At 32.6% G+C, this 142,531-nt stretch overlaps 12 protein-coding genes, 1 long non-coding RNA gene and 1 other non-coding gene across 33 annotated transcripts; 7 read left to right on the top strand and 7 right to left on the bottom strand.

Annotated features, from left to right (window-relative positions):
• Positions 1 to 1,820: 1,820 nt before the first annotated feature.
• Positions 1,821 to 1,894, top strand: TRNAR-UCG (transfer RNA arginine (anticodon UCG)). Its single transcript has one exon. It is a non-coding gene; the product is annotated as a tRNA-Arg (tRNA).
• Positions 1,895 to 4,963: 3,069 nt separating this feature from the next.
• LOC106797779 (uncharacterized) lies at positions 4,964 to 16,199 on the top strand. Of its 11 annotated transcripts, none has more exons than XR_005890320.1 (7): positions 4,964 to 5,225; positions 5,434 to 7,995; positions 8,329 to 8,743; positions 10,458 to 10,859; positions 12,099 to 12,775; positions 13,079 to 14,472; positions 15,916 to 16,199. It is a non-coding gene; the product is annotated as an uncharacterized lncRNA (long non-coding RNA). The 11 variants fall into 11 exon arrangements; XR_005890319.1 differs by having other exon boundaries at positions 4,965 to 5,225; positions 8,329 to 8,398; positions 8,490 to 8,743; positions 12,099 to 14,472; XR_005890318.1 differs by having other exon boundaries at positions 4,965 to 5,225; positions 8,329 to 8,398; positions 8,605 to 8,743; positions 12,099 to 14,472.
• On the bottom strand, positions 8,102 to 20,023 carry LOC100788292 (DNA glycosylase/AP lyase ROS1). 2 transcript variants are annotated; one of them, XM_041013389.1, is made up of 21 exons: positions 19,237 to 20,023; positions 17,500 to 18,206; positions 16,573 to 17,172; positions 15,670 to 16,479; positions 15,238 to 15,594; positions 14,369 to 14,459; positions 12,831 to 14,259; positions 12,672 to 12,751; positions 12,439 to 12,523; positions 12,266 to 12,357; positions 12,121 to 12,189; positions 11,998 to 12,034; positions 11,788 to 11,870; positions 10,409 to 10,846; positions 10,210 to 10,246; positions 10,066 to 10,123; positions 9,717 to 9,856; positions 9,552 to 9,617; positions 9,327 to 9,441; positions 9,192 to 9,230; positions 8,102 to 8,539 (listed from the first exon to the last, which is right to left on the bottom strand). In XM_041013389.1, exons 1-21 carry the CDS (start codon positions 19,257 to 19,259, stop codon positions 8,436 to 8,438), a joined length of 5,460 nt encoding a protein of 1,819 aa, XP_040869323.1. In that variant the 5' UTR covers positions 19,260 to 20,023; the 3' UTR covers positions 8,102 to 8,435. The 2 variants fall into 2 exon arrangements, with proteins under 2 accessions (XP_040869323.1, XP_014628160.1); XM_014772674.3 differs by lacking the exon at positions 19,237 to 20,023 and having other exon boundaries at positions 17,500 to 18,978.
• Positions 20,024 to 30,787: 10,764 nt separating this feature from the next.
• Positions 30,788 to 33,755, bottom strand: LOC100796040 (OVARIAN TUMOR DOMAIN-containing deubiquitinating enzyme 4). The gene is made up of 5 exons (XM_003556231.5): positions 33,035 to 33,755; positions 32,174 to 32,295; positions 32,039 to 32,079; positions 31,853 to 31,951; positions 30,788 to 31,353 (listed from the first exon to the last, which is right to left on the bottom strand). The coding sequence occupies exons 1-5, from the start codon at positions 33,504 to 33,506 to the stop codon at positions 31,203 to 31,205; spliced, it is 885 nt and encodes a 294-aa protein (XP_003556279.1). The 5' UTR covers positions 33,507 to 33,755; the 3' UTR covers positions 30,788 to 31,202.
• A 4,480-nt stretch (positions 33,756 to 38,235) lies between these two features.
• Positions 38,236 to 46,486, bottom strand: LOC100788817 (conserved oligomeric Golgi complex subunit 1). The gene is made up of 7 exons (XM_003555415.5): positions 45,590 to 46,486; positions 43,875 to 45,362; positions 42,732 to 42,926; positions 40,839 to 41,119; positions 40,153 to 40,332; positions 39,731 to 39,905; positions 38,236 to 38,983 (listed from the first exon to the last, which is right to left on the bottom strand). Exons 1-7 carry the CDS (start codon positions 46,274 to 46,276, stop codon positions 38,810 to 38,812), a joined length of 3,180 nt encoding a protein of 1,059 aa, XP_003555463.1. The 5' UTR covers positions 46,277 to 46,486; the 3' UTR covers positions 38,236 to 38,809.
• A 4,983-nt stretch (positions 46,487 to 51,469) lies between these two features.
• Positions 51,470 to 59,228, bottom strand: LOC100797453 (probable glucomannan 4-beta-mannosyltransferase 9). Of its 3 annotated transcripts, none has more exons than XM_006606227.4 (10): positions 59,210 to 59,228; positions 56,825 to 56,936; positions 56,575 to 56,673; positions 55,826 to 56,078; positions 53,270 to 53,380; positions 53,042 to 53,178; positions 52,742 to 52,855; positions 52,430 to 52,629; positions 52,148 to 52,342; positions 51,470 to 51,927 (listed from the first exon to the last, which is right to left on the bottom strand). In XM_006606227.4, exons 2-10 carry the CDS (start codon positions 56,861 to 56,863, stop codon positions 51,765 to 51,767), a joined length of 1,311 nt encoding a protein of 436 aa, XP_006606290.1. In that variant the 5' UTR covers positions 56,864 to 56,936; positions 59,210 to 59,228; the 3' UTR covers positions 51,470 to 51,764. The 3 variants fall into 3 exon arrangements, with proteins under 3 accessions (XP_006606290.1, XP_040869324.1, XP_003556282.1); XM_041013390.1 differs by lacking the exon at positions 59,210 to 59,228 and adding an exon at positions 57,228 to 57,590; XM_003556234.5 differs by lacking the exon at positions 59,210 to 59,228 and having other exon boundaries at positions 56,825 to 57,590.
• A 13,027-nt stretch (positions 59,229 to 72,255) lies between these two features.
• LOC100798696 (GABA transporter 1) lies at positions 72,256 to 75,403 on the top strand. Its single transcript, XM_003556237.5, has 7 exons — positions 72,256 to 72,664; positions 72,804 to 73,034; positions 73,648 to 73,745; positions 73,849 to 74,035; positions 74,119 to 74,249; positions 74,616 to 74,849; positions 74,948 to 75,403. The coding sequence occupies exons 1-7, from the start codon at positions 72,535 to 72,537 to the stop codon at positions 75,326 to 75,328; spliced, it is 1,392 nt and encodes a 463-aa protein (XP_003556285.1). The 5' UTR covers positions 72,256 to 72,534; the 3' UTR covers positions 75,329 to 75,403.
• Positions 75,404 to 80,363: 4,960 nt separating this feature from the next.
• Positions 80,364 to 82,942, top strand: LOC100799217 (uncharacterized). Its single transcript, XM_003556238.5, has 2 exons — positions 80,364 to 80,848; positions 82,714 to 82,942. The coding sequence occupies exons 1-2, from the start codon at positions 80,552 to 80,554 to the stop codon at positions 82,843 to 82,845; spliced, it is 429 nt and encodes a 142-aa protein (XP_003556286.1). The 5' UTR covers positions 80,364 to 80,551; the 3' UTR covers positions 82,846 to 82,942.
• A 995-nt stretch (positions 82,943 to 83,937) lies between these two features.
• LOC106797796 (uncharacterized) lies at positions 83,938 to 84,642 on the top strand. The gene has a single exon (XM_014772755.3). The coding sequence runs from the start codon at positions 83,938 to 83,940 to the stop codon at positions 84,640 to 84,642; it is 705 nt and encodes a 234-aa protein (XP_014628241.1).
• LOC102662374 (uridylate kinase) lies at positions 84,581 to 87,124 on the top strand. The gene is made up of 7 exons (XM_014772754.2): positions 84,581 to 84,714; positions 85,345 to 85,477; positions 85,615 to 85,668; positions 85,751 to 85,842; positions 86,168 to 86,400; positions 86,578 to 86,724; positions 86,803 to 87,124. Exons 1-7 carry the CDS (start codon positions 84,692 to 84,694, stop codon positions 86,859 to 86,861), a joined length of 741 nt encoding a protein of 246 aa, XP_014628240.1. The 5' UTR covers positions 84,581 to 84,691; the 3' UTR covers positions 86,862 to 87,124.
• A 249-nt stretch (positions 87,125 to 87,373) lies between these two features.
• On the bottom strand, positions 87,374 to 100,595 carry LOC100789349 (phosphatidylinositol-3-phosphatase myotubularin-1). 3 transcript variants are annotated; one of them, XM_003555416.5, is made up of 19 exons: positions 100,332 to 100,595; positions 100,179 to 100,250; positions 97,342 to 97,416; positions 96,598 to 96,669; positions 95,799 to 95,868; positions 95,516 to 95,565; positions 94,283 to 94,572; positions 94,094 to 94,167; positions 93,890 to 93,953; positions 93,179 to 93,238; positions 92,199 to 92,298; positions 91,979 to 92,092; positions 91,078 to 91,247; positions 90,866 to 90,950; positions 90,414 to 90,641; positions 89,766 to 89,825; positions 89,607 to 89,671; positions 88,589 to 88,868; positions 87,374 to 88,370 (listed from the first exon to the last, which is right to left on the bottom strand). In XM_003555416.5, exons 1-19 carry the CDS (start codon positions 100,443 to 100,445, stop codon positions 87,819 to 87,821), a joined length of 2,595 nt encoding a protein of 864 aa, XP_003555464.1. In that variant the 5' UTR covers positions 100,446 to 100,595; the 3' UTR covers positions 87,374 to 87,818. The 3 variants fall into 3 exon arrangements, with proteins under 3 accessions (XP_003555464.1, XP_014628238.1, XP_014628239.1); XM_014772752.3 differs by lacking the exon at positions 100,179 to 100,250; XM_014772753.2 differs by lacking the exons at positions 97,342 to 97,416; positions 100,179 to 100,250; positions 100,332 to 100,595 and having other exon boundaries at positions 95,806 to 95,868; positions 96,598 to 96,647.
• Positions 100,596 to 105,078: 4,483 nt separating this feature from the next.
• LOC100789877 (protein PSK SIMULATOR 3) lies at positions 105,079 to 109,104 on the bottom strand. Of its 4 annotated transcripts, none has more exons than XM_014772912.3 (3): positions 108,900 to 109,081; positions 107,604 to 107,695; positions 105,079 to 107,284 (listed from the first exon to the last, which is right to left on the bottom strand). In XM_014772912.3, the coding sequence occupies exon 3, from the start codon at positions 107,275 to 107,277 to the stop codon at positions 105,475 to 105,477; it is 1,803 nt and encodes a 600-aa protein (XP_014628398.1). In that variant the 5' UTR covers positions 107,278 to 107,284; positions 107,604 to 107,695; positions 108,900 to 109,081; the 3' UTR covers positions 105,079 to 105,474. The 4 variants fall into 4 exon arrangements, with proteins under 4 accessions (XP_014628398.1, XP_040869361.1, XP_006606292.1 ...); XM_041013427.1 differs by having other exon boundaries at positions 107,556 to 107,695; XM_006606229.4 differs by lacking the exon at positions 107,604 to 107,695 and having other exon boundaries at positions 105,079 to 107,333; positions 108,900 to 109,104.
• Positions 109,105 to 114,547: 5,443 nt separating this feature from the next.
• On the top strand, positions 114,548 to 123,897 carry LOC100799747 (pyruvate kinase 1, cytosolic). Of its 2 annotated transcripts, XM_003556239.4 has the most exons (16): positions 114,548 to 114,815; positions 115,687 to 115,783; positions 117,310 to 117,407; positions 117,589 to 117,744; positions 118,231 to 118,308; positions 119,110 to 119,241; positions 119,615 to 119,692; positions 119,901 to 119,972; positions 120,098 to 120,187; positions 120,368 to 120,512; positions 120,727 to 120,815; positions 121,589 to 121,684; positions 121,841 to 121,908; positions 122,123 to 122,222; positions 123,040 to 123,099; positions 123,462 to 123,897. In XM_003556239.4, the coding sequence occupies exons 1-16, from the start codon at positions 114,747 to 114,749 to the stop codon at positions 123,612 to 123,614; spliced, it is 1,581 nt and encodes a 526-aa protein (XP_003556287.1). In that variant the 5' UTR covers positions 114,548 to 114,746; the 3' UTR covers positions 123,615 to 123,897. The 2 variants fall into 2 exon arrangements, with proteins under 2 accessions (XP_003556287.1, XP_006606294.1); XM_006606231.4 differs by lacking the exons at positions 114,548 to 114,815; positions 115,687 to 115,783 and adding an exon at positions 116,945 to 116,963.
• A 904-nt stretch (positions 123,898 to 124,801) lies between these two features.
• On the bottom strand, positions 124,802 to 139,888 carry LOC100800280 (dihydrolipoyllysine-residue acetyltransferase component 1 of pyruvate dehydrogenase complex, mitochondrial). Its single transcript, XM_003556240.5, has 23 exons — positions 139,580 to 139,888; positions 139,436 to 139,489; positions 138,753 to 138,807; positions 138,647 to 138,677; positions 136,807 to 136,853; positions 136,666 to 136,710; positions 136,459 to 136,532; positions 135,704 to 135,773; positions 134,973 to 135,161; positions 134,821 to 134,865; positions 134,612 to 134,685; positions 134,007 to 134,076; positions 133,384 to 133,773; positions 132,881 to 132,941; positions 132,740 to 132,784; positions 132,506 to 132,589; positions 128,642 to 128,718; positions 128,505 to 128,567; positions 126,965 to 127,035; positions 126,785 to 126,845; positions 125,776 to 125,836; positions 125,613 to 125,693; positions 124,802 to 125,306 (listed from the first exon to the last, which is right to left on the bottom strand). Exons 1-23 carry the CDS (start codon positions 139,657 to 139,659, stop codon positions 125,248 to 125,250), a joined length of 1,887 nt encoding a protein of 628 aa, XP_003556288.1. The 5' UTR covers positions 139,660 to 139,888; the 3' UTR covers positions 124,802 to 125,247.
• Between the last annotated feature and the right edge of the window lie 2,643 nt (positions 139,889 to 142,531).

The following is a 142,531-nucleotide window of genomic DNA, read 5'->3' on the forward strand; positions in this document are numbered from 1 at the left end:
ACATGATTAGGCAAATCAAATTTTGTGTCGCTTGTATTAAATAAAAAGACAATATTAATCGTGAGAAACTTTCTTGCATATTATAAGGTTATGCCTCGGGTATAGAGGGAGCCTTTTATTTTCGTGCACTTTTTATTTCACATCTGGACTTGCATAAAAAATTGTTAACTTATTCTCATTTTTAAATTGATCAAAGTCATTGCGCTTCTACAACCAACCATAGGTTTATTATTGAAAGGTTCAAATAAACAGAACTAGAAATTCAACTAAAAGGTACATCTTGATGTCCATTATGGTTCTTAATGATGTGTTTGCGGTCCCAATTTATTCAAGGTCGTGTAAGCCACTAGACAATGGCCTCAGACCTTCAACTTTTTTTAAGGCCTCAATAATTTTATATATTTTTAAATAAAATATTATTTATTAATTTGAATTATTAAATGATAAATTATGTTATAGTATGATATATTATATATTTTTATTTTTATTAATAAGATCACAAATATTAAATATAGATGTAAGTATTATTATAAAAAAAAGTGTAATTTTATTATTTATTTAAAAAATTTAAGAGAATTATTTTACATCTAATTTGGATCCTAACTCTTTCCTTCCTAAGAATTATTGAAATTATTGAAATTAGTACAAAGTTTAAATTTATAATTGATATATATGAAAAAAGAATATTTTGATGTAAATGTTGATGTCAAGATTATATAAATTTAACTAAAATTTTATTTATATCAATCATTTTGTATTTAAAAGTACATCTTTAATTGGAAGTCGATTTAAATACATTTTCAAATATTAAATCGTGATCAATTTTTATTTGAATTCTAAAAATTGAAAAATAGTATATTACTCTTTATTTATTTTAAAAACAAAGATATTGCAAAAGTGATACTAAAAAAATTATACTCTAATTAAAGTATTACATTATATCAAAAGATTATTTTTTTCTAAAACATTGTATCTAAAATATTATTAAAAGCACTTGCAATTATAATTATTGTAAAAAATAAAACTAAAATTATTTAAATCTTATGTAACATTACTCATGTAAAAAAATAGGTTGATTGAATTTGTCGTTTATATATTAAAAATAAAATATTTTAAAAAATTTAATTATTAAATTTTGTTAAATTTAGAAAAAAAAACAATGATAATAAATTAAAATTTAAATATAAATTTTGTCTAAGACCTAATCACCACTAAACACGATCTGAATGTCTATTGATAAAAGTTTTAGGATTATAGAACCAACTCCTCTCAAAACTTTCACATTTTCAAACAAAAGAGTCACCCACAAATTGTTGTCAACATGTCAATGAAAATGTTGGGAAAATGTTAGGATTTCCTTCTTTTTTTTTCTTTTATCTTTAATTATTCCGTGTAACATGTGCTAACAAGGGACATAACAAAGTTTATTATTTTTTCATTCTCTCCTTTTTGTTTCCACGTTTTTTTGTTTAACCAAACTAACACTAATGTTAAATCACATGTACATACATGACTAAATACGTCCTTGGAACTCATAATTTTTTTTCTCTTTAAAAAGTATATTAATAGTCTCAATTAATTCATGGATAGATCCTGACATAAAGTTTAGAATAAATAATATGAAAAAAATAGTTAATTATAAAGTATTTATAAACCTCTTTTGATGGCATTTTTATATAAAAAAATATGTATGAAAAAAAAATCTTATTAGTGAACTTAGTGAAACAAATATATATATTCTCAAAAAAAATGAAACAAATATAGAAGTTAGATTAATACTTATTTTAATATAATGATATACAGAAAACGTAACATGTAAAGACCGCATGGCGCAGTGGATTAGCGCGTTTGACTTCGGATCAAAAGGTCGTGGGTTCGACTCCCACTGTGGTCGCTGTACTTTTTATTTATCTGAACTCTGGAGGTTCGTTTTCTCCCTTTTTTTTATTTTTTTTTCAAAATTATGTTTTAGAAATTAATGGTCAGGCAGGAATTAAAGTTATGACTTTCGTGTTATTCATACAATATTCTAACCAACCGAGTTAATAGATTAATTATGTTATAAAATAATTAATATTATTATATAACAATAAAATTTCTAATATATATTTGATATATATATAAATTTAGATAATAAATTTTGTGATAATTAATTTTAATTTAATAATCAATTTCTTTACATGTATAACTTTTTATAAAATTAATTCACATGGCACTTATGGATTATCCATCTATGTCAGCTTTAAGAAGGCACAAAAATAAAATTTCATTATTTTTCTGAATGTCCCAACAATTATTCTAAGTGCACAAACCAATGTCCCTTAACTCGCGTAAATTCAAAACAAAGGCCCATATAATGTCCACAACGCCTCAATCTTTCTATAATATTTTTTTGGGTACTTTATTCGAGTAATTTTTGTCCAATTTTCTTTCTTATAAAAGGTAATTTCCAAAACATACATTTTGTAATGCGTATATATTTCATATTCTAGTTTTCAAAATTTATTTAATAAATTCCACAAACTAAATTTTATTATTGTTAAAATGTAATAATCAGTTTATAAAATTAGTTTATGAAAATGTTGAACTTTTAATACTTATGAAAACTAAATTCCAAAAGAGAAAAATGAGAAGTCACTGCTACAATTACTTTTTTCGATGCTAATTATGAAAACATTGTCTCTCAACTTGATAATCATATATGATTATCATAGTTGTAATGCTAAATGCCAATGTGCATGGGACAAATATTCATAGAAGGAAATTTGGCTGATGTATTTTACAGTCAAACTTTCGATCATATAAAGATTATAAAAACAATAATTCTGACCTTGAGAGAGTGACTTGATATTATATAGAGAATATCATATCTATCTCTTTAGTCCTTAGGTAGTTAGGCTACTTATAAATGTTGCTCGTTGTAAGAAATGAGGTAGATGAGATAATCATTCAACTAATTATGTTAATATCATTTAGATAAACACTGTGAATACATTATCTATCACACTCTTTTATACACATTTTACTTTATTAGTCAAATTTTATTGAAAATGATGAAATTTTACAAATTTTATATCATATTTATGATTTTCTTTTCTGTAGTTATTAATAAATTTTACTGAATTATAAGTAATGTATTAAATAATGTCTTCCTAACACTCATCTATTATTTATGTTTTAAGGATTGTTAGTATTCATATTCTTTAACACATTCTTACAAATACACTACTTTTTTATTTTTTAAAATTTATTGAAAACCTATAAAATTAGAAGAGAGAATCATTAAATGGGATGTGAAATTCACAAAAATTTATAATTTTCAATACATTTCAATCAATTAAAAAGAGTGTGTCCATAAGAGAATGTTTCTAACATTTTTCTTATATATTTTTACAATAAATTAAATGTTAATTTTTTTTAATGCAATCAATTATTTACATATGTAATAAAAAATAGTGTTTATATAATTTTTTTTAAATATTAGTTATTAACAAACTGATACAAATACTAACCACCGATGTCATGATGTCACGACGATAAAAAGGTTTGTATATATCATTTGAAAGTGTTATATCTAATCAAATCTTTCTCTTTCTTAATTATATAATCATTAATTAATATATAATAAAAAAATTTATAATTAATTACTTAATATAGTTAACTACCCAATTTTTAATTCGAGACAAAAAGGTAAGTTTATTAATATATGAAGTAATTGTCAGATCCATAAAGAAAAGGTAATTGTTAGATATGATTAGGATTAACATAGTGGATGACTTTTTTCTATCTCACGAACAATGTGTTTAACATTAAAGTTAGTTCTTTACGTACGAGAGTAGATTTAGCTAAAGTTGAACACAGAGACCAGTAATTATCAGATTAAAGAAACCGTAATTAAAAGAAAAGATAAAATGTATTGGTAAATAATCAAAAAATAGAAAAGAATTTTAATAACAATGATAACTTTAAAAAATTATAAATTTAAAATAAATTTATTAGTATAAACTAAATTATTCACATTCCTTAATTATAATAAACTAGACACTTAAATCTTATAAATAAAAATAGAGAAAGTATAACGATATAATCCACTAGGGTCAAACTAGTAGTGGGAGTTAGGATAATATACCTAAAATCATAAATTTAAATCTTAATGCGACAGTATATAAAAAGTACTATAATATAGTTAAAAAAGGAGAAATTGTTTTCTATTTAAATTAACCATGAATAAAATTTGAATTGAATTATTAATTCTAAAATATTATAAATATGAAGATATAATAATCCCAATAAATTAATCATGATTTGATTTAATGCATGAATTTATGATGATTAGTTTTCAAAATAAAATTAATATACATTGATTTTAATTTGTTATCTATCCATCACAAGATTTTATCAATCTTAATTAATGTAACTCGAAAAAACATTTAACAATAATATTATTATTTTGTAAAATCAATAAATGTTAGTCTGAATAAAGTTAAAAAGATAAAAGAGAAGTGTGTATTTGGTTTAGAGTTTGTATGGTTTATTTTTTTTTATAAAAAATAAATTTAACTTAATCTTTTAAAAAATTTAATGTATTTTATTTTAATTTTAAAAATATCAAAATTTAAAAGAAAAACAAGATATCCGACAATTTTGAAAGGGGAGAGGTAAAACAAAACACAGTTTTGTTTCACAAAATCTCTAAAATGTAATACATTTTTTTTCATACATTCCAAAGACTATTTTTCTTATAAGTTTAAACAAATGAATTTTTAATTTGAGAAAACAAATGTTAATTTTATTATTATTATTTTTTATAAATAAATAACTGCTTCTCTTTCCAGTTAAGAATAAGAAAAGTATTGCAAGACGCAAGTAATTTAACGTTTAAAAAAACAAACGCATTTAATTTTGGAGAAAGTGAAAAAACAGTACCGTGAACGTGAACTTAGTGTAAGTGAAAAATAAAAATAAAAAGCGGCGTTAGTTTATTGCTTGTTGCATCATCACTGCCATTGCATGTTTTGAGAAGTTAAGGAGGAGGCGGCAAATGGAAAATTGCAATAACGCTTGTTTCGTTCTCTTTCCTTTCTCGCTCTCCTCACCCACCCCTCTCTACGCTCTCTTACTCGCTTTCCAATTTCAAACCCTATTCTCTTTCTATCTCACCTTTTTTTTTGTTCGGGTGCTAGGAGAATCTCCGCGAGATAGAAGCCGAAAATCTTCAGCTGTCGGTACTCTTCGTTCATTCTCTTTTCTCAATTTGCTTCGTGTCGGTGTTTCCGTGTTATGCGTGTCTGTTTTTTTTACTGCGGAATTCGGGATATAATTTAGGTTTAGTTAGGATCTGTTTATTGATATATGTTGTGATTAGTTCTATTTATTAGGGTTTGTGGATTTTACTTTTCACAATTTGCTAATCGTTTAGGGTTCTGATTGCAGATCGTCGAAGTCGCAGGGTGTAATTGCGCTTTATGGCAGCTATTACTGCTGCATTCTATTACTTGATTGGGAAGCCACTCCGATGATTGGTAGCTGCAAAGAAGGAAAGACATAATTTGGAGTGCCCGAGTCGATTTATTTTTTTCAACTCAATTTGCCCGTGTGCTGTGTGGCCTCATGGTTTGTAACTCATTTTGACAGCTATAATAATGTTTGATGGAAAATCACCTATGTCCTGTTTTGTTTGCATTAATTTACTTGTATTTTTTCTTGCACTGTGAAGCACTGCCACGGCCCCAAACAGCTGTGTCTCCGTTTCCGGCACGCGGATGACACAGACTCACGGACACGTGTCGGACACACATTTGTTGTGTCCAGTTTTGTTGTTAACCTTCAACATGATTCTGGACATGAGACACGAGGCTTTTGTTATTTGTTATCAAAATCATATTTTTTTTTTAAATCTTAAAAGATAAATGATTAGATTTTAAATTATTATAATAGGTTAAATTTTTTTTATTTTCCCTTCATGTCATTTATGGTTTTTTTTTTTAATTTTAAAGATAAAACATTATATTTTAAATTATAATAACAAATTAGAATTTAGATTAAATCAAATTAAAATAACAATGCTTCCTCTTCACGTCTTGCCACTTCTTCATTCATGGACGCCTTCACTGGTTCCTTGCCACTCCTTCATTCATGGACGTCTTCACTGGTTCCTTCGTTCATGTCTATTCGTTACTAGTTTGAGTTTGTTGTTGCTGTTTTACGTTCAGCTTATGACCTTTGTAGCATTTACGGTTGCTGACTTTGACTTGTTGTTTGTTGTGTTTATGGTTCTGAATGGTGCATTGCAACTTTGCAAGGTTTACACCTTTGAAATCTTTTTTTTTACTTTCCATTTTTTATAATTTTTTTCCTCATCTTTCGGAGGCTCCTAAGAATTTTTAGTTTAATATTTTTTTCTTTAGTTTCTTACCTACTAATACATTTAATACTTTCTGATTTTTAATTTTATATCCTATTTTGTTAATAGTTTTTAAATATAATAGTTAACCATTCATAGTTTTTAATTTTGTTTGTTTCTAGATTATTTTTTAAAGAGACAAAGTTTTTGTCTTGTGAATTTTTTTTGAATGATAATGGTGTTACTTAATATAATTTTTTGATGCTTATATATATATGTGTGTGTGTGTCGTGTTCCATGTCTTATGTTTTAGAATTTAGCCATGTTGCAGTGTCGTGTCAGAGTCCGTGCTTCATAGGTGGAAAAGAAAACATTGCTTGCGTATGCGGTTTAGTAATAGCTGCAATATAATATTGAAGGAAATTTCTGTATTGTTACACTTACTCTAGATTTGAAGTTAGGTTTCCTTTTGCTGTATCAAATATTTGAATGGACCTATCCATTGGTAATTTCCATGTAAGAAGACTGGTATGTTGAATGCTATTCGAAGATTTATCTAATAATTTTTTTGTTAAAAATTCTGGCAGACTTATGTTTGAAAGACTGGGTTTTGTACTTGCAAGTCAGTCTTTGGTTGTTGAATTGAATTCGTGCATAACTAAGATGAGTCGAATTTCTCATTAATTACATGTCTGTGCTTCAAAATTATACTTGAATTTTGTAGATGATTATGGCCTGTTTTTGTATTGGTCATAGTCTATGAAGCATGGATACAAACATGAACACTGAACACATATGGACACGTACACACGCTAGTAATCTCCAAAATATAGGGCATCACTACATAGATTTTTATATATACATGTATGTATGTATATATTTCTCTATATTAATATGGTATGCAGACAACAAACAGCAAGATAAATAAACAACTGGTCTCTATATTGTAAACTAAAAAACAGCAAGATAAAATATATTATAACACCAAATACAAAGCAGGGGAAGAAAAAACAAAAAGGAACAAGTGGAAGGTTAGAAACATACGGGGTCAAATGAAACCTGTAGCACAACATCACATAGAGAGTGTGAAATAGAAATAGATAGTGTTGTCTCTATATTATAACACCAAATACAAAGCAGGGGAAGAAAAAACAAAAAGGAACAAGAGGAAGGTTAGAAACATACGGGGTCAAATGAAACCTGTAGCACAACATCACATAGAGAGTGTGAAATAGAAATAGAGCAAGTCATTTGAAAGCAATGGAAGTCAAGAACAAGAAATTGAGATGAAGTCAGGATCCAAATTTCACACCAGAGATGAAGAGAGAAATTGGGGAAATAAAGAAGGCATACACAAGAAGTCTTTTGTGCAATTGTGTATCTGTCTAAAAATTTGATTTTTTTTTTTTGAATTTCTTAAAATAAAATTTGAAACTTAATGCCCTAGCCATGCCTTTTTAAGCTGAACCCGTGTCTAAATGTGTCTGAGCAGCATTTTTTAAAATCTGACACTGCAAGTCTTTGACACCCCTATTGTATGGGTGTTGGCGTCCGACACAGGACATGCCTGCGAATAGAGGTGTTCGGGCTTCTTAGATCACAGTCCTCTCATAATAAATATCTCAACTCTTAAATGGTTGTTTAAATACAAGGTACGTTTATTGTTCTTCTGATTGTTATAATTCCTATAATACATATATGTGTGTGTGTGCTTATGCCTGATGTATATTGTATAAAAATAATAAAAACTACATAAAATGCAATAATAAACTTTTTTGATTGAATTCTGCAATTTCTGTTCATTTTCAGTGACTACTTCTATTGATAATAATGCAATAGTTACAGTTGATTTTAATAAAATGAATGACTGTTTCATGCTTGAATAGAGATGATTTACAGGTCAATCCCACTTATGGGATTTCATATCCTAAACTGAAGATTCTTCTACTTTCTTTGTAACATGCTGTATATTTTTTTCATATCAGATCTCCTGTCACTCGGGCAGCAATCACCTTAGATCTTAAAAAGTTGGATCTTCAATATTAGCTTTTATTGGTAAATATCTCAGCAACATGTCCCATTATTCTTGTTATCATTTTTCTGCCTTTGCTAACCTGCTTGCTGAAAAATGCAATCTGGCCTGAAGAGGTCGTGGTGCACGTTCCTTTTGATCAAATCCCCTGACACAAACAAATCCTGAAATGAAGCATCAAACTGTTAGTAGCCATTACAAGATTGAACACTGATACTTGTGGATGCAGATGGGAACTAATCACTGATAGAAACATGAAGAATGCTCATAATATATCTGGAAACTATAATAGCTGGCTAGTCTGATATTGGGTTACTTGGAAATGATGATAAACGGATGCATTTGGATTAATCTTTTGATTGGAGAAGGTAATCACATACTTATGAAATTGTTTCTAGGTGTTGGTGTTGGCGATGGCTAAATATGACATTATAAATATTATGTCAAATGCATATGATGACTATTTGTCATTTTTTGTTAATTGTTGACATTTTTACACTTTATGAAAATTTTGCTAAACCTAGAGTTACCCTAGTCTGGTCTTTTTTATTTTGGTCCCTGGTGAATTGGCTTCCGATAATGAATTGCTGATCAATTGGAAGAGATAACTGGTGTATTATTTTTTTAGCATACCCATTGCAAATCTACTGCTTTCTTTCTTTTGTGTAAAGATATACCTGCTGAACATTCATTTGCAATTTATATTTAGATTTTAGTTTACCACATAGTGAAGGGTTTTATTCTTTCCTTTGTTATGAAAATGTCTAGCAATGCAAAAGAAGAAATAAAACAAACATTTTAGGCTGGTCTTCTTACCTCTCCAAAAGCAATGCTGAATTTGTTGGGTGGAAAGGCCTGGTAGAAATGAGTATTTTTGGTGAGTACAATTATACCGTACGTGATAAACTGGTCTAGAATAGAAATGTATATGACCATGTTAAGTTTTTCTACCTTTGAAAATAGATGATACAGAGGTCCCAAAGTATGCTGTCCTCCTTGGCAAATTCCATATCCATTCCCTAGGAATATCAATAGGTTGAACGCTTGATGCATGATCCGCAAATAGCTTCATGATGATAAAAAGGTTTATGAAATTTGGCGTTGATTAGTGAAGTTCAAAATGAGGGTAGAGTTGCAAAGATTATTGAATATTATCTAAGCTTTGATTACACATACCTCATTAACTTGAAAGTAAGTTCCATTCAGTGGAAAGCTTCCCCTAGTTGCTGTCCTACAAGGTATCTGTATTCAGGGTAATATTTGTGTAAGTTGTTAAAGAAAAATGAATCTCAAGATAATATAGGGTCTTTCATCTTTCTGCATCCAAAAATAGATCTTTACCAGAATTGTTCCTCTAACTGTTTGTGAATTGGCTTCCCTAATGCTGTTGCATGAAAAACATGTGCTATCATTGCACAGGTTGGCTGAGTCTTGGGATTCACATCTTCTTTCTGGTGGTTCAACAGAATTTGGAGTCTCACCTAGTGTTCAATGTCAAAAATATAGATATGAGTGATTGATTGTGATGTTATTTGACTTTAACCTATCATAGAGATAATAGTAATCTTGTATGTGCTTCACTTTTACTTTCCAACCTGCCTGTTGTACATTGATATTAGTAAAAAGGTAGTTTTTGGAGACTATTGCTGGCATATGTTTAGTAATTGATATTATTTTGTATTTTGCTAACCTGGTGTCCATATTGCAAGAAGATATGGGCTTGGGTCATCAGGTTCCCGTTTATCCATCTGTAAATTTTAGAAAGAAAACAACATAAGAAAAATTCTGCAAGCTGATAACTGAATGTTTCATTACAAAGAAAAGAATAACTGACCTTTTCCAAGAGAGGATGTGAATCTGGAAGTTCATATCTGCATCAATCAGGGAGGTGTTAGAATTTAGAAAGCATCATTTAGATTTCTAATTATACCACAAATTGATTTTCTAATAAAACGAACACTATTTTAAGTATTTAATTGCATGTGTTTTTCTGGCAAGATTTAAGCTATTACAAGCAATGGCAGAATACTTACACTTGGTGTTCAGTTCTTAGCCGACTGACGTTCTTCAGTTTTGGTGTAGGGATAGAAGCAGACTCTGGATTCAAGGCCACAAGTGCCTTAGACATGTCACCTTCATTATGCTCCTTGTATTCTTGCAAGTGGTTCTGTACATTCACTGTTGACTCTTTGGCATTGAGGCCAATGGAAAGAATTTCATCAGAATCCACCTTTAAAAAGTCCTCCATGTCACTTTCTTCTGCCTCTTTCCACTCTCTTTCTGGTGTTGCTGGTTCTTCAATGATTGGTTCACACTGCCAACTTTCAGGATTTACTTGTCTGCTCAAGTTGTTCTCAAGGAGAGGTAGGACCATGGGGTTCTCATTGACAAAATAGTTTCTCTCAGTTGCAATGGGAACATGCATACTTACGATGCGCTTCTCTTCTGGTCCAGGCAAGGCAAGCCGTGCACTGTACTACAAGGGTTAGTTGGCTTATAAAAATAAAACAAGTCTCTCATGCACTATATGCTAGAACTATGCTGTTGAAAGAAACACTGTTTTTGCGTGATTTATCTGGTTGTTTTCTATGATAGGTTTATTATTAGCCATGAATTTCTTCTCTGTACTTTTGATTTTAGAGGCATCAAATTTGTCTGTGGCATATTGGATCTACTTTGCAGTTGGGGAGATGACAAAATTTTGGAACTATCATCAGTCACTATTAAGGAATCAAACCATTGTGGGCATGCAATTAATTTTCTAAACTGACTGCACCAATATTCAACATATAGTACTGGAATCATGAAAAATAGTAAGGAGTTCTAGATCTAAGATTTAAAGAGGAAAATGAAACCAACATTGAGAAGAAAACATTGATAAAGGTACTTGGAAATACATGTAAAAAACTTGGGACGAGGGGGTAAAGGATGCACTGATGGAGCCTTGCAAAGGAAGGATGTAGATGCTGGACATTTAAGAGGAGTTTAAATAAGTTTGTTAGAACAGTAAAATGTTTAGGAGTTGATTTGCACAAAAATTGACATAAAATAACTAATCTGTCTGCTTTAAGTTCCACAATTGGATCTACCAACTTACTAAATATCTGGATCTTGATTTTGGTCGAGCTAGAATATAAACAAAGAGTCTTTGCCTTTTTTTGATCTGGTTTCTTTGATTCTTTTCCTTCTTTGATTTAAACAACGTAGTTTTTTTATTTTAGTCTTTATATGTTTGGTTGTGTTCCTTTGAATTGGCTATGGATTACAAGTATCAAAGATGTAATTTTAGAGACATTTGTGGCTTCATTCTTATGTCTCACAAATCTAAATGGTTTGATATATATAGCTTTGAATGCATTTTGCGTTATGTTAATGGAATTGTGTAATGCAATCAGCATAATGAGTAACTAACCTTGCAAAAGCACTTGCAAAGTGCCTGCACTCTGCTCGCATTGGGCATGCATTGCAATTTGGTTTTTTCTTTGTGCAGAAAACCTGCATATTTAGAGCATGAATTACTTTTAATCTTGTATCTCATGCCAGAGAAGCGAAAACCAGTTCTAAAAAGTTGTTATGCCTTTTTCTGAATGTTGCACTAAATGTGAAAAGAAATTATGCATACCTTCCCAAATGTAATCATCTGGTAGTGCAGTTCATACCTGCATTCCATTTATATATCTGTTAGAGATTTATTTATCATTAAAGCTGTCATTTGTAATGCAGATTTTGGGAGTTATAATTTTACAAGGTTCTTTGGTCGAGTTTACACAATCTGGGCCAGAGATACTTCTGAACTGTTTCCAGCACTGGATACCTACATGGCATAGTAGTTAGCACTTTTTATCTATGATATGTTTATGTCTTCTCTGGTTGGGGCATAAGATACTTACAGTTCAAGGAGGTGTAACTGAAGTGCTTCAGGAAGTGGTTGGAGAGGGACCCATCCAAGTCTAACAGCTATCCTTCCAACATTGGTGTCAACCTTAAAGACATGGTTCATTGCATAGTTTTTTAGTGATTTACATTGGTTATGAGCAGTTAATGGATTCTAAATGAGTCTTACTGGGAAAGCAATATGATGAAGTGTCAGAAGCCGTACACATTCCACACTTTTTAACCCCAATCCTCGAAAGCTAAGCAGATAGTCCCTGCATTTGATATTAAAATATATACAGAGGACATGATTAATTTGCTTTATATACTGACATGTGCAGTTAATGTCTGCCACATGTGACCTTCTTGGGATAGGGATTAAGGACACTGGCGAATGCTGATAGAAGAAAGAAAGTGGCTTACTTTGCTTTATCTTGGGGAACATGCCTTAACCATTCAAGATCAATGCTTCCATGTTCTGTAACCAATCTGTTCAGGAATTCCTGAAAAATAACAGAAGTCATTATGTAAGCATATTTTGGCAAAAAATCAGTGTTCTACATAAAGTTGCTTTGAACATACTTTGATTCGTTCTGCTAGCATGTTGTTCATCCCTCGCTCTTTAATGGTTTTAGATATCTCTTTAACAGAGGCACATCTTATTGCTTCATAGTCCAGTGAATCCATTGTATCCGTGCTTCTTTCTTTCTCTATTCTATTTATCTGTACCTCCTTTCTTAGTTTGTCCCAGTCACTTGCATGCTTTTTCTCAGTCTCAGGTTTTGCTTTCCTTTCTTTTGAAACCTTGATTTTGCTCTTTTTATCGATAGAGTTGGGAGAATAAACTTGCTTCAAAGGATTTGATTCAGCCCTACTATTTTCTGAGCATCCCTGGCTGTTTGCTGCAGATATTTTTTCACTGTCAAGACCTTCTGCATGCTTAGGAATATTGCCGCTATCCTTAACTACATCATCTTGACATCTGTCCAATATATGAGACGTATTTAATGAGTTTGTAAATTCCCTACTTTCTGATTCTAAGGATTTCTGACCTACAAGATGATGATTAGGTGAAGGTTGATTGTAATTTGTATGAGATCCAAATTGAGAAGTATCATGTGGAAGGACTAAATACTTGCTTAATGGTCCATAAGGGTCAATTGTTGGTATCTCTGGAGACCCTAGTGTTCCATTTGCATATTGCATCTCTGTGGGTTTATCTGCACTATCTCCCACTTTCCTATTGCCAGAATTGTTGTCCTGTAACTCACTGTGAACAGAAACAGTTTCAGTCCAAGAAAACTTTCCACCATTCATTTGAAAAGTCTTCAGCCCTTGTGTGTCTGAGTAATATAGCCTATAGTCAGTTGAAGGAACTACAGGTAGTTGCTTTGGTGGATAAGCAAAGTTGTTAGGATGACTAAATGCTGAGCAGATATTGGGACTACTGTTTCTGCCTATGCTACAATTTTGTTTCACATATTCTTCTGGATGCAGCTGTCCATCTTTATTTCTCTCCTCAAACAGTGACACTCCATTTATACTGTTGTAAAATTCCTGGAACATAGTGGTCTTTCCTACCTGTAAAGAATTAATTGCAGTTAAAAATTGAGTCTCTCTATGTTCACACCTGCAGTCCAGTCCTTCTGATTCTGAATTGGATCCTGAGGAAGATCTATTTCTGGCATCTTGAGTAATTGAGGAATCAAGAGAATCTTGTGGTGATAAAAATTCTTCCTCTGAGCTCTGATTATTTGGCTTTATTAGGCTCCCTTTTGGCCTTGAAGTTTCACTGTCTCTCCAAAGCTCTCTTGCATGATGGGGTGTCTCAAAGCAAAGATGATAGGTTGGTTGATTTAATGTCCCAGATCCATATGGTGTTATTGTATCAGCTGGATTTACTATGCAGAGTCCTGCTTCTTTAAGCAATGTGTTTGTGTCAACATCATATGATTTCTTGCTGCTTTTTGACTGAAGAGGAAACCTTGATGCTAGAGACATAAAGGCAGAGCTGCAAAGAAAGGAAAGAAGCATAAATTTTTCTGTTGGGTTGCTCATCATCCTGTTCTAGCATTGGCAATCCTGAGTGAGATAAACACCTACTTTGATATTTAGTTTACCTTGAAAGATGGTCTGAAACATTCTGAGTGAGGAAAACACCTATCACCGAGTCAACAACAGATCCTTTCCACTTTGAAAAGCGTCTATCTCCTGCAAAGTAGAGGTATAATTGATTTTGTAAATATATGCTGACAAGTGAAAAATTTAGCAATCAAGTGAATATGTTTCTGTTTTTTCTATTAATAAATATGCTTAAAGGCTGCTACTGAAAATATAAAGGACTTTTGTCTTTCATAGCCGGGTGCCTTTATATGTTTCTCTTCCTTTGTGTTAAACTGTTCTTTAGAATGCATGTGGTTAGAATATTACAGTTATTAATCCTAATATAAGTAGGTTTGTGCTTGTGTCTTAGAATGTGGGTCATGAGCCTAATTCAATCCTACAAAACCGTCTTGTAAGGCAACCCTTACACCCCCCTCCCCTCCCTAACTACTTGGACCTTATCACTGGTTGATGTGGCATAAGCCGCCACCCTTGAGGCTGCAAGTAAAGCAGCCACCAAAGAGGTCGCAACTAAGGCGAGCTAGGGAGGACCACAACTAAGGCAGCTTTCCAACATTGTGCTAGTAGTACTGTTATTCAACCTAATTATTAATATTATGATATATTATGATTGGAGTATTAATTTAGGGTATTGTATCAGATTAATCATTTTTCTATTTTCTCTACCTAAACCATTAATTCCAACACATTTTAATATATCCAATAACTTTAGAATGAGAAGTTCAATGCTAATTATTATTACTTGCAAAGAAACAGAGGTGCTATAGATATCATAGAAAGTAGTAAAATGTCTGTCTTGAGTGCATACAGTATCTGCATGTTTTGGGCTTCTTGGTACTTTATGTTTGTGTATAATATATCTTACCTTGAATAAGATGCATCCGTGCAATGAAGGAATCAACTCGTCCGTGAAAAACATTTCTTTCTTCGTCCCACCACTTCTCTTTTTCCTTGTCAGTTCCTTCAAGGCCTTCACTTCCTCCTTTGCCCATCAATAGTTTCCAGGTTCTCTCTGTTTCTGCATCAAGATCCACTTTAGGCCTTGGTTTATGTTTTTTAAGTAATTCAAACTCCTGATAGGGTACAACTGAACGATCTCCATTATATGGGACTAGGGCCTTTTGTCCTTCCATCTCTGTCATGTTGCTCTCCCCAAGTTTGAGATCATTCAGTTGACAAATTATCTCATCTATCAGATTAGAGTATATCTGGTGTGGTTCCTCTGAAAATTAAGAAATAGATATTTGTAACTATATGTTTACTGAAAACTGCATTCCTTTTATAAAACACACATTACCTGAGATAGCAAAGCATTCACCAGTGCTGGCTCCATTGTTTTGCTGCTCCACAAATCTATTACTTTCAATACATATATCTGGTATTTCTTCATTAGACTGTGTTTGAAATCCATTTTTGTCTTTTGTTCTTGCGTTCTGGGGATTCTCTTTAGACATTATTTGGCTGGAAGACCTTCCACTGACTTTTGCATTGCGTCTATTTTGAGTTTTTTTAATCTTCTGTTTTTTAATGACATCTTCGGCAGGAGTTGCACCTCTGAAATTTTCATTTGCTTGTAAAGTCTCTTGGCACAAGGAAGTATCATGTGAATTTGTGGCCGAGTCATGTTGCTTCTGAGTTCTTTTGCGATATTTTCTCTTGGAACCCTTTGCTGCTTCAATGGAATTGGAGAGGATGTTAGGCACCAACTGAAGGGTATTCTGACAAATTGGTTCCCCGGTCTTCTGAGAGTTTTCAAAACATGTTTCTGATTGATAGAGGATGTTGTCAATTTCCTTTGTTTGAATATATTGATGCCTACTTCCATTATTTCCTTCCTGGCACAAATCAGAATTTTCCAGAGCTGGACCTTCCTCAGTGGCAGGAAATTTTGCTATCTGTGGCTCTTCTGTAGTTTCTGACAAGGCTGTGATTAATTTTCTTTCTGACTGGAAATTATTAGCTTGCTTTTCATGCAGTAGAAGTGTATTATCATCTGTGTTTTTTGGTTCTTTGGCCTTGTGGTCTGAAGTGGTATTGAAAGCTTTCTCATTTCTATGGTCAATCTCCTGCTGGCAACTTATTGTGCTTTGGCTTGCATATTTATTATGTTCCAAGTCAAAATTTAGATTGAAAGCTTTCTCATTTCTATGGTCAATCTCCTGCTGGCAACTTATTGTGCTTTGGCTTGCATATTTATTATGTTCCAAGTCAAAATTTAGAGCTCTTCTGCAGGATTTTTTTGTTGCAACAATAGAATCAACACTTTCTTCTGTAACATTGGTCTGTGGTGTTGCTGCAGTTTTTCGGACATACTTCCTCTTTTTGTGCGGATTCTCCTTCATCTGTGTCTTTTGAGTTGCAGGCTTTCGAGTGCTTTTCGGCTTGGCCTCTTTAATTACTTTTGGTCTATGCTTTCTTCGTTGGGGTGCTTTCTGCTCAGGTGTCTTGTTCAGGTCAAAACCCAGGTCACTTCCCTTGCCACAGATGTTGTCAGAACCCTTTTGATCCCCATATGTTGTAGAAATTGCTGCAGGTGATGAATCAACAATTTGCTGTAGAAGCCCAACGCAATGTTCCTGAAATTCATTCTCTGTTGCAGAAACTGAGGTTTTTTGTTTGTCTTTCTCCTGACTTGTGCTTTCAGCTATCATGTAATCTGGTATTGTAAAAAACTGGTTGTCCACAAATTTGAGTTGATCCATCATTTTTGGTACCGATTGGAGAGAGTTGGTAAAACTAGCAGTGACACCAGCTTCAGCTATTGGCACATAGTTCAGATTATAATTGTGGTAAGAATCACCTGTAAAAGCAGTTTTAGTGACTTAGCAAGAAGGTATTGTTCGAACAGTCAAAAGAAATGGAGTTTATTTTGTGTTTGTAACATCACAGTCTTTATCATGTCTCTATGCTGCTTACTACATAACTTGTGTGACGGATATCAGTTCCAGGTATTCACAATGTAGAAAAAATCGAATAAAATAATTATTGAAGCAAAATTATTGTCTACATACTTTGTCAAATTCAGTTGTCTAAACTTCATTGTGTTTCAATAAGCTAGAATAACAATATAAAGGCATTGTAACTAAGATTTTTCTCTGAATTTGAACTGCTGAAAAAAGGAAGTTACCATAGGTTATCTCAGAGAAGAAGCCCTCCAGTTGGTTTGGGACTGAACAATGAATGTCATTGTTGAGCAAGCTGTTTGAGTTACTGCCATCAATTTCAGAATTCTTATTTGGAAACAGAAGTCTATTTGCTTCTTTGAACACAATGTCTGAAGCTGAATGAATATTGCCTCGTTGTACACCTGCATAGGGATCACTCACATTGCTGCTAGCCTGAGGATAAAACATTGATAGCAATGGATTTCTTGCTGCCATGTTATTGTTCGCATCCAAATTCCTGTTAGCAGAATCTATATTAGATATGTTCTTCTTGAGCAGTTGTTCCAAGGTATTACTGTTTGATCCATTGCTCTCATAGTGCCATGGCTGAGTGTAGGATCCTGGAATGTGATCTAGAACACTGTTTCTATTCATCAAGTGGCCATCAAATGTTTTGTTCTCTCCAGTTTGACTTGTTTGTCCTATCAGAGGGAGATTCTGATTTGGTCCTGGGTAATAATGCAGCGACTTCTCTTTCATGTAATCACTTCCAGGTAGACGAATTTCTTGATAATTTGGCCTTCTCATTTGGTTCACTGGCCAGTCTGATGGTGTATTAGATGTTAGTTGAACGAGCTTCTCAGTGGGGATGGGTACCCATGTATTGTTCATTTCAAGTTGTCTCTCATCTTGGCCTAAAAGTTGTTTTCCAAAGTTCATCATTGAAAGCCTGAAATTACCGGGAAATGTATTGTGAGGAAGTGTGGAGAACATATTAGTCTGATGGATAACATATATCCAATACACCTATTTATACTAATATTCTGGATCAGGTGCAAATGCACAACTAGTACAGGCCAATAAGATGATTCATTTTCTTAATAAGATTTGGTAACTATACTATATACATTGTTAGGGAGACGGGCCACATTCGACAATTAAGCAAGACAGCTATAAAATTTGTTCTATAAAAATTGCTTTGCAAAATCACACAGGTAGGCTAGAAAATGACCGAGAACTCTCATTTCAAAACATTGCCAACTGTTTTATCTTAAGTATGTGTTTCCTAAGTCATTTCTGTATCGTCGACCATTCAAAACAAGATATACCCTATATTTAATTAGCTTAACGGAAAATGTTGAGCTTCATTCTCTAATGAGGAAGTTTTGTATACTCTCTTAAAAGTGCATCCCTATCATCCTGAGCTATATGCTATACAACATTAAGGTTTTGTTCCACATCTGAAGTAACTCTGTTATTTGCCAAACAATTAGATTCAGCAGTAAAAACATGAAACGTACGTCAATATAAATTGAACATTGCGGTTACAAAGACGACTTGACGTGACATCTACATAAAAGCCTATAGGTGATGTTACTAGAAATGAAACATTGCATGGTCATTTTAGGTTCTACATTATGTATGTGATCAACAAGCAATGCTATTAGCACTAAAAAAGCCACCCACCAACTCAATAAACACCATAAATGAAGACGATCAACTAGCAGAACATTTCAAGCCTAAACTCATTCATCTGGTATTGTTTGTCATGTATATACAATGGCTAACTTCAAACAAGGTTATTTGTGTTATTCCTATCTATATTCTCCTTTCAACTCAAAATATGTTAAGATATTTAAAGAAAAGATCAATGGTCATGCTAACAGGCAAGCATTCAGCTCTTTAGAATCAACAGCTGCTTACTGATCTCAGCAAAAAACTAAAAAAAGGTAAATAAAGTGTCTAATAGAGGATCTCACCTGTTATGTGGTTGCTCACCCATCTGAATAAATTTCAAAGCTACAACTACTACAGCAGCTTCAGCAGTAATACGAAACTGTATTCTTGCTTTGCTAGATTTGTCCTGAATAATAGAAATCTCGAAGTATTGATAGAATTTTTAGTTTTAACCCATTGCCTAATCCCAACCTGCTAAAATCCCTTCCAACACATTCCTCACCATAGCTACTGCAACATTACAACATATTAAAGAATAGAAATAAAAACTCCCCTCATGCGTGAATGGCCTGCTTTAAATGCTGAAATGAATGTCTTCAACATGGAATTGCTGAGTAACAAATGGAAACTAAAGGCAGAAGCGCATGTATCCAGCACGCAATACCAAAAGAAGAATTTTATGAGTGGCTGTAAATCTGACTATATTGACTGATCAAATCCGCTTTAAATACATGGGATTTTGTCACAATTGGCGATGATAAAACAGAATCTTGAGAATCTTTGAAATGAAAAGGATACACGTAAAAAAACTTGTCTTGATTTTGTTCATTGAATACTAAGTATAACATGAATACAAAATGGTATTAAAAAAATGATTTTCTTTTGCAGCTCAGCTCACCGATCTGTGTGAGCGCCTCACAAGACTTGAGGTTTAGGCAGTCAATGCCGGAATGGAAACAGAGTGAGTCTTTTAGAGAGAGAAACAACTTTGTGGGTGGACAAGAGAAAACGATAGATTATAATAACTTAAAATAATAATAATAGTAAGAATAGAAACATGTTAGTTTGGGACACCCTAATCTTAATTGAGCCCTCACACCCTCCATTAATGTTTTTATCTCTTACTTCTCGAATGGTTTGTCCTGTTTTTATTCTCTTGCCCATTAATGACTTTACGAAACAGAGAATCGAATTGTCTCTACCCTTTCAGGCTTTCTTTTATAACATTTATAAAGTGATATCATGTTTTCTCAATTTGAGTTATTACAGTCTCGTATATAAATAGAGTGTTTATTTTCGCGCAGGGTTGAGATAATTTGCATGACTTTTTTCAATTTTCGTACCCATATCTTTTTATTTATAAATTTATATTCTAAGAATTATTTCACTATAGTTGTCTGTCAGCAACACATGAAACAATAAACTCCAATAAACTTTTAAAAATTTACTTTACATTATTAATACCACCTTCAGTACTTTTTATACAAAACAAATATGTACATTTATTTTGTCCTCCATACAAGGAATATATTTTTAGAGGTATTAATTATTAATTTTTTTATTATATTTTTAATTTATTGTAAAATTTATTAACGAGACATTTACATATTTTTATAGAAGTGAATGTATTTGTTGACTTATTAACATTAAAAGTCACACGGATTCATGGAAAAAATATCTCTGGAATTATGGAGTAAAGTCATTAAATATAATCACTACTTAAATTGTATAGTTCTATGGGTACTTTAAGAATAAATTTGTAACATTTTAACTAATTTAATCATTTTTATTAGTCTTGAATTATGTATTTGTTTTTTACAGGACCAAGGGATCCCTTGAAACTCTGTTTCCTTTTATCATATCTCACTCACATTACAATAAAATAGTTGTTATGTTTTAATATTTGAATAATTAATTGGTGAGAGAAACAAATAATTTTGTAAATTATAAATATATAAAATTGATTATAAAACATTAATAAATAATTTTGTAAATTAGAAATATATAAAATTAATAATTAATATTGTTTTAAATTTCTTTAAAAAATTGGTCTTGCACCTCTAAATACCTAGACACTACCTTGCCCATCTTCAGGGATAACAACTATTAGAAGAAGAGATGATGTTATGAGTTAGCCAAGCATGTAAGTCGAGACTAAAAAAATTGCTCAGGTAGTTAAGATTAATAAGCATGGACCAAAATTTATGAACTTCTTCACACTCCCTAATTGCATGCATAATGGTTTTAGGTTGACAGCGAGGGCACACATCAAAAGTATACATCTTATGATGCATTGCTATTAGTGAGAAGACAACCACAAGTAAGTTTCCAAGCTAAGTTCTACTCTTTGAGGTTCTTACCATTATTAGGCCAACTTAAAGGGAAAAGCAAGAGCAATATAAGAGGTTATCGAACTCAACAGGAAAACATAAGCAACTTTGTTAGAGAAGATCACTGCTAGAATGAAAGCTTTCAATGTTGGTTCCAAAACACATTTGAGGACATTTCCAAATCCATCTTTGAAGCTACTGTCGATCCTATATAGACCAGTCTTTTAGACATTCTATGAAAGGAATAGTATAAGGAATTTTCTGAGGAGGAAAAAGAGAATGGATTGCATCCCAACGCCAACCCAAATTTCATGCATAGGCATAATCTGGAAGGTTTCTCTCCTAGGGAGGAATAAAGTGGGGAAACAAATTGTAAAGACTATCAAGACTAAGGATATAAGAATCTATAAAAAGTCATATTTGATTACCATTTTTAATAGATCAACGAACACGATGGTGTACATGGTGCCAAGTTCAAATAATAATTCTTTAAAGGTGCGAACTCTTATCCACATGCTTTACATCTGGGATGGTTAAATTCTCACAAGAGTACTTAGTTCTCAGAATACGGATTCAAAGCTTATCAAGGTTAACTCCCAAATGTCGACCTAACTTCATAATGTAGCACAGGTTAAGGTTACAAAAATTATGAAACCCAAGACCCCCATACTTCTTAGGGATGGGGATGTTTCTCTTAAGAAATAAGGTGGCAACAACAATTATTAACAATACTTCCCCATATGAAATCTCGACAAATTTTCTCAAACTCTTTACAAACAAAGAGACTCACAAACAAGTAGTTGGCAGGACATAAATGGGTAAAGACAGAGTGGATTGGGTGAAAGTGATTATACCCGCTAGAGATAGTGTTTTAGATTTCTAGCTTGATAACTTATTGTGAACTTTATAAAAAAAACATAGTTATTAAAAGAATTTCGATGGTGAAGCATGGAGTCTATGTAATTTGAATGTCATTTGTCATTGGAATCATAGAACAAATCAACAACTCTATGGATCTCAACCACCTGATTATGAGTTGCCTCGACTACCAGGATGATACCATCCGCAAAAAATAGATAGGATATAGAAACTTCATTCCCTTTGCCAAAATTAGGAGACCTAGATAAGATGAGTTAATCTCTCTAGGCGCATGATGAAAAATACAAAGACCTAGATCACCATGGTGTAATCCTTTGGTAAGGGTAAAGGAAGATGTATTCCAACCATTCCAATTTTTGGACATATTAGTATTAGAAAAATATTTGGATATAAGAGAGATCATTCGTTAAGAAATATTGACGAGGATCAAAGTTTTCTCAACGAAGTCTCATTTTATACGGTCCTAAGTCTCAACGAAGTCGAGCTTAAGAATCATGTACCCTTTATTGTCAAAGAGTTGGTTTGATTCACATATTTTCAATAGTGTGATTCCCGTCAGCAAAGCTACTTTGAGTAGGACCAATGATAAAAGGAATAATATTCTTGAATAACCTAGGAATAATTTTAGTAATAACTTTTTACAATACATTGCAAAGAACTATGGGTTGAAATTGGGTGATAAAGGAAAATTTTTTACACTCAAGAATGACAGTAAGAAGTACCTAATTCTCATCAACAATCCCGACAAATCAATAATGACTTGCTAGATGAAATTAAACATGAATACTCCAATAGTCTCCTATTGAGTTTTGAAGATGGGATGATAACAATTAGGCCCAATAATTTTATAATTTCCTATAGTGAAAATAATTTTTCTATTTTTCTCAAAAGACATCTCCTTACTAAGAAAAAAAGTATATTATAAAGATAAAGGAAGGAAAAAGTGAAGAGATTTGTATCTACATTTTTGGTTGAAGGAATATGACATAATCATAAGAAAGTAAGGACCTAATTGGTTAAAGCCCAAATGGTTTAGGGAAAAAATATGTCTAAATCAATAGTGATTTTATTTGCACCATTTGTTTCTTCACACCATTTTTTGGAACTTTTTATATTCCAATAATGTCCTTTATGCATACCTGATTTTGTCATTCCAAAAATTAAATTCAAAAACTATTTGGAATTGCACAAAAAATAATTTGAAACACAATCCTTTTATATTTCATAACACACTTTGAATAATTGGAAATAAGTTTCTAGAAAAAAAAAATGCTTGAGGGATGATAAGAAGATGAAGAGATGAAACGATGCCTTGGTTGGAAGTTGCTTTCTCTAGCAAAGCATAATGACAAATTGTTTCAGCAAAAATGGTTGAAAATCGTTTCCTTTAACAAAGTATGACAACATCACTCTATTTTCCCCTAAATTGGTTAGAGGCTTTTAAAGTTATGTCCATGGAAAGCATGTGGGTGGTCCATGGGTCTTCAACGCCTGTGGCAGCTTGATGTGTGAACAAATGGGTTTAGAGGGGGTAGTGACAAGGGGAATAAACACACCATGGAGCATGAAGATTGGTTAATGTACTCTCATTGTTTATTTAAACAATATTTGTATTTTTAGAAACTAAGTTTCCAGAAGTATAGATTTAACACTTTCGAAAATATGTTTTTAGAAGTGTTTAAAGTAATATGTTCTGTAACTTAAAATACAAAACATTTATCAATATTACCAAATTTGACTCATAAATAGAACAAGGAAGAAACCAAACATGAGACCATATACCACTGCGACAATCTTATGGATTAGTAACAATAAGAGTTTAACTTGAAAGTTCAATGTTCTTTAGGATAAATTGCAATCCTTTAATTCCTAATTCACAATTTTGGTCATCTTATTTTTTTTAGATCTTAGTTTTCATATTTTATAAAATTCCCAATTTTGGTCCAATTCTCAATTTTTGCATATTTTTACTGTTTAATTTAATGATTGATTAATGATATGTTCATATTGTAATTAGGGGAAATTAACATTTAACAATTTAAAACTATATTAATTAATTAAATTGTAAAAAAATGCAATGGCTACCACTTTAAGTAGACATGTTAGGTAATGTAGAGGAAAAGTGGATGTTAAATCAAATAAATAAAGCATGAAAATAAGAAAAGAATATATTGACAAATACCTGAGGTATGAAAGGAAAGTTAACAAAGATGATTAGTTGACATTGATCGACTCAGAGTATGAGTATGATGATAGTGAAATCTAAGAATGATAGCTATCATTGTGTCTAGTTGCATGGCTAAGCATCAAGGCAATAAAAAGTTCTAATTGTAGATGAATTAGGGTTTGAAGAATGAATAAAGATTTTCTCCCAAATTTCTTGAATGTATACAAATATTAGTACCAATTCTTCAATGCCTTAACTTGAGACTTGACTCGTAAAATTCAAATATCATTATAAGAATAACAATTATTGCAGTACCAATAAGACATGCAAATACTATCCCTCGAAGAAGTGATTTCAAATAATGCACAAGAAATGAGGGATGTTAGATCGAACAAATACAACATGAAAATGAGAAGGAAAGATATTGAGAAATATCTTAGGCATGAAAGGAAACTTGATAAAGGTTATCTTTTGACAATGACCGATTGAGAGTGCAATGACAATGAGATCTAAGACGATAACTATCACCGCCTAGGAAATGAGTTAGGTTTTTAAAGATTGAATGAAAAGTTTCTCCCAAAATTGGTGAATATATATAATATTAGTTCGGATCAAGTTTTATTTGCTTTTTCAATGCCTTAACGTGAGGCTTGGTCGAATTCACTATTTAACCTAACTTGGATTTTAACCTTTGGATTATAGAGCCTTTTTATGGGTATTTGAGACCATTAATATCTAAATTCCACATTAAATATTTGACAATTAGGATTAAGTCAATTAAAATTATTTTGAACCTCTTAGAATATGAGTTTAGGCCTAACTCAAATCTAAAAGTTAACCCATAAGGTGATGATTGTCCTTTACTTATATATTCTCTAGCGACACTATCTTTAGTTGATGTGAGACTTGAATTTTTCTCAATACATGCCTCACACTTATGAGCTTAGTGTGTGAATAATATGATAGGTGATTCATTAATAGATCTAGAGTATGCTCTAATACTATTTTACAATTTGAATTTGTGCTTAATTCAACCCTACAAAACCAATTTGTAAGGTGAAGGTTGTCTCCACTTATGTACTTTAATTAAGTCATATCACTAGTTAATGTGAGATCTCTAATATGACCACAAGATTATTTCTTCAAATTTTTAATGCAAATTACTAGTTAATACATACCCATTTACACCCATATAAATAAATATAAATAAGTGTTTAGTTAAAATGTTTATTTATCTTTATAACTTTATACTTGTTTTTTTTTAAAAAAACAAAACATTTTTTTTAACCATTGTTATTAGGGCCATTCATAAGCTTAGGTAATTTAGGTTTGCTCCTCTCAAAGGATGTATCCTCTAGAGATCAAGTCCTTTCTACAAATTCAGTGTGTGTTGTTAACTGAGTTATCCACTGGATAAATAATAATAATAATAATAATAATAATAAATTTAATCCATTTTCTAATCACAGAATAGTTTTAGTTTCCTAATCATTGACATTAATTAACATTTTTCCTATTTTTTTCTTAAAAAATAAACAAATTAGAATTAGATCTAATAGAAAAAAAATAGTCCTTTCATGATATGGCAAAGATCATTGATATATATATGTTTTCATTTTGTCTATGTTTTGAATAAAACCGTTTCTAAAGGAATATACTAATGAAATCCAAAATAATTACCATACATTCTCTTGTATTCAAATTGCTTTACTTGTGTAACTGTTGCATAAATCAGGCATATTTTCTGGACAAGTATCCCTAATGTGAAAAGCATGATATATACATCAAAGTATCAAACAAGAAAAACATGCACAAGCTATTAAAAAATAAACTCAACTTTTTCTTAGCCCGAGGCTCTGTAATTTTAACATGTACCAATACATAATTGGTAGAAGTTAGCTCCTCCTACCTTGATCATTTTAAATAGACTTTACTTGGCCAACAAATAGCAGCTAAATTCAGTGAAAAAAGTTTGAAATGGTATGGACTTTTTGAAGTAAAACTCAATGGTTAGCAATTTTTTCTTCTTTTTTGATTTTATTGTTGTCGAATAATCAGCACATTTTTCTAGTGACAAACTAATATTGTAATATTAGTTAAGTCTTACATTTTCTTTCAACCAATTAGTTATTTACACTAGGCAATAACGTGCATTCCCATAAGGAATTAATTGCAACATAGCTCCAAAGGCATAGATAACCACTGAACTTTCTATAGTCATGCCGGGTGCTTTGGGAAAAGAAATTGGGCATCTCTATCCTGCGGAGCAACCTTTATGGGTAATTTTTTTTTCTAAATTATCAAATGAGTAAATTTTAAATAAATATTCAGAAAAGGATAAATAATAGGATATCTCACGAGAGTCATAAATTATTTTATAATATATAAAGTCGTAAATAATCTTATTTAAATTAATATTTTTATATATTATTTTATTTAATATTTTTATATTTTTTTATATTTTTTTCTATTGTTAAGGATTTTTTTCTTAATTATAGTTCGACTTTAAAGTCATACATATAATCACAATTTCATTTTGTTAGTGTTTCATTTGTAGAAAATATATTAAATAAAATAATATTAAAAATAAGAAAATATTAAATAAAACAATATACAAAAATATAATAAATTAAGAGTTCATCTACACGTTTGATATGTAATAAATATATGATATAATAATAAAAATACTCCTTATAGAAAAATGCTTAAATAAATGTTGTTTTGATACTAAAAAACAATGGGGTCAGTAAATAATTATTTTTATTTTACAAAATATAGTAAATAATCATTCTAATAAACTACTTATTTAGTGACTTTTTTTAAGAGTACTTATTTAGTGACTTGATATATATGCAATGAGTTTTATAATTGCTTTTTTATTAATATATTATAAATATGAAGGATTTATCAATTTTATTAATAAATATTTTGTTTAAGAACTTGTTGATTATTTTTAATAAGGTCTATTCTCACGCTTATGTTTTTCTCTATTCACAAAACTCACATGGTATAATCGTTTAGTAACAAACAAATTTAATTTGAAAGAAAAAAACTATTTCCAATAGTTGACCTTTAGTTTTTCTTAATTTTTATGACTTGGTACCCTTTTTTTTTTTTTGGCTACTTAATTTGTTATGTCTGCCTTAACATATTTGGTAAACCCCTTCATTGATACCTTCGAAATTCTACGCATTTGGGGGAATGAATGCGTTACTCAACTAAAGCCTACATTTGGACAAACATACGGAGATGAAGATTGTAATAACATTATTTAAAATTAATGAACCGGACTAAAATATTAATTAAGAAATTCTCAATATTAGAATTATTTAATATTGAGATGACTCTAAAACATATTCATTGAATTGTTGACGGTATTAATTGTTAGCCCGTTGCAGTAGAGAGAATAAGAGTTTCTTTTCAATTTGAAATTATTACTCAAAATTCAAAGCAAGCTGACATAATGCTTCTATTGATGAACGAATCTAAATCTGCTGGCGTTGGAAAAGTAATTGCACTTCCAATAGTTTTAATTTAATGTTTCCTACAATATGTTAATTCTCTCAACAAAAAAAATAAAATAAAATTAATGGTTCCTAAAGGCTACAGCTTAAACAAACGTTCCAACTTTTTATATATATATATATAGGATTATAACTGTATGTTGCACCTTTTTTTTTTTAACTGTAGGGAACTCTGATAAATAAACAGGTAATCAGAACATAGACACCGGATTCAAGCTCTCGAACATGTCACACCATTAAATTCTGGCACATATGTTGAAGAAAATCTGCATATATATTATTCCGAACACATAGCTTTAAAACACATTTAAAGCTAGATTCTTACAGATCACAAATATTATGTATAACTTTAGTGATAACAATGACAGTAAAGAGGTACTACTAATAATTAAAATGATCTACGTGTAACGATATAAAATGACATACTGTGAAATAAAGAATATATCATCAATTTCATCTATGAAATATATATTTTTTTAGTGTATGAATATAATGATCGTACTAAAGTAAGAACATTCTTAAAGTATTACTCTCTCTCTAAATATTTTTTAATGTAAAAAAATATGCAAGTGATTTTCAAAGTATTAGAAATTATCTTAAGTAGTCTCCAAATATTATTACTTTAGGGACTAGGAAAAAAAAAACAATATTCTAAGAATTATGTACTGTAGCCATCTCTTTTAGCCCCTTTTTTTTTTATTTTTTGGGATCAGGATTTCTTTGATCCATTAATGTTGAATGACTCAAAAACTCTTCAATGGTAGGCCCAACTTGTTTTTTTCCTTTTGTGTGGGCTTCATGAGGTAACTTTCAAGAGAGAAAACTTTAACATGTCAAGCTCAATTTTCAATTAGGCTCGATTCAATAAATAAACTAAATTTGAGCAATTAATTCTTTTCACAAGTCAAACTTAAACCTCAAGAGTTTGACTCGTTTACAACACAACATGTGAGTTTTATCATTTGATTTGTTATATTATTAAATCTGAACCATTCATTTTTTATGCTATCCAATGAATGGTTAATAAGTGCATCAATGCATTATTAGAGATGCTCTTATTTATGTACCTTAAAATTAAAAAAGGGAGTTTATATGACATGGAATTATTTAACAGCTAACGAGGGGGCAAAAGAAAGAAGCAACCGTAGGGGTTGAAACCTTTTTTTTTGGGGGGGTCTTTATTCCTTCCGTGTCCTTTTTGTGTCAATGCTTTTGGGCTTTCTCCACAACTGGAAGATGCTTTTGGGCTTTTGACACTTATGGCTGAAGCTTGCAGTGAAGTGACATTCTGAGAACTATGTTGTTAGTCTGCCATTGTATATTCCCGGAGAGTACAAAGAAAATACAGACAATCTAAATTAGTTAAAATAGTAAATTTGGTCCTTAAATACTAATACATTAAAAAAATATATCTAAAAATAGTTTATTTCTTTCACGTTTGTCGTTCATTTAAGATAAGTTCATGTATGTCATCATTCAAATGCAATTTAATCATGCATATATGTACTAAATTGCATTTCAATAATAACATAAAGGATTAAATTAAAATTCTAATGATAACATGTAAAGACCTGTTTGAAACGTTAGACAAACGTTAAAGAAAAAAAAAGTTATTTTTAAAAACTTCTTTTGTTTATTAACATTTAATGACTAATTTGATTATTCCGCCTCAAAATTAAATAGGAAGAAAAAAAGGTTTATTATAAAAAATATACAACTTCTAAAAATAAATTTAAAAATTTCTCTTTTATAATTTTTTTCTGTTTTTTTTTCTTACCAGTCATAGGAAAAAAGTAGAATAAACAAGATAATTAGAAAGAACAATATTTTATATATATATATATATATATATATATATATATATATATATATATATACTAATTTTCTTACAAATTCTTATACTACCATATAATATAAATAAAAAGTAATTTTTTTACTAATTCTTGAAAATATAAAATGCATTCAACATTTATAATATAAAGGAAGTATAGGAGTTACTAGAAGAATTTAGAATTATTCAAAAAGAACATCGTTGAACATTTGTTGTAACTCGTGTTAAAATAATTTTGGCCACTACTTTTTTTCTTTTTAAGTCGTGCTATATTATTTAGACTTACTTTCAAAGACTTCATTTTAGGATTTCGCTCAAAATCAAACATATATTTTAAACAATAAAGTGTAGAGTTAGTAATTTTTATATTATAATAATATATTATAAAATTTAAAGAATTTATTTAATAAATTTTTATAAAAGGTTATGATCACGAAGACCAAATGACAGGATTTTGGGTTGTCAATGAGTAGCTCACTAAATCATTCTATTTTTACTATTTGTGTGAGCTTTAAGCAACTTGGTGAGTAACATGGTTAAAGATGTTCCTAGGTTCTTATTTATAAATCTAAGTCATGTGCTTAGTTATCCGAAGTCCGAACCTTTCAAACCTAATTATTAGGTATGTAAAAATTTCTGCTACAATAATGTATCTCTTTTTGCTGTTGCAAGTTATAGGGAAGAGATGCTTGATGTTCTGGACCAATATTAGGCCCAGTATAAAAACAAATAATTCAGTCCACCCCATAAGTAGTATCTTGATATTGGCATTCCATATCCAGACATCGGTATTTGGTACTCCAAATTTGCATCCCTAAATTGACACTCCCGAAAATCTCGATCACATCTATACTTCTTTGACCAACTCACCTAACCTCACTTGCTGTGCTCCTAAGCCAATATACAATACCATAACCTTTCTCCTTATTAGGTATGCTATCTTCTTTTCACACTCTTATTGAGTACCTCCTCACTTGAACGTGAGAGTAATTGCAAGTAACAACTATATAAAAATCCTCCAAATTTGGAGAATTTTAAAATGTTCATCAAGAATGAAAAATTAAAGATTTTGTACGATCACATGATAATTCCTAATGTTAAGAAACTATACAAATATTAAAATGATTACAGAACCTTTCCTTCTCTTTTCATCTTTCATCAAAATATATAGTCAAGTAAAATCAATGCCCTGTAAAATCCACGTTTCACTTGCTAATGCCAATCACAAATCCCAAATTACTATTGTAGCAAATTATCATCATTTTCTTCCTATGATAATTGTGGTATATTGACTTCTTAACATCAGATGACAACAAACAAACTACAAAAATTCCACCAGCAGCATGTTGAATCGAATGGAAGTTCCCTGCAGCTGAACTACAGTTGCAAAAAGTTACTAAATTCACTGAAACACTCCTAAAATGACCCCTCAAAAAAGCTCTTTACTTGAGAAGTCTTAAACTGCACCATCAAGGCAAGTAAGTTTTGTGCTGTACTAAGTGTTTATTTTCAATTTTCAGGTGTAATTATGGTCATATCATAAGGTCTCTAGTATGTCGTAGTGACCATACCCATGAAATAGCACATTGATGGAAATCTCCTTATCGTTCCTGTATTCTTCACCATATTTTGCTATGTTTACCAAATCAACCGAGCCTGTGTCTCTCATGAAAACAGAAATTGGTGTCCTGACAAGACAAGTCATGAAGCTGTGTTAGATACAGAGCAATGGGAAAATTGAAAAGAAAATAATAAGCACCATAGAAGACATAAACTAGAATTGTTTCTCCGAAGCAATCTAGGCTTTATATTGCTATCGGTGTTTTCAGTCTAAGATTCACGGATTTATATATCCATTAATTCTCCATTTCTTAAAGCTCCGTTAATATTCTTGAAAGATTAATCAACTTTTGTTGCAGGACATAGCTCTAAAATCTACTTATATTTGTTTTGGTTTACTTATGCTACAACACTATCCATCATATTTTAATCATCATTGTAACAAACTTTTAAATTGTGAATGGTAATTGGAGTAACGTAGACAACACTGATCCACAGCTTGTAACTGCACCCACAAACACACACACTTAGTAGATGTTATGGCAAACATTTTATGCCTCTCGTTAAATGAAAGTGACAACTATAAAATAACCATAAGCAACACATAAATTCAATTCTACAACTCACTTCAAAACATGAGAAGCCATCAATAGCTCTGGTTCTCCGCCCCATACATAAGGCTGTTGAATTCTCTGCACATATGTATCGAAATCCCCTTCGATAAACCTACAGATAAGTCAAACATAACAGAATAACCAAGTCAAGAAAATCACAACCCAAAATAATTATATATCTTCAAATTACAAAGCTTACCACTCTGTTTCCTCGCGCCTTTTCATCAGCTCATCTACGACCTAAATTGGATTACAAAGATTGTTAGAAAAATGGAAAAGAACAAAAATGCTTGTTTTCTTTTATCTTCTAAGCTCTGGAACACAATGATCATACTTTAGCTCTTAGTTCATCAGCCAATTCCCTCTGACGATTCTCGTCAGGTGCTTTTTCCCCATTTCTCAAGCAAGCTCCATGAGCTATTGCTCTAAACAAACACCGACCATCCGCCGGTACCCCTGCACCATTCAGTGAGATTCACAAATGAATCCACATATTAACTCACACAATTTCTAACTCAATCTTTTTATCTCCAAACTAAACTGAATATCACAAAAACACTACAAATTCTCATAAAAAACTCAACAGTACCAATTCAAAAACCTTTCAGTATTCAGCTTCCATAAAAACTCCCCACAAACAGAACACCCTTCATCCTGCTTAATCGGCTACCAACAGACAATCAATAGTAACAGCAATGTTTAATCAAAAAAGGCTAATGCTACAGAAACAAAATTAGCACAAATATCATCAAACTTCAAAACAAGCAACATCAACGAATTCCAATTCTTTAAAGTGTAACCAATTTCATTTTCTCATAAAGTAGATAAAAAGTATTTCTTATATGTGTGTGTATATATATATATATATATATATATAAGATTAAAAGTAATTTTTCTACCCAATGCAAAAGCAAAAGCATGGTTCACTTTTACATAAATCACAAATCCAATCGAAAATTTTCTATAAACATAAAAAAATATAAATTTGCATTTCATTTCATCCCCTGTCCAAAGAGGATTGTAAGTTGGATGGTTAAAAAAGAAGTAAAGAGAGAAAGGATTACCGCCGCTAACAAAACTAATAATCTAACAACTAAGCTTTTGTCCATAAAAAAAAAAAAGAAAAACATTTCATTTCATCCGATTAAACAACCTATGTAAATATTTAAAATAAAATAAAGAGACGACAACAAACCAGTGACTCTGTAATCAGCAGAAACCTCATACTCCTCCCGTTCCTTATCGAGAAGGCGGCAACTTTCGTCTACAGCGATTGCATCGGTATTGGTGTCAGCGTCCACGCAACTCGACGGCGGCGCGAGACAAGCACAGACGCCAAAGAGGAGCCACGCGGAGTCGGGACGGTGGAGCCACCGTGCCGGTCGCGCGTCCCAAGCGACATTCCACGATCCCTCTCCCTTCATGTCATGAAACGCAACAACGCCGCGTCGGAATCCGTCGTCGTCATTCACTCGGGGCATGATGGCGTGCCATATGGAGGCGGCGCCGCCAGCGGAGAGAAAGAGTTTGCAGGCGGTGGAATGGCGGCGACGGGGCGGCGGCGAGGCGGAAGGTGAGAGAGGGGCATGGGATAGGCGAGGAAGGGAGGCGTGGACGAGGGAGAAGAGCCAAGGTTTGGAGCGAGTGGCGCAGAGTACTCCAAGCATGGGTGATGGAGGGCTATCGTGCGCTAGGTTTGTTGGTTGTTATCCTACGCACGTAGTAGTTTCCATGTGTGAGACAAGTCCCAGCACTAGAGAGTAGAGAGAAAGATGAATATTATTATTGGAATCATCAAAATCAAATACAAATCATCGCCCATACGCGTGGGACACACTCTTCTTGGAATAAATTCCACGGATCTGCAATTTTTTTATTTGTTATAAACTTTTTATCCTCTTTCTCAATAAGAATATTCCTTAGTGGCTGGGGTTAAAGGTTGTTCAATCATCAATGCTTCCAATTTTACGGCTGTTGTTTTTCTCCGCGGTTATTTGCAGTTTGACATCATGAAATGTTGTAGGTTGAATTCAAATATCATTTACTATAATTTTACATTTTTAATTAATAAGAAAAAGTACTCTTTGTAGTAAAAAAATAGAGATAAAGTATTCTTTTAATATTTTTTTTATAAGATAATTAATTAATTCAGTTAATATATTTAATATTAATTTGTAATAGCATTTTTTTAAGTTACTCTTAACATTAATGTGACATTTTTTTATAAAATATTTTTATTAACTTTTATTTATTTTAATCTGTTTCATGATTTATATTTATATTTATATTTAATTTTTATTGGCTATGCATGTAGATGTAAATAGTTAAAGTAACTTTCCAAAATACTGGTTGTACACTATAAGTTAGGCTATCAATATACATAAGACATTAAAAAACATGATTCAAAATTAATTTTTTTTAAAGAAAATAATTAATGTAAGAGGTATTTTAGATTGTTTCTGATTGAACATTGCGTAAAAAAAGGATTAAACCTAACTTAACTTCTAATTTGGGTCTTATGAAAATATTAGAGGGAGTATGTTTTATGCATTACATTTTATAAGTTTAATGTTTTACAGTGTAAATATAAAAAAAAAAATCTATGTTGTCAATTATTTTAAAATCATTGTTGAGTGGAAACAATCCACTTATGAGTGCAAGTAAATTCTCCGAAGGTGTTTAAAAAATCTTGATAACTGATTGAGATACTCATTTGCAATGCCGAATAATTTATTTTTAAGAAAAAACACTTAGGATCAGATTCACTCGTTTTTAACAAATAAAAGTGACATTTTGTAATTGATTGATGGTGTAGATTTTTTTATACTCTTAATACATACCAATCAAATCCATGTTTTATTATCCTTTTTATACATATATTTAAGATGTTTAGGAATAGTATTTTTGGAAATTATTTTTTTACTAGTTCATTTGACTATTTTATTTATTTGCCATGCCTAATAAGAACTTGAGATCTTCCACATTTGGTCGACGAAACACCTACGTGGAAGATTTTGAACAACTACTTTTTGTAGCGTTTTGAAGAGAAAAAAAGAACAAACCAAAATGGGACTATCAGATTTTAGGCCATTCTTGGAGTTTGGACACAGTACCTTTACAAGTAATCATCATTTTTGTCTAATCTACCTTTATTAAGGTTCGAAAATAGATAAAACTATTAAAAATGGCAAAATTCTTCCAACTGAATTTTAATTTAACTTTATTTGTAGAGTTTGATTTTCATTTTTACTGTAAAATTTTGAATACTATCAAAAGTTTCAACTAATTGGAAATTATATTATATGTGATTTTAAAGATAATTTTATAAAAATCAATAATTTATTATGAATAATTATTTGTGACAAAATAATTATATAAGAATTCTTTACCTTGTTAGTCCATTTATATCTATCCTCTCTAATTCTTAATCGTTACAACTAGCAACTTGTTTTGGGTAAACAAGACTACTTGCCGTATTGGAGCCATCATAAGCACGACAAGAACACGAAAACTCGACTTTATATATATATATATATATATATATATATATATATATATATATATATATATATATATATATATATATATATATATATATATATATTGTTTTCTTTGTCCTCAATATTTTCTTGAATTTTTTTGCTTGTTAGATCTATTAAATAGCTGCATGAGGAACAATTTAAGTGGATTTGTTCGCTAATGAAGTTCTCTTTTTCGGATTTGGCTCCTTTTGTTAATGGATATATATGACTAATACAGTATTGAAAAGTGTAATTATAAAAAAATTTAGCAGACAAACTGCAATTAATTAATGTTGTTTGCACGACTCTAGGACTAGTTACTTCATGCCCTAATGGAACAAGTAACATATATGTCAAAAGCAAATGTAATGGCATAGCACAGTCACTTACAATTACAAACTTATAAAATAGCAGCTACAATTTGGACAATACCAACCAATTTTGATGTTGGAAGAAAAGTGAAAGACAACGACGTAGTGAAAATCCAATAGAATTGTCAGCTAAATTGGAACAATATGTACTTAGGAGATGGAGATAAACCTCAAAAGCCAACGAGCGAATATGAAAACAAAGGGTGGAAAAAAGGGACTGCGGGAAAATAGTTTTTAAAAAAAATTACACCTCTTCAATTTTTGATATAATTATTAATTCATTTCAGTTTGAGTGTGTTTATGAACCAAAGGAGAACTAATAGGTGTATATTAGTTGAGAATTCAATTAAGTTGGAGATAAACTCCTGTGATTTTTTGAAAAATAAATAATAAAAACACCTATTATGCTTTGATTCTCTTATAAAATAATTTTAATCACCTTAAAAAATATTTCCCCCACGTTATGCGTTTGTGTTAGATTTTCTGAAGTATGCTCCACCAGTTTTCGTTAAATAAAGAACAAACTGATTTCTCTTATGAACTGCTTTATTTAGTTTAAATGTAAAATTTAGAATTAGATGAGGCCATGATGATTTCTTCCTCAAATTGAATGCAGTCGTCCTGATTCTCGAATAAACCTGCTTTGAAATCTACCTAAATGATAAAAATGCCCACCAATGTGTTGTGCTTCTGTAGCTAATTTTATTTTCTGAAAATTAAAACAATAAACTAAACATAAGTAAATTAAATATAAACTAAACTTCTAAAGAAAACAATAACTTAAAAGGAGAAAACGACGAGATTATAAAATTCGCAGGTAGCATAGTATATATCAAATATAAGAGTTAAATGCTCAATAGCATTCTTTTATTTTATCAAACGCTGTTTTAGTTGTTTTGTTTGGGGCGTAAGCCCCTTCATTCCAAAAAATAGCATTCTTGTCTAACTGAATGAAAGCCCGCCCTTTAATAAGAAAGTGTTCATGATACTCCTAAGATATAGTTTTATTAATATTGAAAATTTGAGTGCATTTCTGATTGGGCTAGTAACATGTGGTTACCCACCACTCATTTGAAAACATGTCATGAGATTTTTTTTTTCTGATATTGATATGAAATTATTTCATAAAAGTAATAATTAATTTTTGTTAGAAATCACAAGGGCACGGATCTATGTCATGAGATTTCTGCAATACAATTTGAAAATCTGCTTTACATTCACATTTTGAAGATGCCCTTTTCCTCTGTTCTTTTGAAAGTTCTGTAACTTTCAACGGACTCTACCACCAGGATAGAAAAAAAATCTAATATAATTAAAATTTCATTTTGCTTAATAAATATACCTTTTTCAAATTGAGAATCCAAGTTGAAGTGTATTAAAATTCATGGAAAAGAGATAGAAGGAAGAGAGAAGAGAATCTTAATATTACTGTATAATACTTAAAATGAGCAAATCAATTTTTATATGAGTACATTAAATCTTATATAATTAAACTTTTAACTAAATTGAAACTAACTAAACTAAATTATAACTGATTAAATTAATAACTAACTAATTAATTTTATCTCTAATAAAGTGTATATCTCTTATAAAAGAAATGTGCCACTTCCTCACTTGAGAAAAAAAATTTGACCAACAAAACGTATACTCGTACAGTATTGGTGCTCTTCTTAGAATTTATAACTTGTAAACTTCATCTAAAAAAATCATACACTTCAGATTCTCGTCAAAAGGTATAACATTTGTTTCCTCTAGATTTTCAGCACCTCAACTGTTCCTTGGCAACCATTCACCGGAAAATTCTCTTCAATAGGCAATTCATCCACCATACTAATAACAATCTCCGAATAAAAACAACACAAAAAATATTATTAAATGTTAAGAAAATAGAGACAGAATTCCATCAGGAATATAATATAAAATAGAACAAGTTCTAAGAAAAGCTATTAGAATTAAATTATCTACTACTATTATCGTTACCGTACCATTTTAGAAATAATGGAAAACATACACAAGCCTATTGAAATTTTTAAAAAAGTAAACATTTTTTTTTAAAATATGGACAAAGATATTAACCACCTCCCCCCCACCCCAAAAAAATAAATAAATAAAGAAGGAACGGGTATAAAGAGAAAAAAAGAAAAGAGGGCAAATAGAATCTGCCAAAATTTAAAATTGGGAAAGAAACAACCAAATAGAGAAAGCAAGTAATAGATTCTGAGAAAATAGAAAAAGAAAGAGAGGGATATATATTTCTTTGCCCACGTTCTTATGTGATGTGGCGATAAAGTTGCTATTTTATTTAGTTCTTTACAAGTTTTACACAATAAAAACCAGTGAAGGCGCGGAGAATCACTACATCTAACAGCGCCAGTATCAAGAAGGTATTTTTGCCTCTAGAAGTTCAACTTAAATTTAACCGCTTTATTGGTTGATGCTAACCTGTATTTGACGTTAGTACATTTACCAAAATGAATAATACAAAATAAATAAACAACTGCTTATTTATGTGAATTCAATTCATTGACTATGTATCTTAAAATACAGCGTTACATTGTAATCAGAACATTAAAAAAAATCTAACAAGATAATTTGATTGAATTTATGCAACTATAGACATATACCAAAAATTTAGAACCACGCAATACAGTAGCCACGAATTATAGCAGCTCTCTACTTCTGGCATTAGCAAGATCCCATTTCCTTGACCCAAATGACACGCGAACTGGAATCTGTCATCAACACTACTTTTGCTCATCAATCTGTTGTCAAGTTTACTCATACTTACACTGTGGGCATATATATATTCACAATCGTTTCCAAGCCAAATATGATAAAATGAAGTTAATCACGGCAGTCGACATTTAGAATCCTCATCTCATACTTTATTGAACCATTTGCTCCAGATGTTTAGCATCTTTGGAGTTGAAGCTGCCAAATATGATTCTAATGTTGCTCTATGTGAGTGGTGCCATGAATAAAAGGTGTGGGGGGCTGAGAAGGTTTCATGAGATATTACACTTTATGGTAACAAGACTTTGAAAAGAGCAACTGGGATGCCTTTCGATCATTGGGCCATTATGAATCTGATCTGGGAGCTGTAAAAGATGAAAGAAGACCAGCTGCATGAGCAGGTAGAATATCTCCAAATGAGGACATGGCAGCAGCAGATCTATCCTTAAAAATGCCAACTTGACCATCAGTTAGTATGGATCCCAGTTTAAAAGTACTCTCCCCGAACCTGCTTCCAACCTAGAAAAAGAATAAAAATAGTATCAAGTACCCACAAAACTATGCAATCAAACCACGTATTCTAAATCAGATTTTAGATATAAGAATGGAGATGTATCAGTATACAAATGCATGTAAGGAAAAGGTGTTATATAATTCAGTCATCACATGGGACATTACTCCCAATATTAACATATATGCAGCTAATATTGTAAATAACGTACATGGAAATCTACTTGGTCAAGCATTACGATGATATATGCTCAAACACAGCATGAGAAGAAATCATTACCAATATTCTGCTACAATTGTAAGGAATTTGCTCAACATATCAAGGAACCAATTATAATTGAATGGATAACCTTTTCCTGGCTAGAGCAACACATGATATAAGTACTAGGAGAAGGAGATAAAAGTTTTATGTGGTCTAAGAATTTGTAAGACTCAGTATTAATTCCGTCAAATACTGCAGGAGAGCAGTCCAAATATAAAAACTAAGGTATTATTTAGATTTTGGTCAATATAGTACCCCCAATAATCATTTGGCTTATGGACTGTAGTTACATTAAACAGTTGTCCACAGTGTTGCAAAAATGGATAAGACTTGAGAGTTCACTGCAGTGTTGTGCCATACATGTGTGATATGCAAAAGCATGACGTTTTGGGGAGTGGGGTATCAAATTATCATAATTTCTTAGTTACAGAATATGACAATGTCCAAAATTAAATTGCAATAAGACAAGAAATAGTACCAAAATTTGATGATACCTGCATAAAAGACTTCAGTAATGGTGCCGCCACCCCCAGACTTGAACTGTCATCCAAATTTATCTTTTGAGAAAGTTCTCCATTTGTAATTGAATTCCACGAACTTCTTGAAGAGATTTCACTTGATGATGGAGTAAAGGCCTTCTTTGTCCCTCTAGAGGACAATGCTGGAGCACTGGATTCACCAAGAGGTAAGTTTGTAAATAAGACATGACATTTAGAGTATCAATCACTAGCTTCAGAATGTACATTAGTAGGTTTCCTAGCAAAATTGCTCATAAAAGTAGTCATTGAATAAACCATTGTATTTAAGCTAATTTAAATTAAATACATAGAATAATGGTAAAAGAAAAAAACACAGAACCATGCATTATGAATATGAAATGACAGACAAAACAAATAAAATACAAGATGTGACTAACCTGATGGGGAGGTATTTAAACCGGGGAACTGTAGAACACCTCAGAATATTAGATTCTGAATTAGTAGGCAGTTTCTGAACAGTATCTGTGTACATACGGTTGAGTTGTACAAAGAAACCAAAGAGAACAGCATGTCGTAGGTAAGACTGTCTCTCATTCTCCCAGAGATATGGCTCATACCTTTAACATAAAGAAAGAAGATCAGAGATGACAGTGCAGAAATTACTAGAAGTCTAGAAGTACAAAATCATTACACACTGCCAATTTAACCCTTTGCAAGTGATGCATGCTACAAATTCTCTCTAACCATGAATTTTGCAGCAAAATCCACCATTGCAAAAATTCTGGGGCCTAAGTATGTTATGTAGATCTGCTCCTGCTTGAGCATGCAATATGGGATGGTCGTTGCTTGAAATGAATTATGGCATCTTTGAAATTCATGATCAGTGCACATGCACAGCCTTGAGATGTCATTTCTATAAGTAATCTATTTCACTCAATCTTTGGAAATTTTTGTGTTTTGGAGAGTTTTTTTCCTTTTCTTATTTTCTTCTAAATTAAACTAATTTGGTTATTTCCTTTAATTTTTAATCATTACATAAGCCAACTGTTGATGGATTGCACATCTTGTGTTCCTACCACATACTAAAACAAAGGAACAACTTGATCGGAAGAATGAGACTTACGTAAGCCAGTCTATGGGATCCAGTTTCTGAGAAAGACGATTTAACAATTGATTTGAACGTTCTCTAATGGCTGAGGTTGTCAAACTTTGGTCCTGCTTCCTTCTGCCAGGTAGCTTTGCTTTTGGGTTACTAGATAATTCCCCAACCATGTTTGAATCACCACCAGAGAGAACATCAGTAGCAAATTTGAAATTTAACAAAACCTGCAAGACTCCTTTTTCTGACACTTGATGAACACCACTCTCTGCAGTGGAAAGAAAGTCCTCAAAGATTCCAGTAACCTGTATAATAAAATAGTTATTGTAGATGTACATGCAGGAAAGAACATAGCAACACAGTCATTTGAAACAATAATACATGATAAATTGATAAGCCATTGCTTAAAAAATTGCATCAAAACATTAAACAAATCAGGATGAACAGGCTGGGTGTCCAAATGACACTTTGGTCATAGCAATATTTTCTTGTACTTGTATTCATTGTAAAATAAAAACTGCAACGCAGTGTGTTTCATTTGCACTGGGATTTAACCTAACAATTTTTAAGGGATAAGCTGCTGCCTTACCTCATCAGTTTCAACAGTTGGCTTTCTTAGGCAATTTTCTTCAATATACATAGAAAGGGGTGGAGTGCTATTATGAGCCAGTTTTTATTGTTGTTTGACTAAGAGATATGCAAGTATTTTTTTTTTGTACTTTAACTGTCACCAAGTTTTTAATTAATTCCAAAAAAAAGTTAAAGGAAATAAATAAATAACAAAAAGATAGAAACTAGTAATTTAATGATATATTGATAAAAACCTTGGGAGAACCACATCCAAGGCCTTGAAACTCAACACCAAAATTCCATACGATGCAATTGCATTCCCAACATATATCTATAAGCAAAACTTTGTTTTACTTTTAGGCCACATACTGCAGAAGAAAACAATAATTTAATGATACATTTATATTTTTCAATGTTTTTCTTGTAGAAAAGTTTTCCACAGCATTTGGTTTACATCAAGAATAAGAACCCAAGCATTGCAAAGGCCACACTATTGTTTAATTATCCATAGCTCCCTTGTAAAAGCATATGATGCTAGCCGTCAAAATTATGCTAATAAGAAAAAAGTGAGGTTACTTTCACACCCATGCTTGGATTCACTGATTCACTCTCATTTAATTCAAAGTATACGAAGAAATTTTTGGCCTTGTAGATTTCAGGAACTTTCATATCCCATTTGAGTACCAAAACACCGGTTCAACTATACTCATAGGCACCAGAATGCAAAGATAAATGATGAAATCAAAAGGATTTAGCATATCAAATGGTGTTTAAAGGACCTCATTGAAACAGAATCTTTCTATTTTTTCAATTCTCCTTTGGCGACTAACCAATAATCCATTCAGGGTCTTAATAACTTGATTTCAATTACTTTCTACAGGGGTGGGTTTGGAGATAGGATGATTATCTCTGTTACTCTGAGATCCTAGTGGCAAGAGCACAACTCAAGTGTAACAATAAATTTTTATGATGAATTAATTCAGCATGAATTCAAGAATACCAACTACTCTGACATGAATTTAACAAAGACTACACTACCTAAAGTTTTAAGTGAGCTGACATAGAAAACAGCATACTTGACACTATGAATCATTTAAACTTCTGTTTATTCTTAACATGGGATCCAAATATTGCAGAGAGATTAGGAAGTCTTGCCACATTTTCAGATCACTTATCATTGTTTTGTGTCTTATGTTTTTATATTACTGATTTACTCTTTTATTTTCAATGAAACCTCATTTTCTATAGATAACCAAAAGGAAAGACAGAAAATAAATTAAAGAGAGACAGAGTCATGTTAGTAGACATGAAAATCAAGCAGGCTAACACATCCACAGGAAAACCTACCTTTTCCAGTAGCCTTGATGCAAGTTTATGCAAAATCTTCTTGTCAAGTACATGACCTCCAACTCTATGAACTTCTTCACAAGCTCTAAATAGAAATGAGATGATATACAGAGAAGGCATAGATGGAAGAGATATTTTCATATCTGATTGGTTCTCATCGGACTGATCTTGCTTGACAATGATATCCTCCCAGCCCTGTTCAGACAAGCAAAAAATTAACAACCTTCAACATTAAAGGCTATAACTTGGTCAGCAAATCACCAATACAAGGTCCCACCAAAGAAATAACAGGTTAAAAACAATATCAAACAAAGACAATGCTTCAGGTTGATGGCATCTACTATCCTTTCAAAAAGGAAAACAGAAGTTAAGCTGGTTCTATATTTAAAGGCCACAAGTTTTCATTTGACATATGACCAACAGTTGAAGATTGAAGATTAATACCCACAAGATTCATTAATATATTAGTTGCAAAGTAAAAGATCATAGTGAAGAAGTGAACAAGCACTTCTTTAACAAATTTTCAATTCGTTTAGTTCTCCGAATCTCAACTAGACTACAGTAAATTAAATACTGACTGCTAAAATAAAATAAATCTGGAGATAAATCACTATCTTCTTGATATGTTAATGAAAATTTTGGATTCTTTTTAAAGTTTTCAAATTTAACCAGGTTTCCTATAGTTGCTCACATGCCTGTTTTGGTAGACAATTTATCATGTCAGACTATAATCACATGGTATGCTGTGCTATAAATGTTCAAGTAGGAATCAAGGACAAGTTTTGACCCAATGTCTGTCTGCTAAGTGGTTTTCCCTTCTACTGATACAAATAGGATGAGGAGCTTAACTTTATTGACTTCCAGTATTTTCTGTTTTTATTTTACTCTATATACGTAAAGAATTTCTTATCCTCATTCTCATGCTTTCCTTCTCCATTTCTTCAAACCTAGCAAACGTTTTGTTAACAGAGATCTTTAAAAGGAACACACAAGTATTATAGTAAGACTTAAAGGTTCATAAAACGATAAAGGCTCACAAGTGGAAGATTAATATGTATAGTCTTAAGAAAAAACAAGTTTAAGCCATCACATGCCATGGAAAAACAAAGAAAACAAATTGAGGGGGAGGTGAATAACACTTACCCTCCAAGGTGTGCTCAAAGATAAAGCATCATCTTGTTTAAGATCCTGAGAGACAATGGCAGAAAGTTCATCTGAGATCCATAATATCCACAAGTTGTAAGCTCTAATGCAAAGATCCCCAATGGTCTTATTCAGTTCTTCCAACTCATGGCTTGCACCTTCTCTCACACCAAGCAAAGCAGATACGGCAGATGAATTTTGTCTTTTAGAGCCAAGGCTTGTTTGTCTTCCTGGACTATCACAAATAGCAGAATCAGACCCAAATCGAGATTGTTTCACCAGTGTTGGTAATTTCCCAACTGCAGATGCATTCCCATTAGCCCAAAATCTGGGAGAACCAAGTATCAAGGGTATATGTTTAGAATGATTTTGGAATGCAAACAATAAACGTCCAATGAAAAGAGATTTTTCAACAGTAACAGCTGTTGGCACCTTGCCATTTTCTGTTGGGGCATATAAACTATCAAGCTCTTTCTTCAGTGTCATTAATATAGAAGACACACATTCATAACATTTACTTTGCAGATATGGTGCCAGATCCTTCAATCTTCGGGAAGCCTTTGGAGATTCTAAGAAACTTAAAAGATCCTCAAAGATGCTCTGAAAAGAAACATCAACTGCATCCCTGATTCGACTTACTTCAGGACCAAAATAGGCATTAAGACAATACTGAAATTCGCTCTCTTCAGGCTGGACTTTAAACCCAGAAGCAACTCCAGTTTTTCTGGCATTTGATTCTAGAAACCAAACACCACCAGCCGTAGAAGGTCTGTTCAAATACCCCTGAACATCTTCCAGCTTGGTACAAAAGTCACCTATAGCAGAAATTGAGTTCAGCACATCAACAGCACCTGTTAGCTCCCTAAATCTCAAGTCAATGATTGCTTTCATCCTGCCAACAAAAGCATCCTCAAATATCTCATCCCAAAGATCTGAATCATCTTCCAAAACAAGTTCCCGAATCCTACTCCATGGCAACTCTATCTCCGAGCCAAAAACACTCTTGAGCCATTCCAGACTCTCCTGCAGAACTTGTTTGCTTTCCATTGTCTCCCTTATTGATTTCTCAGCACAAGCCAGATCCTGGCCACTACCGACGACATCAATCAAATTTCTTCCACTTATCTTGCTTACACACCCCCTCAACCATGCAAAACAAGTATCAGCAATGTAACGCTTATCAAGCATCACCATGATTGATTCCAGTTTATCTCTGAACGACTTCCAAAGCCTAACCTCCTCATCAGGATTGGGAATCCCACCAAACAGCTGTGATGCCGGAGGAGATCCCAGAATGACCTTGTAAAAAAGGGGCATATCATTCAACACCTGCAAAAACAACTCACCCACCTGCCCCACGGTAACCTGAATTATACCCAACACATCACACAAGATCGAAACCACCAAGGAGGAAGCATCACCAGGACCAGCATTCCCCAAAATCTGCGATATCCATGACTTCCTCGATTCAAGAAACAAGCTCAACACCTGATTTCCATCAACAAATCAGTTTAAACCCACCAAATAACAAATTCAGCAACTAACCGCATTTCAAATCAATCAAATCTACAAACCATAGGCAACTCCACACCAATCTGTTCTTCATCAACTAATCACTCCACACTTCATACACATAAATCTAGGCATAAATCCACAAACTGAAAGCATTTATTACATGCGCACCAACTCAAATTCACAATGAATAAACCAAATACCTGCTTAGGCTCGAGCTCGTCGATGACGGCAACGGCAGCGAGCGCATCCGAGTAAGCGGAAATGGCGAGGCCGCGCTCGAGCAACCGGTCGCGGCTGCGCTGGGAGATCTGCGCCCTGAAGCTCTCGACGATCTGCCACTGGTGCTGGAGCATTGCAAAATTGGAAAGGAACTTCTTCTTCTGGTCATCGGAATCGACGAACAAGTGGTGGTGCACGTTCTTGGCACGCACGTAGCGCGAGGCGGCCTCGAGAAACATCCCTTCGTCGAGGCAGCCCCAAATGTTCTCGGGCGTGTCGACGAGGTACTTGACGCGGCAGGCGGCGCCGTAGGTCCAGGCTCGGGACTGGGAATGGAGCTTGGTTTGGGACTGGGATTGGGATTGGGAGAGGGAGCGGATGCGGCCGTGCACGGCGGCGATGTTGCTGGAGATGCCGTTGCAGGAGACCTTCATGAGGACGATGGAGTCGGCGGAGTCGATCAGGTCACGGTACCGGTTGCCGACGAGTTGCCGGAGTTCCTCCTTCTTGTCCTCGATCTGCTTCCGCGTCGCCGCCTCCGTCTTCCGGATCTCGGCGATGGGCTTCGAGCGGAAGAGGGACTCGGCGTCGCGGCTGCCGAGGGTGAAGATGCGGTGCTCGTCGGCGTGCAGCGACGGAGCCGCCGTGTCGGGAGATGAGACTCGCATGGCGGCGGCGGAGGTGGTGGCGGTGGCGGTGGGTTTGGGGGTTTAGCGGCTTGGCATTGATCTCTCCGGCGGAGGACGGTGGAGGAAGGAGAGTGGAAAATTTGGAGAACGGTCACTTGGAAGAGGGGAAAGAGAGAAATTCAAGGAGAGTTTCGAAAAGGATAATTTTTTATGTGAACGACGTCGGTTTTACGGTTGAAAAGGAATAATAAATCGATTGAATTAATTTTACTCCATAACATTTTTACTTTGGAGATTTTTTTTATTTGATTTACTTACAATTTTTAAAAAATTTACTCATAACAAATTAATTTAACACATTTTTTATTTTTAATAAATTTGTGAATTTTATCTCTAATCATTTGTCTATGTCTATTGATTACTAATGAAAAGTATACATGACATAAGTATATTTTTATTTTTATTTTTAGTAAAATTATTAAATTTTTTAGAAAATTTTATGTTTGTTTGTTTTTTTTATATTTTGAACAATTATTACTCTTAAGTCTTAACTTTTGTGGACAAATAATGATAAGTAAAATCTGCAGGTATTTTAAATGATAAAGATAAAATATGTTAAATTAATTTGTTTGAAATAAAATTTACGAAAAACTTAAAAGTTGATCATAAAAATTATTTAAATTAATACTGATTTTTTAATAGATTATTCAATCAAATATTTTTATTTTAAAGTATTTTTATTAATACTAAATTTTGTAAATAGCTTCATAAATAAAGATATATTTTCAAATAATCACAAGTTTTTAATTAAAATTTATAATTTTAGTTAACAAATTTAAAACTTTATGAAATAAAAGTATTTAATTTCTCCATATTTTATAATTTAATCTATATTTTTATTATTATTAAACTTTTTAAAATATATTTTTCATATTTTATATGAATTATAAATACTTGTAAATATATAATTTTATTACTAATATATGATGTTAAACACATATACTCATTTCATTGTTTAGAACAAGAGCTTAATAGGAATGCATGAAGATGTAAATAATTCTACACTATTATTAAATCATAAATTATTATTGGTATGACTTTTAAAATAATTTTATAAAAGTAAAAAAATTATCATACATAATAATAATAATTTATGATTAAATAACATTATAAAATTATATCACATTGTATAATTTTTTTCCTCTTAGAATAATTAATTAGCAAATTATGTATCGGAATTAAAATTTTATGTTATAATCACATGAAATATAGTGTGATAAAATTAAAGTCAACAATATTCAAACACATGATATTAATTTTTTTAATTAAAATGATAAATGCGAAAGATTTGACTTTAGAAATTCGAAATTCAGTCACCACTCATAAAACTTAAGTCATTAAAACCCATTAATCAATTAAGGAACATTCAATTATTTCAACAAAACCAATTCACATCCTCATAATATTTTGCCCATTCATTCTCCTTTTTACTCCTTATTTTAGATGGGGAAAAAAATATTTTGGGCAACTCAGATATGATAATTAAGATAAAGGTAAATATCTAATTTGGTCATCGAATTTGTAAGTTGTTGATACTTGAGTTTTTTAAAGATGGAAAAATAAAATTTTGTCCCTGAATTTTAAAAAAAGTGCGACAAATTCGACCCACCGTCAATTTTTTTTGTTAATCAAAACATCTAATCCTATGTGACGTCGTTGAACTTATTTGTCATCTTACATTTTGTTGTGTATTGCATTGAAAGGACTAAATTGTCATCAAAATTTCGATGAACTAAGTTGTCAGTCTGGAGAATTGTAGATCATTTTCTTTTGTTGTTTTTCTCTTTCTCTTCCTATGTTATTTCATTTTCCTTCTTTGTTACATCTTCGTCGCGCCTCTGCACTCTTTACCAATGCTGCATCTTAATTTCTCACCGCAAACCCAACACCACCCCCACACAATTTCATTCATCCCCATTTCCCCCCCCCCCCCCTAAAATCATTTAGAAAAAGACTCATCAGGAGGTCGACGCTTGTCGCCTCTACGGAGATGCGAAGATAATTTATTGTTAATTTATTTTAACCGTGATGTTTAAGGTATAAGGGAATGTAAGAGATGAGATAGAACCAAAAGGAAAAAAAAATGAGAAAAGGGCTTCGTGCTTCAATTTTTTCCTCTTTTCTTTTTTCCTCGTTTGTTTTTGGGGATTGTAGGTCTCCAAAAATATGATTCTATTCATGGCAGTTTGTTCTGGTTTTTTTTTTGTTGTTTGTAATGGATGTTTGTTGTCACTATTTATAAAGATAGTGTTTATGAACTTCCACCTGAGAAAAATGTAGTGACTTAACTACACATTCTTTAACTGGACTTTACTACACAATCCCTATAATATTGGGGTTCAATTAGGTTTTAATTAGTAGTAGCGCGTTACACGACCTTGCGCATGTATCTTGTTTCGTGAGTGTCACTTAGAAATTAATCCATATCTCAGAATGGCGGCCCCACCACCACACTTACTAGGTGAATTCTCAAAGAATGGTTTGAGACCCTCACCCCTACAATAATTGTCATGTGATTCATTAAGAGGTATTTTTTTTACCAAAAAATACACATATATAAATACCATAATCTTAATATTGTCACAATTTATAATACACCTCGTCATAGGAATGAGAAACAGAACAACTCCGTCAAATTTTATTTTGGTGTACTTTAGTCAACAAGCAATTTCGTTGTTACCCATTGAACTTCATTCATGGGATCACTAATCACACGGAGACGGGTGTCCATTGTTGTAACTCAATCATGGGCTTTAGTCCCATTTTCCTCGACGGCTTAAGTATTTGTTGGCGCAACAACCCTTTTGTAAGGGGATCCACAATATTATTTTCTAACCTAACAAAGTCAAGAGAAATGACACCATGAGAAATAAAATTTTTGATAGACTTATCTCTCACTCTTAAGTGTCTTCTTTTTTCATTAAAATTTTTGCTAGTAACTTGAGATATAACAACTTGACTATCACATAACAAATTTTTAAGAAATTCAGTCTCACTAGTAGCAGTATCTAAAGCAATTATTTCTGCTTTCATGGTAGAACGTGAAATAACAATTTATTTAGTAGATTTTCATCATACTGCACCATCAGCTAAAATAAAGACATAATCACTTGTCGATTTTGTTTCATCAGAATAAAAAATCCAATTTTTATTAATTTTAAGAGAACTTATTTCATCATTAATAGCTTCTTTCCAAAAAGGTACATCAATAGACCCTATGGTCTCACCATAAGTTTTAGAATCATTTTCAAGTAGAAAAGACCAAAATTCAGAACCAAAATCCTTAACTTTTTTAGATCTTTTACTCCTCCTAGGTTAAAAAATAATGGCCTTATTAGCATTACTACAAGATGATAAATTAGAACAAGAAGTATCACAAACAAATTTAGACAATTTATTTTTCAAAGGAAAAACATTTTCAAAGAAAGTGGTATCTCTAAATTGCATAATAGCACCATTAGAAATTTCGGATACTTTTGAATTAACAACCAAGAATCTATAAGTAGTATTATGCAAAGAATGTCCAACAAAAACATAATCAACAATTTTTGGTCCAATTTTCCTTTTCTTATTAATAGGGATGTTAACCTTTGCTAGACACCCTCACACTTTAAAATATTGCAAATTTGATTCTCTTTTTTCTCCGTAGCTCCTATGGGGTTTTTTCAAAAAATTTATAAGGTACCATATTAAAAATACAACATGCAAAATATAAAGTTTCATCCAAGTGTTCATTCTAACTCCAATTATGATAAACTCATCCCTTACACATGTTTATTTTTTTTAACAAGGAATTACATATATAGAAGCAACCAGTCACCAACCTGTAGCAACAAAATACTTGCAGCAAGAAACATAAAATAAAAACTGAACAACAAACTTCCTAACATTAAAGACCCTGTAACGTTCATAAAGGAAATTGATCAAGTAAAAAATAGCTTCCTAACATATAGAAATGGAACTAATAGGGTGCTTTTAGTTTTTTTTTCACGGAAACTAATTCTAAAAGCATTTTATCTTTAAAAAATATAATTGATAAAGAAAATATATTTTAATTTTAAATTTCAAATTATAAGAAAATATTTTCCAACAATCTACCACTAATTTAAAATTTAATGAAATGAAATAATATAATAAAACATTTTTAGTAGAGCATAATACATTATGTTTTCATCCATTAATTTTTCAGACTTGCTAAAAAAGAGACTTAATCATAACCATGACAGATATTTTGGTAAAACAGAATGTTACTCCAAAGACTATGTAAGAAAAAAATAGTTTTTCTCTTTAAGACGGTTAGAAAAATAAAATAAAATGAAAGAAATAAATAAGAAGAAAATACAAAGTCTTAAATTAAATAACAAAATAACTTTAATTGGCAGCAATGAATCAACAATACACTATATCATACAATAAGTACAAGGAAAAAATAAATTAGGAAAAGAAATAATTAATCTGGATTGAAGCGCACAAACGCTATCCTTAGAGAAAAAAAACTCTCCCACTATCCAACCCATTGGTTTCCGATCTCAAAAATAAGTTTTTAGAGAAGGAAGAGAAAATTTTAAAGATAAAGAAATCAAACTCTTTAAAAAGACTTCGTGTATATATATATATCCCCTTATACAATAACAAAAACATAATTCATTAAAATAAAATCTTAAAAAGATAGAAAATTTAATTTTACGTAACAGAATCTAAAATAAATATTTTATTTTATAAAATAGAATTAATATAAGTAATATATATTTATAAATTTTAAATTATAAAACAAATATTTAGTAAGATTATACACGTCTATTTAAAAAGAGTTGGTCCCTATGATTTGTTTCTCTGAATGCTTAATCTAGAAGTGTCAATACATCATCAAGTATCAACTGCAGGCTTTTGAGACGCTGGAATTTCTGTATTTACAATTTTTTTGCAATTTAGGTTCTATGCAAATTTTATTATTTGAATAATATAAATTTTGAAGCATACCTCGTACATTATGTGCAAATTCTGATGTCTTAATTGTAATCAAGACTCCTATTTGATCTTTTTTCATTTTCACAGCTATTAATAAATTGTGGAGTTTAAATTAAATGAAGCCATATTTGAAAAAAGAAATCATACATTTGTCACACAGCTTAACTTTCAGGTTAGAGAAGGGAAGTAGGGAAGCAGAAACTGTGTCAATTTGCTTCTATATTCCAAATTTTCCATTTAATGATTATTCTTTCCAAGGCATTTCAAGTAATACACAAACTTTTGTTCTTTCGTTTTTCTAGTTTCCTTGTCTATGTGACTATGTTCACATAAAAACAATTCAAAGTATGACAAACAATTGTTGTAAAATAGTGTATGGTACTAAAACAAATTGAATGGCAGCTAGCAGCAGAAGAAACTGCATTTTGTTCCTCCTTGTAGTGAATGAAATGCCAGCCAAATGACAGACACTTGAAATAATTCTGATGAAGGAGTTCCTCTATGAATTTGGAACAAAGGTGCCAACATAGCCAACCCCCGCAACAAAGAAGGCCATAGATTGCAGGAAGAGATATATGAAGTAGTGGTTCTTCCCATATTTCAGATCATAACATGCACAAAAAAACAGGTAGGCCCCCACTAGAAGTTCCAGGAAATGAAGCCTGTTAATCATCAACAAACAATTAGTGAAGGTGAAATAATGAATGCTGGTTATGAAAATCACATTTTAAGCCACATGCAAAATGATTGTTATAATGCAAATGTAGACACCAAATTCCCAACTTGAGGGAATCAAATGAACTCTTTCATGTCTATGTTGTTCATACTATTCTGTTATAAATGATAACAAATAATTAGAGTGTTATCCTTATATGGGTGTACCTTTCACCGATTCTGATACGAGGCTTCCTAGCTGCTTTGCCACCTGACTTTGTTTTAAGAGCATCTCCCAATTTCTCAGTAACTACCCATTCATTTACTCTCCCTGCCTCTAACAAACCTGTAAGTGTTGCCTTGGTCCTATGCATTGACATAACATTTTCAAAGAGTATCCAGAATACCAGTAAGTGGATTGACCTGCACAAGATGTACACAAGTTACTCACATCACAAATGAACAAAGAAAACCTTGTTTACCAAGTTTTTCCAACTTAAAAATGCTTACCTTGGAGTTCCAACTGCATTAAGGAGTGTAATGATAGAAGGAATATACACAGCACCCCACTTGGGAACTTCCACTTCTGGAACTAAAACAGTTGCAGGCATAATCACACAGTAGAATACAAATGTGACCACATGAGCAACGATTTTCCGTACAAAGAAGAAACTATAAATCACATATAACTTCTTCCACATGGAAACTTTCTGCATGGTATGGTAAAAAAGGAATTAGAAGAGATGGTGGATACTAATATAATTTGACTTCTTCAAACAACAACCTAAGGACATTGAAGATTAATTACAAGGAAACTGATACCTTGTTTCTCATGATTTCCATTGCCATTTTCTTGAAAAGATTAGCTGGGCCACATGACCACCTGTGCTGCTGATAACGATAGGCTTTGAAGGTACTTGGCAATTCACTTTTCACCTAAATTTATTTACATAAAGTTAAAAATTGTTATATGAAATAAACAACTCAGTATAGGAGAAAAGACTCAACAGAAACTTGATGTATAACTGAAATACTTTTTGTGCAATCTTTTCTAAGTAACTCATTGAACAAACTCCTGAGTATAAACAGTGAAACTAAATGCGCAGCGTGTTTCAGTGATACCTTGAGATCGCTAAGATACACAAATTTCCCGCCTTTGAGACCAGCACGGACAGCCAGATCCATATCTTCCACTGTTGTGCGGTCCTTCCATCCACCAGCTTCATTTAATGCTGAAATTCTCCACACACCAGCTGTGCCTGCACCATGCATCATATCGTTTACATTCACATGACTGCTTCCACTAGCCAAAGAAACATTATTGTACTGTTTATTAGGGAAATGATATACCATTGAAACCAAAGAAGGCATAGGTTGAGGACCCAACTTCCTGCTCCACAAGGAAATGATAATCCAATGACATCTCTTGCATTCTTGTCATTAAGCATTCATCAGCATTAACTGACATACACAAGATATATAACTGTCACACCTTACCTAAGGCAGATATTGACATTCTACATTGTGACAAATTTATTTCTTGTAAAGTGGAAATGATTTTTTGTTGTAGCTAAGACATTGGTATGAGTCCTGTTCTTTTCTAACTGTTGATTTGCTTTGGTGGAATTAAATTTTGTTCTATATCAAAATGGAGTTGTGTAGATATCAAAATATTTTAAATATTAGGTGGTATTGGTGCCGTGTGCATGTATCTTTTCTGTGCTTCTTAGCTTCCGTAAGACATTTGTATCTCTAAGCAGATACTATTTTTGAGTCCATTGGCTAAGCTTGGCCACGATGCTCTAAGAATTTTCTTTCCATTCAGGATTGAACACTTCTGATAAGCACAATCATGGTCTTTATACTGATTATTAAAATGAATCGCAACTAATAAATAGGGTTAAAAAAAGAAATAGACAAGCAATTTTCCTAAACTGTAATCAAATGTAAAACCTTTTAATTTGTACAATAAAGAATCTTCGCACTTAAACATAGTTTTCAGACGTAGTAGACTCTTCCAAAACTGTAATCAAATGTAAAACCTGTTAATCCTGTTTTAGTTAAAAATCAAAAACCAAATATTTTAAAGATACCTACATGTCCAAAATCCCCGCTATAAAACCATTTGTAGACTCAAGAGTCCAAAACCCTCACTATATAAACATCTCTTACAGTCAGAGTATCTGCACACACTCAGATTCTAAACTCTCTTTCTAGTCAAAAACAATAGTGGTGCCAATCGCACCACAGCTAGTAGCGTTACAGATTAACACTAATGCTGCTGGAAGTGGAGCACGCCAACAATCTGTAGGGTGTTACTTGCTCTCGGCCTTACAGTGGACGAAGAAGACCACACCATCCTCTTGGTCTCACCTTCTCCCACCCATATGGCCGTAGGTTGTAAAAGTCATAGCCCTAAACCAGCTTATGCTTGAGACTAAAATCCACGTACCGCCTTCTCCCATCTCCATGTCTAAGTGAGGCAGCCCATTCTGCAAGCATTTCATTATTCGGAGAGTTTTCCCTCTGAACTTGCATGTTGATCTGCCTATCTCCATCTAGGACAGAAAACCCTTCTTCTTTGTACTTGTTTGGTTTCATCATATTCACGAAACTAAAACTAGGAAGAGTTCTTTGAACTTTATGTTCCTTGTTGATTTTCATATCTTTGACCACTTTTTGGACCGTACATATGTCCGCTGCATCTTTGAATGGAAGGAATGAAACAATGGTGATAAGAACAATTCCATGCAACAAAGAGAACTATTCTTTTCACCATTGTGTGAATGGCTATGTGGACAAGTTCTCTTTGTTGAAGGAAACTATTCCTATCACCAATGTTTCATTCCTTCCATTTAAAGATGCAGTAAGGACATGTGTACCGTCCAAGAAGTGGTCAAAAATATGGAAAAAAATCAACGATGAACATAGAGTTCAACGAACTCTTCTTTGTTTATCCTCATGAATCTGATGAAACCCAAAGAAGTACAGAGAAGGGTTTTCTCTCTCAGATAGAGACAGGCAGATCAGGATGCCAGTTCAGAGGGAAAACTCTCCAAACAACGAAACGCTTGTAAAATGGGCATCCTCGCTTAGACTCGGAGATGGAAGAAGGAGGCTCGTGGATTTCAGTCTCAAGCGTAGGCTGGTTTATGGTTTTGACTTTAACAGCCTACGACATGCAAAGTAATTCATCCCACCACTTTCTCCACTTCCTTGGCCATATGGAAGGGAGAAAGTGAGACTAAGAGGATGGTGCGATTCGCACCACTATTGTAGTTTTCTTAGGCTTTTGTTGTGGTGGCGACTGATCCACCCTTGCATCGGTTTTATTAAATGTTGTTGGTAGTTGTGATGGTGTTAAAACTAGTTTACCTGAGGGTTTGTTTGCTGTCCGAGTAGCAGCTGCTGAGCAATTGGTGTTTTGCTCCCTTGCAGAGGAAGCAGTGACATCATCTTTGCTGCCTCTACTGCTCTCGCTTTGGGAAATTGGGATAACGGTTTCTTTAGTCATATTAGAATTAGGGGAATTGTTGCAGGGGTTCAAGAGGTGCCTGAAGAAAAAGATGTTCTTGACTAGAAAAAGAGTATAGAATCTGAGTGTGTGCAGAAATTCTTACAGTAAGAGATGCTTATAAAGTGAGAGTTTTGGACTATTGAGTGTACGAGATGGTTTTATAGTAGGGATTAGGATTTAGTCGTGTCGGTATCTTTACAATATTTGGATTCTTGTACGTGTGGTATCTTTACAATATTTTGTAAAACTGCTTCGCAATTAAACGTAAGTTTTTAATTGTATAACTATATTTTGACACCAGATCCTTTGTAAGAGACCACAGTTTTAATTTTTAATTTTTAAAGCAGGCTTGCACAAAAGAGTTTCATGAAGGATGAGAAAAACAATACCGAATTTCCATCGAGCTTGGACTAGTGCAACTTCTGGGTTGTAAGCAAGGAATGGTATGGTGCGCCAAAGGAAGTTAGGCTCAGGTTGGAAATCAGCATCAAAGATGGCCACATAGTCACACAAATTCACATAGCTGTGCTTCATGCCTTCTTTGAGAGCTCCAGCTTTGTAACCATTTCTGTTCTCTCTGATCTCATACTTTATGTTTACGCCTTTACTGGCCCATCTCTGGCATTCCACCTCCACCATATTCTGTGGTGTTTTGGTAAAAAAGAAAACAAGAAAAAAAAAGAGGTTATGTGAGCACTAACTAGGAATATATGAATGTATTGTGTTATTTTATACATGGACAAATTGATGGTCAGGATAGATAATGCAGAATCATGTTTTTTATGGATAAATTGATGGTCACCGTTTTTCTCTACCCCCTAAATGTTCAGAAAGCATGACATGTGCAATTGCGTTTTGGGTTGAAGCCTTGGATTTCCTAACATAAAGTAATTTGTTCATAAATGTTGTTTTGTGAAGGAAAATTTTCCATGCAAGTTGACCTAGATTATGAGTAATGAGTAAAATTATTCTTTAGTAGCCCCTAGAGAGTACAAAAGATCTCAATAGGTAAAAAAATAATAGAAAGGTTTAACATTGCTTAATTGTGGGAAGATAAAGCAGTAAACAAAATAATTTATTGGAAGATAAAGGAGCAAATTGCCAGTTAATTTTATTAGTAGGAAGGGATGATTTCAACCTTAATGATTGGGTCAGTGGAATCATCAAGAACTTGAATAATAACCCTATCAGATGGCCATGATAGCCCACATGCAGCTCCAATTGACAATTGATACACCTGCAACCAATGAAACAGTACCCACAAAAACTTTAACTTCAGTAAAAAAAAAAAAAAAAACTATTTCAAGAAACAATCCATGTCATAACAATTTTTTCTTTTGAATAAAAAAAAGAGGTTTATTAAAGGAAATAACTCTAGTAATACCTACCTCTTTCTCATTGTACATTGGAATTTGCACCAAGACCATAGGGTATGCAGAGTTTCCAAACTCAAGGTCATCCCTGAGTGGCTCCCATTTATACTTCTTTTCTGGCTTGTACCTAAACAACTTCACAAAGATTATGACTATACCCATATAAACTCTCTCCACAAATAACATAAGTGACATGGCTAGGCACAAAACCACTAGCAATTTCATCAATGGAACCACCAGGGGTGCCCTGGCTTGTTGCCAAATCAAACCCATTTGGCTTGCACTGCCATAGTGCATGCTTTCAAACGTAGCTGCTGATGAAAGCCGATCCATTTGGTGGCTTTCTTGGTTTCCTATGGAGAGACAAAGAGCACTAGTACAATGGTGTGACTATATAAAACAATGTGATATCACTCACTCACTAGTTGTGCTTGGTCTTGGTGGCTTATTGGCTTTGCGAAAAGAACACGAATTGTTTGTAGTTTTTTTCACTTTTGGTCACTCAGTGATTGTTGCTTAGGAGTTACGTCAAGGCAATAAGGAAGGGCTAGAGTCAGAAGGGACTATTATAGCACTGTGGTAACAAAGAAACAATGCATTCACACACTGAACTAGCTAGTAGTTCAGCTCCATGTGCCAGATTTTGTGACACCAAATGGAGCTAACGTATGTTGCAGTGCTTTTCAAGTTGTATATCTCTCTCTCGCTGGTCCCTCTTCTCGTTTATGATCGGTGAGAGAGAGATAGAGAGAAGGGTGTTTGGAATTTTGGATGTCGTGTCTTGAGTAAGAATATTAAAACAATGTGTAATGTATTTATATATAAGAAATATATTGCAGTGTTTGTATCAAAGAGAAAGAGAAATAAACTGAAAAACAATTATGATGAGATCGATTATGGACACAGCTGGCTTGAGGGTTGAAACCAGAAAAGAGTGTCACAATCCAGTAGCGTTAGTAGACATGTAGCTAACAGAACATTAAAATATGGAGCAGTGGTTTCCACAAAGCAATGTTGGGAACTTCATTTTAGTCATTAAAATTGTTTTGCGTATAAATGTAAAAGTACATTTAACAAAGTTTTTAATTTAAAGACAAAGTTAATGTGATTCCTATGACATGGTCGAAAAATTATATTAATATCTACTTTTAAGTTGGTAAAAATAAGTTGATGCTACTTTTTCATGATTAAAGTTGAAATTAATGTTAATTCTTTTAAAGGCCAACTTAATATCATTTGCATCTTTAAAAACCTAAAATGAGTATATACTCAGTTTGTTTTTATGTTTAAAAGAGTTTTCAAGTGTATTAAATTATTGTATTAAAGAAGTATTTTTTTATTCATAAAAATCAAATATAATATCAGAAATTTATAATAATTTACACATTTTAATCAATTCAGCTAAAAAAATGTATATCTAAATTAAGAAGTGCTTTTGGTTATAAGCTGAAAAATTTTAGATTTGATTTTTGTTCTTTCACGTATCCAATTACAACGGATGTGATGGATCATGAGAAGGTATTGTTAAATTAGACAAAGAGCAGCCAACAAAAAGAAGGTACTTGGCGGTTGACATGTCGATATATTTTATAGGTCTTAAGTTCTACTCACCTTAATTTTATATCGAGAATTTAGATGCCCAAAAAGTATACATGACAATTGACATATATAATAATTTTGGACCTTCATCAGCATAGTTCAAATTATATGATTAATTATAATTTATATCATCAACTTTCTTCAAATAAATTTAATTGAACTTGACGAATTATTACGATGTCATAATTCGTATTGAAGGCCACTTTAATATCATCATAAAAATATATTAATATGGTGATTTAATTTTTTTAATTAAAATGAGAAAAATGTGTAAAGTGAGACAATCAAAATATATTTATCAATAATTAATTTTAATCAAGCTATGGTCATGATCGGATCAATCGAGTTTAAATCCAGAAATCCTGTCCGACATAACCTAGATGATTGTTATTTTAGAATCAAACCATCTTATTAAAGTATTCGATTTGGACAGGTTATAGATTAGGCAGATGAGTTGGTTCGCTTAATGCATACACTGTAAATCAATGTGAAAAATGAAAAATGAAATAATAAATCAAAAATCAAAACACAGATTAAAAAAGCGTGCATAAATTGGGTTGATCAAGTTTAGATCCAGAAATTTAGTCCAACATAACCTAAATGGTTGTTAATTTATAATCAAATTGTTTTATTAAAGTATTCGGTTTGGGTGGGTTATAGATTAGGCGGGTGGGTTGGTTCAGTTAATGCATGTACTGTAAATTAGTGTCGAAAATGGAAAAGGAAATCAAAAATAAAAACATCATGTAAAAGGAAACATAAAGCATAAATCAAAGTCTTGAATGTGAAAATAAAAAATACCTTCATGAAACAATGAACCCAAAGCATGACGCAAAAGCTATGGCTTCACGATCTCCACTTGAGTCGATGATAATGAAGGAATGTGGATGCGAGCTCCATTTGAGAGGACGACAACTATTCAACCTTAGGACAACAATGTCGTAAGCTTCTTAAGGTTGTGAGTGATAGTGACTGACTCTTATTGTGACTATGAGTTGTTTGTTTTACACTTTTATACTCTATATTTTAGGGTTAATTGGTTAATATGGGCCATTGGGCCATGTATGTATTGATTGGGCTCATACTCATTTGATTTAAGTAGTGTAATCTCATGAAGGGAACTAAGTTGGGCCTAACCAAACTTATGTTAATATAAACATTTTTTGGTTGGGTTAGTTTTCGATGGATATAAAACTTACATGGCAGTTGCTTTGGACACACAACATTTTTGCTGGGACACCCAGAAACTAAGGTGAAAGGGCTAAAATGTCTTTCACATGTTCACTATAAAAAAGAATAGTGACTCCTCCGTACGAGTCACATTCTCATGCTCTTCCATTCACGTTTCTTCTTCCTTTCCTGGTGCTAGCTCATTGTTGTTTGTTGTTCGTTGGTTCATCTCCTTCTTTGCTTCCATCCCTGTTCTTCGTTGTTGCTTCTTCTTCGTTGGTTCATCTTCTTCCAGGTAAGTTATTTTTCGTTTCCTGTTTTGCTTAATTCATAGTTTTGGTTTTTTGTTGTTTGAATTGAATCAATGTATTACTTCCCTGTATTGAATCAATGTATTGCTTCCCTGATGTTTGAACTGAAACCATTGGCGAAAAAATTACATTTTTCTGGAAAAAAAAAACCCATAAGGATTGTTGATCTGTATGGGTTTTTTTTTTAATTCTAAATATATTTTTTAAATTGTTTTGTAGTGTATTTTTTTTAATAGTTTTAGCAATTTTATAATTTTATATGATTTATTTGTTAAGTATTGATTTTTTTATATAAAAAAATTAATTATTAGATTGCTAAGACTAATATTAGATTAGATTGCTAAAAAATTAATTTAGTAATTAGATTGCTAAAAAAATTAATTTAAAATATTTTCATATTAAATTTGTTTAACTTTAAATAAAATTGAAACAAATATTTAAAAGATATTAAATTTGTTAGTTATAAAAACTATTGAAACGAAAATTTTAAATAATTAAATTTGTTATAAAAAATAATGAAACAAATATTTTAATTGTATAATAAATTTGTTAGTTATAAAAAATTATTGAAACAAAAATTTAAAATATTTTAAAATTTTTAGTTAGTTTTAAAAAATTGACGAAACCAAAATTTAAAATTTAAAATATATTAAGATGGTTAGTTTTAAAAAATGATTGAAACAAAATTTTAAAATATATTAAATTTGTTAGTTATATAAATTGTTAAAACCAAAATTTAAATTTGAAAATATATTAAGATTGTTAGTTTTATAAAATGATTGAAATCAAATTTTAAAATATATTAAATTTTTTAGTTATAAAAAATATTGAAACCAAAATATAATATAATTTAATTTTTTTAGTTTTAAAAAATATTAAAACAAATGTTTAAAAGTGATAATAAATTTGTTAGTTTTAAAAAATGATTGAAACCAAAATTGAAAATATTTTAAAATTGTTAGTTAGTTTTGAAAAATTGTTGAAACCAAAATTTAAAATATATTAATATTGTTTGTTTTAAAAAATGATTTAAACCAAAATTTAAAAGATTTTAAATTTGTTAGTTTTAAAAAATATTACGCGGACAATGGTTAAAACTAGAGGTCTCGAGATGAGCTTTTGGCTGAACAATAGGAAAAACCCTAGGAAGGAAAGAGGCTAGTGACGATGATAATGATGCCCCAACGGCGAAGGCCTACCGCATCTGCCCGTAGGCAGCGATAAGAGATGCCTGTTGTTGAGGATCCTCCTACAACCGCGGATTTAATTCTTTTATCATTAATTAATTTAAATCAAGCTATGGTCATGATCGGATCAGTCGAGTTCAAATCCAGAAATCCAATTCAACATAACCTACATGGTTGTTATTTTAGAATTGAACCATCTTATTAAAGTATTCGATTTGGGCAGGTTATAGATTAGGCAGGTGAGTTGGTTCAATTAATGCATGCACTGCAAATCAATGTGGACCATGAAAAAGGAAATCATAAATCGAAAATCAAAACACGGATTAAAAGGAAACGAAAAGTGTGCATAAATTGGGTCGATCAAGTTCAGATCCAAAAATCCAGTCCAACATAACCTAACTGGTTGTTAATTTATAATCAAATTGTCTTATTAAAGTATTCGATTTGGGCAGGTTATAGATTTGGCGGAAGGGTTGGTTCAGTTAATACATCTATTGCAAATTAGTATCGAAAATGGAAAAGGAAATCAAAAATCAAAACATCATTTAAAAGGAAACATAAAGCATAAATCAAAGTCTTGAATGTGAAAATAAAAAATACCTTCATGAAACAATGAACCCAAAGCATGACGCAAAAGCTATGGCTTCACGATCTCCACTTGAGTCGACGACAGTGAAGGAATGTGGATGCGAGCTCCATTTGAGAAGACGACAACTATTCAACCTTAGGACAAGTGCCGTAAGCTTCTTAGGGTTGAGTGATAATGACTGACTCTGATCGTGACTATGAGTCATTTGTTTTACACTTTTATACTTGCAGTTTTAGGGTTAATTGGTTAATATGGGCCATTGGGCCATCTATGTATTGATTGGGCCTATACTCATTTGATTTAAGTAGTGTAATCTCATGAAGGGAATTAAGTTGGACCTAACCAAGCTTATGTTAGTATAAATAATTTTGGATTGGATTAATTTCCGAGTATAAAACTTAAATTGAACACGATCAAATTTAATCATTTAAATCCTTTTTTTTTACTCGCCAAACTTGTTGACCCACCCGAAACCACCTGAAAATGGATTTTTTTCTTGGTTTCTTTGATTTTGGGTCAGGTCGCCCTAAACACAATGGTTGGAAAATGGGTCAACCCATTGCAACATGCCATGATCCGCCAAAAATAGATCGGGATAAATTGTCCCACATAAATAAGTTTAAATCTCATATCATCCAGTTTACTCTTAGATTGGTGAGTTAGCATCTTGAACCCACCAAAAAAATTTTAAAAATGAAAATAGATGATTATCTGTGAATAATTAATATCAACACCAAAAATATAATTAATTATATGCTCTCACTTTTCATGTTCTCACTAATTATGTTTTCCTAGTAAATAAAATTATATAAATGTTTCATGAATATCCTAATGAGTGTCAACGTAGAAATAAAGAAATAGGAATAACATGATAAATATAAAATGATATTTTTTTATGATTAATATGATATGATATATAAGAAGAAAGAAATAAAAAAAAAAGGTGTCAATAATATTTACACTATTGCTTACAGTTAAATATAGAATGTCCCAAAAAATATGGCACGTTTTCTTCGCTGTCATTCTGACGTGGAAGTTCATTGTTTATTGCTTATTGTATAGTATAGCGGTTATTGCTTGTTTGATTGTAGCTGTTGATCACTGCAGTTGGAAGAAGGTTCCAATTATGTATTCTTTTAAAAAGCTGAGTTTGGTTATAATCCATATGGATATCAATCAGTAACAAAATAAAATTTTGCTTTACGATATTGAGTTTATTTGGATGGTCCTCGGGGCAATATAAAACAGGATCAGTACGTATGCACATGCATACGCAGAAGAGTAATCAGTAAGTATATATATCAAATCAATCTGCTAACGGCTTTCTATAGTTTGGCTTCACAATCAGGAGGCAGCACTTAAAGCAAAAGCATTCAATAAACCATGCAAATGCTGAAATGCAATCATCGTCGTTACATTAACGCAGAACCTCCCTTCTCAATAATACGTGTAATATTTTGAAACGACGTACACAGACTCAATTTCACCAAAAAAAAAAAAAAAAGCGTACACAGACTCAAGGTGCAAAATGTATCCTTAATTATATATCAATAAAGAGAACTTTAGATTTAAACCGTCAATATATAACATTAGTTAGGATCCATAAACCATGCCAAGATCGACGTTTTTGAACTGATCATTGATTACGATATATGCCTATGTATATATGTTTTATAAGATGTTGTTAAAGGGAAATCTGATGTCGATTCAGACCATTGATTTGTTAAAGCTATAGCTTTTGTACTTTGAATCGGTGGGAATCATTTCAATTACATGTACACTTGAGAAGGGAAATAATTTAATTTAATGCAAATCTATGTTATGTATATATGCTTTTGATATAAATCATTTAGCAATCAATTGTCAAGAAATTTAGACTAATATTAAGTGTTCATGGATTTTGGTTAGAATATATTAGTAATTGCTGGTAATAATTATATTAATGTTAAAAGAAAAATCTATTAAGATTACATGAAGAAAAGTTCTATATATATCTAAGTACAAGTACAGTCTCTGTGAAATATGATACTCGATCTTACCGTTTTATACTACTTATGCAACTTGATATGCTTGGTAAAGAGTCAACAACACTCTCATTCCAGAACAATTATTACAAAATAGGATATTATTTTGCAATAATTATTTCGGAACATAGTTTTTGTATTCCAGGATACCTATTCTGAAGTGTTTATTCTATTTTAGAATAGGTATTCTGGAATATGAAAACTATACTCCATAATAGTTATTTCAAAAGAGTATTTTATTTCGGAACAACTATTTTAGAATAGGATACTTTTCTAGAATAATTATTCTGAAATATAGTTTTCGTACTCCATAATAGCTATTATGGAATGTAGATTTTTGTATTCTAGAATAACTATTTTGGAAACCTATCCTATGCCAGAATATTTGTTTCAAAATAGGCGTCAAGACTACCTTTCCTTCTTCAAACTTGAACTTGTGCTGCCAAGCCATTGTGCCACCGTGTGTTAAGTCTACACCTCTGCACCACTATGCACCACCTTCTCACATCAACCTAGGGTCGTCACATGGAACGGTAGGGAAGGTTTGAACAACAACATTTTTGGTGCAGCCAATGATGATTCAGCGACCACCGATGGCAGGCGAGTGGAGGGGAGTTTGAGCCAATTACAAGTGGCGACCATGGTGGGGTAGGGGGAGAAGGTGTGAACTTTCTTTTTGCCGTCGTTGAAGCCACCCGTTTGGACAAGGGTGTCATTGGGTGCTTGGGTGCAAGGAAGAAGGAGAGGAGGTGTCAAGGCTAAAGGTATTTTTTTTACCATTGAGGCTTTTTGGGAGGTATAGGATACTAGAGGTGTTCGCGATTCAGTTTAGTTCGATTTTTCGTCAAAAAGTCACCCGAACCAAACTTATAAAATATATACGGTTCAGTTTCGTTCAATTTTCATTTAAAATAAAATTTGAACCAAACCAAACCAATATTTTGAGGTTTAGCCCGGTTCGATTTTTGCGAGTTTTACTAAAATATTATTTTATTAAAAATTATATACTTTCTTTTCATCTTTTAAATTAAATTACATTAAAAAAATTGCTAATAACAATCTACCAAACATATTAATATGTTAAACCTTCTACAATAAGAATCTGCCAAAACTTTATCCATTTTAAACCAAGCATATCTTAAAAAATTCGTTTGAAAAATAAAGTGGTATAACATACATTGTATAAGTTTCATATACATAACACTACAGATATTGTGAAACTCAACCGATATACACATAAAATGCATAACACTAAAGTAATTTCATTATTAATATAAGTATTGTAATTTGTTTTGGTTTCAAAAACATAAACCACAAACTAAACTAAATCAATTAATTTAAGAAAAAAAAGTATCTAAACAAATCTAAAAAGAATCACAAAAACTATCAAAACCATATTGCTAGGTTTCAAAAAAACATGAACCAAACTAAACTAAATCAATCGATTTGAGAAAAAAAAATCCAAACAAATCTAAAAGAATCACAAAAACTATCTAAGACCATATTGCTACTAAGTACTATTACTAATTTAATTTTAAATCTTTTTTTTATTTGTGGTGGAATCAAAGATGCAACACAATAGTACAAACAAAAAAGCTTAAATCATCGCATGCTAAATGAGTACCAGCCCAAAAAGGCCCAAAACCAGTACTCCAAAATGCTTAATCTTGACTTAAAAAAGACCAAAGGATGGCATGCCACTGGATTGACCTAATCTAAAGATTAAAAAAGATCCCTGAAGAACCTGAACAAAAAAAAAATCGTACAAAAGTATAATGAAAAGAGAAACCCAGTAAAATATTTTCTCTTAAACAAAAATAATATTTAAAACATATCTAGTTTGACGAATTTTTATTTAGTTTAATTTTTTATTTTATTAATTACTATAAAAACAACAGCTTATTTTTCGTTTATTTTCTGTTCTTTCAAATATTTATAAAAGACACTGGGAAAAAGTATCTAGCTTAATTACCTGTCTGGCTTGAATATTTGGTTTATTGGTTTGGATGTTTCAATTAACTAAAGATTTATTATACCTTATCGATCACACCATCAAGGAATTTAGAAGCCATGCAAATCAGTGTTTATAAAAAAAATGAAGAGCTCTTGCTACTCTAAGAAAAAGAATCTAAAAACCCCAGAACCTGGGAAGAATAAACACTTATTGTACAAGCACAAAATGAGTCGAATAAGGAGATGAGACAACTCAAGTGCTGTCAAAGTCAATAACCTATGGATGCTTCTAAAGAAGAAAAAAACAAGATAAATTATTCATGGAGAGACAAGTCATAAGCCAACTCAAGCCATAAAATATTGACAAATATCATTTACGGACAAAATATACACACATTTTTTATTTTTGTCCCTCTTTAATGGTTTATTCACGCTTTACTCCCATCTCTTTTTGTCAACTTGCATAGCTACATAATATCTGCCTTTTGCTTTATAATTTATTAAAGCGACGTCATTATATATTTAGCGTAAGCATTATGCAACAAATGATTTTTTTGGTACAGAAGCAGCAACAAATGATTTTGCTTGAGTTGGCATGTTTTTCATATAGTAATATATAATAATTCCTACCATGTTTTATTTTTGTACATTCTTGGGGTTAATGAAGCCTTATAGGTTGCATAAAAAAAAATCCCTGCGGACATGGATTAGTCAACAGCTTACCATGACCAAATAAGCACTTTTTTGGTTTGTTAAAACCAGAATAAGCAAAGCACTTTAGTTATTTGTGGACCATTATATTACATTTCCAGGGAACCTTCCATGCCTTTTTTAATTACAAGACAAATTGGACAAATCCATATGCCAAGCAAGAGCAGCATAGTACTGGCAAAATGTCAAGAATCATGATGACTTACGAGGTTAATTGGATAGGAAAGTGAGTGTGTAACACAAGCCTTTCAATAATTTTCATTAGAGAGAGAAGAGAAGCTTCTGGCAAGTGTACAAAATTCCTTTTGTTTTCTACTAAAATTTGTTGCTCCTTTCACTTTAAATGAGAAAAAGTGTAGAGCATCTTACTTTAATTGGGCAAACCGCAGACATATGCGTGCATGGAAAGAATTGAGATGAAAAAGAAAGGAAAAAAAATTAGGAATAATTAAAACAAGTATAAACAATTCCTAAAAGAGAGAATTAGAATGCTATATAAGGTTGAAAGTATGAAGGGAAAAAACTGTTAAAGGGGCATTGAAGAAAAAGTAACAAATTTATCTTTTAACTGGTTTACTTGATGCATTTAATGTGTTTGTAGTTTGTTTTACGGAATTTTGATAGATTTTTTGGAATATGAATACAGAAATATACATTTTTATACTTGTTACAAGTTTTTAAAATATATCTCCGAGTATTATTATTGATTCTTGAAAATGTTATAATTTTTTTTATTATGTTTTCTTACGTTTATATCCGCATTAGGATGGGTTAAAAAATTGATATTTCCATGAAAATGTGAAAATTTATTATCTAATATACATGTAATTTTCTTTTTTATTTAAATTATTTTAAATTTTAAAAACTATTCCTAACAATATTAAACTTTAATCAAACATTTTTTAAAATGCCTGAAAATGATATTTCCATGTTCTATTCCCGAAAATAACACTCCTCGTGTAAGAAGATTCTAAAAAATAAACGCCCCCTAAAAGTGTTTGTCCAATAGACTAAATTATATTTTTGGGATTGTTATTTTTTTGGAATAATTTTTTTATTAAAGATGTTTGATAATCAATTATCATTCCTTAAAATGTTTTAATTTAAAATAAAATATTTAAAAATAGAATAAAGGGAAACTAGAAAGTTGTAATAACTTTGATTTTTATGGGGTATAAAGATTTTTACTTTTTTTCATGTAACAATGAAAATAGAAAGAGGAAAAAATATGTGTAATATAAATTCTTGAGAATAAATAATACCTGGGAATAACTTTTTAGAATTTGTATGAAACATGAGAATGTTACATTTTCAAGCTCATATTCTTGAAAATAACTTTTTAAAACTTGAAAAAAAAAACACTCTTATCTTAATAATAAAAAATATGGACCTATTTTTAAATATAATAATTGTTAATTTCTAAATGTTTTTAATTTATCGTATATCTATTAATAAAATATTCACTCATTTTTCTATGCAACTTATGTATTCATTGACCTGTTAAAATTTAAACCATATATACTCAATGATGGAAATAATTATTCTTAAATTATGAATACTGTTATTAAATATAATTTTCACTTAAATCATTTAATGCTATAGTCATTTCTTAACTAAAATTTAAATTTCTGATATTATTAATCAAATTTATTTCAAAAAATCTTGATGTATTAGTATTTTTTTAGTATATACCACAGAAGGAAATATTAAATATGAGTTCTCTTGTGTTTTTGGAAGAGGAGTTTTTCTTCCCCCAGAAATATCTCAGCAGTGTATATATTTTGAAAGTCAAAGTGTATATTGTTTTTAAATTTTATGCAAAATGTCTAAAAGTAATTATATTTTTGGCCTAACTTTCATACTGCAATATTCATCAACAAAATCCTTAAAGATAATTTTGGTGACATGGAAGATTAATTACTCTTATTTGTCTTTATAAAGTCAAAGTAGTGTCCAATAAATAGTGGTCCGACTTTTCAAACTCATTCATTGATTTTCTTTTTCTCCTTAAATATTGTTCATGGGAGAAAACTAGGCATGCATGCATGAGTATGGGATCATTGATTATTAGTGTTATTTTCAAAGGTTTAATTCGAAACGATTTGAAATATGATGTGCTTTTTAGGTAAATATCTACAAAAAAAAATGTTCAGGAGACTAATAGCCGTCACAGAAGGAAAATTCAACTCATAATAATAGACTTCAAAGTTCATTAACATCGTCACTATGGCCGGTGGCGTACTTGCATTAATGGTGGGGAGATAATATGCTTTGGACTTAAAACTTTTTTTCAAAAAAAACTTCATCCCTTATCCCAATATATACTACTACTATAATTAGAGTAAAAGAATTAAAATTGCTTTAATTTATTAATAAGCAACGTTACCAATGCAATATTTTATCATCAAGTAAAATTGATATAGGAATAATTAAATATGGGTCTCAGTTCTAATCTAATATGTCACACTTCTTATTCGTTAAGTCATAAATAATTTTATTTAATCACAAATAATATATATATATATATATATATATATATAAAATGAGTGTCTTTTGTGCATTTCTTATCAATAAATAGTTTTATTATGATGTAGATATTTATATAAAGAATAGCGCACATGTATGTAGTCCACATGTATATTGTCCACTTGCAAAGGTTGATGTAGACCTTGTACGGGTCAACCCCAGTGAATTACTTATTAATTTTATCAAGTGAATTAATTTATAAATTAAATTAAATTAAAATGTTGTTAATTAGTATGAGTAGAATTGAATTAAGATTTTTTAAGCAAGATATTATTTTCAAATTTTGTGAAAAAAAATATAATCATTTTGCATCAATGTTAAGATGATAAAAGAAAAACTTAAACTAATTCACGTCATTTACTACTATAAACTATTCCAATCAAACACGGTGTATTGTTGAATAATTGTCATTTAATGTTGGTATACCTGCACAGAATCTCACAATCATCCTTGTTAATCATTTTTTTTCCATTTCTCTAATGATCATATATAAATACTTACGTTATATCTTCTTTAAAATCTAAAAAAGAACAAAAGTGTACTATAGAAATATAAAAAATTACACTAATGTTTTTTAAATGATATTTTTTAAAGGTAAATAGTAATATATATATATATATATATATATATATATATATATATATATATATATATATATATATATATATATATTTAAAAATACATAATTCAGATTACTAATTGAAAGACAAATGATAACGACAACCACTTAAGTTAGTTTCTAACCTTTTACTATTGAAAAATTTATTTGATGGTTAGTTAAACAAATATTTTAAATAAATTATAACATTTTTTTAAACACTACTAGAAATCATATTTTTTATTTTTTAAAATGTTAATTTTTAACTTTTAGTTTTTTACATATTATTTAATTTTTATTCTTAAAATATTTATTCAATTTTTTTATTATTCTTTTTAAATATGTTATTTATATTATTTTACATTTTTCAACGATTAATTTTATCAAACACTTATCATATATTAAACTAGCTTAAAGGCTTATAGTTAATTTTATCGAATATAACTTAAAAATTTGTATAAATTTATAATATATACTAATACTCCAAATATACATCTTCTTTTTTCTTTTTTGGGTATTCATACACACCATATTAAAATTATATTATGTGCCTTTAGCCAAGAGTTAATGGTCAATTTTTATTTATTTAAATGAGCTAATCAGAAAGGAATCTTGTTAATTACTATGCGTTAGTTAATAATATTTTAGTTAATTTTTTAACTCGTTAATATTTGGCTTTTTAAAAAGTATTGTTGGCTAGTAGGTTACTCAATTCATACGTTGCCAACATTTTTTTCTCTCTCACCAAGACAATAAAATAAAAGCGGACAATCAATGTATAAAGGTAGTTGTCATAAAAATGAAGGAAAATAATCATCATTCTTATAAAACAATTTATTGAAATATCTAATATGTAAATATGTAGTTTCAGGTTTGACATTTATTAATGTTTCTTAACTCGAAGAATAAATCTATGATTTTTTTTTCATTGTCTTCTGGAAAGATGTGAGTTTCTAATTTTTAAATGTAAATTTAAAAATATAACACATTCAATTAAAATTGAGTTGAATTAAATTTTAACTCAATTTCAAATATTTTTTAGTTTAATTTAAAAAAAAACACGAGAAGATATTTTGGGTTTTAGATTTTTGATGTAAAAATAAATTGAAAAATATTAACTAATATCTTAAAGATATTGATTAAAAAATTAAAAGTAATTTTTGAAAAAAAATATTTTTAATTCTTATATTTCATTAAATCTTTTATTTTTAATATTCTTCGTATCATCCAATTTAGTCATTTAGTCATTGTATTTTTTAAAAAAAAATTGTTTTTAGTCTTTTCTCATATGATATTGATGTTGACATTATTTCTTATAGGACAAATACATTATTTATTTACCGTGAGAACTTATGGAAGTAACATTTTAAAAAATAAACATAATCAGAACAAGACGCAAAAACAATTATGCAACAACGGTTACAGAATGATATGATAATCGGAATCTATCAATTAATTCTAAAAGTCAATAAATTTAAATATTTTTTTAATTTCTTTATTTATCATTTAATGATAAAAGGAATCAAGTTTATGTTGATAAAAGACTTTTTTTAATCGTTACCTAAAGACAATTATATTTGAATTAGTTAAGGAAAATTGTATTCAAACTTTAAAATTATTCCATTTGTTTAGTTATTAATTTTTTTTCCAACTCAAAAAGGTAACACGTAATTAAGAGAAAGAAAAAGAAAGACTAAGGAAGATTAAGCATCTAATTAGATTTACACATATACCCATTAGTGAAAGCAATTATTTTCACAATTTACACATCAACGCCCAAAAGTGAAATTGTTGTCCTAACAGTTACAAAGATTAATATCACCCCGAGATAAAGAATAAGAAACTAACCAGGAGCATTTTTTTTAATGCAATCTAACTAGTATCTAAGATAGTATTATTCTATTTACAAATTTATGTGTTGAATTCTACATAATTTTCTAACTCAATTACTCTCTGCCCTTAGTTTCGAAATCATAAAATGGTTCACTTAGCTGTGAAAAGTGAATAGGTACGTGATGCGGGTTATTTAAAACAAAAATCCAAATTTTGTTAAATATTTTAAAATCAAACTAGAAAGATTTTCTTCATGTATAAATCTTCTATTAGAATGGTTTGTTTTGACTAGAGGCAACTGACTATTTGCATAAAATAGTATTATACCGTTAAGACTTGTTTGTTTGTGTTATCTTAAGAACAAAATTTAAAAACTGTATATAAGTTAATAATACATTTTCTTTAGAAAATAAAAAAAAAAATTTAGAGTTTTTTTTTTTAGAAGTTGGAAACAATAGTACCTCTAAAAGAATAAAAAAATTATTATTCTAAAATTAAATAAAACGAGTCCTAAGTAAAAAAAATATTAAAAGCAATAATTAATTAATTATTAAAAAAAATAATATAATCACTCAAAATGGTTGCTTTCAAGTTTAAGTGTTTAACCACGAACATGATTGCTTTCTCACTTTAACAACTGTGAAACTAATCAGAAGAACTCAGTTGTATTGTAGCCAGGTTTCCCGCATGTGTGAAATGGAAATCTTTGTATGGTGACAGGCTGTATCTGGTCAACATTTTCTCACAAAAATACATAGAATGTGGCAACCATAATATATAATATACTATAATACAATGCAGCTGATTAAATTTGACTTCAATATTGATGCTGGATGAGCCACCTTGATGCTTTATTCATTGTCACCCTAGCCCACCTCACCATGCCATAAAACTCTAAGCATTCTTATTAAACTAATCATCAAGCAAGTTGTTACACATGTGTGTCACTGTCTCATATACCATTCAAAATCATCATATTTTTTTTTTCCAACGCACTGTAGTTAATCTTCTTTGACCTCAACCATGTTTCTGCTGTACCCCCTAAACTAATTTCGGTCTTTTTCAACATTCTTGTCAACTTGCCTCTCTTATTTATTTATCTATCTGTGTACGAGATCATATAGTATTATTGTTAGCTCAAGGTACATATATGAAATTATAAAAAACAACAACAACATAGGAGATACAAAGAACAAGGATTGATTCGTATCAGAGAGAGAGAAGATGGGAACTGTTACACGCAGCTCCTCTGAAGTGTATTCAAGTGACAGTGAAAAGGGGTTTGCGATGAACCACTCTACTTCTACTTCCCCAGAGCTAGATGCAGGGGCAAAGTTTGTTCTTGTATCTCGAGGTGAGGCTGCTTTTCCTTTTTATTCCATCATGGTTGTGATGAACAGAAGCAAAAGCAAAAACAGCCTTTGTTTTTTTTTACTTTTCCATCAAGATGAGAAAAAGGGTGTTTGTGTTGATGAATTGTTCACTATACGCAGGATCATGGTTGCACTGTGGGTACCATTTGACTACATCTATTGTGGCTCCGGTGCTTCTTACTCTTCCTTTCTCCTTCACTTTGTTGGGTTGGGTTGGAGGAGTGCTTTGGTTGACCCTTGCAGCAGTTATCACATTCTATTCATACAACCTTTTATCTGTGGTCTTGGAATATCATGCACAGCTTGGCCGTCGCCAGCTACGATTCAGGGACATGGCTAGAGATATTTTAGGTGATTTTTCAGATTCTTTTGCTTCCTGCTTTGAATTAAAAGCATCTCACTTTTCACAAAATTATCTTGTTTTTTTGGGGGGACATAAAATCATCATGTTATGTATTTTCGTGGTCCAAATTTGCTTTCATCTTCAATTCAAAATATGTTCAGGGTGTTTGGAAACCTGATGAGAAGTATAAAATCATGTCAGCCGCGTGGAAGTTATATCAATTAGCTTCATAGTAAATGTGAAAAATCAAAACTGGGCCGTGGAACCAAAAGCTGGAACTGCTGCTTTTCCGAAATTGGTTTTCTAATTTCTTTGTCAGAAGAAAATCACTTCTATTTTAGAAAAAGGCTGTGCACAGCTTGGTGTAATAGCTTCAGACTCTTTATCATATATTAGAAAAATTAGAGAGAAACTATACTGGAGTATAGACAATAGCTACTAGTCATCTACAGAAACTTTTTATCTGCTAGTGTTATCCACTACTTTAGTAGGAATTTGGACTACTTGTCTGATTTTTCTTTTCCCGAGACTAGTAGTTTCCTTATTTTCATTGTTGCATTCCTTTACTTGGATGGCTTGTGTGTCTTAAATGGTATAATTGAAATGAAAATGTTGTGGCAGGACCTGGATGGGCAAAATACTTTGTAGGCCCTCTTCAATTTGCTATATGCTTTGGCACAGTGATTGGTGGTCCTCTAGTGGGAGGAAAGAGCCTCAAGGTAATTTAATTATTAGTGTCATTTGGCCATTACAGTTTCTGAAATTTCCCATTCCCATGTTACTGTGTTTTATTGAGAATCTACATTTCCATCTTCTTTGCAGTTCATTTACCAGCTCTACAACCCAGAGGGATCAATGAAGCTTTATCAATTTATTATTATATGCGGGGTCATAACACTGATTTTGGCTCAACTTCCATCCTTTCACTCCCTGAGGCATGTTAATATGATTTCTCTAATTCTTAGTGTGTTGTATGCCACATGTGTCACGATCGGTTCTATATACATTGGTAAGGAAAGGAAAACACAATGGCATTGGCAACCTGAGCAGAAACTTGTAATCAACTTGATGTCTTGCTTGTATCTACCACAGGTCACTCCAAAAATGCGCCACCAAGGCATTATTCTGTAAGAGGTTCTGATGCTGATCAACTCTTTGGTGTGTTCAATGGTATCTCAATCATTGCTACCACATATGCTAGCGGAATCATTCCAGAAATACAGGTTAGTTTAGCATCTTGCTATTCATTTTTCACAGAAACAAATTCTCCCTCCAGTTTTTTACATAAGAAACAAATGGCTGCATTTCTTTGGTCCTAACAAATGCCTATGATTTCATTTTGCCTATGGTTTTTTTTTATCGAAATTTGTTAGAAATTCATTGGAAATCATTGTAGAAGTGCATTAATGACACTTTTTAATGAAGACTTCCAATTTTTTACTCCTTAACCACTGTCTGAACTATTTAATTATATGGGTAGTTCTGGAATAAAATTTGAATTTATAACATTATTAATTAAAATTAACTAACTAAGCACCTATTAGACATCATGTCAAGTCACTAAAGTAGAATTCTTCTGCAATTTGCAGGCAACATTGGCGCCTCCTGTGAAGGGCAAAATGCTGAAAGGGCTATGTGTCTGTTATTCTGTTATAGCCACCACCTATTTTAGTGTTGCAATCTCAGGTTATTGGGCATTTGGTAATGAATCCGGTGCATCAATTCTTGCTAACTTCATTGGTGAGACGAAGCCTTTGCTTCCCAAATGGTTTTTCTTGATGACTAACATATTCATCCTTCTACAAGTGATGGCACTGACTGCGGTAAGAACAGCTTCTTGGTATAATATACATTTGTCACTTTTTGCAATTCACAACATTCCATGTTCATGATGAATAACCATAGATTGGTCATGTTACAGGTTTATCTGCAACCAACAAATGAAATGTTTGAAACAACTTTTGGAGACCCAAAAATGGGACAATTCTCCATGCGCAATGTTGTGCCAAGGGTGGTACTTCGGTCACTATCAGTGGCAGCAGCCACGGTTTTAGCAGCTATGTTGCCATTCTTTCCAGATATAATGGCTTTGTTTGGGGCATTTGGATGCATTCCTCTTGATTTCATTTTGCCTATGGTTTTTTATAATATGACTTTCAAGCCCTCAAAAAACACCATAATGTTTTGGGTGAACAATGTGATTGCAGCAGCATCCTCAATTTTAGTTGTGATTGGAGGAATAGCATCTATTAGACAAATAGTTATTGATGCCAAAACATATAATTTGTTTGCAGATATGTAAAAATTATAGCAATACATACAAACATCAGTCTAAGTTTCATTGCAATTCTATTAGTCATCTCGAATCAAGCAATTTTTTCAACGGTGTGGATTTTCTGACCCATTATCTTGTTAGAACTTAGAAATTACTAGCTAGTAGTATGTTTTATTGACAGCTTGATGGTTGTGGGCAATGCACGTCTATAGCTACTGGGGTTTAGTAGTTTATCAAGACAGAACTGTGCAGTATTAGTCTTTAATGTGTAACATCATTTGATTGCTGGTTGTAGACCCACAACGTTGTGTGGGTGCCAAAGATGTAATTAATAGTTGAATTGTTTAAGACATTATGTTGATTGAAAACCAATGTAAAAAAATCATAGTCAAGGAAATAACCTTTAGACGTGGGATAAAGTGGAGAAAAGGTACCAGAGAAGTTAAATGAAAATAGTTAATTAGAGTAGTAGTTGAAAAGAAAAAGAATTAATAAAGGACATTGAATGCAATAGTAGTGAAGGAGGTTGTACTAGACTCCTTTGTAGAGGTCTATGATCATGAACCAAGCTAATGAGTTGGCCCATTACAATTAAACTCAATAGCTGGTCCACAAAGACTCAAGATTGAGAATTTTCTGCCGCTACACGAATCCCAATTCACCCGAGAGAATAAAGTTTGTTAAAAAAGCAGACACAATGAATTTCACAAGTCACTCTTAGTCCTAGAGACATTTGCCACGCCTTATCATGAAATACTACTATGAGTAATATAGAAATAACTTAAATAGGCCATATATGCCTCAAGTACAACCTCTAATTTTTACACATTCATTTTCCTCTTGTATGAACATCAAATTCCTTACAAGTAAACTGCTCAAATTTGATTTGTCACATCTAAGAAAATTCTATTTAGATATTCTTCCTCTATTTAAGCATTGATTGAAAGGGAGAGGGGGGGGGGGGGGGGGGGGTATTTCAACCACAAGGTGCCACCTCAATCAAAAACGTTATCCTACCTTATCATACTAAAGTTTTACTTAAAATCAAAATGGCCATAAATAAATTTACGATTTTTAGGTGAAAAATATTCAATGAAAAAGTATTTTTAATAAAATTATTACTCAAACTAACAATAAATAAAATAGATTTAAATAATAGAATTTGAATTTATTAAAAATACAATTCCAGAATGCAGATGAAACGTGGTATACTATACTATCATTCGGTAGTATATGTGTGTGTTAGTTTTTTTTTTTTTTTGATAAGTAAATTTGTATTGATATAAGCTGCACAAGTGCAAAAAGTTACAATAATTACAGTAATTGGCAATCCCCATTCAAGAGCCTACACAATCAGTGGTATAGCAATAGCAGAAGACAATTCAAAAAATTCCACCAATAACATATTAGCTTATAGAAGAGAGTTGCATATGGGAAGATGCTATCAAACATAAAATAAGGAACGCCCTCCACCTTATATATGTGTGTTAGTGTCACTAGTTCAATTTCATGCCGCTTTTGATTTCCATAGCTATTGCTATCTCCTTGACGCTTGAGAAAAAAGAACGACAATGACCAAAAACACTGAAATTGAAAGCGCGGTGACTGAAAAATTACCCAAACAACCCACACCGAACCTCTTCTCTTTGTTCCCTAAACTCAACTTTCAACTCCCTTTTCTCCCACCCAAACCTCCGAACCACTTTTATTACTTTTCATGGAATAATTTGTCCTTTTCGGCGTCGGAATCCGAAGCCCAGCGTCGTTCGGTTTCCCATAACCAACGTTGTGGTGGCACCTCTCCACGCTGAACCTGATCACTCTTTTCCCGCCAATACATCCAATCCTCTATTACTCTGCCAGTTATTCCCCTCTTTTATTTATTTAATTTGAATGTTGAAGGGCATCATCACTTGGTTAAAGTTTTGATTTCCCTTTCTTGAAGCGAAAATTCCATTCATATGTATGATATCAGGGTTTAGGATCTCTCTTGGAGCTTGCAACTCTTATATATGAATTTTTACAAGCCGCAATCATAATGCCATTATTAGCACAAAACCTCATACTTGTCCGGTGACAAATATGATCCGGTGAATATTTTTATGAAACTTTGTGATTAAGTGACGGTATACTATTAAGAAGGTTGGTTACGGAGATATAAAGTTGGTTGAGTGTTTAAGAAAGAAGAAAAAGGAAGTAAAATCACGGGTTTGATTACATTAGTTCTGATGTATATTTCTTCAAGTGTCATTGTATATATGTATTTTTGTATATGTATGTATGAGCTTTCCAAAGCTGGTTTTTTACCAAGTTAGATATTCCATAATAAGCTGTTCTGTTCAAAGACAGGATATTCGTGGAAGAGGTTGATTAGTCTTGTTATACTCCATTTACATATTCTCACAACGTTACTTCGTTTGATTTCAGATATATGCGTTCGTAGGGTACTTCATTTCAACATGGATTCGGGCAAGGTGGAATGAGAGGTAGGGTTGAGGAAGGTCTCCCAATGATAAGAGGGCTGAAGGAAGGCATTCTGATGATGGTAGTCATCCATCTTCAAGGAAATGGGATGAATAGAAATTCTCACTGGACACAGTGCTATGTCAATACTCTCAAATTCTCTGTATGAACAAAAAATTGGTTTATTTGCTTAAATTGCTTTGAAGAACCAAATGTTGTTGAAGGTGCTCTTTGTCATATACCAAAAGTTGTTGAATTGGTACATATTTTCTTTCTTTAGTATCAAGTAATGACAAATGATGACATTGAATATATATAATTTCTAGTACGTTGTAAATCATCAATTCTTACTTTTCTCTTATAATTTTAAGTTGCAAAATTATTTATCAAAATTTCGTATTCAAGTAATTTTAACATTTCCTAATAGATAAAATAACTAGTTTATATAATTTATATTAATACATAATTAATCTCAAATGAGATTTAAACCATTTTAATTTTGAAAATTTGTTTTTAATGGTAGCAACAAGTATATTATTGTGAATATTCTAGTCCGCCGGAGTTAGATGCAGGGGCAAAGTTTGTTCTTGTATCTCGAGGTGAGGCTGCTTTTCCTTGTTCTTAATGAACAAAAGTGACAGAAAACTTTGTTTTGAGAAAAGGGTGTTGATGAATTGTTCACGATATGGTGGTGGGCAGGATCATGGTTGCAATATGGGTATCATTTGACTACATCTATTGTGGCTCCGGTGTTTTTTGTTTTTTTTTTTTGAAAAGTCAAAGAAGAACTGTATATTACTTTAACTGTAGTTTGGAGCACAAGTAGTGCCACAAAAAGAAACAACTACGTAAGATCATCATGTCCAGTGACAGATACAAATAAGCTAAGTACCCTGTGTACATGCACAATATCAAGTGAAGTACCCACAACCCATAATATGATCACAAAATAATTGAACCCTGTGCTATCAGCAACTTGCGCCAAGAGCATTCCTCGATCCGCTACTACTGCACTCCGCTTGACAACGCCAGCTCACATGTGCATTTTGCATGACATCTGTTAAGCTCATAGGCAGTAATTCCATTGTGAATTGCTGAAACCCACCCAAATAAACTAACCCAACTGTAATAGTTCAGCTAGCTAATACACCACAGAGGATCAATCAACCAATAATAGTAAGATGCAGAGAAGCCTTCCTTTTTGCCTTTCAGCCACAGCCAAGCTTTGAACTTAATCGTGTCAATGATTTGCTGCAAATTTCCTCTCTCATCTTTAAAAATAATCTGGTTCATGTGTATCCAAATCATTGCAGCCCAAGTCACCCACCACGCCAATCTTACCTTGTTGCCTTTGAAACCAAGAGCATGTTCCAGATGTGTGGAATGCAGGAGTCAGGGAGTGGTTGCTGTCTCCCTATCCAAGCGTAACATTCCATCCAAATCTGATAAGAGAACCTGCAGGAGAAGAACAAATGATTCAAATTTTCTGCTTCCTGGTTACAAAAACAACAGCACGACCAAGCTTCTTACTCTTCCTTTCTCCTTCTCCTTCAAGCAAATTTTAAATATGGAAACATGCTTGCGTTTAGTTAATTAGTTCCAATAGAATAAGCACCAATATGTATGTCTGTATATGTCTTCCATCCACTCCTAACATTACAGCCCCCATAGTAAAATCAGCAACATTACCGAATTCTGTAATGAAAAGTATCTGCATAATTTAGTCCGGCAGAAACCAACACATCTCACACTGTAGCACATTACTAATATTTATCAATTCTTATTTTACCCTTATACTTTTAAGTTGCAAAATTATTTACGTATCAAGTAATTTTAACATTGTTTTATAGATAAAGTAACTAGTTTATTTAATGTATTTTAGTACATAACTAATCTCAAATGAGATTTAAATCATTTTCATTTTGAAAAATTGTTTTTAAAGGTAACAACTATATTAAGTAAAATCAGAACTATTGATATCTGATGAAGAAAATTAGTAAATCATTTGAAGTCTTTAAGATTCGAAACCTTTGTAACTTGCTTGATTATTTCAAATGTTCATTTTTTAAAAAGAAAAATAAAACAAATTAATGACATGAATGATAACAAATCAACAATGAAAAGTAGAAAGTTAGAAACATCAAAGAGGTTCAAGAATGAGAAGGAGAAACGATAGGAGAGATATAGTTTTTTTTTTCATGGCAAGGGAAGAGAGATAGCTAAAAATATTGAATATGAAAAAAGTTGTAGAATAAATAGTTATAATTTTTCTTTAATAATTATCAATGTGTTGATTAAAAGTTTACAACAATAACTTGGATAGAAAATAATGAATCTCTAATAATTATAGAATTTAGTTAAATTAATACATTATCATTAGCGTAAATATTTTTACATTATTAATTAATTAGGTAGTATTATTGTAAATATAATTTTTAAAATAATTATTATGAAGTTGAACAATTCTATCAAACATAATATGATTTGATGTTAGTAGAATTTTTTTATATAAGTGTATTCTAATTTAACTTATAATTTTAAGCTGTAAAAAATCAACAAAAAATAATTCATTAAAAACATAAATAATTTAGAGACAGATGGAGGGCGTTGCACGCAATAGAGTGATGGTGTTGGACGAAGCGAATGAATGAGTGACGTAGTAACGACCAGCCTACTATTTCAGATGAAACGCCGTATACTTTCTTTCAACTCTCCAAACTTCATTCTACTATATATATATATTAGGGTTTTATTGTTTTTGCTATTGGTATCTCCGTCCCTTGAACAATGAGCAGAAGGAGCGATGAAACTGCGGTGACTGAAGAAGCACCACCCAAACAGTCCCTACCGAACCTCTTCTCTTTGTTTCCTAAAATCAATTTTCAACTCCCTTTCCTCCCACCCAAACCTAAACCCAAACCTCAAGAACCCAACCCTCAGGCTCAGCAAGAGGGTCCGAAGCCTAGCCGTGTACAGTTTCCGAAAACCCAAGTGGCGGTGGTTGCTTCTTCGCCTCTGCAAGCTGAACCTGATGCTGACCACTCTCCCGCTGCTAAGACAACCAATCCTCTTATACTCTGGCAGGTAGGTTGTTTTCATTTCCCCCTTTTTTGAATCAAAAATTGCATTCATATGTATCATCATATTAGGGTTTGCTTCCGTGAAGAGTAAATAGTCAAATCAATGATGACAAAGTTATATCTGTGGTCCCTCAATCGTCTTGTGGCGTGAGCACTAGTCTACCCCAGGAAGTGCGCGTAATTTGTATCGTTTAACTATTTTGTTTGTGTGGGTGGGGGAGGGAAGAAAAATTGCATTGGTTTTACACTCTCATATGCATAATTAGGATTTGGATGATTGAAACATTCTTCTGGCGCAGGATGGTACTTTTGTGATGATCTTTTGTTTTTTGTTTCTGCACATATGGAATAAACAACCACGATTCTTGAAAATATTTTTTCACAACCAGCAATCATGATTAAGCACATGCGTATGAATTGTCAAGGTTGTCTAGTCAGAATATGATTCAGTAAATAACTTGTTGTGAAAACTTTATGGTTACATTATTTCTGTTCTGATATTTCTTCAAGTGTCAATGTATATGGATGGTTTTATGTATGGTTTGAGTGCCTTGGATTAAGGACCTACGGATCCCCCCCAATCCATCAACCCTTCCTGTGCCTCTAATCTGCTTTGAGCAGCCAACCCCTTTCAACCCATTTGGATAAAATTTTCTATTTTCTATTCCTAGCATAGTCACCAGCAACTTGTGTCTTGTATGCAATTGTGCATGTTGACAGTTTAATGAGTGAGCATACAAGCTTCTGTTAAGAAGCTGATACTCTGTTCTCATATCCAAACAAATAGTCCATTTGTACTTGATAATATAGTTATCAAATCACCTAAGATAGGATCATCTTATCACTACTGATCTATATATTTTAAATATCCCTTGATTCTAGGAGTTAGTTTTTCACAACTGTTGTCACTTGTTTATGCATACATGTAAACATTCAAGAGATAAGCACACTCAGATTATTCCCCTAAATTTCTTTCTGACATTGTCAAGAAGGCTGACAGACAGTTAAAAAGTTTTGGAATAAGAGGTCATTGGTTTCAAAGCCCAGAAAGATGTAGCCCGTGTCACATGGGAATGGGGTTAGCGACCAATTCGATTAAAAGACCTTCCCCTCTGATTTTCAGTTTTATGGTGAAGTTCAAAAGAAGTCCCTGCAAATGATTACATGACAGTTCTCCTTTCTCCCTCTCTGATAAATCTCATGTCTACCATATGGAGAAAAGGAAAGACTAAATATTATTTTTGGATATTGCTCAAATGAGCAAATCTCACTCATTACATGGATACATTGTGCCTTTTATAACATAATTGGTTACAAGAGTAATTAACTTGTAACTAACTAATAGCTAATATGCAACTAACTAAACTAACAACTAACTTGTAACTAACTAATGTTAGGAGTTTATATCTCTAACTGGACTTGCATAAGTGGGCATTCTTTACCTATCTTGCCTGTATAGTAAACTCTTCTTTTTTCTTATTTTCCTGTATTATTCTGATACTCCTCATTCCCAAGGTATGTTGGAATATTGCATTTTAATCTTAATATGACTTTTGCAGTGAGAGTAATGAATTCATGTTTAATCCATTGGCTGTTTTGGTAATCCAACCACTTTTGGTGAGGTATGTTTTGATTAAGAACTACCTTTAAAGTTTGCATTATATATGTATTTCACTATTTTACATATGTATGAGCTTCCAAAGTGTGCTTTTTGTTCATTGGTTTGAGTTATTTGACCAATTAGGATATTCCATGATAAGCTGTTCAGAGACAATATATTCGTGAATGATGTTGCATAATCTTGTTATGCTTCAATATGATGTTAAGTCCATTTACATTTTCTCACAAGTTTACTTTATTTGATTCTAGATTTATGCAATAGGAGCGATTGCGATTTCATCATGGGTTTGGGCAAGATGGAATGAGAGGAAGGGCCGAGGTGGGGGGTCTCCCAATGATGAGAGGGGTGAAGGAAGGCATTCTGATGATGGAAATCAGTGATCTTCAGGCGATGAATAGAAATTTCCATTAGCTGTATACAGTGCTATGCCAATACTCTCACATTCTAAGTATGAATGAAAAATTGTTTCATTACCAAGAGTCGCCGAATTGGTCATATTTTCATTTTAGTGTCAAATGATGGCATCGATTCTTTCTCGTTTCTGTTCTCAAAACCTCTGCAGCCACAGGTGATCAATTAGCAGATTAACCTTAACAATTGAAGATAATTATAAACGTTTTTTTTTTCATCAAAACTTACATTTCCACTTTAATTTTCTTTTCAGCAAAATAGTATAGCTGTATACAGATAAACAAATAAAATAAATTGTCTCTGAACAAGATTATGCAACATCAATGCCTCAATATGATGTTAAGTCCATTTACATTTTCAATATGATGTTAAGTCCATCTCTAAAGTATTAATAAAATAAACAAATAATTTTTTTAAAGATGAGTGTTAGACATACATTTCTTCAAACACTAGTTAAAATCTATTAAAAATTACAAAATTAAGAGAAAAATTATTTTTTTTAAAAATGAGTGTCAAACATACTCTTTAATTAATTAAAATTTATTGAAACCTGTAAAATTAAGAGAGAAATTATTAAATATTAAATTTGATGTGAAATTCATAAAGTTTAATCATTTTTAATAAATTTAAACTTATAAGAGTGAATGTATTAAAAAAATGTGTGAATATGTTCTTAATATTTTTCTTTTAAAAATAAGTTGAGATGATCATGTAACATACACAAAACTGGCCTTAAATATTAAAACAACCCTTTCCTTTAATGTTCTAGATTTTCAGTACTACTTTTGCATCTTGGAGTACTTTTGAATAATTTATTTATTATTTTAAATTTCAAATATGATTTTAATTATTATTTTTAATTACATCCTTATGAAAAAAAAAATGTGCAACATGTCTAAATTATAAATAATTTTAATAAATTAAAAACTCTTGATTTATGGGGAAAAAAAATAAAGGGAATAATGAATATATGACAAATAAAAAAAGAAAAAAGCGAGTTTGTCATCGCTTACCTCCGTAGCCTTTCTTAATTTACAACTCACAACCTCGCTTCGGTTTCTATGTTAACACACAGAACAGAGAAACAAAACAAACATCCCTTAACTTCACGTTTGATGACGGAAATCGTTACAGCCTCCGTCATAACGTCGTCTCTGATTCCTCCGTCACAAACCCTAACCCTAACCCTAACTAACCCTAAGTCCCTAATCCCTCTTTCTCTTGGTGGTCACCGAAGCTACCCTCTCCTCGACTATCCCTCCCACGCGCAGCCTCACCTCCACGCTCCCACGCGCCACCACTTCCTTTCCTCCTCCTCCTCCAGTCCCACCACTCTCCCCGCCGCCGACATCGCCACCGCCGACTACTACCCACACGCCTCCTCCTTCTCCGACGACTCCGCCAAATCCAACTCCAAACGCGCCTCCGCCGCCGGCAGCCCCTACTACAACAAGAAGCTCAAATCCACCACCGATTCGGTTCCAGCGACCGATTACTCGAAGGACCGCGAAGAATGGAGCGACACGGCGATCGCGTGTCTGTTGGAGGCGTACACGGAGAAGTTCAACTTGCTGTACCGCGGCAACCTCCGCAGCCGCGACTGGGAGGAGGTGGCGGAGGCGGTGGGGGGACGGTGCGGCGGAGAGGGGAAGCATCAGAAGAGCGTGGAGCAGTGTAAGAATAAGATTGATAATTTGAAGAAGAGGTATAAGGTGGAGCTTCAGAAAATTGGGAGTGGTGGCATTGTCTGTGAAAACTGTTTCTGATGATGACAAGGCTGGCAGTAGTGGTGCTGCTGCTGCTAATTCTCCTTCTATGGCTAGACAAACCAAGAACAGGTCTTAGTTTTTTTATTTATAAAATCACCGTATGTTAGTTGTTGGTTATGCTTGTCATTTTGTGTTTGTAAATATTATGTAACGGATTCATGATGCAGATTAGATAACCGTTGGGAGAAATGCTAGCAACAAACTCTCTAACTCTTTATTATTGATTCAAATTTATTGAAAATCACAAAATTTTGCAGGTTTCCCTTCGTATTCAACGAGTCTCACTTATGATTTTGTAGTTTCTAATAAATTTTAACCAATAATATATAGTCTTACCACTCCTCTAGTGTTTTGATTTTGCTCCAAGTTATTGTTCAGTTTTCGATTTACAGGAAATTTGGCTTTGGTTGTCGACTTTGAATGTTTTCTTTTTTGCTAATAATTGTTCTATAGGTCATTTGTTTGTTAGTTGATGTTGTTGTTTGGTATGTGTAGTTAACTTCACCTACTGAGACAAGGTTTGATTGTTGTTGTAAACTTGGTATAGTTCAGTCTCTTGTTCAAGATGGTGTGACATGACATGCTTTTTAGTTGTTCATAACTTCTTGTTGCTTGTCTTAATAGTTGGTTGTTCAAGGCATGCTATGCTGTAAGACATTGGGATGGCCTTCTTACCATTAGTGATAAATTTGTTGGCAGATATGCACCTAGCAACGCTACTGTGGCAATCAACCTCAAATTGAAGCCGGCATCAAATCTGAAATGGCATAGAGTTTTGTTTAAAATTAGTGGCTCTGCATTGGCTGGAAACTGCCAGAACATTGACCCCAAGGTGCAATTGTTGTTCTTGATTCTATTATCCATTCATATTATATTGTTTTTGGAGGATATTTGAATGAATAGGTTGTGCTTCCTACTCTTAGAGACTTAATTGGAAACTGCAATTCAACTGTTTGCTTCCATCATTAGGTGGCAATGCAGATTGCTAGGGAAGTGGCAACAACTTGCCGCCTTGGGGTGGAGGTATTCCCTTGCCTTCTTTATAAAAAAATTTAACACTGGAGATTAGTTTTTGTTAATGTTGCCTAGAGCTCAATTTATACAGGTGGCCATTGTTGTTGGTGGTCGTAACTTCTTTTGTGGAGATGCATGGGTGTCTGCTACCGGGTTGGATAGACCTATGGCTTACCAAATAGGGTAAGTGATTTTAGTTCTTTGATTGATTATTTATGAAATTATTTATACTAATTAAGCAGGTTTTTTCTTTTAATGATGGCATTTTGTGAGGCTCTATATGTAAAGAGTATAGGATGAGATTGAGAAAATACAATAGGATCTTTGTTTAAAAGTAAGGCAAAGTTTTTTATATTAAGCATAATACTGTTGTTAATAAGGTTATGCTCTGTGCGTGTGCAATGGGTCAAGTGATGTAATATCAACTTTACAGTACAACCTGCCTGAAAACTTCTAGAAACATATTATTGATTGCATCCTGACTTTATGTTATTTTCTGTAAAACAAGTATGATGGGAACAGTTATGAATTCTATTTTGCTTCAATCTGCTTTGGAAAAGCTGGGTGTTCAGACACGTGTTCAGAATACATTCTTGATGCCAGAGGTTGCTGAACCATATCGCAGGCAACGAGCTATTAGACATCTTGAGAAAGGAAGGGTCATATTTGGTGGTGTTGGTGCTGGCACTGGAAATCCACATTTTACCACTGATACAGCTGCAGCTCTCAGAGCTTCTGAGCGTATGACCTTGCACTTCCACTTAAGCATCGCATCTTTAGTTTTGCTGTTTTTATGTCAGTTCTAATTATGTGCTCTATAATCATCTGTATATTATGCTTGATGCCTGAGTAGGAGTGAATTTTGACAGTCTTCCAACTATATTTTTTTCTGGGTTAATGTTGATGCGGTTCTGAAAGTTACTAATGTGAATGGTGTCTTTGACTGCCATCCCCATAATGATAATGTAACACTCGATCACATTTCCTTTAGGGAAATTGTTTCTAGGAACGTCACCTCCATGGACATGATGGCACTGGCATATTGTGAAGAGAATGGAATACCTGGTTGGTATTTTCTCACTGTTTTCATTCAATGTAATCATACAAAAAATCCATTTTTTCTGAGGTAGTCTTTCTCTCCAGTTGTAGTCTTCAACATGCTTGAACCAGGGAATGTTTCAAGAGCATTATGTGGAAGTTGACACTTTGATCGATCAAACTAGTAGAGTGGAGCATCAGCTTCCTAGTTAATCGTGCTTAATTTGGTTGTAATCAGATTATGGTAATCACTTAATCTTCAACACAAGTGATCCCTTGATTTGTTTGTATTTTAACTGAGGCGTTGCCTGTTAGCTAATGTAGCACTATTCATTAGATTTACCACACATGTAACTTAACTACTGAAATTTGGTACTTATTTAACTAATGTATGACATAATAATATATTTGACATATTTACACTAAAGTACTCATTTACTTGAATGAAGATATCGGGTTTCACTTTGTTACTGTAATAATAATTTGATTCATTTCGCCGCTTCAACCTGTGAAAACCAATAAAATTATTGAACTTGCCTCTTTTTCAATCCTTTCTTACTCGTTTAAACATAATCCGAAGTCACCATCTTCTGCAATTAATTGCCACATAAAGAAATAAAAAAAAACTAAGGTCACCTTAAAATTCAGCAGCTTCAACAAATACTAAACAGGAGGATTGACTCAACAAGTCAAGGTGGATCTTCTTCATTAATAGAGGGTAACATTATTCTTGCTATATACATTGATCCCTCAAGATGCATTAAAAATAGAAAAGCTTGATCGTCTGTACAAAATTGATCTTATTCAAGAACAATTACGATGTATGTAATCAGCGACTACAAACTTTAAACATGCATATATCATCAATGTGGACCACCATGATGCGCATCAACCCAATACATTCCCATATAGATGTCTGCACCAAGATGATCTCCAGCCAACTCTTATAGCCTGTACAATTCCCGAGACCCAATAAAAATAACAGGGTCCACTACTTCTCCCCATCTTGTCATTACAAGGAGTGTTACAAAGAATTAATAACTATCCTCATTGCTTAAAGAAACCAAAATTGGTTATGCAACTGTTCACTGTCGGAGTCTTTTAGGAAGTAAGTTCCCTGTTCACTCAGACTTGAAATAACTATCATCAATTGATAGTTTGTCAAATGCATCAAAATTTGCCTTCAGGCCAACATACTGGCTACCTAGTTGAGCACAACCACCATTTGGCCACCTGCAGCCTCCATCTCCAAAGCGAAATGGGCATAGGGTTTCACATACCCGACCATCTCCAAAGCGAAATGGGCATAGGGTTTCACATACCCGACCAATTGCATTGTTTCCATCATCATCATCACCTGCTGTAATCACTACTGAAACGGACATATCCTTTTTGTCATCACGCACATTACTATTTGATTCTTTCCTAGAGGAACAACACAGAATGTCTGGGTTGCTTTCAATATCAACAATGCATTCACCACTACTACCAGAGACATGAACCTTGCACCCCATTGACTGAATTGCACGCTTTATGGCCATATTTTCTTTGCTCATACTCTTGGCCATGTTCATAGCTGAGCTGTTTAGCTGCTTCTCACGTCGTAATTCAGCATTCAACGACTCCATGGAATTTGTAACTTCTTTAGCTTTCCTTTCTGCCATTTCTTTAGCCTGTTACCATCCCAACAGCAATAAAGTTAAAAGGAAAACCAAACAGATCAACAGATTCAGGACATTGTTCTGATAATTGATAAGATAAAAGTAAAAGGCACCCACTAAAATTAAGGACCTACAAACGTGTGTTAATCAGTAGTGGCTTTCCACAAATGAAGGCAATGCCTTTTAAATGGGGCATAGTCATAATCAGAAAATAGAGTAAAAATAACCACCTTCTGCATCTCAGCATATTTCATAACTATCTTCCTGCATTGTGCTTCAATCTCCCCAGCTTGAGCTTCTTCTGGACATGCCCAACGAAGGTGGAATTGGGGCCACAAAGTAGGGGCTAATGCTGCTGCTGGGGGCAACAGAGGACCACTATGCTTCAGTGGATCATAAAAGGGATTGTAATGCACATGGGAACCTCCTGATGATGTCCGCAAATCAGCCAAGTATACCCACAGACATCCACATGCCTCGAAAACATTGAATTGCTGCCTCTCCTTCTCACTAATTTTTTTTGCAAACAGCACAAAATACAACAACCAGCATAAGGGCAACTGCAATTCGTCCAATACTTATTTCACATTTTCGTTACTTTAATCCCAGTACATTTATCATTTAATTGACACACAGATCTATGGTCTTTTTTATTTCTAAGCTTAATACATAAAGAAGGGTAGTGTTCCTAAGACTAAACATCAATAATAATGACAGACATTTCAGGTTCTAAAATGCAATCATCAAACCAATATTGTGGTATAGATATATATAGCTTTAAATGAAAATTAAAAAGGTTAGGAGTTACAGAGCTCATTAAAGCAAAGGAAAACATTATTAACAGTAATTAATGACGAGAAAATGCTGACTAAGCAGGACATGAAATCATATAAATGTGAGTATAGCAAGATGCAGTTTGATATAATGGATTTGAGAATTCGCTGAAACTTATATTTGCTAGGAGATACCAGTAGCTATAGTAAATTAGCAATCATAAACCAATTTTCTGGCATGATAAAAAATTAGACATAACTTTTCATAACTGTTAACTGTAACAGCCTATCGGCAAAAATCCCAAATTACTAAACATTATCATTCTTAAATCCTGAATTACGTCTCAAAAGTGAAACCTACTCAACAACCACATTGGTATCCTTCACAAAATTCAAAGTGAGAAGTGTCAGGAAAAAGGATGCCAATGACCACATCCATTCCAAGGAGAAGACAAATTGCAAACAAAGGAAGTACCTGTTACATAAGAAGTTTCCAAAACGACAAGAAAGCATGCAGTCTACGAAGTCCACCAGGAAAGCCTGGATCATGAAAAAGTAGAAGCTACTAGAAGGAAAGATACGAGAAAGAAAACCATGCATCAAAACAAATACAAAAATATTCAAGGATACATACCGCAGAAAACTCAAAAGCAAAAGGATATATCCGTAATAATTGCGAAACACAATCAACCCACTGAAAACATATAAAATACAGTAAGCTCACAATAATATCATTTCAAGTGATAATACAATAATACAAATCACCCTTAAAACTGAAGAGCATCCCTATCGAGAAATATCATTTTAAAAACAGGAAAAACCAAGATAAACTATAATAAAAGATTTCCAACACATGTCATACAGGTACTGGTGTTGGAAACAGGTCCAACAATTTGATACTTTAAGCAAGAGAAGTGTATGTACTTCATAGCTTACAATAATATCATTAAATTTGTAGTGATATACCGATATCAATATTCAAAGAATTAGCTTAAGCCATTAAAAAGAAAATGAAGCATGTACTCAAGCCTCAATTTGAAGGTGAGATTTTCAGGAAGGAAAAATGCAAAGATATAACCCACTAACCCAGTTAATTAATTATAAACTACGTTGACGATTAAATGATGCATAGAAGTATTCAATAAACAACAACAGTAGCCTTTTTACCACTTGGTGTGGTTGGCTAATGGCTACATAGATCAATTGACTTCATAGTATCCTATTATATACGTAAATCATGTCTACAATCCATTTAAATCTAAATCTAAAATAAGGAACCAACCTGCAAAAAAATGGGAGAATAGTTGTTTGAGTTATGCGAGTGAGATGAAGCTGGAGGTTGCGACACAAAAGTCCCTGATGACTGGCGCATGGGTGATGGTGGGAAATTGCTAGTTGAAGACTGCCTAGATAACTCGAAAGGCACATTGCCAGTTCCAGAGACAGATGGCATTCCCACCCGATCAGAAAATGGATGACCAAAAGCAAGCCAGTCTTTATCAACGAGTGCCTGCATAAGGGAGAAAAAAGTGAAGCAAAATTAAATAGCACATACATTGATTCATTTTCAACACATGATAAAAAAAACAGATAAATGGCAGCTGACTAGTGTGGAATGAGTTTAAATGTGATATCAATAGTAAATAGTAAATAAGAAAGGAAAAATTGCTAATCTTCTTCTAGTGGCATTGACATAGAAGATATTTAACTAGTTGAGTAATGCCAATCCCTTACCTGAAACCCTGTGAATGTCCGATAATATGGATCAAGCAACAAATTAGCAAGTGAAACCAACTGGCTTGTCCTATCCCATCCATCACTACCAAAAAACAAAAGGTGCAGGGGGTAAGGTGCAATGCTAGATGCAAAACAAACCTGAATATCATATGAAGGATTATATTGAAAATTTTCAATTTAGATTTCAGTGAGAAAATACATCATAGCACCTGCAATGCACAAGAACAGAAGCATTTTCCATTGCAACACGAGCAGCAATCCAAGCTGCACCAGCCAACACATTCTGAACATGTAGTAACCATCCACTGTCCCCAAGGGTTGATACCGAAGCAGACATACTACTTAGATTGCCACCACCCCATGTTGACCCACCTTGTCTCTAAATAAAATTCATAGAAACAGAGTGGGAATGCAATTCACATAAATTTAAGAGACAGACTTTATGAATCGATGCCCCACAAAGTTAATCTAGCCAACCATAAAAGCTAAGGGTGTTCACAGACTGGATTGGATTGGTTTTGAAGAGAAAAATCATCCAATCCAATCAACTCAGTTTTCTTAATTCATCATCCGGTTTGATTTAAAATCTAAATCCAATTCAATCCACTCTAATCAAAAGCGGTTTGGATTGGATCAATTTTGATTTAAGTCTTGGTTCCATTTTTCTTAGAAAAAAGTATTAAATAATATTAAGATATATATTAAGCATAATTAAAAAAAATTAAATATCTAATCTACAAGTGTCATTATATAGCTAATAGTAGTATCACTCTTCAAATATCAAATATATACTATTAAAAATAAATGATTTAATTACTCATTTGGTCCTTATACCTATGCACCATATGTATGTTTTAGTTCCTACACCTAGAAACTACTCGTTTTAGTCCCTACACATACATTTTTTAACCCGTTTTAATCCCTGTCATCCAAAACTATAGGGATTAAACGACTTAAAAAGTGTATGTATTGGGACTAAAACAAGTAGTTTTTAATTTTAAGGTGTAAGGACTAAAACATAAATATTGTGCAGGTCTATATAGGAACCAAATAAATTTACACTACCTGAAAAATGATAATTACATTTTGTTTTAACATTCACGGACTAACCAAAAAAGAGGACATTCCATCTGATGACGTTCTTCCATGAGTGTCCATGTATTCTCGGAGCCGAACAAAGCTCTCTCTCATCGCATGGATGTTGTCTATCCCCAAAAAGACTATCTGATAATATAAAATAAGAATTTAGATAGTTAGAAAATAAAGTCAAATTTATAATTATAACTGGAAAACAAAAATCACAACTGGACACTTCAAGCTTATTACAGACCTCGGATTGAAAATAGTTTGATGATGATTCTGAACCACCTCCCATGGCACCATTAGCCAATGCATTTTTCCTAGGCCGTGCATCAACAATATATAGCTTTCTGAAATACAATTTAAAAAAGTTTCAAAAAAATGCAGAGGATTGCACCAAATTACCCCCCTTTTCACATGCACAAAAAAAAAGATGCATAACTACCTGAGGGTAGCATCATGTATTCTGTCAGTTAAATATTTAAATGGCAGTATAATAATTTATGGAAACACAAGAACTTAGCCTTCATTCACCTAATGAATTAAGTTTTTAATCCTCAATAGGGATGACAATTTTCCCCATCATATTAGAGAATTCACATGAGAACTGCTCCATTAGGGGCCACAAAGTTCATGTGTTTTTTTCCCAGCAAGGATTGGGAAGGAAACACCCCCTGAAAGAGATTCATGTCCGTGGTACGGGGAAGGTGTATAAGGTTCAAGTATAATGAAAATGATAAAATTATCCTTAATTATAAATACACATATAAATGATTTTTTAGTCTTTTTCTTAATAACCAATATATAATTATCTTTTTATTTTTAATATATTGTTTTTTTATAATTTTATATTCAAAGGAAACTTATATTTTGGTATCTAACTTTATTTTTTTAAAATATTTTAAGTGTATATTATTATTTATTTTACAATGTCAGAGATCCCCATGGGGGAATGACAAACAAGAATAAGAATTACCCCCTTTGTGGGGAGCAGGAATGGGGACAGGGAAATAATGTACAAAAGGGACGGACTGCAGGGAGGTACTCTCCATCCCATGCAAGTGTTATCCTAATCCTCGGTATAATACCAAAGCCTCTACGAACGAGCGATCCCCAGAATTCAACCCTTACTGCCCATTCACAATTAAGTTGAAATTCAACACAAGGTAAAATGGGCACATACATTGTCCACATATCACAATGAGTATAACATTAATATACAAATCTTACCTCCTTGAGCCATTATCTAGTTTGCTGCAAAGTGCACCCACCAGTTTTTCATCCATGTTGCTGCAGGAAAATACATGAAAAAGATTGTCAGTCTTCTGTTCATTTTATTTCTTATAAAAAAAGAAGACCCCCCCCCCCCCCCCTCCCCCAAAACAAAAATAACAAAAATAAAGAAGTCTCTCTACCATAAGAAACAAGACAAACATTTCGACATTCACATTTCACTCCATCAATAATATACCCCACAAAAAGTAAATAGTCACAGTTTATACAGAATAAAAAAACTTGGTTTAAAACCAATGTTTTCAAAACTGGTAAAGGCATTGGATCAAGGTTCAACACGGTTGAACTGGTATTTATAAAATAATGATGATAATTAAATAATACAAAAAATATTAAACAAACATAATATCTTAATTTTATAACACTAAAATTTAAAAACAAAACACCATTTTATAACACAAAAGTATACAAAAAATTACAACATTCAAAGTACACATAATATTTCAAATCATATATATTATAATACTTAGATCTAGTTTCAACTTTCAACAATATACAATAATATCCAATAATAATAACAAGTTTGCATATAAAATAAAAAAGAAAATGACAAATATCTTAGGTTCATTTGACAACACTGCATCTCAAACAAACAATTTGTTTCTTTTGCCTTTGAGACAATATATTTGATAAAATAGTTAGCATTACCTCCTCATGTTCATCATAAGACCTACTAAGGGTTGAGAAGATCGTGCAACAACTGCTCCAGTCACTATAGTCATCAGTTTCATATAGTTAGAAGGCCATCGTCGATAATAAAATGCAAAAGAAAGAAGAGGAAAGAAAGTAAAAATAAGAAACATAGAATTGTGCCAGCTATTTAAAGAAATGAAACCTAGATTCTGCACATACAAGGATTGCACCATGAAACTACAGGTAGTCGACATCTTGCACGGAAGCTACTAGCCTGGAGCACTTCATCATCACTGGCATTAAGAGCATGCAAGATAACAAATAGTGATTCAGCAGTCTCAACATTATCAATATAGACAAAAGTCACAGCTAGTGCAAAGGCAGAAAGTTTGGCTATCAAAAAATTACCTAATGATCTTTGGAACAACCAAAGCAAATGGATAACTCTGGCACATTGTATAATCGGAATTCACGCTACTTATTCTCCATAGGTCATTTGACAACGTGAAGGACCCGTTTTCAATTATATTGATTGATGCACGATAAGAACCTAGGCAAAGAAGTCGAAAATATTCATCCAATAAACGCACTAGTGGAGTAGTGTTCTTAAATCTAGAAGGTCCTGATGCAAAAGCATAAAGATCCCATAGTCTTGTTGGCTTTGTACACCTCAGTAGCGCATCGTATACCACATGTCTCTGTAAGATTTTCATAATCCACATTAGATCCCAAACATGATCGTTACAACATTCTCACTGGCTTACAACACTTTAAAAGTGCAGTGCACCCAACTACTTCAGATATTTTGTGAGTTGTAAATTATAATGAAATGATTAATAGACCAACAAGAACTTCAACTAGTACAAAATATAATTAAATATCTGTATTTTATCTTAAATTTCTTGCAATTTTTCTGCTAATGAAAGTTGGCTCAATTGAGAGGTCAAGATTCAAGCTGCACTGATGTAAAGGTCATGTAGGCTTCCCCTAATTATCATGTACTCTGCCTTGGTCATGGAACCAACTAATGCACCTCCTTAATTTTTGTATAAAAAAACTTTTTCAATAATGGTTGTTCTACATGTAAACCAGGCTCTTGTGCATGACTGTTGTAAATTCCAAAAACCTTAAATACTGAAGCCCCAATAAATTATAAAAAGTTCAAAAACGCCATTCCAGAATGAGTAAATTAATTAATTCATTAGTAGAAGCAGATATCTCAAAGAGAACTAACACAAAAAGTTAAGACAACTCTCTCCAAGTTTGGGGACCATCGACAAAGACCTGCTGAATAAAAACAAAGGTTTGTGATTCATTCTATCCATGTATGATGAAGTTCCGTACGTGTCTCAGACTCATTTATGCTGTTCATAGGATTCTCATGGCATATGAAGAATTCTTGAGAGTTTTTGTGTTGTTTCCTTCTAAGATGCAGAAATGAAGGAAAAAGGAGAACTAAATTGATACATTAGGAGTATTCACAAACAGCCTTTCAGTTGAAAGAGATGTCAATGAAATTTTGACCTTTTTATAAACTTCAAAAGTATTTAATCTCCACACCATAAATATTTCATAAACCCAAGGTAAAACTGAAACTTGCACCATTTTACAAGGTCATGGCTACTCTCTTAATAGAATTACCTGTTTTGTACGTGGCCTGAAACTGAAGACTAAAATTCTCATATCTTTTCCTGCATACGTGAATAAAGATAGAATTTTATTTAATAAAAGAATTATTAAATTTCAGACAAAGATAAAAATACCACAATTTTGGAGGATAAAGAATTCCCCCTTAATAAAAAAGGAAAATATTTTCTATCTATTTCATTTAATAATTATCCGAAAGTATCTACAAACCTTGCATAGGAATTTCATTAATTACATGTTTGACAGAAAATATTGATCAAGAGGAACTTATGCATACCAATCACCTGGAGCAGTCTCTGTGCTGGTGTCTTGTCTACATGGCGAGTATTTGACTGAACCTTTACAGCCTAGATTTAAAAGAGAGCAATGCATTAGGTTCCAAATAATAGCAACAAAAGTAAGAACCAGATTAAGACACGCACAATACACTTTATATATAGACATAGTTCAAAATCTTCACAACATTAATAGATATGAGAAAGAATCCTGATATTCATTCCAGCGGCTGAGCTGATATGAGCACGTGAACTAATGGCACAAATCCATCTCATCGGCAAGTCAAACAAATCAAAAAAATTCAGAACCATTCAAAATAAATATTTATAGAAGAAACCAATTAAAATATCAAAGTCCTATTTTCCCTTCATCAATAAGTCTAAGTTCATACTTTGTGGGTATTCTAATGTTTGATAGTTGGTAACCACAAGAATTAGTAATGATTTAAAGACTTAAATATGATAAAACCAATGACTAAATTTATACAAAATAATGAGTGTGTGCATGCGCATGTGTACATCGAAAAGGGAAGCAAAAAATAAAACAAACTAAGCAAAGAGATAGATGGGATTAAAATGGAGGCTGACCAAACTCATACAAAAGGGGTATGCATGGTCATTCCAAAATCATTATTTGAATTTCATTTCAGTATATCTGATTATAGTATGTCAAACTTATTTGTCAGCATATATGTGAGACAGACAGAGAACGTTCAGATCAAACTAATGCAACATAACCAAATTAAATAACAATAGACACACAAAAGAAAATAGTTTGCAGAAAACATCCCATGAACTTACTGGCTTGATAAACTTCTCAATGGTTGCTAAAGGTATTGTTCCAAGGGCAATAACTTTTCTAGTTCCCTCGCTCTAGAAAATGCAATGAAGGAAATCAGAGAACGAAGTCGATACAGGTTATTTACATATAAATAAGCAGGTAACAAAATTCCAGACATAACAGCTGAAGTTGACTCATAAAAATACACACCAATCAGCAATGGAGCCCAGGAGCTTAAATAGCCTGGTGATTTGATGAAGGTCAGGCAACTAATTGCCACCAAGCATATCCAATAACAGAAACAAACAACTTGGCACAAGAGAATAATGTTCCATAAATTAATTATATAATTCACATTCCATACCATTACAGATGCTAATGTTCAGTATATAAATCAAATGATAGATTCTGCAAGTGCAAACCACAGACAGCAAAGGACATTAGGTTTGGGTAATGCCGAAATTAAAAAATACAACTTGTTTTCAAACATATCTATGACTTAATGAAGTGTTTCCGCAAGCTCCTCGTTAGTCAAGTGGTCAAGACCAAATCAAAATTCAAAAATTCTTCAAAAAGTAGCATGCCATGATATTTTAACCAAAATCCATAATTATCACACCAGTATACATTAATATTGTATTTCCTATGGATAATCAGTTGCCTTTCTAGATTCCAGGCATTTCCAAATCACAAATTCAAGACTGCTCCCACATCATAATACCTCAGAAAACAATTAAGAAGCTGTGCAGAAAACATTAACTTACCAGAAAAATAAGACGAAAATTGGTTACCATCAGCGTGCCCGCATCATCTGTATTAACAAGAACAACACCATTTCCCTGAAAATAAACACCAATACCAACTTAATACAACCGATACAATCAGGATAAATGTGAATTTAAAAGATCATTTAAGGCTTGAATTAGTAGTATAATTTAGCAAAAGGTTCACACAAAAGAGAAATTGCTTGGAGCATTTGCTTTCCTTGGTATATTTTCATAATGTTTTATTGCTAAAGGTTCACACTGGAGAGGAATCAGAACACTTGCTTTCTTGGGTATATTTTGTTCTAGTATTAGTCAGGATTTCTCAAAAACTTATCCAAATCATCTGTTATTATTTATCAGTTCGCAAATGCTCAGATTCTCTTTCTCTTTTTCCTTTCCAAGTGGTGTACCACTTTCTATGCATCCCATATATTTTCAAAAATCCATTTTATTTCTAAATTTCTAATTAACTTGTTAAGCATTACTTTTGCATCACAAACTCAAACCGATTTTAAAGCAAAACAATTATCTATGAACCAAAAGATCAACTCAAAATAAAGCCAAGGGTAATTATCTGGAAAGTACATAGACTAACTATATATTCAACTCTCAATCCTTTTATCATTGCAAAAATCATAATTAGACAACTATGATCCCCCTCCTCCCTCCGTCTGCCTGAGGAAATACATGGCTGTCAGTCATAATTACACACTTGGCTGATTTTTCATATTTAATTAAAAGTAGAATAATCATCCAATTTGTTTCAAAATATGTGCCACTTCAGAAAATCAATAACATATTATTCATTATATTTTTTTCCAAAAAATACCCTTACTTATTGATATATCACCTAAATGCTTCATTTCTAATTCACAACTACACAAACTATTTCAAAAAGGGTATTTTAGTCAAATTTGTCATAGTAATGCAATTTATTACTCCGATAATGTGTACATACCTTAAATGACAAATAATTTGAAACAGAGGGAGTAATATACAACTGCTAGCATATAATTGAGGAAAATATTAGCTCTTTGGTTGCCCAATTGCACTAAAGATATGAGCAGTGTCAAATAAATATTAAATAATGAACATATATAGGAGGTATTTGATTAGTTGGTATTGTATTTTCCCAAAAAATATTTGGAGACTGTTTATAAGATATTTAGGTATAATTATTTGATATTTACAAACAAACAAAAAAATCAACACTCTAGTCCAGTGTTTGATATATCATAACCAGGTCAAAGATCTTGAATTCTGGGTATATTTCTGTTTATGGAAGCAAAATCATCCAACAACTTGAGCTTGCGGCTAGATAATGTGGATCAAAGAACACTAACCCACACTTAGCATGGAATGTCCTATCCACTAGCCCCCAGTCCCTCCTGGGGACTATACTACATCTTGTTTGGCTCCATAATGAAGGGTGCACTACCAAGACTTCATGACCTAGTGAAAAGAGCCCTGTTGCTGGGAAGGTCTAAAGTGTTCTGAGGCATCCCTTTAGCTGATGCCTGATGCAGCAAGTGACATCACCATTTGGCCTCCCATTTGACCTATCACTATTAATCTCCCTCTCGCCTACCACCTCCCTGTCCGCTGACACACTCAATTGTCAACAGTTGATCCTGAAGAGTGAAGATGTGTAATCATCATCCTACAGGCCTCCACACATGGTTCAATGTTTTTTGTCTCCTGCGGAACACGCTGCAAATGTGGCAATTACGCAGCATGGCCTGACACAGCACATCTTGAGCTGAATCAGCCTTAATTGCTTGGTAGAAGATTCCTTGGAAGACAAGAAGGACACCGCAAAAAGCTAAGGAAAAATGGATTTGCATCTAGAGAGAAAGAAGAAACCTAAGAGTGAGAGACATTCTTGCAACCTTCACCTTGTTGAAGGAAGTTTCACCATCCTAGCCATTTGCCCCCACATCCCTGTTAACCTATCATCTAGAGAACAGTGAGAGGTCAAAGAGAGTAAGTCACATCCCACTTCCATGGAGACCAGCAGTTTTGGTAATTGTGCAAAAGTGAGTGCTCTCAATTGGAGTACAAGCCCAATTCGGTGCTTTGTGACTGTCCTTTATTTTCCTTGCAATATGCGTTATATTTGTTCTCTACCAACCACCTAATCGCACTTCAAAGAGCAATAAGCCAAGACTCATTTAATATACCCCTCAAAGAGCACGTTACGTTACCCTCATCCAGAGCAATCTTATTCTTATGACAACCTGGCATATCAATATTTGTACTATCATATTATTTAACTGAATGAATGTAATGATTCAGAGCCAGTTAGCAGCTGCGGGACAGAATTTTCATACTGCCATTCAATTGGCAGACTGTTTACAGGTCACACGTGTCAGACTCAGCACGCCCATAGCAATTCCACAATGTATTGCACATTCACGTAGAGGTAACAAACACAACAGAACTACTAACCCTAATCAAGTTTCCAAGAAATGCAGCAAGCTGTCTCGTTGGGCAAAGAAAATAAAGATTATGTTACTAGTCTCTGCGGAGCTAGCCCCAAACCCTACATGTATTTTTGGCAAATCCCCAAATCACCCTACAATTCTCTGCCCTATCCTCATTCCTCGCATTCGACTCACTTTCGCAGACTTAGCACACACAATCAAAACCAGATAAAATGATTCGGAAAGAAAACTTCTGATTAAAAAACCAGAACCGCTTCACAAATCACACAAAAAACAACCTAAATTACCAATAAATAAGGGACAAACGGCGAAATTTCAAGTCTTTGGAAGAAAGAAAAAATAAATAAAACAATAGAGAGATAGAGAATTCAAGGTATTATTGTTGCGTACTTCGGCTGCAACTAGCTCCGACTCGAGTAAGAAATCGAGATTGGCGTGCGAGACGAAGCGCGAAATTGGCGGCTGATAAATTAAGGGAAAACGTAAATAATAGATTGAATCGAGGAATGAAGAAGGCTAAAGAAAAGAAAAGAAGAAAGGAACCTCAATCTTGGTCCATTCGATGGCGTCCCAGCTACCGGTACCTTCCAACTTAGAGGAGTCGGAGGCGTCTCTGAGAGACGTTGTTCGAGTGGCGCGGTTCATCGGCATATCCATGCCGGCGACCAGTGGCGGAGGAGCTTCGACTCCGGCGAGTGATGTTAGAGAGAGAAGGTTACGTTATGTTTTCAGTGTTTGTGTAAAATCGAAGAATACCAATACCAAACGTTCAAGCGGGGTCTGGTGGGGATAGTAAGTATCGTGCTCCCGCGTCGCATTAATAAATAGTGTTGTGCCAAACAAACAAACCTTTACCGCCCTAGTGTTCCAAGCCAAGCTATCGTTATTTCTCTCTCTGAAATAATTCCCTTTTCCCAATTTTTTATTTTTAGTTTTATAAATTAGTTTAGGATAATTATTTTTGTCCAAATACAAAAAATTATTAATTTATAGTAGTACATTACTTTTTTTATTCATTCCTACAGATAGTATAATATTTTCAAAAGTTTAATCAAATAAACTTTTTTGTTTTTAGTTATCTTGAATTCAAATTTTTAGTATGTAATTTGAATAAAATTGTCTTTCATAAAAAAAATATTCATGGTCTTACCAAAATGGTTTCTTTATCTTTGACGTTCCTTTAGTTACGTACGTATAATAATAATAATTTTAATTCTTTTATTTTAAGTATTTCTATTTATTTTTTTATAATTTCTAAATTATTAAAATTGAGGTTCTCATCTCAAATTTCATAAAATAATTAATACAAATATAACGTATGTATAATGTGACATTGATTTCAATAAATTGCTCATGAAAGATAATTGAAGCAAAATTAAGAAGAAGAGAAATACATATAATATTTTGTTTTTTCTTTGATGGTTGATTTGTGTTGCGGTATCGATTGGGGTGTTCTTAGGTACACCCAGCACTTAAGATGAAATGATAAAAATACCCTTAATTTGTAAGCCTTTTAAGTTGATCTGTGTAAGCCTTTTACATAACAACACGAATCAACTTGATCCGTAGAAGCCTTATGGATTAACTTGATCCGTAGAAGCCTTATGGATTAACTTGATCCGTAGAAGCCTTACGGATCAACTTGATCCGTACGACTTACAGACCATTCTCACGCACACCCATCACAAATGTGAAAAAAATGTAGGGGCAATTTTGGTATTTTTAAAAAATGTTGGGTGCACCTAGCAACACCCTATCGATTGCTGCAACAATCGTAGAATGAAATCATTCATGTAGTGGATATGGGCCTATATGGGGTCTGTCTGGCCTGCTAGGCCCAATTCCCATCAAGGCAGTGGCTATTTCTTCCCAAACCAAAGGGAATTGCTATTGGTACTACCGCGTGGGTGCCTTTTAAGGCTATTCCAAAAATGTTTTTTTGATAGAAACACAAGAATCATGGTTTCATTGCCTATATAGGGTTGAATAAAACAAAGCAAAATGAAAAATGTGATTCCGTACTAGTACAACAAAATTGTGTTTTCGTTGTGTAATTTTTTTACCCCATATAGCCAAAATCACAATTTCGTTGTGTAATTTTTTCACTCCCAAATAACACGATGAAATCATGATTTACTGTGCATTTTTTCACTCCCAAGTAACACAATAAAATCATGATTCCTTGTGTATTTTTGTCACCCAAACAACACAACAAAATCATGTTTCCAATATGTAAGAGGGATGCAAAGAAACACAAAACGGAAACATGATTCTATTATGTATTTTGTCAACAAAATCATATTTCTATTGTGTATTATTTTTAATCCTCTTTTATATAATGAAAACATGATTTTGTTGTGTATTTTTTACAAATTTTTAATTAATTTTAATTGTAAGTTAGCTTTTTTTGTTCATTCTTAAAGTGTTTTAGATAATGTTTTGAACAATAAAAAAATAGTTTGATTGGTGAACAAAAGGTTATCTAAAGCGCTTTAAAAATGAAAAACAAAACAAACACTTCTTGCAACAAGGATTAAAAAAAAATTGCAGGGTGAAAAATGAAAAAAAATTGTAATAGTGAATGCACATATCCCTTCAAAGGATCTTGATATGTATTATAAAATAAAAATAAAGTTATGAAATTCGAGAGTTTATGTATACTCACAAAAAGTTTATACTCAACTCGTACACACTCAATTTGTAAACTCGTAAGAGTTTACTTCATATAAAAATAATAACAAAATATTTATAAATAATATACTAATTAAACATTTTAATAATATAATAAAGTAAAATAGAAAATAATAAATTTATAATATTTAAATATCAAAGTCTAGCAATGCATCACTACAAGATAATAACTTATAGTAGTGATAGAACATTTTCATCGAGGATTTGATGTTATTAGATAACAAGGGTTTAATGTTATTAGAAGTGAGAATTTTTTGATTAAAAAACAACACACTTAATGAATATATATTTAACACTAAACAAAAAGAAAACAATAAAAAATGACTTATATTTTGATATATTTTTTTTAACTTGTTGACTTATTAACTCGTGGTAAACTCTAAATTATACTAAGTTTACTTAGATTTTATTGAATTTATCCAGAATTTAGTATAAATACAATTTACACACTACTCACAACAAAGAATAAATAAACTCGTAACAATTAAATATCTTGAATCACATAAATATCTTGAATCACATAAATATCTTGAATCATTTCTTCACGGCGCGGCTGAGCAGAAACAACTCCTCTGTACCTAGTTACGTAAGCCAAACAATGGATGCCACTCCCTATAACAACATTCAACAATTAAACAGATTAAAAAATCTAGAAATAGGGCTGAAAAAAGAACATAGTGCATTATGCAATTAGTAGGACTATTAAACACTTCAATTTTTATGACTTTTATAATTCTTTAAAAAAGCCAACGAGCCCAATTGAAGGGGCAATATACGCTGATAGACTTTGATTTAAGTGTAATTACATATTGTTCTTGTATAATTTTATATTTTGTGTTAACGTACTTTTTTAATCTTTTACTGTTACTGAAATCTCTTGAAATTTAGGTTGACAAATGTTAAATTTTGTTAATCTTTTCTTTTTGTCAACATATCATTGATTGAAAAATGTCAAACGATGATAATACAAGTAGGGTGCTAAAATGAAAGAAAGAACATTGCAACAATGCACGCTGTCACACAAACAACATCTAATCCGGGCACACACTCAAAACAAACATGTTCAAAACTAACAAATTAGGAGTATTAGTTAGCTATTAATTTGTTTGGAGTAGTCATTAATCGTCATAAACTATGTATTTGAAAATATTGTGGTAAGTGTTCTAATACAGATCTAATGGATGAAAGCAAAATAAACACAAAAAACAAGAGTTCTGATCCTTTGCAAAATTACTTTTGACCAACAGAACTGAAAGCCAAACATGACCTAACAATCCTAAAACTATAAAAAGTAAAACATAGATCATCCTATAACATTGAACTTTAGTAGAACCATGGACTTTTCTGCACCTTTTTTCCTTTCGTTATTCCTTCAAGGCCGGCACATGCCCAACATAACTCCAATGAAGATGACCCGATGCATCTCTAACAGTATGAGTACGATCTACAAAGACTCTACCAAGTTCCCTTGCAAAGGAAGATGTGATTGTAATATTATTTTTTTTACTTAAAAATGGGCTTAATTCACCTTTCTTCAAAGATTTGAAAAGGTTATATATGTAGATTCTAAACTTCTAATATTTTTATATAAAAATTGCAAATTTTATCCAACCCCTCCTTCTCGAAACAAAAAATACTTAAAAACGTTAACATTCTGTACTCGGAAAAAAGAACCATGACGTTTAAAAACATGCATGAATGAGAGAGATGACCACAATTGGATCCAATGGACTCCTGGCATAGCCCGCACACGTGTGTCGCAATTGTTAAACATACCTCCCATAATTATAAAATATACTTTATTTTCTTGTGATTAAATTTACTTATATCCTCTTCTCTCAATTAAACTAACAATTCAAGGGCTGACAAATTGGCTACCAAAATAGAAGCAGGTCATTCCCCTTCAATTGGAGGAAGATCTCTTCCCAAATCTTCTACCATCCTATCCTTTTGTTTCTTTGGTTCATTTCAATCTCTTGTTGCCTCCTCTTTTTAGTATTCGTTTCTTTAGTGTGGGTGATTTGTGTTGTGTTTGGTTCAAAGAAACCCTGTCAATTGTTTTTCCTTGTTTCAGCGTCGAAATCAATGAATGAATGAAAATATGTTTTGAGTATTATTTTAGTCTTTATTTCCCTTTTTACTTTCTTGTTGTCCAGTTTTTAGGTTAATCAGAGTAACCCTCGTTTTAGCAATCTAACAGAAACTATATGAATGCATTATTTATAAAAAGCTTATGACAATTAATGACTACTCCTAACAAATTAGTAGCTAACTAATACTTCTAAAAAATTAATAGCTAACTGATACTCCTAACAAATTAACTACTCTTAATATTAACTTCCAAGAAGTCAAATGGTCTCGAGTCTCGACTTTCTCATATAGCTATTAGAATATGTTCAAGAAAAGAAAAATCTTTTTGTTAATAGTTCCACTTTATCTTATGCATCCATTTTTATTTTTCACAAATAATCATAAAAATATTATTTTCACTATTTTCTGTACAAATTTTTAAAACATGAAATAAAATGGAAACAATATATATTTTTTAAAATTATTAATAAAAATAAAAACAAAAATATGATTACATGCCAAAAGTATATAGCATTTTGAAATCTGTCTTACCATTCAAAAGATATCAATATAGAAATATTCAGGTTGATAAAAGCTATACAATTTAATACATATAAGGCTCATAAATATGCACCCACAAAACAACTTTTCAAGGATGAGACCAGAGATCCAAGTTAAATAAGCTAGGATCTCCTCAAAGAAAATTAATGCTAAATATTTTAAAACAACATTTCTCACCAAGAATGCATTTCTGACACTAACAGTTTATGTGGGCAATTCTCTCATGCTCCATCTGCACTTGTTTCACATTCATTGAGATTTAAGAAGCAAGAATTGGTGTGCCTGAAAAGATTCATCCCAATCACTTGTCAGGTACTGCACTTTTGTTGAAAAGTGAACCTCACATGAGCTTCATAAAAATTGCTTATCCATTCAGTTGAGAATATCCAATATCTACCCCACCACTGCCACAGTCTAGCAGAGCTTTTTTATTGAACTCCCTAGCATATCTCCACACATAATTCAGACCCACAAGAAGCTCAGTGATTATTGCTTCTGTTTTTTCTTGACTTGCAAAATAAAGGGTTTGCACCAGCAACACATTTGTCCTGGAAACAAAGCAGTGTTGCTCATAGCTTCTCTCGGATTGCCATCTAAGCATGTTGTGAGCGAGCGGGGCTAACCATTCTAATATAGCTGTCATTGCTTCGGTCCATTCTTCTGCTAGACCTGCATCATAGACTGCTGCAGCCATGGCCTTGGAATATGGCTTTAGCTTGGTCCTAAGCGCAGATCTTAAACGTCTCGGTAACATGTTGTACAGATCATCTCTTGCATCAACACCAATCAAGTATGGAGATGTTGCTAGCTTCTCGATCATGATGATAACATTTGCATAGTGCAGGGCTAAAGAAGCAGCACCAAGGGATTCAGATGGAGGCTGTAACCTGCATAGGTAATTGAAAGTGGATTGAGGGTGATGAACCTCTTTTCCAGGAGTAACAAGGTTTGCTTTAGGGTCATTGGGATTTTGTGTTGCTAAACGAACATCATTTGGGCTTGAGTGGCTGTCAATAACCAAGGAACTGTCCGCATGCATAAATCCTTTGAAAGGTTCTACTTGAGTCAGTCGACTTTGCCTTGTGTGAGTTTCCTTCCCATTTGTGGTGGTGGAGTTACCATGAAAGTTCCAAATCTTGCTATTTTTATTTGTTCCATTGTCTGGAACTGGCTTTTTGGAATTTCTACCAAGAGGACCTGAGAAAAATTTGAGACTTCTGTTCTTTGCTGAAATTAGGCCTGACTTTGTGGATGAGTCCCCACCATCTGAAGGAAACATGCTAGCTTTATTTATTCGAGCATTTGGACGAGATGTAGCAGCAAAAGCACCAAGGGGTCCTGAAGCAAACCTGGCACGAACTTCGCTGGAGGGTTGGACTGAAGGTTGCAATAATTCAGAAACCGATTGACTGCCATTAGCATGATCAGAATTCAAAGCACTTCGATTCTTGGTTTTACCAATATCTATAATCTCTTGAATGCCAAATACATTGTTGATCCTACTGAATATTGTAAATAAAGATCTTGCTAAAAAAAGTACCGTGTAATCATACGTTCTGTTCCACAGAGAATTAGCCTTTAAGTTCTTCACCTCGAGCCTCTTCCATGTAACCTTCTTTTGATAGTCAATTAAATTCGGTCCATCTGATTCAGTGTAAGCCTTCATTCTTCCAAGAGTTTGCTCAAGATCTGCCAGCAGTTCCATCTCTTGATACAAAGTTGCGTTAGTTGATATAAACTTTTCCATCCTTTTTACCTTTTTTTCCATTTTCTTGAAAGTGAATCCCCACCGATATGGATCAACACCAAAAGTGATCAATTCATCAAAGGCATTCTCAAAATCTTTCAAACTTGGATCACTGCATTTCTTACCAAACCTAGCCACAGATTCAGCCACATGTGCCATATTCTCAAGCATCTCTAGACTGATTAAGCGTACAATGAAATTCTCATCCTCTGAAACAAGCTTTCTGATGCCCAGAGAATTTGTTATCTCTTCTCTCAACTTAGCAACCTGTTTATCACTCAAAGACTGCCACAAATTAACAAGCTTGGACATCAAGCTCGCAACTTCAAATGCTAACACCCCAATCACTGCCTTCTCAGAATTAGTATCATCCTTCCGTTGAGTCTTCCATAGAGTTCGAAACCAAGATGCACCAACCATTGCTTACCTAAGAATGGTAAAAAAATGCTCTTTAAGACAAGTTCTTGGTCATAGTTCTGTAGTACTCAGCAAATAACACAAAATAAGATTGTCAAAATGGGCATTAAGTATCCAGCTATGAGCTACCAGATAAATTTCAACCTGAATCAAATATTTTTTTCTTATTATTCACAAGAATCAAATATTTAATGACACTCGGTGTAAAATGTCATCTAAAAAGTTTAATATCAAATATTTTTAATTTCATTAATTGTCAGTTAAAAATAAAAACTTCGTACCCCATTGCCCAGAGGCTCTTCGCTATGCGAAGGTATGGGGGACCTTACCCTTGCATATGCAAAGAGGCTGTTTCCGGATTCGAACCCATGACCAACAAGTCACCAAGGCACAACTTTACCGCTGCACCAGGGCTCGCCCTCTGTCAGTTAAAAAAAAATAAAAAATAAAAAAAATAATACAAAAAAAAAATGTACTTGATCTTCTTACAAACTTCTTTTGCTTGAAGCAATTAAATTTGGTCTAGTGCATACTAGTTTATTCCTATTACTTACTTTATGGTGCATGCAAGTGCCTATCCAACCATGTGAAACTATTCCAAACATTTTGGTTTGAAAGCTGATTCTATCATCTTCTGCAATTTTGAAAATTTTACATGTTTCAAGTACAACCAATCAACAATGGTTTATTTGAGAATTAAAAATAGTCTTTTTCCCCTTGCAAATCAATCTTTCTTTGCCCTTCAACTGCTTAATTCAAACCTTACCTCATGAGAAACAACCTAATGGCTGCTCCTCTTTAGTTTTATACAGTGCAAATTTATTCCTCATATTTAGCATTTTGATGCAATAGATAGATGGGGCTAAGGTAAATCACTTCATCATCGTATAGCTTAGTGATTTAATTACCAATTTTCCTATGTCTTGGAATGTTTGGCAAAAGCAAACTACAAAACATTTGAAATGGATATCTTATGGAGATCGTGAATGTGATATATGCCAAAAGCAAGTATAATATAGATTAAATAAAAAGGTGATATAATTCTCAGTGAGTTCTTAATTTTGACTTCAAATTGTAGTTAAATTAATATCTTATCTTATAGTTACCAACCATGGTATGCCCACACCGATAGAACAAAAAAAAACATAAAAAATAGAAAATGCATATTTTTTAACAAATAAAAATAAAAGAAAAGGGGGAAATAGGCACCAACAAAAAAAGAAAGAAAAAAATCTTTCCATTTACATGATTTTGCCTTAGCATATAATTCTGGAAAAAAAAATTAACTTCTTGCATCAACTCCACAATTTCTTCTGGCAAATATTGCTGAAAAGTATTTACTAATTAAAATAAAAATGAGAAACAAAATATAAAACCAAAATCTGGAGATTCTATTTTTTTTCTCTATTCCCTTTACCCCTTTTTCTCTTCGTTCACTTTATTACAACAAATAGTAACTAAAATCACAAGCTGAAAGGAATATACTTTAGGGGGGAGAAATGGTTCCACACCAATTCTGACTGCAATTAGAAAGGAAAATGACAGAATCATGAAATGAAAAAAACATGGAACTTCTGAAGCATGACAAAAAACAAAAGTGACAAGTGGGAGACACAGAAACTCACCGATCACAAAAACGAGGACTTGGGCAAGAATCCTCCTTGAGCTGAGAACAAACAAACAGTGGAAAATGGTAACAGTGGGGAGAGAGAGGGAAGTATACGGAAGAAGCTGTGCAGTGAAAGGAAAACAAAAAAGGATAAATTGCAGAGAAAGCGAGCGTGTGAACTATGGAATTAAAGACATGTCATTTTTCCTCCCTTATTTACTATTCTATTCCCTCCTTCACACGCTCGCATAATTATTTATTTACCATAATTAATTTAGTTTTTTTCCTGGGCGAGAGACTTATAACCCGACTCACTGATATTAATTTTGCTTACAAAAAAAATTACGTATAATAAAATTAAATACATTTTTCTATTAAATAAATCCTGTGTTGTTACTAATATGAATGCAATCAATTCTTATCAAATTCCACCAACTTAGTTTAATGCTAGTTTTATGATGAAAATACATAAATTGATTTAACTGTTAAGAAATTATATAATTAATAAGTATCCCATTATACTCGATACTGATAAAAAATATTAGTTTGAAATAAAATAAATTTATTAATGAAATACTAGTTAAAGAAAAAATGACAATTAATTTTCGATATAGAAATTTAAAAGGCATGTCATAATTGTTTAAAAAAATACATAAATAACAAGTGTACATGCGAATATTACAACACTCTTAAGAATAAAAGCTTGAATTTATTATATAGAAATTAAAATAACTTAAAATTAATTTTTTAATAATCAATAAAAAAAATCTATAAATCTTCTTAATTTTATGTAATTCCTAGGTTGAAGAAAAATGAAAATAATTATTCCCTTTATTTATTTTCATCTCTATCCCTCAATTAGTAAAATAACAGGGAAAAATAAAATCTCTTTTAAATAAGGTTTAGTTTTCTCTAACAATTTTTTTAGTTCAAAAATAAATAATTTAAATATATTCTAAACTCACATTGAGTTTGTTAAAGCCCAATAAAATTAGATGATGTAGTATAACACATTCTCTAACATGTTTTTACTAACATTCACTTTGTCATTAGTTAATATTTATTAAAAAAAATAACAAAATTAAGAGATAACAACTAAATAGTAAGACCTGTCAAAGTTTATAATTTTTAATAAATTTTAACCAATAAAAAAATTGTATTCAAACTATTGTGTTAGATAGTGTCATTATAGAAATAAATGTCAGCCTAAGAGTAACACAAACAATTAAAACAATTATTAAAATAAATAACTACTGGTTCAAGCTTAAAAAACTTGTTTTTTAAATCATTGTGTCCCTACGGGTGTTTGTAGTTTAGTTAATGAGAGAAAAATCTTTTTTTTCCTCCTTAACTAAGCTATGAACACTCCTATTATTTTTGGAATTGTTGTTGAATCAAATTTATTTTAACTCACAAATTTAAATTAATCATTTTTTGAGCTTACTATACTTTATACTACAACCACAAAATATATAGTCTAAAATTAGAATTTAAAAAAGTCCATTTTGTGTTTTGTGGAGGGCCATGTTGATAGAATAAGTATTTAATATAATCATTTAATTGATTCGTTTATTAATAGCTACATACTAATAAGTTGTCTATAAATAAAACACTATCATTAACCATCAATTAAACGTGTGTAATTTTTTTTATTAACGAACAATCACACATCATAATGAGATTAATTTTTGTCTGAGATTAAAAGATATTCATAGTCTTTGACAAAAACAAAAAAATAAATATGATATTGAACCAATTGATTTAAAGACTTCAGCCGTTCTTACTCGTGTCAATTCTTATTGATGGTGCACCAAGCATCCCATATTATTTAGAAACTTTTAAGTAATTTTGTATATTCCATTCTTTTTAATGTTTCTTCAACAATTAAGAGTTTTTATTTTCAATAGCTTTTTATAAAAATATATTTAATATACATTTTCCTTAAAAAAAATCAAAATAAATTAGCACAAATATTCTCTTACTTGAAAATTATTTTGTTTTTTAACTTATACTGTCAAGGTTGTATTTTTTGACTGGGATAGCGAGAGAGAAAAGATTTGAACGTCCAGCTCGCCATGCATAAGAGCCGACATCAATTTGGACTACTTTTGTACTAATGTTTCTTATTAATTGCCCCAACCAATTGTATTGGCATCAAAAATCACTTTCATACAATAATATACATTTTTCTTTAGTTCGTAAAAAAAATACATTTTATTTAAAAAATAAGATAATTTTTGCCTGCAGTATTATATTTATGCAACTACACATCATTTTTATTAGGCGATATGTATTTTTAAAATTTTATATTAAGTTATTTTTTTCTAACTAATTAATTAATTCAATAATACTTTTAAAATTTATTTTTTAAATAATATTAAAAAAAAATTGATCAACGTTTGACATTATTATAATTTTTTTAATAAAACAGTATTATTTGCTTAAAATAATTTAAAGATTTTTTAAAATTAAAGTTGAAACTATACATTTTTTGTTTTAGTTTATATCACTGATTAAATATATTTTTACATAAATTTAAATTTAAAATTTTCAAATTTAAAGTAAATATATATTAGATATATAAAAAATTATTTTTTCTTAAAATTATACATACGTGGCGGGGGTTATATTTAATGAAACAATATTAGTGACGGTGTGTTGTATAGTAATGAAACAATATCAAACTAATAGAAAAAATATTAAAAATAGAAATAATTGCATGATATTTTTTATTTTAATCCTCCAGTTTATTTGAAAAAAAAATAATTCTCACTGATCTAAAATATAATTAAAAAATAAATACAGTCAGAAAAAAATATTTTTTTATTATCAAAAATTAAATTTAAATATTAATTAAATAATTTAATTTTAACTTTAACACGTTAATTAATTATATTTCAATTGATTGTTGCATTTCATGATATTCAAAATTGGCAGTGGAACTAATTTTAATTGTGGAAGGTAGCAATGTTCAATTCCATCGCAATCATCCATGAGTGGCAATTACGCGGAATTGTGACCTTTTTTTTATCAATATGGACCCCAGATATTAAAAACGGAGCCCAAAACGGTTGCATTTTTGAATAATAATAGTCACTTTGATTTATTATCGGCTAGAAAATTCTACATTATCCATTCACAATTTATTATCACATTATAAAACATTGGCTTCTCGTTTAGAAAAGAAAACAATTGACTTCTAAAACAATTAACAATAAGTTTTGTTTTCGTGGTCAAATTGTAAATGACCCGCTTTAGTTTTATATTTCTGGGAAATTATCTTAGCATTCAACTTTATTAAATATCTGTTTAAGTAATAATTATGTAGTCAGTAAATTATTACTTATATCAATTGTCCTTTTTATTTTACTTAAATATGCTCAAAATTTCTACCAATATAATTGACGAATTTTATTTTTAGTTCCTATTAAAAAAATGGGTATTTGATCCCCTACAATTACTAGGTTCTCGTCATGAAATATTAGCAACAGGCCAACAACTTCTGTTACATCCTTGTAAACATAATAATTCTATGTATCAATAATATTGTTCTCTTTGGCTTTTTTTTTTATTTATAAAAAAACATAATAACTTTATGTACAAAACAAAATGGAATGTGCTAAAAAAGAATAATTTTGTTTTTACGTCCAAATAAATTATTTTGTTTTTTCTCTCCTTACAAATATAGCAATCTTTACTTTTAGTTCATGTCAGTAGTATTTCTCTGCAGAGTATAGTGATTTCTATTTTAGTCATTGTGGCAACAACGGAAGCCAAAACAAGCACTAAGGATTTATTACAAAAACAAAAAACATAATCGTTATATTTGAAGGAATATAAAACATATTTAAGTAATATCCTTTTGAGAAAAAATATCATGCATTAAAAAAATTATATTGTTAAATTACTATCTGTTAGTAATTTATTGATTTTTATAAAATTATCTTAAAATGAGGCTTCAAATTTATATTCCAAAGTTAGACTAAAATTATAGTTAAGTTTATCTTCTTGAATTATTCAAAAAAGATTCAAAATTGTGTCCTAAAATTAAAAATACTTATTATTTCAAAAAGATTATTTTAACCCATTTTAAAAAATAAAGAATTGATACACAACCATATTGAATATCGAAAACATAAATAAGTAAAACTATATTATAACCTTTAAAAAATATTTTTTCTAGTCTTTTTTTATATGACTAGTTTAACTAATCTATCAAGATTAATAAATAGTTAGTTTATTTAATAATATTAAGTATGTTTGAAATTTATATTTTTTCATTCAAAATTACTCCTTAAATTAATGAAACATACTCTTATTTTTTTCTCCAATTTTTTTTTTATTTCACTTTTTTCTTTTAATCCCTCTCAAGCTCTTATAATAAACACTAGTATATTTATTACTTCAATTATTATTAACTATACATGTAAAAATGCAAAATAAGATTTTCAAAATGTTTTCTATAGGACACAAAGTTGAACTCTTAAAGAGCCTAACACATGAATGTATTTCATCTATTATTTATTTAATCAAAAAATAACTTATACCTAAGCGTACATTTTGTAAAAAAAAAAAAAAAAGTACAGTCAAATGGAAGCAAAGGAGTACTATGGAAATAAAAAGAAAAGAAGAAAGAAAGACCTTAGCAACCTTTTTCTTTTCAGTTAAAAGTGGCTAGCTGTTTTTGGAGGCAGCCGTTGTTTTGCTTAGTAAAGTGAGTCTAATATAATATAATATGGAATGATCAAATAAATATTAATATAAAATGGTGTTCTCCTCAGAAAACCAGGCGCCTGTCTGTCAGCCACCAGTAATAGACACTCATACATGCATATGCAATCCACCATCCTTTTTTATCTATATTACTTTATAATTTATTTTTTAATATATATTATTTGAGATTTTCTCTTTATTTTTCTTAATTTAAAATATTATAAAATATAAATATTATATTATATAATTCTCTTAATTAATTTTAAAATTACTTATTTATTGAATTAAATTTTATTATTTTATTATTTTTTTAAAAGAAAATAATATTATTAAATATAATTATATTTATTTTATTATTTAATTTACTTAACATATTTTTTAGGTGAATATTTTTATTTAAAATCTGAATTTTCTAATATAATTAATTTGTTTATATCATTAGATTTAATTAAAAATGAAAATTTTTTTGTTTAAAAATTTATTATATTGCATTATCAATAAAATATTTAAATAATTATGCTTGTCAAAGAAAAAACTTAAGATAGAAATATGTTAGAACATTTGTTTCTATTTTGATCATGTTACCGATAAATTTAATATTTTTTTCTACTTTTTCGTTTATTTTCTTCTTCATTCATCTCAATACAAATTATACTATTTTTTATAAGGGAGGTATAGTTGAATTGATTATAAATCTACTCTCTTCAATTTTCACTTATAAAAAAATTATAATTCTATAATGTATTTGTATGTTAGGAATCAAAACTACTCTTTAAACAAAAACAATTCAACTAATCCACTATTCTTAGTCCACACCTTGCAATATCGTTTAACATTCAACATTTGTCTTTTTTGAATTTTGATAGTTTAAAGTTCTGTTGTTTTACCAGCCGTCCCCACGTGATGACTTTGGTAACTTCAAATCAACGACGGGTGTTGCATAATTGCTGTAAGTTGTAACACGTACTACATCTACACTACACTTCCTATTTATATTTACTTTTGACTTCCATTCTTCAATTCATAACATTAGACCGTACAACACTTTCTATATTTATCGTCCATTCTCTCTCACTCCATAATTGCTTCTTGCTTTGGTCGATCCATTCGGTGATCACTGATCAGTGGTTTGGTGTTGTTGATAGAGAAAATGCATTCCAGCCCTTTGCTTCTTGAGGAACCCATTAGGATGGCATCCATCCTTGAGCCATCCAAGCCTGTAAGCATTTCCTTCTGTCGCTCTTTCTTTTTCATTTCTATTTCATGTGTGATGATGTGTTCTGCTAATATAGTCTTGTGTTGTAACTTAATCTCTGTGATCATGAGAAAGCAATCAACTTTTGGTGACCCATTTGTGGTGTTGTTATTTAGACTGATTGTGTGGTATTGGTGATGATGTTTTTGATTGCTAAATGCTGAGGAGTTTGGTGGATCAAGTTGAAAAATGACTGTGACTGATGAAATGAAAGACATTTCTACTCTGACAAATGGTGTGCAATTGATATGGGGTTGTGCTGGTTTTGTTAATCTTGTCTTCTTTTAAGCACTGTGATTCTGAGAAACTAATCAACTTTTAGATTGTTGGTAAGGAATTTAGTAGATCGAGTATTAAAATGACTGTCATAGATGTAATGAAAGACACTTTTAATCTGAATGGAGTTTCAATTTGCTAGTCGATTTGATTTGGAGTCAAAGCAACGGTGTGATCGAAATATTATTTGTGCTTGTTTGTATCATATGACAATGATATGGTGCTGGTTTTTCAACCTTTGAGGAAAGGAACTTGAAAAATCTCACCAAATGGATAACTTATTTATTTAACGGAAGGTAGCATAGGTTTAGTTTTGGAGAGGGATTGGTGTGTGTCCTTTAGATTATTTCATTGTTTCACATATTCTTTTTGGTAAATCAAAAGAAATATGTGTTAAGTCTTTAAGATATGGAAGTTAAGTAGTAAGTTTTAAGATCTTGAAAGAAAGGGTCAATGAGTTTCATGCAATTTCCTATAGAATTTTTAGTCCATATTCAATGAAGAATTTCAGTGTTTGTCAATTTGGGTTTTGATTGAAGTGTTTGAATGCATTCTGCAGACTTTTTTTCCGGCTATGACGAAAATTGTTGGCACACTTGGTCCAAAGTCACGATCAGTTGATATAATTTCCCATTGCCTTGATGCAGGAATGTCTGGTATTCTTCCGTTACAACCTTTGATCACTTGTGATCCTTGTCTGAAAATTGTCTTAACTTTTGCCCAATATTGATCTCATTATTTATCTTCTTTCAGTAAAGGGTAGTAAGATGTGAGATTTTTGATTATTTTGTTTCTTATTGCTATATTGTCAGAAAACTAGAATAGATCAATCAATTAGAGTCAACTGTGCTTGACCAAGTGGGAGGGCCTAGTAGTTACCCAAAAGGGGAAAGAAATAAAAAGAAAACCTAATGCCTTCAGTCACAAAATCTATTTGAACAACACTTAAATATGTTTTTGATCTCTGATATATATTTAATTTTTGCATTTGATCCATGATAAGTTTTTTCTTCGACTTTGATATTTGAAAAGTTTTGGTTTAGATTCTAACTCTCTGATATTTGAAAAGTAGAAGTGCCATTTGTGGCGGCTCAATAACCGCCGCTATTTGTTAAAAATGGCCTCCTCTCTGCATCCCAATTCCATGAACCGCGACCCCTTTTCGCAAGAACCGCCGTAGTGATGTCGTACTCAAGGCCAGCCTGGAAGTATTTCACCAAATCCTCCGCCACAAACTTCGCCTACCCACTCGTTGGCACCGTCCTTCCACCGCACAAGATACTCCAAATTCTCACCTTTCCCTCTCCGTTCCAGAATCTCCTGCACCTCCGCGTACTCGAACACTGCCCCTTCCAACGCCAGATCCTACGCCGTTCTCGGATTCCCACCTTCTAGTCCAATCCTGAGTCCGAACTGCATCGGATTCCCCTTTGGCGTCACCATCAGAATCTCCCTCACCAGATCCAACGCCATTCTCCCATGCTCATCTGCCACCTCGGGATCTGCACCAAGATCCAAGAGAACCTTCGCCGCACCGGGCCTGACGTACCCTGCCCCCATGTGCAGCGCCGCGAGGCCGCCGCTTTGGTCGCAATGGTCCAGATTCGCACCGGCCTCCGCTAGCAGCTTCACGTGGGTCCAGATTCACAAGGACGACACATGGTGATGAAGATGGGCTGTTTGAGCTGAGTGGTGGGCCTGGGTCCATACTTGGGAACTATCAACAGCAAGGGTTTGAGGTCGACGAGCTGGGAAGGGGAGAAGTCCGGGGAGGGGGTGGTGGGCGGCAGAAGTGGATGATGAGAGCGTGGAGGAGAAGGATTCTCAATATTTGATGTATTTATTTTTCCCTTTAATTGATTTTGGCGGTTTTTAATCAGCAGAAAATTTAAATTTGATTTTGAAACAAACATTGACAATTTTTGAGTTGTCACAAATCGCGTTATCAAATATTTAACAGACACGTCATCATTTAACTAACGGAAGGAATCTAAAACAAAACGTTTCGAATATCACGTGGCCGAAGGAAAAATTTATCAGGTATCAATTGCAAAAGTTAGGTATATATCAAGGATCAAAAATATATTTAAGCCTTTGAACAATTGTGTTTTGCTCATGTCTATAATATGTTTCTGAGTTATCTGTTTTGTCATCTCATTCTTCTTTTCTTCCCATGTGCTAGTGGCAAGGTTTGACTTTTCATGGGGTGATCCAGAATACCATCAAGAGACATTGGAAAATTTGAGAGTTGCTATCAAAAGTACCAAGAAACTCTGTGCGGTATACTTGTCATACGTTTGCTGTTTATTTATTTATTTATCATTCACACGTATTATGATGACTTGTGACAGATCCATAAATAATTATGTTTTTAATATGTTAACTTATATCTCCGGATGTGCAAATACCTTATGAAGGGTAATTGATATAAAATTATATGTGCATTTTGGTCCAATTCCAGGTTATGCTAGATACTGTGGGTCCAGAATTACAGATTGAGAATAAGACTGATCACCCAATCACCCTTGAAGCAGACACATTAGTTGTCTTAACTCCAGATCAAAATAAAGAAGCTAGTTCAAATCTCTTACCATTAAATTTTACCGGGCTATCAAAGGTCAGTGTAACTTTTCAGTGTACTTTGTATTTTTGGGGTTTGCAATATTATTCTGTTGAATATGTATGTTGGGCTCTGCCTATTTTTGTGTATAGTCACTACATGCATGTTATCCTCTTTGCCTTTTGAAATTGTTTCTGTCAGTTCTCTTGTTGCATCTTTGTGTTTCATCCAGAATGTACTCGATAGATTCTTAAATGCGGTTTGCAGAATGACTGGTTTGGTATCATCATTTTCTTGGATATTTTTTTCCTTCATGCTTTTTGTGCCAGTCCATATTTGATAAGTCTGAATTTTCATCATGGCCCTTTGAAATGGCTCAACCGCTCAAGTTCCTACATTTCGTGACTCGTGATGCCTTTATTCTACATTACTTTTATAAACCATTCTATATTGGTTGACGAGGATTATGCCCCATTGCACTCTGTAAGGATTGGCTACGATTTATGTAGTGTCCCCTTAACTAATGTGCCCATAATTATGCAGGCTGTGAAGAAGGGTGATACTATTTTTATTGGAAAATACTTGTTTACTGGAAGTGAAACAGCTTCTGTATGGCTGGAGGTAATGCAATCTTGATTGACTGATACAATCTTAATGCATGTAAAAATATTTTATTCTGATTATGTGATTATTTTAATAAATTCTGTTGTGTATGTTATTGGAATGCCTTTCTTTTGACCTCCTGGGGCTACGTAATTCAGTTATAGGCTAGTTATTATACTATTTGCCAAAGTTTGACAGTCAGAGTCAGAGATGCTCATTGAAATAAGTTACCCTTAAGTAGATTACTATGTGTCACAATTGCAGGTCAATAAGATACTCGTTATATGATTATTACAATTTACAGTGCAATACAATTCTCTAACTTAATACTTCTATCTATTAGTATACTAATTGCCACAATTCCGGTTGCAAATGAGATTGTGGCACTAATAATTAGTTCAAGTACTAGTACTTTTTACTGCAAGTCCAAGCCATACTAATACTATAACAATATCTTAAATTTTTTCTTCATCAAAATTAAACATACAGGATATTTAATTTGTATTCGAGTTTTGGATGGTTTATGATTTCTGGTGGGCATTGCCGTATATTGTTTTCATTTTCCTCTTTTCCTGCTTAACCTCTTTTTTCATTCTTCTATCTTTATTTGTTCCATTAGTCTATATTAGTTTTAGTTCTGTATATTAGAAGGTTTGTTCTGCATCAAATAATAGACTTGCCACATGTATGCTGCTTTTGTGCAGTTAGCTTTGTAGTTAGCATTATATGAGGGTGCAAAAAGTAGAATATTGCCAATGCAAAGTCAGAATTATTCTGTTTTATTATTGTCACTAGAGTAGTTTTCGTTTCACAATGCAGGTCAGTGAGGTGGAAGGTGAGGATGTCACCTGTCTGGTAAAAAACACTGCCACACTCTCTGGATCATTGTTTACTGTACATGTCTCTCAGATTCACATCGATCTTCCTACTCTTGCTGATAAAGATAAGGAGGTAACTAACAAGAAACTTGAGCAAAAGTAGTGAGAATGACATAATGTGATCAAGTTGCCAATATACTTTGTGTTTGAGAATGGATGCTTCAATTTTTATCTATATTCATGGGGAAAGTAGAATTGTATTTTGTTGTTGAAATTATAGCTTGAGTTGATCAATGGCTGAAACTACTCAATTTTGTTTACAATGACTTATCTTTCAGTTAGTCTGTCAATCTAGAAAATGGACCATTTATTTGACAATCCAAGAGATCTAATGTATAACTGGTTTGAGTTTCCCATTTTTCAGTCATGAATGGCAAATACCTTGTTATTACCTTGTAATTTTGTAAATCTAAATGTCCCTCTTTTCATTTTACTCACTAACTCAGGTAATAAGCACATGGGGTGTTCAAAACAATATTGACTTCCTTTCATTATATACCCGGCACGTTGAAGATATTCGTCATGTAAGGAATATTCTTGATAAATTTTATCTTACCCGTTTTATCATGTGTCTTTCCCTTTTCTCCAATAATCTTCCTGACTTAATTTCCAACTTCTGAATTTGCTTAGTTTTTGTAGCACTTGTCAATTGTGATTCAGTGAATCATTTTTATTTTTAGTTTTCCTCAGCATTGAAAAAGTAAACAAATGCCAGCATTTTTCATTTTGCAGGCACGTGAATTTCTCTCTAAATTGGGTGACCTGAAGCAGACACATATTTATGCAAAGATTGAAAATATAGAGGTAATTAAGAAACTTCAAGGTCTTTTGAAGAATGAACTCTCCACACCTATGACAGAAAGATGCTAAGCTGTAGTGTGCTTAATCGTGATTCTAAAACATGTCTTTCTTCTGTAAAATTATTGTAGGGAATGAAACATTTTGATGAAATATTGAGAGAAGCAGATGGTATCATCCTCGCTCGTGGAAATTTAGGGATAGAACTCCCACCTGAGAAGGTCAGCATTTACTTCAAGACAGAAAAATCCAATGTTATATATGAGATATTTCCATTTTGTTTAGTTGTATTCTTCAGCATGAAGAAAAATTGTGTCAACTTGTGACTTTTACAGTATTCCTTACTCTCTCCAGTATAAAACTTTACTACAATCTTCCTAATATATTTATGGATTTGACAGGTTTTCTTATTCCAAAAGGCTGCTATTTACAAGTGTAACATGGTTGGAAAGCCAGTTGTTGTTACACGTGTTGTGGACTCTATGACTGATAATCTAAGACCTACTCGTGCTGAAGCAACAGATGTTGCCAATGCAGTGTTGGATGGTAAATTACTTTTTTTGTTATATTTGGTGAATCCAGTTTGATTTATTTTGATAATGATTGCAATACAGAATTTTATAAACTCTAGCATTTAATACATGTGCATGATTTTGTTATTCATCAATATTCCTTTAGTTCATTGCGTTCATCACATTATGCATAAGTATGCCTTGCACCTTTCGTGTCTAATTTTGTTTTCCTCTTTCTTTTTGATCAGGAAGTGACGCAATTCTCCTTGGAGCAGAGACCCTGCGGGGACAATACCCTGTAGAGACCATTTCTATAGTTGGAAAAATATGTGCTGAGGTTAGTTTGTGCCTTACGTTTAAACAAATTCCTATAACATTTTTTACCATGAAAAATTTATTCCTGTAACTCTTGTTAGACATTTGGGGTAAAGTTCTCTTAAAAAAAAATTTCAATTTTGAAATATAAAAATTTTCTCATTGTCCACCCATCTCTCATCTTCTTATGCTTTTGAATTGATTTCTTGTTATTCTTGGAAAGTTTCCTTGTGTATATATTGATAATTTATGACTCTGTCATGCATCCCTCACAAAACCACTTCCACAGTTTAATCTTCTTGGTTTTTCCATTATGCTGCCTAAACTGCTTTTATGTTATAAAGTTTGCTTTGACATCATTGCTTCCAACATTTGCACATTCATTTCCTCGGTCTTCTTATTGCTGACTTGTTTTCTACTTCTTGATAGAATGGTAATCGCTGATATCCAATAAATGATTGAATTTGTTTTACTAATGTGTTCAGATGTACTTTAGCTATAAAAATTATCTCACCACCATATTTTATCTTCAAAAATGATTTGTCTTGGCTGTTCATAATTGTATCATATATTTGCCTTAGGTTTTTAAAAATCTGAGCTAACAAGTTTGAAACAATCTTCATTTCTCTGTCTTTGTTTTCCCCTCGTGTTGCTGCTGATCTATAAAACAGCTTGTTGTCTTTGAAATTACTTTATGATTTTTTTATTATGGTAAATTTTATTTCATTCATTATACAATGATTACTGTTTTCTGTTTGCCCTGAAGAGTCATGATTACTTCCTCATTGTGTGCAGGCAGAGAAAGTTCATAATCAAGATTTGTATTTTAAGAAGGCTGTAAAATATGTGGGAGAGCCAATGAGCCATTTGGAATCAATTGCTTCCTCTGCGGTACATTTCTGGGTTGCACTACTCATGCTTTTTGGATTGTTTTTATGATTCTTTTTCCACCAACATTCTTCTATGCTTGCTCAAAGAATTATGTACTTACAATAGTGCATAACATAGCATACTGGGAAGTAAATTTCTCTTTGCTGAAACATACAGGTTCGGGCAGCTATCAAGGTTAAGGCCTCTGTTATTATTTGCTTCACTTCATCTGGAAGAGCTGCAAGGTTTCATTTTATCTCCTTCTATGATTCCCCTTTATTAAAAAGACTTCTTATTTTTGGGATTGTTGATGCCAGATTTCGCATTTGTCAAATTCTTTCTCTCAATAATTTAGTTCCATGTTAGATTTAAGTTATCGGCACTAAGTTATTCTCTATTCTGTTGCAATTTGATGTCTTGCTAACATATTAAGTATTTGTTTATTGTGTATCTATGTAGATTGATTGCTAAGTACAGACCAACCATGCCTGTGATATCTGTTGTCATTCCTCAATTGAAGACAAATCAACTCCGATGGACGTTCACCGGTGCTTTTGAGGTATACAATTTGACATTAGCTTTACATGAGTTTTGAAACTGAATTGGACTACTGAAACTAAATGTGGGAAATTAACATGATATTATGAGTGATTACTATCTAGAAATCTGTGGTGGAGCTAAATAGATACTAAACCCATATTTTTGAGTTAGCTGGTCTTGAACTTGACCAATTCAAGTTATTCAAAGAAGATATTTGCTATGGTGTTAGCTTCTTCTTCTAACATTGAGAACTTCAATTCTTGATTAAGAGTATATAATTAGTTTTGTTCTGCTCGTGCTGTCAACTTTCTGGGATAAATTTCCTACTCTCCACAAGATCATTAATTCTAGTTTTTATGTCAATATTATTTTAACAGCTATTGGTTTCGTTGCTTTAAAAAACAACATCGATTTGAATTTTTCTTTTTGGAAAAATTGCTTGTTAGCTTTTACAAACACGTGTAGAAACATCTCTTGTGAAAATACTTGGTTCAACAGTGAAAATTATTTGAAAAATTTGCTGCAGTTCCATGCTTGTGTAAATTACTTTCCTGCTTAAATTCCCTTTTATGCTTTGTTTGGACTAGAAGTGAAACAGAGAGAGGAAAGAAATAAAAAGAAAAGAAAAGAAGGATAGAGATGAAAGAGATATAAGTAAAAAAATGCTTTATTATTTCAACTAAAGTGTTACTTTTGTCCCAAACGTAATTTTGGAGGCTGCCCACTGGATTTCCAAACATGCACTCAAGTTTGTCTTTAGTTGATTTGCATTGTGAAACATGACACTGAAACTAATCACTTTTTGCTAACTGATTCCTTTTATGACGCTATGGCAGGCTAGGCAATCTCTTATTGTGAGAGGTCTTTTTCCTATGCTGGCAGATCCACGACACCCAGTAAGAATTGTTCAACGTGGATTGATATAATGATGTAACCAAAGAACAACACAAAAATTCAATATAAAAAAAAACTCAAATGATAACGTAGGTAAGGTGTATTAGGCAAATCAAATAAACATAATTTTACTAGCATAATGCTAATCCAATCAGAAATAAGATATTCCAAGGCCCAAGACAATTACATTTTAAGACCTAATTAACATTAAAATCCCTATTTCCCAGATTGAAACCTGCCATAAAATCAATTTCATTCAAATATAATATCCCATTTTATTTATTTAGTTTAAATTTTTTATTGCCCTCAGTTAAATGTCTTTTAAGAGGGAGTAAAGGTTTGTGATTTTGTGGCTTGAGTGCAGGCTGAGTCCAGAAGTGGAACAAATGAATCAATTTTGAAGGTTGCTTTAGACCATGGCAAGGCTTTTGGCATCATAAAGCCACATGACCGAGTTGTTGTCTGCCAGAAAGTAGCTGACTCGTCAGTTGTGAAGATTCTTGAGCTCGAAGATTGAATGATTACAACTTATGCGTTATTTGATGCATAATAATAAAGATTCTTGGGCTTGTGTTTGATAATCGGAGCGATATCCAGTTTTGAAATCAAGCATGGTGTGCTGATCTTTCGGCTACTTATGTTGTTTAATAGTAAACCATCCGAATTCGAAAACGAAATTGATTATCTTCTAATGAATTTTATGCTGAAAAGAAAAGTATGAATTATAAGACACTTTGTAAACACTGAGTGTGCCAGATAAACTTGTGAGATTATTTTAGCTTAATCATGAGTTCAAAGTATACAATTGTGTTGAATACTTTGATAAAGTTTTATTTGCCTACAATAATTCTATTTCATTCTAATAGGATTGTCTCCAATAAAAAATATCCATAACTTTTGAAAAAGAAATCTTTTTTATTAAAATTATTATTGCAAAACTAGGGATGACAAAAAATAGAATTTAAATAAACTATTTGCATACGGAAATTGCTGAATACTACGAAGCATATCTCACATGAATAGTACGAAAATATAAATCAACGGCAGCCCATGATTTCTGTCTATTTTGTTTTTCAATTTTTATCTTTTTATTTAACTTTTAACCAATATAAAAGAGCCACACACATTTCGTATTCTTTCGTGTATGTTGTTTCGTACTGTATAGCAGTGGTCATTTGTGTACATACCTTCTTATTGAAAAATATACAAAATCTATTTTTGATACTATTTTTCAATTAAACTTTGCATATCATTTCGTTAATCAGTGCTGTTTTTTAATATTGATTTTTATTATGCAATTTATCAAGTGAAACTCAATGTGATCGAAGAATAGCACTAAAAATGGCTAACGTACTGTAGCTTAGTTATCTCCTTAAGTCTTGTATCTAGACTCGTATTCATTTAGTTAAAGGTGTATGAGATTCACATGAAAGAATGGTGTATGAAATTCATCCAAATTGTCGAGAGCTTGAAAAATAAGAGTCCGTTTGCTAGTGGCTATACAATGATTAAACCGAAGGTGCTACCTTAAAATGCATAACCATATTCATCAACGTATGCAATGGACCAATGCCAACATTGACTTAGATGAAGAGATTTAACCAAATTTCCCATTATTAATCCAACCACTAGGCCAAATCCTAGTACAAAAGTTAAAGATAAAATGCTGGGGAGAAAGAGCCAGACCAGGCTTATAGATGAACATTGAACCAAAAGTACCATTGTGCCAGATCATGCCGTCGCTTAAATCGGATGACAGATATGCAGCACATGAAAAGAATATTTATTCATCCAAATGTTGGTATTTGAATGACTGTCTATACAAAGCTCTTCATACAAAACTACCCATCAAAGAGCAGAAAAGTGCCTAATGAACAAAAATTCCAACGTGCTTGAATCTCAATTGTTGAAAACCTAATGTTAGATGGTACCTTGGTGGGTATTTTCTCAGGATATTTAGTAATTAGACCCAAGACATTATTATACAAAAACTAATGAGGCACAACAATCGAAAACTGTTTCAGATGATGAGATAAAAGTGAAAAAGACAAAAATGGGGATGCTATGCAAGTTTGATCCTGGTTGTGGTGGATCCACATAATTGGTCGTGAGAAGTCCAATCAAGTAACGTGAAAATTTGTGTTGTGTCATTATAAAAGCAGTCGTCTTATATCACTGAAGTTTGATTGCAAAGCAGAGAGAAATGCACCTGCAAAATAGAGTTAAACCACATGAGCAACCATTTAAAACAGTACCTTGGTGGATTGGATTGCTGAAGAAATGGTCCATAGGTGTTATTCAATAATCAATATGTATCACGCGCCAACAAGCATGTAATCATACACACAAAAATTCTGTTCCTAGTACTGAATATACGGCAATTTGATTGTGATATTTTAACTGCTTTGATCCTAATCAGCATTGCAACTTTGATTACTAGAAGGCATGCATGTAACAGTAATCAAACTTCTTCCTACTTTCCATTGGCCAACTAAAGTGTTCCAGTAACACATACCTCCAACTTTGCCATCAAAAACACGATGATCAGCAGACAATGTTAAGCTCAACTTAGTGGCAATTGATGGCTTCTCAATTCCTATAGCAAATAAATACCAACGTTAACACAACCTGAAATTTTAGCATTTAGTGGCACATAGAGAACATCCATAAATTTATACCATCAGTTCCAATTACTGGTTCCACAACTTTGTTGCCTCTCCCTACAGCAAGAATGCAAGCCTGCAGCAAATGAAACAAAATAATAAAAAGCCTTAGAGACACAGTAGCAAGAAGCTAAAAAAAACTTTGGACATTTTACAGTCCTGCTCACAAGGGTCAACAACTTGGGTAACTAATCTCAGACTAGTAAACCAGGCACTCTGAAAAATCTTCCAAAATAGCATGTTTTCATCAAGCGTATGTTCTGAACCAAGAATGGTAAACCTGAAATCCAATGAACTGTTTCCAATTTTTTCCCTCTTATATAATCAATCATGTTAGGAATTAGCTGTCCTTGGTTCACTGTGATGGATTGATTCTTCATTGCCATAGTTTACATTTTTTCCCAACTATAAAGTAGAGTACATAAAATAGATTTTGCTTTGTCTTTACCAAACAAACATAATAGGGAAGGCAAAAGAACTGGAATAATTTCATGAAGGGTCTGCACTCTGCAACTAAAGGGACTACTAAGAATATCTATAAACCTGAAATCTCCGGTTCTCTTTCCTTTTTTCATTCTTCTAAAGAAAATCAAATTTGGCAAAAGTCATGCTAGGTTCACCATGCTAGTTTGCTTCTTCATTGATAGAGTAATAGGCTAATAGCATCTTAGAAAAAAGTATAAGTTGGTTTTTCCTCCTTACTAAGTAATAAAATGTAAGGAGTGAGTAACCTGGAACATAATTAACTGTGTTCACGTGCAAAAATAAAATAAAATTACTGATATTAAGAAAAGTTATACATCTTTACTAATCTATTTATGGGTAACTGGTATTGGACCTGCACATGGTAGATTCACAATCCACTTGGCTACATCCACATCCACCCTTATACTAAGTAAAAACTAAATAGATTTGGCAAGCAATTTTTTTCTTGTTGCTCTTACTTAAGGCAAATAAATTAGATTTGTAAGTGCAGGTGTGTGCGTGTGTGTGTGAGAAAGAGAGAGACAGAGAGAGAAAGAACCTGAGGGGGGTTTATAATAGCACAAAATTTATCCACAGGAAACATTCCTAAGTTTGAAATGCTGCATTAAGGCATTGCGCAAAGCTCAGAATTATTACTTTTGGCACAGTAAATATTGCTCAAGAAATATGATATATGGGGAATTCCAAGGTTGCATGACAGTATAAGTAGTAAACTCACCTAAAAGTTCCCCCTTGGAATTCATGTGGCTTCAATTTGCCAGCACGTGCCTTTGCAGCTAGTTCCTTGACCTAAAATGCCAACAAGCAATCAAAGTTATTTGAGAAGCAAACAAGAACATTACTTTCCTGTCTTTCCAAAGTTTAAATTTAATTAGGATGCCTAAATCAAAATGGTTGTTGAAAATCAGGATAAAATAATATACATTTTTTGTATTAGGATTTGTAGGAAAGTAGAAACTGATTTTGAGGAAACTAAATATCCTCTCATTATTAGTATTTATTGAAATGACATCTATATAATAAAGCATTCGGGGTGTACTCAAACACATGGTTTTAGTCCAACATGTCTCTGTTCTTCATCTGATTTAACAATGATGTTCAGGTTTTGAACTTTATCTGTGTTTGTATCATTGTATGGCTTATTGTGTGTATTTAGTAGATGAAGAACAGATGAATTATCACAAATTTCTTCAACAAAACCAGTGATCGTGTCTTTGAAAACCCTGCCAAGAGAGTTGTTGGGACTGGCCAATGGATTTTGGAGAAAGGCAAAGATGTTGAGCTCCTAACTGCACGACAAGTGATTGGGAAAAGGAAGGTACTGGTTTTTTGGGAAGCCAAAGGCAACCATTTTACTAAAACAAAATGGATCATGCATGAGCTCCAACTTGCTACAAAATCAAGTCCATCTTCAGTAGACAATACAATAGTGTCCACCATTAATTATCATTATCAAAATTGAGCTCAATACAACAGTGCTCAATTTTGATAATGGTGGACACTGTTGTATTGTTTATCAAAGATGGATTTGATTTTGTAGCAATTTGGAACTCATGCATGGTCCATTTTGTTTTAGTAAAACGGTTGCCTTTGGCTTCCCAGAAAACCATTACGTTCCTTTTCTCAATCACCTATGGTGCGGTGAGGAGCTCAACATCTTTGCCTTTCTGCACTACTCTCCATTGGCCAGTCCCAACAGCTCTCGTCAGGGTTTCCAAACACACAATCACTGGTTTTGTAGAGAAAAAAATTGTGATAATTCATCTGCTCTTTATCTACAAAACACACATAATATGCCATACAATGATACAAACATATAAGAGGTCCAAATAAAGTGACAGGACCTTAACACGTGCATAAAACTGGAAATTATGAAGGGCCTAATGGTAACAGGCATGCTGGTTTATGAGAAGAAAAGAAGAATAACCAAGGAAAGGAAAATTTGGCTACCCAAGAGAGGGAAAATCATAACAGACTGGTGACAGGTGGTTTGGATGTGTGGGGGTGAGGAAATTCAGGAATCAATATATGGGAAAGGAGAGATGGAGGAGGAAAAATATTGGTGAAGGTCTTGGAGGGTAGGTGGCACCACACCAGAAACAATCATTTTTATTTTGTTGAGTATTCTGTTATTAGAGGAATCTTCCTCAGCCATAAGGAGCTTTGCTCCCTGATTTCTTAGTTAATAGCATACGGTATATTCCAGTTTCTATCATAAAGTCATTAACCAGAAACCTACACAAATGAGATAAAATTACCTCTGAGGAGATAGCAGATATTGTCTTCTGATCAGCATTTTTTATTATTGGAGTCATCAAGCCCTATAGTCAAACAAAAGGTTTGAGTATTTTGTATAATGATACTATCATACCGACAGTTAAACACCATCAATTACCTTCTCAGTGGCAACTGCTATGCATATGTCAATAGAATCATTTAAAACCACCTCACCCGTCTCAACATTCCAGTATGCTGCCAGAATGAAAATTGGATTTCAGCACTAGAAACTCACATGAGAACAATTTAGTTTTAACTTTTAAGAGTGGATGTGCAAATGGGAAAAAAGGTAAAGAGTAATATATCACAAGCCAAATGTTAAAAGAGAAACAAAACGGAGGCATATTTGTGCTGAAACCGTGCGTTTGAATACACAACGGGTGAGTGTTATATAGGCTTATTGTATCTATTACACATAATTAGAGGATATTCAGTTTCCTCTAAATCAGATATTATATGCCTATAAACTATATTTGTTACAATAAATCAGAGATTATGATCTGATTCTCAACACCAAGAATGTAAAATATCACTCCAAATTAGTCTTGTATCCAAGCACTTCATAGTAGTTAGTAGTTAGGCTCGTGTCACTCCAAATTGACATGGCATGTTTGGTTTAAAATCCAAAGAAATGGACAAAAAGAGGAATGACAGGTACATTGACACTGCACAATGCACCAGGAATGTAAAAGTATCCAAATCTAGAAGCCAAGTTACCAGGTAGTTCAGACAATTATATACCAAGTTTACCAACATTATAATAGTTTTTAACACTTGGCTACAGCATATTAGAGTATATGTTTGTATAACTGTGAAAACAGTTTTGTAATATGTTTGTATAACTGTGAAAACAGTTTGTAAGGAGCTAACAGCACCCCACTGATGTTAGGCTGTTAGCTTCTATTAACAGAATCTCCCTCCTTATGGTTAATTCTGTGTGCTTAGTTCAGAGGTTCAGAGGTCTATATATACCTCTTTGTAACTAACTCTGTAACTAACTTTTCAGAATGAAATGATATCAGTTTTCTCTCTCGCTCTCTCTCACTCTATCAAATACAGCAACATGGCAAAGTATGGAAAACAGAGCAGCAAAGATTAATGCCTGCCAGCTGGATTCACGTGTGAAAATTTAGGCACATTTATCACTTCAAAACAGACTGCATAAAATCAGAACATATGAAGGGCATTAACTTGAACAAGAATAACCATAAACTTAGCATGTTAGGAATCAGGATTTGGCTACATAAATCTCAATTAAAATTTAATTGGCATCTGTTAGGTCATAGGATATTAGTTATTCATGTTTTAGAAACCTTGGTATTTTATTTATCATATTGGTTGGGTTATGCTAGCTGTACTTGGTCGAGATTATTAGTATAAATTTTAGTGCTTTGTACCTAAAACATATCATATCATAAGAAGGGGGCATATCTAGTGAGAGGACCATTTTTATATGTACATCTTAGCCATATGACCATATGTGGGTAGTCAAGATTTAATTATGTACCACTTAAAAAAGTTGACTTTAAAAAAAAAACACACACACACACACACAGACAACTTGTGTATTTTAATCTTGATCATTCATGAAAAGATCTAATGGTCAATATTTATTCCTCCCTGATCAAAAAAAAAAAAATATTTATTCCTCCCATTCATAAAAAAAAGCCCCTCTAACTAGATACATCTCATATAATGTTTCTCTCATTCCTTCTTATTCCACCAAATCCTTAACATTTCCTCTTTGAGGGGTTAAAAAGCCCTTGTGATTTCAACATGGTACTAGAGCAGAACTATTCTCCATGACCTAATCTGATTCTTATTCTTCTGTTGAGTTTTGGGAGTCTGGAGTCTTTTATTTGGTTTGGTGCCATCTGTTTTCACCCTATTTTAGTGTTTGGCGACTGTCAATTTTTCAGGCATGCTTTCTTGTCTGGCACAATTTCTGTCTCCAATTCTTGCCTTTCCTTATGTCTGACTAGTGATATGATCCTACAAATGGAATCAGAAGATTCCAAACAATAGGGGCCTGAAATTTCAGATCATTAGCCTCCCCATGTACTACCGCAAGAGTCGCAAGACACCTCTGTCCAACAGCTGTTTGGGCACATGCCAGCACATGATGGCATGTCCAAACTGTCCGTCCACCTTTTCAAGCCTTTACTTGCGATGTTTTAAAACTTGGACTGGTGATTAACCCAATAGAGGTACAGGATCAGTGTGTTAGTACTCCAATTGGTGAGGCACCAACGGAACCACATGAATCAGTAGATATTTAAAATAATTATATATATGATATATATTATATTTGCTGCAAATATATCAATAAATTCTATGGTGTAGCGGTTTGGTAAGCTTTTCCTTAATTACTAGGTACAAGGTTCGATCCTTGTTGGCTACAATTTTATTATTTTTTATAACAAAAGAGAGTGAAGCTGCAGGGGGCACATGAGAGAGTGAAGCTGCAGAATATGAAGAAAGAGGCATGCGAGAATATGAAGAAAGCTGCAGAACATGGGAAACAAAGAAAGCTGTAGGACACAGGACTTGATAGCCAGCTGTTGGCAGGTACAAAGGAGACATGGGACTCAAGAAAGCATGACATGCAACAGGTTTTGAATTCAGAAAATTTTGATGGTTCCATCAGGTACTGGTTTCACTAGTTTAATCCGATTCTTTACCGGGTTGGTGATGCCATCACTGAGTAAATAGCAAATCTGATCCAATAATGGACTCAAACCGGTTATAGGTCTAGCTCCCAGTTGGACCTGGTTAAAAGACTGATTTCTCGTTCAAGCCAAGTCTACTCACTCATTGCAGTCAAAGTCAAGGCTTTTTATCCCATTCTTCAAGTCAAGGCTTGACATTTAAAAGTTGAGAATAGCTTGTGCAGTGTGTATTATACTTATAAAAAAAAAGTTAATTTTCTATGAGAAATGGGGTATAAAGGGTAAGTTATAATTTTACCTAGAAAATTATCATAACATAGGATCTTTTTACTCTCTGTTTTTTATTTTTACTTCATCTTGCATTAAAATGTCTAATAGATAATAAACTTTAAAATACTTCAAGAGATTTGATAAAAGGGAAAAGAGCAATGCTAGGAATATGCTCTCTAACCCACTATTTTGAACACACTCCCTCCTATTGGTTGAAATTTATTGGAAATAAAAAAAAATTGCGGATCCCATATCCTATTTAATGACTCTCTCTCTCTCTCCTGTTTTTGTAATTTTCAATAAATTTTACCCAATAAGTGAGAGTGTGTTTGAAGGAGTGTGTTAGAGAGAGTATTCCTAGCACTCCTCAAGGGAAAAAATGTTTTAAGTTATAAATAAGAAAACAAATCAAGCTAAAGCTTCATATATTTAAGCAAGCCAAACCCAAGCTTTAAATTTGACTCATTTAAATAAATGAGTCCAAGCTTGAGCATTATATATTTTTCATAACCCAAGTTTCAAGTACTTAGCTTGGCTTGACTTGACTTGACTCTTTACAACCCTATATGACACTTGGTTTTGTTTCTCAGGAAATCTAGGTTAGTTTACATAAATTGAGTTTGCTTGAAACAGCCTTTGCAAGCATAGTTTGGGAGGTTCAACACAGTTAGTTCAGCCAATCACTTCATTTTCCAGTGTCATTATTATTCACATAATGGGAGCATCTACCCAATTGTATGTGTCAACGATATTATTATAGCAGAACTAAAATAGTGAAGAGTTATTCTGCAACCAGAACTAGGGCCCAAAGTTAACTCGCACAAGTAATGCAAACTTTAAGCAAATTATTGGTAACAAGATTCCGTTGTTTTCTATACTGCAAAAGCAAAATAATATATTTACTTAAATATTGATGTAGAATAAGCAGGAAAGGACATTCACAGCTCTATTAAATAAAAATATGTTGTGATTGGAATCCCTACTACCCCTGAGATAATTATAGGTAACTAGAATTGATAGAATAATACGATAAAATTATTTACCGTTTGCTTCTGGTACATTTCTGAGAGCAGCAGCTACAACTTTGACAATAATGTCATTCACAGAAACTTTAACATCATACTGCTCTGCAATCAAGGAACAAATATATCACATTGCCATAAAACACATGACTAAGAGTATAACATTTAACACATCAACAACAACAATAAGCCTTATCCCACTAGGTGAGGATAACATCTGACTCATGCCAAGGAAAATTTATTACTGGTCCATACCTTTAAGATCCTTTCGAAGGGAAAGAAGAGGATCCAGTACGACATCTGATACATGGCAATCAAAATATATATTAATTAGTCAGCGCAAACATAAATTAGTTTGCGATAATATGCATTATGCAAGGCATTGGGAATCAAAACCTGATGATAAATACAAGTGTGGTGTATTTTGTTTTGAGTCCAATAATCTCTTGGCGATCACCTACAAAACAGTAAAAAAAATTAGAGAAGAGTCATCATATATTAAGGGGAAGAGTGGAAGGAATCAGAGTTGAATTTTTCCCAAGTATTCATGCAGTTGAGAGAAGTAAATAGCAAGTGTAGGACATCCAAAAACTATCAAAAACATTAAAATGAAATCTGCATCTCTGCATGTATACCAACAGTCGAGGACATTTTTTTTTTGGGGGGGGGGGATGTGCCAAACACACTTAACAGAGACCACAAAAACAGTAGAGTTTTCTGATCCATATTAGGTCTAATTACAAGCATTTCCCTTCAGATATTTGAGTAATCAACTCTGAGCCAGAGACACCAGACCATGACTGCTCAGAGACCCTTTTTGTATACTGTTCATATATCCTTATTTGGCAAGATAATTCTCATTACCGTGTAACATGCACTGAAATACTCGATGGACCTACCTTGCGAATTTGACTATTAGGAAAATCTTCATAAGCATCTGACAGCTTTAAGTCAGATTTTGACTCTTGGGAAGCTGCAACTTGTTGATGACTTTGAAATGATGATACCTTTTCTTTAGATGAAGCAGGTTTTGGAGATAATTTTCCTGACTTAATTGCAGAAAGAACATCCCCTTTCAGTAGGGTGCCATAAGGACCAGTTGCATTCAATGTTGACGCATCCAATCCATACTCTGTAATTAGCAACTTTGCAGCTGGACTAATTCGTATTATATTGTTTTTCTGAGCTTTGGCCTCGCTTTTAGTGTCACGTTGGGGAGCCTTCTGTTGGTTTGTTGAACTTCTGCTAACAGAGTTCATTATAGCTTCAATATCACTTGCATCTTCAACCTTGTAGAAAAGCAGGTAGCGTAAGTATTTTGATATGCTCCAGTGCTCTTCATAACAAAAGCAAGGGATAGCAGTTTGGTAGACCAACCAATAAATATATATGATATTGTCAGATTTCTTAGTTTGTACTTCAAAAGAAGATGCATAAATTGTTAGACCTCAATCCTCACCCTGACACATTTCATATTGCATTTGAAGAAACTTACAAAATTGCACAACATTTCCACACTTACTGTTATTGCAATAGGATGTCCAACTGCCACTTCTTTTGAACCTTCTGGAGCAAGTATCTTAGCCAGGTACCTAGTGCCCACCACCCCATTCAGATATAAATTAGTCAGCTAGAAAGTGAAACTTTATCAGGAAGAAGAAAGGAGGAGTACAAATAAAGCTCATCTGTAAAATAAATCAACTAGAATGCAAGCTTTGTGCTAAAAAATTGGATCAGAAATTTGAGATCAATAGTTAGCAAGATAATAAAATTGAAGAGATTGTAATCTACCACAAATTTAGACAATGAAAGACACCATTCTCGGGTATTACTTTTAGTGGAACTTTAATTTTATGCTTGATGGAAACTAATCAGTACTAGTCATGTCATTTCTATAAACACTTCGGTAAGACATCAGACATGTAATGAATATGTTTACTATCCAATATATGACACGACCTAGCCTTTGCTACATTCAAAAAATAGTTAGGATGTGACATCATGGACAAATAACTCTTTGTCTAACAATAATTCAGTGTATTGCAGTGTAGATTTAGACAACTCAACCATACCAAACAAACAGAACATTTACAATGAATGGCTTTCAGAATAGGGAAAGATTATTACCCCTCTTCAAGAGTTTCAAATTCAAGTGTAGCTTTGTCTGTCTCGATCTCACATAATATATCGCCCACTTCAATCTGTTAGATAAATTAAATGTTATTGCATATCAGATAAAGAAAATATGGGCATTAATGACTCATGTTCATATTTTAAAATATTAAAAATATATGAAAAGTACAATCTCTATTAGAACCTTAGGTTAAAACACTAACCTTGTCTCCTTCTTGTTTCCTCCATTTAGCAATGTTTCCTTGGTTCTGTGCAGGAAAAAAGAAAAAAATTGACAACTAGTGCTTCCATGGAAGGAGAGAAAATTTATGTCTGCAAGCAATAGTTACAACGGATAGCATCAAAATGTTCTTACCATTGTCGGTGACAAAGCTGGCATTTCAAGAAGGACATGAGGTGGAAGTTCTGATGCATTAATTATAGCAGAAGTTGATTCTGATTTCCTCTCATCTGTGACATCCTCACGTGTTGGTTTCTTCTCTTCAACCCTGGTCTCACCCCCAGCGGAAGCAGGAACATTTTGGATGTCATTTTCATCCTCAACCTTGTCGAAAATTCAGAAATTAATTAAATCCCACAAATTAATAGTTTAAAATCAATTAAGTTAATTATTTATGATTTACCAAATCAGAAAATTTTAACTGTATGTTTTAAATGGGTCATTAGAAACTGAAAGCTGAAATTAACTTCTTACCTCCAATTTGCAAGAAAATTTCAATGTTATTTAAGCCCTTAACAGTATGTGTGTAACACTTTTTTATTAAATTAGTGGAAAGAGGTAAAAGCAAATAATGTTTTAGATCATGTGAGGCAAAGGCTAAATTGAGAAGTTTCTATTAGCACCTTAGAAACCAGAAAAGCACAAATTGGGACATGCAAGGAAAACAATTGTAAAAGACAATTTGATCAAAAGAGATGAAATATATCCAATAGGCATAAGAAATCTTGAAGGAAAAAAAAACTACAAATTAGTTTCTCCATAAAAGCTACTTTCATTAGCAAAATGCAATAATGTTGGAAGTAAAGTTCGCAAGGGATTCCATATAACAGTAATAGTGAAAGAATTGGAAATTAATGATGGCTTACTGTTATTGCAATTGGTTGTCCAACAGGCACGTCCTTTGAACCTTCAGGTACCAATATCTTAGCCAAAAATCTGCAGGAATCATTGAATTACCACAACAGACACATTTTATTGGTGCACTAAAATTTACATGCCTCATATCAACACTCACCAGTCAAGTATATTGAACCCTGATATATTAAAGGCCAAAATGCACAAGAAATTAACAATGAGAATTATTATTTTTATTTTTCGATAATCAATTCATCACTTCTTGGTCTAAAATGGACATACATGCATAAAAAGACAGAAGACAGCTAAGTGGAAGAACAATTAATGACGACAACAACTCATGGGTGGTTTTCTTGGTTTCAGAGCACCAAGTAATCTTTTTAAGCTTTGATCTTTGCCACTCTCATGCAAAGCACATGTGTAGCTATCGGCGGTAAGTAGGACAGAGTTCAAGCTGTGTTTATTGAATAGGCTTCAAGTGAAAGTGCATATTAAAATTATTAAAAACATTATTGATCCCCCATTTAAATTCAAACAAAATGGCTCACGTAATTTCCTGAAGACCTTAAATGTGGAGATCCTTACCTGCTGGTCTCTCTAGAATTATTCACCAACAAAGCTTCTGACTTGTTACTTACCACTTAGAAAGAAGTGGACCAAACATACTAATTTTCTAGATGGTAAGAAACTGAAGTATATAAAGCTTAAATTACAGGTCATCCAAAACATGGGAAGAAAAAATTGAAAGGATGAAAAAGAAAATTACCCCTCTTCAAGACTTTCAAATTCTAGTGTAGCTTTGTCAGTTTCAATTTCACATAGTACATCCCCCACTTCTATCTGTTAGATTAATAAGTACCAATGTCGAAAAGATTAATTAATTCAAAGAAGTCAATCTCCAAAATGAAAGCATCAGCACAAACAAAAGTATGATCCATAACCATCAAAATATAAGAACTATATACTAACTGACCTTTTCTCCTTCTTTCTTCCTCCATTTTGCAATATTACCTTGGGTCTGAAACCAAAAGATGAGGTCAACAACCGTACGTGGAAGCCCTAAACAGAATAGAGATAAAACAAAGAGAGAGAAAAACTGTTTCCCCAAGCTTACCATTGTAGGAGATAAAGCAGGCATCCCAAGGACTTCATGTGAAGAATCTATCAAGGAAGAGGGGGAATGATCAGAACATAAGCAGATGCACATGACTAAATATATGCATATTACACTCTTTAATCACTAAATTCAGTTAAAATATCAAGCAATTAACAAAATGATAAAAGAAGAAAACTATTGAGATGAAGAGAATGAATTACAAAGAAAACAAACAGAGGATGAGGAATCCTCCTAACCAAAAAACAAAAACAGAAATGGGATGGAAGAGTCTTGTGGGAGTATGCGAGACACAGAGAGAGAGAGAGAGAGGAATAAGGTCAAAAAATAACAAACAGTGGGTTTTTTATTTCGCTTCACACAGCATGACCCACGAGTTCACGGGTCTAAGGCTCAGAAGGATTCAATGATCCCACAAATTTTATAATAATCCCAACAGTCCTGCTCTGGTACCAAAAACTGGTCTAGGAGTGGACAGGAGCGGAAAAGGATTGAAACTCAGTGACAGTGACAGTTAGATTCAGGTATGCAGTTGTTCAGTTATATATATATGTGCAGTGTACATTCAGTTCACAAACTCAGTTGAGTAATGACAGAATATAGTTAGATTCATGAACAAGCTTTCAACTCTCCATTCTCTCTCTTTTCCCTTACTTTCTATCAGATTCTCTAGGCTTGTTGATAACTAATACAGCAAGGCTACTTAATCTCTTTGCATTGAGATCGAGGTCTCAGTTCTGTAGCAGCAACCATGACCAGAACACCTAAGAGAAAAATTCTTGATGGAACACGCATTAACAGTTTGACTCCCAAACACAAAATGCTGCATCATCCTCTCCCAGACCCATCAACAAAGTCTGCCAATATCTCTCGCGGACACATGAAGAGCATTGAAGGTGGTTAAGACTTGAGAGAATTCTTAGATACCTAAAGAGTCTAGAGTCTATACCATGGTCGTCTTCTTCAGCCAGCACCATTGCACCAGCCAATCCTTCTATTCACCGATTGTGATGTGGATTATGCTTTTGACCTAAATGACGAGATCAAAATCTGGATACTTTATCTCCCGGGGATCAAACTATTTCCTGCTGGTCCAAGAAGCAACCCCTGGTTGCTAGGTCTAGTACTGAAGCAAAATGCAAGAGCTTAACTAACACTGCTGGCCAGCGGCTGAAATTCTGAGGATCCAGTCCTTGCTTGCTGAGTTGCATTTGTATTTTCCAATTAAAACAACAAGAATTGTGTGACCATAAAGATCATATAACTAAGCTACTCTTATAAATAGCTAACTCTCTATACTGAAGACTAACTTTTGTTATCTCTGCTCTCAATAGTAAGTTCGCATCACATAATTCTCTAAGATTTTCCTTTTCTTTCAGTCATTTTCTAAGATCACTATTTTACAATAATAGCACATCACCCTTCTGTCTCATTCTCCCCTAAAATCCATCTCTTCCTGTATATGAATGCATTACAATAGTCTCTTAACTTTCTATGTTTAAGGTTCTCTAATATTTAGGTTTATAAGCCGTTTGAGTCTAATTAAGAAGGCTAAAAGTTGCAAAACATGATGTTGCCTCTTGGATTTTATAGCTGATAAACATATTGTCACTAAAAAAACAAATAGACATCCAACACTATATGCCACTCTTTCAACTTAAAAGGCTAACACAGCATAGCATTAATTCACATGAAATCTCCAAAATAGGAGCTTCAATAACCAGCTGTAGAAAAATACATCATAAATAAGAGAAGCAGACAAGCATGTTGAATAAAGCCAAAATTAAAACACTAAACAAGTAGGAGCTTTGTGAAAGTCGAAAAATGAAACATTAGGTACCTGAAGATGAAAAGTATTTGACATCAGTCCACTGCCAAAAAAAAGTTGAAAGTTGTCAGAGAACATCATAGTCACGATTGGAATTTTTATCCATTCAAATTCTAACCTTTGACTTCAAAGATCTGTCATGAATTCCAGTAAGCCTAGAGCAAGATGCAGGCCTGATAAACATCACCATTAGTAAACCACCACGATAAGTAAAAATGCAGAAGGCAGAGAAGAAAGACAAATTAAGAGAATGATGTAACATTTCTAATTTATATGACATGTCTAACAAAGAGAATGTGAATCCCACCACCCATCCATAAATTGGATGCACTGGAGAGAATGCCAGGCCAGCCAATAGAGTTCAAATTTGGCCACTTGCCACTTGTTACTAATACTCATTATGTTAAGGTGAGGGTTGTCTCTTACTTTATATGTTATTATGTTGGCCATAGCAATAGCACACTCTTCACGACGAGAACTGGACGTCTCCACCATAAAGTTTGCAGAACTGGACATTTGCAGGCAAGTAGTGCGATAGACTCAACAACAATCAGTGCGACAGGCTCTGATACTATTATAGAATTTGAATTTGGGCTTAACTATCAAAACCTAGCTCAAGAGGCGAAGGTTTATCCCCACTTACATACATTATTTCGACCGCATCACTAGCTGATACGGAATCTCTATCTTAGAAGTTCAAACTTCAAACTAATGGCGTAAATAAGAATGGAAAGCAGACTAAAATAAACCTAAATTCACGGATAATGAAAAGAAGGAAGAAGGGTAATGGATGATGCAAACCTTATTATATTGTGATGATCGCCTCCGAGGGTAAAAATAGATGAATAAGAAGTTCTGTAAGAAAAAGGGAAGGCGAAAGTGTGGATTAGAAGAAGCATTATAAGAAAAGCAAGAAACGGGAATTAGAATGAATAGCGTGAGTACCTGGAGAGGGATCTGGCGGGAGAAGAGAGGATGAGAAGGGAGCGAGAGAAGAGAGGGTGACGAAGACGCGACAGTGCCATGTCGAGTGACTGCGTCGATTTGATTTGATTCGATTCAAAAGAGAAGTGGCTCAGGCTGCCACTGCCGGAATCGGAATCTTCTTCTCTGGTTAGTTACTTTTCTCTAAACACGCGACGGGCGGGGTCGGTAGGTAAGCGAGGTTATTGTTCTGATGTTCTACTCTTCTTCGTATACACACGTGCACGCTTCATGCACCCGTGCCAGCCACCGTAGGCGGCGTTTTCCACACCGCCGATTTTTTTTTATTTAATCACTTTTTCATTTATGAAGAATATTTTTTTAGATTATTTTGATCGTTTTTATAGTCAAATTCATCAATAAGTTCAAATATAATTTTTTAAAAAATAGATATTTAATTAGATTATCTACTCAAATATAATCTAAACATTTAAATAAGTTATTTATATAATCATGTATTTACAATGGATAATGTAAAAAAAAAAAAAAAAAGAACAATGAATAAGGTCTAAATAAGATATTATACTGATTATAAAAAAAATACTATAATGTGTTCTATCCATTTTCATATTAGTGTTTTAAAAAAATAATTATATGCAATCTTGTATTTGTGCCAATTATGAATTTAGTTTTCGCACTCATTACTCATATTTTACTTTATGTGTAATAAATCAATAAAAATATTAAATAAAAAATTATTATAACTAAATTGAAAATACATTCTTAAATCATCCAAATATTACTCAAATTAAATCTTTATAGAGAGATTTTAATAAGCCCAACCCATTGTCACCATATGAAGAAGAACTTGAAAGGGGTTGTTCTAGGCCTCAACAACATTGTCATTAGCCCTATTCACATTTTAAAACTTCTAAAACTATCATTTTTCACATTGTACCTAGCAGAATCATATTTTCATTATATAAGTGGGGTGTGAAAAAATTGTATGTTGAAAATACGATTTAATTGTATAATGTATAACAAAATCGTTCTTTTTGTGTATTTTATTTTTACATCCTCATCAAAATGAAAACACTTTCATTGTATTGAATATTAAAACGGAATCATATTTTGGTTGATCACCTTCGCCACACCCCAACCCAAACAACACCTTTGTCCTTTGTTTCACCTCGATGTTGGCGCACTGCCACTAGCACCACTATGTCGTTGGGTGGGGAAATGCTCCAATATCCACGACCTTCTACCATCATCAAAAAGGAGAAGCGTTGCAAATGTCATCGCATTGAATTCGTTGACCGTGGTGGTGTTTGGACATGTATGAGGTGGTGACAAGATGAGAAGATTAGGCATGGATTTGGCAGGTGTAGGGGTGTGCGTAGTGGTTTTGGTATTTGGCGAGTGGTGGTGGTGCACAGCATGGAGGAGACGGGGTAGGACAGTCCCACGGTGCGGAGGTGGTCGGCGGTGGTGATGGCTGCACGATTTAGATATGGGCGAAAAGAAGGTGAAGAGAAGAGGGAAGGGTAAAATGGTATTTTTCAATAATGTAGGGGCCAGTATCAATTCCCTAACTTGGACTGGGGTCTAAGGCAGCAAAAAAATGGTCTGAGGACTCCATTCGGTCCTTATCCAATACAGGCCCAGTGCTTAGGGGGAAAGAAAAAACGTTTACTCCTTGCTACAATGCTGTATGTTGCAAGAACATTAAAAAAAAAAATCCCCCAATGAAGCGAACCATCATTGTTTCTTCTCACGGACAATTGAACGCAGGAGAAGTTAAAAATTGTCAAGTGCAGGTTCCATACATCACCATTTCAAAATAATTTATCGCAATTCAATAATAAAGTTGAACAAACAAAATTTATCACCACAATGAGCTATCTACCCATGACATGAGTGGACACGTTCAGGACAACACAATAAAATAGTGCATATCTGATGGTTTCCACGCAAGAGGCAGTTCCAACCGTTTGATGCTACGTAACCCATTAAAACACTTGGGTTATTACTTATTAACAAGGTTTTTTTTTAATGGATTAAAAATTAAAACTAATTGTCATAATCGATTGTTCAATAATTACTTATCAAAATAACGTATGAATGTAGGAAGTATCATCTTAAGTCGTATTTTATGTTTTTTTTTGTCTTTTACTTGAAGACATTATTATGATATTTAGTGTCAATCAATCCAACAATAAATATATGTTTAATAAGTAGATTAGTAAATATAGCTTCACGTAATTTAATGTTGGTAAAACTGACACAAAATTTTTATATTAGATTAAAAAAATAAAAATTACTTATTTTATTAAAAAATACCTTTAAAAACATAAGTATTTTTTTTATTCATATGTACTTTCTTAATCTTTCTTTCAATTTTTTGTCAAAATTATAAAATATAAGTACAAAAATGAAGAGTATTTTATATTTACAAAGTTTACAATGAATAGTGAAAGGTTAAACAATAATTGAAAAAGTTACAATGGACATTATAATTTTCTTATATTTTGCATCAATTTAATCGATGTGAAATTAAGTAAAAATGTGTTTTGTCTATAAATATCAAGAAGGATCATATCGAGTTAACGCCTCTTATACTCTTGTGTTATAAAATTCACCCAATTTTTATAAATAGTTTGGTGACCAATCCATTATGATAATTAGTTTTCATTTTTAAACCATTTTAGTTAAAGAGCTTGTAGGGTGTTGAGACTCCATCACAATAAGGAAAATGGGAGAAAGAGCAACAAAAAATAGCTAGTTAGGCCTCAGAGGGTGAAACTATGGTCCAGCTCAAGAAACAAATTGCATAAACACCATTTTAAGAAATTGTTTATTTTCTTTAAAAAAATATTTTTTAAATGCTCAAACAAACAAGGCCTTGTTAATATCTCAACAATAGCAATAAATTGACTCTTTATCAAAACTGTTTTTTAGTTAAAACAATTCATA

Source organism: Glycine max, chromosome 20, assembly GCF_000004515.6.
Source record: "Glycine max cultivar Williams 82 chromosome 20, Glycine_max_v4.0, whole genome shotgun sequence".
Classification (NCBI taxonomy): Eukaryota; Viridiplantae; Streptophyta; class Magnoliopsida; order Fabales; family Fabaceae; genus Glycine; species Glycine max.

Excerpts from the sequence above, each read along its gene's own strand:
- LOC100799747 (XM_003556239.4), top strand. The coding sequence starts at position 114,747 with ATGCATTCCAGCCCTTTGCTTCTTGAGGAACCCATTAGGATGGCATCC. Across the intron at positions 118,309-119,109 it reads CAGCTTCTGTATGGCTGGAG|GTCAGTGAGGTGGAAGGTGA; the intron begins GTAATGCAATCT and ends TTCACAATGCAG. Across the intron at positions 121,909-122,122 it reads TCATCTGGAAGAGCTGCAAG|ATTGATTGCTAAGTACAGAC; the intron begins GTTTCATTTTAT and ends GTATCTATGTAG.
- LOC100797453 (XM_003556234.5), bottom strand. The coding sequence starts at position 57,142 with ATGGATCGGCTTTCATCAGCAGCTACGTTTGAAAGCATGCACTATGGC. Across the intron at positions 56,674-56,824 it reads CAATGTACAATGAGAAAGAG|GTGTATCAATTGTCAATTGG; the intron begins GTAGGTATTACT and ends CATTGGTTGCAG. Across the intron at positions 52,343-52,429 it reads AATGCAGTTGGAACTCCAAG|GTCAATCCACTTACTGGTAT; the intron begins GTAAGCATTTTT and ends CATCTTGTGCAG.
- LOC100799217 (XM_003556238.5), top strand. The coding sequence starts at position 80,552 with ATGAGCAGAAGGAGCGATGAAACTGCGGTGACTGAAGAAGCACCACCC. Across the intron at positions 80,849-82,713 it reads ATCCTCTTATACTCTGGCAG|ATTTATGCAATAGGAGCGAT; the intron begins GTAGGTTGTTTT and ends ATTTGATTCTAG.
- LOC102662374 (XM_014772754.2), top strand. The coding sequence starts at position 84,692 with ATGGCTAGACAAACCAAGAACAG. Across the intron at positions 85,478-85,614 it reads GCCAGAACATTGACCCCAAG|GTGGCAATGCAGATTGCTAG; the intron begins GTGCAATTGTTG and ends TTCCATCATTAG. Across the intron at positions 86,401-86,577 it reads AGCTCTCAGAGCTTCTGAGC|TTACTAATGTGAATGGTGTC; the intron begins GTATGACCTTGC and ends CGGTTCTGAAAG.
- LOC100789349 (XM_003555416.5), bottom strand. The coding sequence starts at position 100,445 with ATGGATATGCCGATGAACCGCGCCACTCGAACAACGTCTCTCAGAGAC. Across the intron at positions 92,093-92,198 it reads CAAACTATTTTCAATCCGAG|ATAGTCTTTTTGGGGATAGA; the intron begins GTCTGTAATAAG and ends TTATATTATCAG. Across the intron at positions 89,826-90,413 it reads ATTCTCCCATTTTTTTGCAG|TGGGTTGATTGTGTTTCGCA; the intron begins GTTGGTTCCTTA and ends ATATGTTTTCAG.
- LOC100788817 (XM_003555415.5), bottom strand. The coding sequence starts at position 46,276 with ATGCGAGTCTCATCTCCCGACACGGCGGCTCCGTCGCTGCACGCCGAC. Across the intron at positions 45,363-45,589 it reads ACGAGCTCGAGCCTAAGCAG|GTGTTGAGCTTGTTTCTTGA; the intron begins GTATTTGGTTTA and ends GATGGAAATCAG. Across the intron at positions 42,927-43,874 it reads CTTTGAGCACACCTTGGAGG|GGCTGGGAGGATATCATTGT; the intron begins GTAAGTGTTATT and ends TTGTCTGAACAG.
- LOC100800280 (XM_003556240.5), bottom strand. The coding sequence starts at position 139,659 with ATGGCACTGTCGCGTCTTCGTCACCCTCTCTTCTCTCGCTCCCTTCTC. Across the intron at positions 136,711-136,806 it reads CTGCTTTATCTCCTACAATG|ACCCAAGGTAATATTGCAAA; the intron begins GTAAGCTTGGGG and ends TTTTGGTTTCAG. Across the intron at positions 127,036-128,504 it reads TATCTGCTATCTCCTCAGAG|GTCAAGGAACTAGCTGCAAA; the intron begins GTAATTTTATCT and ends TTGGCATTTTAG.
- LOC100788292 (XM_014772674.3), bottom strand. The coding sequence starts at position 18,250 with ATGTTCTCCACACTTCCTCACAATACATTTCCCGGTAATTTCAGGCTT. Across the intron at positions 15,595-15,669 it reads TGAATGCTTTGCTATCTCAG|AGGAACCACACCAGATATAC; the intron begins GTAATGTGTGTT and ends CTTAATTTTCAG. Across the intron at positions 12,035-12,120 it reads AAACTCGACCAAAGAACCTT|GTATGAACTGCACTACCAGA; the intron begins GTAAAATTATAA and ends AATGGAATGCAG.
- LOC100798696 (XM_003556237.5), top strand. The coding sequence starts at position 72,535 with ATGGGAACTGTTACACGCAGCTCCTCTGAAGTGTATTCAAGTGACAGT. Across the intron at positions 72,665-72,803 it reads GTTTGTTCTTGTATCTCGAG|GATCATGGTTGCACTGTGGG; the intron begins GTGAGGCTGCTT and ends CACTATACGCAG. Across the intron at positions 73,035-73,647 it reads CATGGCTAGAGATATTTTAG|GACCTGGATGGGCAAAATAC; the intron begins GTGATTTTTCAG and ends ATGTTGTGGCAG.
- LOC100796040 (XM_003556231.5), bottom strand. The coding sequence starts at position 33,506 with ATGCTTGGAGTACTCTGCGCCACTCGCTCCAAACCTTGGCTCTTCTCC. Across the intron at positions 32,296-33,034 it reads TGCTGATTACAGAGTCACTG|GGGTACCGGCGGATGGTCGG; the intron begins GTTTGTTGTCGT and ends TGAATGGTGCAG. Across the intron at positions 31,952-32,038 it reads AGGCGCGAGGAAACAGAGTG|GTTTATCGAAGGGGATTTCG; the intron begins GTAAGCTTTGTA and ends ACTTATCTGTAG.
- LOC100789877 (XM_006606229.4), bottom strand. The coding sequence starts at position 107,277 with ATGGTTGGTGCATCTTGGTTTCGAACTCTATGGAAGACTCAACGGAAG.
- LOC106797796 (XM_014772755.3), top strand. The coding sequence starts at position 83,938 with ATGTTAACACACAGAACAGAGAAACAAAACAAACATCCCTTAACTTCA.